Source organism: Callithrix jacchus, chromosome 12 (genome assembly GCF_049354715.1).
Source record: "Callithrix jacchus isolate 240 chromosome 12, calJac240_pri, whole genome shotgun sequence".
Taxonomy (NCBI): domain Eukaryota; kingdom Metazoa; phylum Chordata; class Mammalia; order Primates; family Cebidae; genus Callithrix; species Callithrix jacchus.
This window is the reverse complement of record NC_133513.1, coordinates 107,874,034-108,018,212: the sequence shown is the minus strand read 5'-3', so window position 1 is coordinate 108,018,212 and position 144,179 is coordinate 107,874,034. Positions and strand designations below refer to the sequence as shown.

At 39.4% G+C, this 144,179-nt stretch overlaps 1 protein-coding gene and 1 long non-coding RNA gene across 8 annotated transcripts; both read right to left on the bottom strand.

Moving 5' to 3' along the window:
- Window positions 1–58,434: 58,434 nt before the first annotated feature.
- LOC144578756 (uncharacterized) lies at window positions 58,435–63,676 on the bottom strand. The gene is made up of 2 exons (XR_013525129.1): window positions 62,700–63,676; window positions 58,435–60,605 (listed from the first exon to the last, which is right to left on the bottom strand). It is a non-coding gene; the product is annotated as an uncharacterized LOC144578756 (long non-coding RNA).
- Window positions 63,677–65,069: 1,393 nt separating this feature from the next.
- TRUB1 (TruB pseudouridine synthase family member 1) lies at window positions 65,070–131,402 on the bottom strand. 7 transcript variants are annotated; one of them, XR_013525126.1, is made up of 11 exons: window positions 131,087–131,402; window positions 126,989–127,087; window positions 115,859–115,914; window positions 106,281–106,362; window positions 95,408–95,480; window positions 93,591–93,730; window positions 91,480–91,536; window positions 87,371–87,548; window positions 71,982–72,070; window positions 66,376–66,476; window positions 65,247–65,457 (listed from the first exon to the last, which is right to left on the bottom strand). XR_013525126.1 is itself a non-coding variant. In XM_035269195.3 (8 exons), the coding sequence occupies exons 1-8, from the start codon at window positions 131,373–131,375 to the stop codon at window positions 91,284–91,286; spliced, it is 888 nt and encodes a 295-aa protein (XP_035125086.1). In that variant the 5' UTR covers window positions 131,376–131,402; the 3' UTR covers window positions 88,216–91,283. The 7 variants fall into 7 exon arrangements, 2 of the variants coding, with proteins under 2 accessions (XP_035125086.1, XP_035125085.1); XR_013525127.1 differs by having other exon boundaries at window positions 65,070–66,476; window positions 87,371–87,428; XR_013525128.1 differs by lacking the exon at window positions 71,982–72,070 and having other exon boundaries at window positions 65,217–65,457; window positions 87,371–87,428.
- Between the last annotated feature and the right edge of the window lie 12,777 nt (window positions 131,403–144,179).

Below are 144,179 nucleotides of genomic sequence, written 5' to 3'. Positions count from 1 at the left end.
CCCTGGTCCCTGCAGTTATCCAGTGCCTTTGTAACAAACTCCTATGGCTTAAATTCATCTGAATTAGCTTCTGTGCCTTGGAAACCAGAGTTCTTCCTAAATAGAGCTGTGCCCTCAGTTCCTCCTTGTCTTCTCACACACAACCTGGATACATAGTACTAACCTTAAATCCAACATAAATCACATCTACATCTTCCTCATCTTGATAAACCATCCCTTTGGGAAACAGCATGAAAGGCCTAGTAAATTAATCTGCTTGAGGTAACTCGACTGATCCTGCCTTAATGTGCTACCTTTCCCGGGAAATCATGCATCTTCATACAATGACTACTGCTACTACTACTACCAATAACAACAACAACAATAGCATTGAGTGGCAGGTACTGTGCTAAGTACATTATATACGTGAACTCATTTAATCCTTACAACAACCCTAATATTCCCATTTTATAAGTAAGGGAAGGGCACTGACATGTGGTGGCAAAGGGACTCTTCAACCAAGGAAATAATCTCCAATAGTATATTTTCAGGAACTGTAGCTAGGAGTTACATGCACATCCGTCCTTAAACCTCTGTTACCACCCATACATAGCTCTTCATGTACAATCAGCTGGGGGTAAGGAGTAGCGCTGGTCAGTGAGTCTCATATTTTGCTTTTTATCTGGAGACTTGAGGATTAAAAGAGGCCACAGTTCAGCATTTGCCAGATAAGAAAGAAAGTCATATATTATTAGTTCAAAACAAGCAAGGAGCAGGCTGGAAGCCAAGGAACCCTGGCCAAAAGAGACTGAGGCAAGAGAATATTCATCATCAACTCTCATCCATACAGTGAATACATGGTTGAATTACTCCCCAAGGGAAAGTAATCAATGACATTGGGAATATGGTTCAGAGAGATAAGCCAGTGTTTTCTAGTCAAGCTCCCTGCAAGACTGAACTTTACCAAGCTTAGGAGTAAGACAAGCACCATTCCAGAGTTTCTTCCCTCTCTCCCTCCCTCCCTTCCTGCCTTCTTTCCTGTCTTCCTGCCTTCTTGCTTTTCCTCCCTCCTTCCTATCTTTCTTCCTCCCCTCCTTTCCTTCTTCCTTTTCTTCTATCCTTCCTCCTTTCTTCCTCTCTCTTTCCTTTATTCTATAGTTATTTATTGATTTTCTGTGATATACTGAGATAAGATTCCTGCTTTTAAGGAGGTTAGAATTCACAGGAATAACAGGCAATAAAGCCAGCAATAACAATAGAGTATGGGATATGGATATGTGGTAATATTGTAGAAAAAGCATAGGAGCCAAATAGATTTAGATCAGAATCACAACTCTGCCTCCTATAAATAGAAATGATTTTTTTTTTTGCAAGTTATTTAACTATGTGTGCTTGGCTGGGCGTGGTTTGCTCAGGCCTATAATCCCAGCACTTTGGGGGGCCAAGGCAGGCGGATCACAAGGTCAGGAATTTGAGACTAGACTGGCCAACATAGTGAAATCCCGTCTCTATTAAAAACACAAAAATAAGCTGGGCATGGTGGCACACAGTCCCAGCTACTTGGGAGGCTGAGGCAGGAGAATCTCTTGAACCTGGGAGGCAGAGGTTGCAGTGAGCCGAGATCGTGCCACTGCACTCCAGCCTGGGCAACAGAGCAAGAATTCATCTCAAACAAACAAACAAAAAACACAAAAACTATGTGTACCTGTGTTTCTTCATTTGTAATATGAGGATAATGATCATATCTATTTACTAGTATTGCTGGGATGATTAAATTAGGCATATTTAATCATTGCGTAAAAAAGTTGATGTGTAAAATCCATGTAAAAAACTTGGCAGAAGAGACAAACTGGTAAAGCAGCCATTCTTCATTTCTGATTTCATTCAGCAAGCATTATTAAGAGCTTAGCAAGAACATAGTATCAAGGAAAAATCAAAGATTATCAAGCTATGTTCTATAATCAAGCAATTTATAAACTAGCAGAAGAACAAGCCAGGTTAATAACTGTGTCTATTTAAATGGTAAGAAGTTCAATTCAAATAATAAATGTCCCTGGAGGACTACAGTGGCCAGAAATGTTTCATAGAATTGGTGGATCTGAACCAGGGCTTTGAAAGAAAGACAAGACGTGGTGAGGAGAAGGAAGGTATTGACAGCAGGGAAACAGCATGAGTAAGTACTCTTCTGGGATGGGGCAGACCAGTCTTGCCAGGGTTTGCTTCCTATCGAGAATCAGTAGGTCAGAAGATTGGAAAGGTTCAATGGATCCTGTGTGACAGGCTGGGGAGTGTGAACTTGATCCTGAATTCCATGGGTAACTATGAAGGTTTGCATTTTGGAGTATGGTACAGTGTTAGTGCTTTATGGGTAATATCAATTGCTCCATGCATGTGGGGTAGATTGCTGGGGACCAAATTCCAAGGGGCTGGAAGTGGGGAAACCAGTTTGGTGACTACAATTGTCCATACATTGGGCCATGGAGACCTGAATAGGGCTGTAGTAGTAAGGAAGACAAGGAAGCTGACAACAACAGGCTATTTTAAACTTTTTTTTTAAATGGTGGCAAAATACACATAACATAAAATTTACCGTCTTAACCATATCTAAGTATACAGCTCAGTAGTGGAAAGTCTATTCGTATTGTTGTGCAACCAATATCCACAACTTTTTCCTCTTGCAAAGCTAAAACTATATCCATTGAGCAATTTTCCATTTCCCTCTCCTCTCAGCCCCTGGCAACTGTCATTCTACAATCTATATAACAGACATTTCATATCATTTAGAACTCTTTAGATTTTTTTTTGAGAGCAAAAGGCAACTTAAGCTAACAGGCAAAGAGGATGGCAAGGGATTTATTATTGATTTACAAAAAAGGATCACAATGCTTCCAGACAGGAATGCGTCTGGGCCTCTGAACTGACTGGAATGTAACCAGAAAGGTGTCAGACATCTCCGAGTGTCTGCTTCTTTCTGTGCGCTACTGCATTCCATCTGTGCAGACTGGCTTCCTCTGCTTCTCTCTCTGCTTGATAGAATATTGCATCCTTATAGCTCTGAGTTCATATGTTACAGTTCTACCCACAAATAGAGACTACAGAGCTGTTTCTGAATCTCAATTTGAGATTTCAGAGAACAGAAGAGAGAGAGAGAGAATATCAATCCGATTGGTCCAGCTTGTGGCAACTGTCTATCACTGTTCTAATCAGCTATTGTCTTATTAAGAGTCATATAGAACACAGATGCCTGCAAGGACAGATTTCCAAGGAGGGCAGGGGTCTTCGTGAACTGGGCAAATACCCTAAAAGGAGTCTAGTACACATTTCAGAAAAAGAATTACAATGGCTTGGTAACTGATTTTTGGAATTGTGGAGCAGAGGATTGGCTGAGGAGATCAGGGAAGAGTGAAAGATACACTTGCTGCCTTCAAGAGTCTCACAGCCTAACTGGGAAGACTGCCTACGCGAGAATGTTCAACTCAGAGAGGGCTACAAAGAACTCACCCATTTTCAAAGTAACTATTGTTACTGTCCCCTTTTGGAGGCACTGCTACAATCTTGTAAATTTAACGCAACATTACTGGACTGGGAAAAGAAGCTAAAATATAACATTTACATTCTTACACGAGAAACAGAAGAAAGAGCACCTTTACCTCTAGGGTCACGGCAAAAGGAGAGCAAACACATCTCAGGCACGCCCCAATGGCTGAGTTTCATTGGCCGTGATTTCTAAAACTGCTTCTAAGATCAAGGTAGTTTCAGAGGCTTTCTGGGGAGATTTCTGCAAAGGCACAGTTTGTTCTTATTATAGTCATGCACTGCATAATGTTTCAGTCAATGACAGACTGCATATACAGCAGTGGTCCCATAAGATTATAACACTGTATTTTTATTGTACCTTTTCTATGTGTAGATAGGTTTAGATAAACAAATACCAGTGTTACAATCGCCTGCAGTAGTTAATACAGTAACATGCTATACAGGTTTGTAGTCTGGAAGCAATAGGCTCTACCGTATAGCCCAGGTGTGTAGTACCCTATGCCATCTGTGATAGTGTATGTACACTGTGATGTTTGCACAATGGCAAAATCGCCTAATAATGCATTTCTCAGAACATATCCCTCTCATTAGGTGTCACATGACTGGTATTAAGCAACAAAAACCCAAACGTGAGAAGGTGGAGTTCAGAGAGGAACCAAAGTTAAAAATAAAATGCAAATCAAATCAGTCTCTGATACATCCTGAGCACCTCCCACAAACCATTCCAGACTTTATCAGCAGATCAGTGACTCCAGCTGCACTTAAAATGCAATAAACATAATTAAATATGGCATTCAAAAGGATAAAGTGATATAGTCACAAAGCTCCTGGAGCCTTCCTTTCCTCAAAATGTTTAAGCTCTAGCTTCTTTAAATTGAATTTTACCTGAATTTTTCAAGAGACCAGTTGAGTTCTTTGAGATTACATATTCTGTTTTAGATGAAAGCTGAGTGGTGCAGTGAATTGTATTTCAACTCATTTCTCTAGACATCAGTTACCAGAAATCCTTTTAATGAAAGCTTTGAGGACTGTCTGTCCATTATGCTACTAAGGCTCCTGAGTCAGCAATCTCATTCAGATTTAAAAATTTAACTGGCCTTCATCCAATCATTAATCAAAACCTAATGCACTTTTCCAACCTAAGTCTTTTGCATTCACTGTCTAGAGAGGATGCCGAATACAAAGTTTTAGGGAAACAGCTGCCATCATAGCTGCGTTGCAGTATTGTTGTGAGTGTGTGTATGTGTGTATTTTTTCTGAAAACGCATGACTTATATCAGGTCCTCACAGTTATCAAGCATTAATGAGCCTTTATAAGGAAAGACTTGCCACAGATGCTTTTTAACCTTCACTGAAGATGGAGCAAGGTGGACAGAATTAACAACTGAATCTGTTTGGGAAAGGGCAGGGAAGTTCTTCAAAGAATCTAAGTTCCTTCCCTGGAAGAGCTTTGTGATAAAGGCTGAGTATATCCCAGAAGGCAAGAAGTTGAATATTTAATCCCCTGTAGTGGAACTAATCACAAATGAGAGAAAAATTACCCATGTTGGGCCCTGGGACAACATTCAATGAATTGGAAAAGGTAACTACCAGATAGAATTCTGGCAGAAAGACTTTACCAGGGATAGAGCAGAAGTTCTCCAAGAGGGATTTGTTTATTCCCTTCAGTTCACTGAAAGACTAAAACAGAATCCAGCATGCTTTTACGAGTAAGCCTTGGCACTTAACTTGGCACGTGTGCCATGTAAGACTTTACGGCAAAACCCTCTTTCTACATAGGGACTGAAGGTCAAAGAGCTCACCACTGCCCACTTGAGTCAAGATAGTTCACACAAAGAATTCCAATGCTTTTTAATAGAACCTCAATGAACTGATTAAATAAATACTTTAACTTTCACACGGTTTCTTTTTCTTATTTTTATACTGAGCAAAACCAGCTTGTTCTTTTAATTACATAGATTGTATTTTTTGTTCCTTAGCTAATGACTTCCTCATTTTAAGTGAGCAGAGAAATTGACAGATCAGTCTATTTCAGCCAATCTAATGAATTCTTTACATTTGAGAGCTGTGGAGAAAAGACTTCGGTACCACATTGCTCAATAGCCCGTTTATATGTAAGCCAAGAGCCTTAGTGCATATAAAACATTTACGCTTAAGAAGCACAGCTCTCATAATAGATATGTATTAGCAAAGCCAAGTGTTGCATGAGAGGGAATTGTGTGTAGATGACTTACGGGAAAATTGTACAATTATCAGTGAATTCAAACTAATTATGCAGTATAATTAGGGGGCTTGTAAAAAAGTAAGCTTTATCTGAAGAGCTCAGCTTTCTCATTTCTCTCTCACAATGTGTCACATGCTTAGGAGATCCAGCAGTAGACGCCTTCTAGGACTGTCGAGAGCATTACTACTCCAGGTGGTGGTTTAAGGATCCAGGACTGATGTTCCTGTGGAGAGTCAGCAGAAAACACAGCTGACTTCTGAAGGAAGAAAGGCTGGGCACACGCAAGAGATCAGTTCCACTCCTGAGGCTGCACTGCCTGAGATTAACTCCACGGACATGACAAACTTAGTGGTGTTAATTTCAGTGCTGTGCCCTAAGTAGTGGAGAATACGTTAAATGCCCAAAATACAGCTCTCCAGAACATCCCAAATTTAGGAGGCCACCCTACATTCCAGGAGCAGCTTGGCTGGTGTTGGTTTCCATAGGGGAATGCTTTAATTACAAAATGTGAGTAGATTTTACAACATGTCAAAAAAATCAATTGCTAGAATGTCTATGTTAACTAGGCCTTTCCAAGAGTGCTTGACCTAAACTAAGGTGAAGAGCCCTGGGAAGATGGTCCATTAGAGGAGGGAGAGCCTGGCCCAGGGGCTGTAATTTATTTGGTCTAGGATAATCTGAAGACATTGTCCCCAGGATAAAAACAAAAGCAAAGCTAAGGCAGTCCATGCAAACAGCCACCAGTCCCAGAGGTGAGGAAAAGAGGAAGATCAGAAAAGCGAGAGAACAACGTAAGGAAGCTAGCTTAGGAGAAACCCTGTAGAAGCTGTTACAGGGCATCTATGGCCTCAGGTACAAGCAGTGAGTAAGCTGTGAAAAGTAAGTACAAGTCTTAAGATACAAGCACCCGCTAGTAGAGTCCCTGGGTTCTTTTTTCTGTGTGCTACTTTGTTGGAAGCGTTTGTGAAATTAAAGATATCAAAGAAAACCATTTATAGCATGATATAGTGGCCCTTGCACTTGTTTGCTTAGCCCTACCATCATCGTAACATGCACTCCTTCATCTGATAAGACTCTACCATCGCTACTACCACCTCAGGGACAGGAAGGTGACCCATACTGAACTAATCCTAGATCTCATTCCCTTGTTCCCAAAGCCCCTTCCACCCTGACTCTCTGAGAGAAAGTTACATGAGACAATATATTTTGCTTTTGACTTAGGTTTGTTCAAATTGAGTTTCTGTCACTTGCAATCCAAGGGTTCTAAATAACATACAAAGTAATCTATTTTTCACTCTCTTTTTATTTTTCTCATACAAATAAAGATGTGCTTATCCTATGTGAACACCAGAATACTCAGTATTCTCACTTCTATAATTACATAAAATGATTTTCTGTTTATCTGGCCCTTTTACTATGGGGCTTAGTCCTCATTAAGAGCCTAGCATAGGTACACAGTGTAGGTTGGGGAGGAGACAATCAACAGTAGCCCCCAAGCCATGGAGCATCAGAAGGCTGAGGTCCTGATAACAGGAGAGCATTTAAACATGTCACTCTGGGTTCTGTTTTAGCTACCATGGGCATAGAAACGTAGCGTAAGTAAAGCTATCTGCTTTCTCTGGCACTCCCATGGAGATGTTTGAAATTATTGGGAAATGCTGGGGATAAAGAAAGAAACAATAGAGCAATGAATCAATAAATGCCAGCTGTGTACTTCCTTTATGAAAGATATTGCTAGGTGCTGTGTTATCTACGGATGGTTAGAACATGGACCAACACCCTTAAGAAGATCACATTTTATATGAGGAAACAAGACATGCACATAAACAATGACCCAATAGAAGGAAGCAAATACTAAATTCACCTATCCGCTGGGTGGATTAGATAGGAAGTGCTGCATAAGCTTGGCGGAAGCAACAAAGAACATTGCAAGCTAGTGTTTTATTTGTTCTTTGGTTATAAGGAGATTTGCCAACTTTAGCCAAAAGAGGAACTTATGGAAAAGGCAGCTCAAAGGACTGAAGACAGAGTTAAGCAACAAACCTTCAGAAGAATCAGAACCAGGGTAGCCCCAAAAGACCTCAGTGGTCAAGATAAGTCAAAGAATAAGTGGCAGGACCTTGTGGGAGACAGTGAGAAGGAAAAAGGGGTAGGAAGAAAGGCATTTGAAAGTTCTCCTGTCCTCTCAGCCTGACACAATATGTACCCATCACTCTTGGAGACTGGAGACAGTTGATTACATAAAACATATATATCTCTATGATTCAGGGATCTAAGAGATGAGGGAAAGACATATATATTGAGGGTAAAAATATCGCAGCAGAATGTCAGCCATAAGTAAATTCTCCAGGCTCAGATTAAAGACCAGCTAGGGATTTTAACCACTTAAGAACCAAGACTAATATTCTAAAATTGACTGCCTAGAAAGCCCTTCTGCACTGAGAAATCTGACTCAGCAATCAGTATGCAGAAGGGAACGTTTAGCCTTCTGGCTTTATTGAGCGCTATTGACAGGACCAGGCATCCATGACAGCTAATCACAAAGTTACAATTAGCTCTTGTCTCCTTCTGCCCTTCCACAGGGCATCTGCTGCCCAAATGAGGCTGGCACTCACTTTGGCCCGGCTGGGACCCCACAGGGAAACAGAATAAGTTGCCCAAACATTGTGAAAGGGTTACATCAACACCAAACAATACAAGGGTTCTGACACTGAGCTGTAGTTTAGAGAAACAAAACACATTTTGTTTTTTAAAGGAACACTTTAAAGGGAGTCTTATGACCACATGGTGGGGCGTCAAGGAGTGGGTGTGGAATGACAAAGTTGACAACATCATATGCAGCAGCCACAGATGGTTCCTTCCCTTCCACTCAGCCAAGTAGGAGGCAGAACGAGCTGAGGAAAAAGTCCCCATGATCTTTGTAAGCTATTTCCTATTACTAATAGCGCTGGTGATTCTTCACTGTTAAAGAGAAGCCTTATTCCCCCAAACCTCATATTCCCATAAAGAATTCCAGGAAAAACTTGGGAGGAAACTTCCCTCTCTTTCTCCACACCATCTCACTGGCTTTGTCCCAAATGAATTATGTGATTGTTTACTTAGGAAAGGGGACCTGACCAGCTGGTGCCTTTGCTGCTCTGCTTTTTGGAGTAGCCTGTTCTCGGCTGACTTTTTCGTCCACCTACCTGCACTAAGAGGTTGTTCTGTGGGGGAGAAACACAGAGTATCCAGCTCTGCCCATGACTGGGTGAGGAAACTTGTCTCCTCACCTAGTCAGGAAGTGTTAGAAAGCTCATTGTGGCCACACATGTAAGCCACAAATTTCCAATCCAGTTGATATCTTCAACCTCATCCATTGGATGTGTGTATATATCTCAGCTGTTTCACAACTCAGTGCAGAAAGAGAGGAGTGGGTATCCCAAGGTCCCAGTATTCTTTATTATTATTGTTTTCTATGTTTTTAGTGATGGGGTCTCACTCTGCTGCCCAAGCTAAAGTACAAGTGGTGCAATCACAGCTCATTGCAACTTCAAACTCCTGGGGTAGAGTGATCCTCCCACCTCACCCTCCTGAGTATCTGGGACTACAGGTGTGTGCCACCACACCTAGCTTTTCTATCTTTATTTTTTATAGAGAAGGGGTTTCACTCTGTTGCCCAGGCTAGTCTTGATCTCCTGGCCTCGAGTGATCCTCCTGCCTCAGGCTCCTAAAGTGCTGGCAAGACAGGAATAAGCCATTGTACCTGGCCCCAATAGTCTTTATAACTTCTAATAGCAGTCAGAGACATTTATCTATGGTGTTCAGGGATTTAAGGAATCACACTAACATCTGATCTGTATAGCACTCTTTCACACTATCTCTATGTGCCTCACAAAATCTTATGATGTAGGTAGAACAAGTATTATTGTCTTAGTTTTAAATATTCGGAAATGAAGATTCAAAGAGCTTGAGTGAATTCCCCAAGTGTGTCTGGTTACTAAGTGGTGAAATCGGGCCTCCAATCTGGTTTTCTAACTTTAAGTTCTGTAAGAATAGGAGGTTGAGATGCAGTTTTAGAATGTAGGCTTAAAAGCCTAGTAGATTTTGGTTCTGGCTCTGGTACAGCCCTTGGGAAAGTTAGTCATGTTCTCGAAGTCCTCCTGTCGTTACACATAAAATAGGAAAAATAGGAGGGTCATTTTGAGGATTTCATAGAATAATAAAAAGCCCCTGGCAAAGTGTATATTAAACATTCAGTAAATGTCATCTTTCTATCACAGATTTAAGCCAGTTGAATAAGCAATTTATTTAACCAACATAGATTTGGTACAGATCATCCTATAAATGTCTGTTTGGCCATAACAGTAAGGATTCTGTAAATAACCCAGTGAAATTATTTTAAACTGAAAACATTCTATGTTCCTATTTCAAGTACTCTGTCATCTATTACAAGGTTCTCCTCAATGGAGAGACAATTTTTTATAATTTTTTTCAGTAGTACTTTTTGTTATATATACAATACAAAATGTAAATTGGTATAATCCTCTTAAAAAGCATTTGCACAATTTATATTAAGAATCAGAAAATGTTCATACCTTTTGACTAAGTAATTCCACTTCTGAGAAATTATATAAAATATATAAAAAGCTACATCCATATAAACAGGCACACACAAAGATATATATCACAGAAGTATTCAAGATATTAAAAATAACCAAAAGGCCTAGCAACAACTCTGTCATTCAGAGTTCCTTGGTTGCAAAGAACAGAAAACAACTCTATCTTCTTTTCTGTCTTCCAAAGACACCATTGGAAAGATTGGGTAGTTTCTCGAATGAATGGTGTTAGGAAGAATGAAAACCAGGAGTGTCAGTATAAAGGCCTCATTGACAGTCTTTCTTTGAGGTACAGGTGTTAATTAAAATGATCCAGCCTTAGTCATCTTCTGCTCATCTCCAACTAAGCCTTGAGTGGGGTGATACTGTGATCAACACCTTAGTCATCTGAAGATTCTGTCTAACTGGCCTGGCTTGGGTCTTCTGCTTACCTCTTGGTGAGGCAAAATGGGGAGTGAAAACACTGTGATAAACAGTTCCATCCAGATCCCATGCAGAGAGCAGGTAGCATTTCCCTAAAAGAAAGAAAGATTTGAGTGGGCAGAATGACAGAAGACCACTACTCGGCAGAATGGCCAAATAATTATTAATATATATTGACTATCTGAGACTATAATCATGACCATTATAGAGACTATCTAGAAAGTTTATCATGTGATTTCTTTCTTTCTTTTTTTTTTTTTTTTTTGACATGAAGTTTTGCTCTTGTTGCCCAGACTGGAGTGCAATGACACTTGTGAGGATCTTGGCTCACTGCAACCTCTATCTCCTGGGTTCAAGCGATTTTCATGTCTCAGCCTCCTGAGTAGCTGGGGTTACAGGAGCCTGCCACCATGCCTGGCTAATTTTTGTACTTTTAGTAGAGATGGGGTTTCACCATGTTGGCCAGGCTGGTCTTGAACTGTTGACCTCAGGTTATCCGCCCACCTTGTCCTCCCAAAGTTCTGGGATTACAGGCATGAGGCACCACTCCCAGCCCTATCATGTCACTTTAAATAAAAAGGCAGGATATTCAAATATGTGTGTAGGTATATGGTTATATCTACCAAAAAAAAAAAAAGGGTATTAGAAAAGCACTGGAAGGAAATTCACCTAAATCCTTGCCAATGGCTATGTTTCTGTCTGATCTAGGCTCACATTTTAGGGTACCTGCCTTATGAACTAAAACCGGAGAGAGGTCTGGGGCTTGGAGATGGTTCTGAAAGAGTTGTCTCCAGTTGTTACAGAAGGCAAGAGTCAGGGAGTGAGAGCAACTAGAGGGAAAGAGAACTAACCACCCAGCAGGATGAAATTAATCAGTTCCTAGGACTTGAGCAGAAACAAAGCCCAAAGTCCAGGGCTGAGAACAAGTTGGAGGGGAGGAAGTGGGAAGGTCAATGGCTTTCCTGTGATCAAGACTGGACTGCCCAGACCTCCCTCTGAGTGGTGTGGCTGTGCAGTAAGTCGAGGCCTGGGCCTGAGGGAAAGACACAGATTTGAAGGAAATCTCTGGAGAGAGGAAAAGCAGGTAAAGGTAATTTTCTGCCCCCTCCTTCTTTCAAACCTTCTGTGATGATTTTAAACTTTTTGTGAATAAGGGCTGGACGCGGTGGCTCACGCCTATAATCCCAGCACTTTGGGAGGCTGAGGTGGGCTGATTACTTGAGATCAGGAGTTGGAGACCAGCCTGGCAACATGGTGAACCCCCATCTCTACTAAAAATACAAAAATTAGCTGGAGTTTCTGGCGCCTGCCTGTAATCCCAGCTACTCAAGAGGCTGAGGCAGGAGAATTGCTTGAACCTGGAAGGCAGAGATCGTGCCACTGCACTCCAGCCTGGTGACAGAGCAGGACTCCTTCTCAAAACAAAACAGAACAACACAAAACAAATATATGTGAAGAAGGGAGCTGAATAAAAAACACATTATAGGTTTAAATTGTGGATTCATTCTTCTTAAATGCATACTGCTGTTGTACCTCTATTAGCACAGCAAAGGAAGCTTTAAATTTGGAATGTGAAAGTCTATTAAATTAAACTGCTATCAATATTCCTGAATTGTAAAATTTTACTTGTTTGACTTACAAGTTACCCAGCTTTATCTGAATCTCAAAATGCAGGCTTTCTATTCTTCTATAACTTAATGATCCAAGAGGAGATTTTGCTTATGCTTAGATGTAATGACTTCACGATTGGTTCTCTTACAGGTTCAGTAATCTGTTTGTTTTTATAACTCCCCAAAGATTCAGGGATGAAAACATTGCCTAGAGCTTCCTTTAAAATTTCTACAGTTTTCCCTTTATAATATGAGGACAAGGAAACTGTGAATAACAAATTACTTTACCCAAGGAGAATGGCTTCTTTGCAAAACAAAGTTAAAAAAAAAATACAGCTTCAAGATTTTGTGTTTGGTTAATGATACGACACACGTTCTTTCATCTCTGTGTAATTATAAAAAAGACATGGTCCTGGTGTCATATAGAAAAACTTCATGGCTGGGCACAGTGGCTCATGCCTGTAATCCCAGAACTTTGAGAGGGTGAAGTGGGTGATCATGAGGTCAAGAGATTGAGACCAGCCTGGCCGACATGGTGAAGCCCCGTCTCTACTAAAAATACAACAATTAGCTGGGCATGGTGGTATGCACCTGTAGTCCCAGCTACTTGGGAGGCTGAAACAGAAGGGTTGCTTGAACCCAGGAGGCGAAGGTTGCAATGAGCCGAGATTGCACCACTGCACTCCAGCCTGGCGAGAGAGAATGACACTCCATCTGAAAAAAAAGAAAAAACTGAAAAAAAGAAAAACTTGTTTCTGGGAGTGAGAAGAAACAATCTGGGGGGAAACAATCTGGGATTAGGTACAAGTTTTTGAGGACTTTGAAAACGAAGTAATAAAAAACCTATTTTCTGACTGCTGAGATTTACATTTTGAAATATATACTTTCTTTAGGGCAGGAAGAAAAAAACTGTATTTTGCACAGATTGCCAACCTTATTGTACAGATCTACTTAATACTTCCATGAGGAAATGATGTGTCTTAAGTCAAATGGGCTTCTAAAGTCATAACATGAAACTTCCTTTGATATAAAACTGTATCCGCTATCCTTTGACATGTCCTTCAACCATGGAAGAATTTTCCCCTTAAAAAAAATTTCACAGACTATAAATAGAATATCAAGAAATACAGGTTATGAGATAGAAGGAAGCCCAAATATGCATAGAATCCTTTGCTGGACTGAGAACATCTTAAGAAGAACCACGCGCTTTAATCTTGAATGCTGTCATCTTTTCACGATGAAAGCCTAAAATCTTAAAGCCCAAACCAAAAGATTGCAAGAAAAATTAATTTGTGAAAAAGAAAAAAAAAAAAATCCAGCTTGTCATTTGAAATAATGAATACCATAATTCAGTGCTTACATGATATGCACAAGACTTGAATATGTAAATAATACCCATTACATTTTGAATTTAACTTTTATGCTAGCTGAGCTTTCTTTTTTGAAAAAGGATGGGAAAAATGCAAGATAATCTTATTTCCTCTCTTCCACACAAGGTATAGTCCCCAACTCTGCATAGGAAACCACTACGTTAATCAAGTTTCTGAAGGCCCGGTCTGCACTTTAAATCCTCTTTGAAAGCTGACTTCCAAAGGATTTAAAAGGACGGTCAGGGAGCCCCCAACTTTCCTAGATGCTCCAAGATAAGAGAATTTTCTTATCACTTCAAGCAGCAAAACATGATCTTATTTTAATAATTAATATATCTAATCTCAACATTGTCAAAATTTTAAATGTTTTAAAATTAGACGATAATGTTACATTTTCAGTTTTAAAAGAACACTTTTTCCCCATTCCCCAGCTCAGGCCTATGACAAGGGAGAATCCAGCAGTTGACGAAGGAGAGAAAGCTCCTTGTTCCCCACTGATGGATGGCTTCTCCTCCTCTCCCCATCTTGCTAGCCACTAGGGTTGGAAGAGAAAGAGGAGAGATGGGAAGGGAAGCAGAGATATTCTTACTTGCCAGGTACCCTGATAACTTAGTATCTGAGTTTTCTAGGCTCAGCATGTATTTACAGCTGACTGGTTGTATGTGATTTTCTTTTTCTTGGGGGTGGGGGCAGGTGGGTGGGTAATTGTTAGAGACACCCCCAGTCTCTATCACGGGGCATCTTTCCTAGGTTCCAATTGGTGGCTTACCCCACATTCAGCACTGAAGATACCTCTAGCTTCTCTCCTACTGAGTGTTTGTTCTTCCAGGAACCTCTTAAACTCGGCCTAAGTCAACACTCATGAGGCTTTTCAATGCAGGCTGTCTTCTGGACTCCACCATCAGAACACCCAACCTGTCTCCCTGACTTAGCTGTGAGTGAGAAACTAGACCATAATGTCCCTGTAAGCAACAGTCTCCACACATTAGACTCTTGAAGTGGTCTGGTTGAGATCCTTTCCCAACTATGCTTGAAAAGCACAGGCCTCTCCTACCCTGCCTCTATGGTGGTAGAGGTGGATTCATTCATAGCACATCAACATTTTTCTTTAAAAATACTTTCCAACCGATTTCCAATGTATATACTCTTATCAAGGGTGAAATACTTAAGAATTGTAAAACTGATTTCTCCCCACCTCATCCTATCCCAAACAGATACATATTAAATATATATAATACACACGCATATATATGTATATATATTTAAATCCTGTATGGTGTTCTGGCATTCATTTTGGACTGTGGTATTTTCACTCTTAGGCAAAACTTCCATGTTAATATCTGATACTGATGTTCATAAGAATGTTCTAGTTCTGCCCTGAGACTTCACAGAATGCACATATATGTCAGGTATTTAATCTGTAAAAATTATAGATCCTCAGTATAACCCAAAAGTAATACAAATGTGAGTGCTGGTCAATTCAAAATGTAAAAGAAATTAAAAGAAAAGTAATGCCTACAAGCTACCACGGTTCTGCTATTGTTGTATTAAGCAAGTCAGTATCAAAGAAAATATGCTGAGAACATATGAACTGCAGGAATTATTTACTTTTATCGAATAGCCATGGATTTCATGCCTGTTCATTTTCTTAACACTGTATTTCCTGCTTCTTCAGAGACTGCCTAGTCAATTACATGGTCTTCCTTTCACACTTACATCAAGGCTGGGAGTAAACTCTAAGCACAATGCAACAGCCTGTTTCTTTTGAAGCAAATAAAATAGGACCATCGTTTTTAATCTTTTTTTTTTAAATTTTGCCTGAAAAGTGACAGGATAAGAATTAAGCTAAATAGAGAAGCATGAAGAAACTGAACAGCACTACATTAACAATACACTTCCTGATGGGTAAGTGGTGAGTTCTTTTGTTTACTAAAATACCTCAATCAATTTTTCTTTTAATGACTTCCATCACCACTACCAACACAGCACTGAAGGATATTTCAGCCCTGAATCGTATCTTTCCTCATGTACTTTACTGTTCAGAACAAGCACACACCACGGTCATGTGATATTCCTTATTATCGTAACTGAAGCTTAACGGATATAATTAATGGATTATTCCAACCCCCTCTTTAGTTCCTCAGCTCCTTTTATTCTTAAAGAGATGAATTCTAATAGGGGCTTTATCAGATTCTAAATACAGTAGAGACATATTAGAATAATGAAATGCCCCTTATGACTCACTGTGTGGCTTATTGTAGTAATAAAATAAATGTCCATCCAGAGGAATATTGTTAGGTTTTAGCACTTCTCCCTTGATTCTTTGCTGAAGATTGGAAATTTGGTCCCAATATCCTCCCACGCCCCTCACTAATGTCATCTGTAAAATTACCCCATCAAGAAAATGTCTAGCTAGATAATTTCTTAAGTCAGCTACCCTTCTCCAAACTTGAACTTCAGAGTTTAAAAAATCAGAATGTATGGTACAATTATGGGTCATTTTAAATTTATTCCTTCACTTATCACTATTTTCTATGGTTTCTCCAATGAACATGAATTACTCTTATAACAAAAAAAAAAGTTATTTAAAAAAGAACCAACAAGAAAAACAAAAATTAGTAAAAATCTATTTGGGATCTACACATCCCCAAGCCTTTGTCAGTTATGTGTTAAAACCCAAAACAATTTGATCACCATGCGATGTAGAGATCACCATGATACACTTAAGAAATCTAATCACAACAATCTAAATGTAGCATTGTATCAAATTTAATTTTTTTAATTTTTTAATTTTAATTTTTGTATCAGATTTTGAAAACATTTGTGTAGCACGTGTAGGTGGAAAAAGTATATGAGCAAAAACAAACAAACAAAAAACAAATTAAATACAAATCACATATTATCCTGTTTCCCAGTAAGCTGACAATTTTAAAGTACACCAGATTATGATCAGAAATCCTGGGTTCAACTTTTGTTCAGTCATCATTTATAGAGTTCAAGGCATTGAAGATTGAAGATGAATGAGGAGATTACGATACAGTGGAAGGGACAGATATTTAAACAACTTCATAATTAGTTGGACTGGCACACATGCTGAACAATCAGAAAGGGTACCCTGGAAAGCTCTAGCTCATTTTGACTGAGGAGATCAAAGGCCTTGTATACTCTGCTAAGAGGTTTACACTCAGTGCTCTTCAACAAATTGTTTGGCCTCTCTGGCCATCTGTTTTCCCAGATGAAAATTGATGAAATTGATTTTTGAAATTTCTAATCGTATCAGCTATAAAATTCTAGGAGTCCTTGATTTTATGTTATGACAATGATGGGGGCCCTTTATCTAACGCTTTTTAAAACTTCTTTGTCTAGTCTCCCTGACCCCTCACTATTATTGTTACCGGAAAGGGGTCCTGATTCAGACCCGAAGAGAGGATCTCCTACAAGAAAGAATTCAGGGGTAGTCCACACAGTAAAGTGAAAGCAAGTTTATTAAGAAAGTAAAAGAATAAAAGAATGGCTATTCCACAGGCAGAGCAGCAGCTTGAGCTTCTCACCTAAGGATACTTACAGTTATTTCTTGATTATATGCTAAACAAGGGTGAATTATTCACAAGTTTTCCAGGAAACAGGTGGGCAATTCTAGGAACTGAGGTTTCCTCCCCCTTTTAGATCATAGAGGGTAACTTCTATGGCACCTGTAAATTGTCAGGGCACTGATGGGAGTGTCTTTTAACATGCTGATACATAATAATTAGCATATAATGAGCAGTGAGGACAACTAGAGTTCACTCTCATGGCCATCTTGGTTTTCATTACAACCTGTTTTATCAGCAAGGTCTTGTGCTGACCTCCTTTCTCATCCTGTGACGTACAATGTTTAACCTCCTGGGAATGCAGCCCAGTAGGTCTCAGCCCTGTTTTAACCAGCCCCTGTTCAAGATGGAATCGCTCTGGTTGAAAGGCCTCTGACACTATCATCATTCTCTACAGCTGAATCAAGTCTGAGATTATACATCTCCCTCTGTTCCCATCTCTCTATGGCGATTGAACTATGGAAGCACTCCATTTACAGGCAGAGAACTCTGCATTTGAGCTGGGCAGGTATGAAAAAGCTAATTGCTTTCCTTTCTTCACTTTCTCTTTAAGGATTATTGAGTATATGCTAGTTGGAGAAAGAAGCAAATTTGAAAAACTGTTAAATTAGCTATTTTTATAATTAACTGGTTTTGGCTATCATTCCAATTTAAAGCCATGCAGGGAGCTCATTCTTTTTAGTCATAGTGATTTTTCAAGTTTCTGGAAATCTTACACATTAACCTGAAGCCACATGCTTTTCTGACATTCTTCAAATTCTTTAAATAGATTTGGGGGTTTGGATTCAGGGCTGGCTTCTATTAGCATTATATTCTCAGCAAATAATATCCATTTAATTTGTTTTTAGAACAGCATTATTATTAGATCTATTCACAGGAAAAAGCATGTAGATGCATTTGTGTTTGATGATCCACTCAAGACATATACAAGAGCAATTTATGTAATATAGCCATCTTCCCGTTATTTATTAAAACATATGTGAAATTAATGTTTTAATCTATTCACCATTTAATTTAAAAATTTTTATTAAGCTCCTGCTATGTGAAAGGCAAAACATCATTAAACATAATGACCCATCCTTTCATGTGAATTTATTTTTTTCTTGTGACATTAAAATGATTCAGGTTTTTTAAAAATTTCAACAAATTGCTGGGGCAAGAGATTGCTAGATGAATCCTAATGCTGAGAGGACAAGAGTTGACTAGAATGTAGAAGGGGAAAAGAGCTAGAATGAGGTTTCTCAACTTTGGCACTATTGGTATTTGGGCCAGATAATTCTTGGTTGTGGGGGACCGTCCTGTGCTTTGCGGGATGTTTAACAGCACCTCTGGTCTCCACCCACTAGATGCCAGTAGCAACCCACCCACTCATCCCACAGTTGTAACAAGTAGAAACATCTCCAGACATTGCCAGCTATTCCCCGAAGTCAAATTCACTCTTGGTTAAGTAAGACCCACTGAGCTAGAATGATTCTTTCTCTGATAACATGCCAGGTCTTAGCGACTGGCAGTCCCCAGGTTTCTAAGTCTAGAGACTGGCACATTCCTTCTTAGAGATGAAAGCAAACCCTTGCTCTTCAATCTGTATACATTGAGATTGCACAGAAAAGCAAATTCCATTCTCTTGCCTCTATTTTCGCCACCAGTGGTAATGATAATGGGTGGTCCCTTCATGAAATAGACTGAAAAGGTGGCTACTGGCCTGAAGTCAGGGTTAGAACTTAGTTCTCCTGAACAAGAATACATTTGTATTTACAGAGCTACACTGTCCGATGTAGTCTCCCTTGCCTTAGTTCAGGCTGCTACAACAAAATATTAGGTTGGTGCAAAAGTAATCGCGGTTTTTGCCCTTAAAAGTAAAGGCAAAAATTGCAAATATTTTGCACCAACCTAATATTGTAGCCTGGATGGTGTATGAACAACAGAAATTTATCATCTCACAGTTCTGGAGGCTGAAAGTCTGAGACCAAGTGCCAGCATCTTGAGTGAGGGCCCTCTTCCAGATGCAAGACCAGCAACTTCTCACTGCATCTTCATGTGATGGGAAGACAGTGAGGGCGCTCTCTGGGATCCCTTTCTAAAGGCACTGATCCCATTCATGAGGGCTCTACCCTCATGACACATCACCCATAGAAGGCACCATCTCCTAATACCATCACGTTAGAAGTTATGATTTCAACGTAAGAGTTTTGGAGGGATACAAACATTCAGTCCACAATATCCCTCCTAATTAGAGTGTGAGTGGTATAGGGATACCATAATACAATGTCACCAGAAACTTAAAATGAAAGTGCTTCGGAAGTTAAATCTAGAAGCCAGTATTTTTTGTACTTAGTGGAAATATGCAAAGAAACCTTCAAGCAGTGGTCCTCACATTATAGTATATATAGAAATTACCTAGTGATTTGTTGAAAATACAGATTTGTGGCGCCCACCAGCAGAGATTCTGATCTAGTAGAAGACCTAGTGTCTTGACACGGGGAAGACCTAAGTGTCAAGTCTCCATATATAAGCCTGGAGCCTGAAAGTCTGAAGTCCTGCTTGCCTCGGCTGAAGTCTCCCACCCACTGCCTGCATTCACCATTGTCCCTGATCGCCCGGTGGAGCTTCCCCAGATAAGCCCCTCACCCAACCCTGCCATCTTAACTGTTCTTATGATAATGTAAATACCTCTCACCCAACCCTGCCATTGTAACTGAACTTGTGGTCATGTCTATTCCTTGTCCCCTACCCCTGGCCACTGTAACTGATCTTATTCTGCAACACCCCCACCCCCCAAAAAGACTATCCAAACCTATAAAACCAACTCCTATCCCCCCACCCTTTGCTAATGACTTTTTCAGCCTTAGTCCACCTGCACCTATATAAACAACCATGTTGCTCACACAAAGCCTGTTTGGAAGGTCTCTTCATTCAAAGCGTGTGTTTTTTCAACACTAAGCATTTTTAATATACATCTAAATGATACAGATGCATACAGTCCATGAACTTCCATTTGAAAAATACCGCCCTGAAGCTGAAAAATAGCTACGAGCCTCTGATTGGAAGCATTGCCATGTGTCAAGAAAGGATAATTCCGCCCAGGCGTGGTGGCTCATGCCTATAATCCCAGCACTTTGGGAAGCCAAGGCAGGCAGATCATCTGAGGTTAGGAGTTCAAAACCAGCCTGGCCAACATGGTAAAACTACGTCTCTACTAATACAAAAATTAGCCAGGTATAGTGGCAGGCTTCTGTAATCCCAGCCACTCAGGTGGCTGAGGCAAGAGAATCTCTTGAACCTGGGAGGCAGAGGTTGTAGTGAACCAAGATCGTAGCACTGCATTCCAGCCTGGGGACAAGAGGGAGACTTCGTCTCAAAAAAGAAAAAAGGATAATTCCATTAGTAAGGTAGGAGAAGAGAGTCAGCCACAGTCAAGCCTGGAAAGGAGAGTCCTAGAGCAAGTTGGACAGTGATAATCTAAGGTCCTGCCCAAGGATTTGCCTGTCCCTTCCTTAAGGCAGTGGGTATCTCCGTTGTGGAAATGGATATTCTGTGTCACCTTAGCCTTCTGTCATTAAACATTCAAAATGTGTACCTAGCTCTTTTTACCTTCCCTTGGGGAATGCCCTGGGGCAGATTTCCTCACTGCAAACTAATAAATTGATATTCTGAAGGTATATGTCAGGCTTTGCACTTGGGTAATGTGAGTCCTTCCTAGAAAAAAATGGCTCTATTCTCAGCTTACTAACAAAGCTGGGTTTCTAAGTATAGGGTCAGAACCTAGACTGTGGTAAATTAACAAAGGTAAGACCAGTGGTGTGTTGGTAAATTTTTAACAGACAGCTCTCCAGGAGGAAAATTTTAAGTCTGGATTTGTAGCCTTGAACAAGCTTCAGGGTACAATACTTGTACTCCTACTGTGGCCAGTTTCAAGCTACTAGCCTGACGTCAGGCTATGTAGCATTAGGAAGAGAAGCACACCATTTATATAGGAATAGTATTGTCGCCATATGGATAAAATCAATGTAAATAATCCCAAGGCACAGATAGTAAAATAATTAGGAAGAATGTGGGGATAATTAGTACCTTTGTTTTTATTTTAACTTATTTTATCTAATATTATAAGTTTGTTTACATAATTTAAAATAATGACTATTTTTAACAACCAGCAAACAAAATTTCTAAAAATACACTTGGCTGGTATAGCCAGCTCCAGCACACCACTGGAGGCCAATGTTTATGAACTGGTTTGGGTGAGCAGATCACCTTCCCCAGATGATACCTGTGTTTCAAATGTGGATATTCTTTAGAGTTTCCATGTGGTCATAGAACAGGGTCAGTGGTACTATTTACCCTGTGCTTAAAATCATCAACCTGGTCTCATGAATCCCTTAGATGTACAGTCTTTATAGGATATACAAAGAGCTTCCATGAAAATTCCACAGAATTTCAACTGATTTTGATAGCCACCTCATAAATTGAATATAACAATTATTTTCCTCCTTTTCAGATGAAGAAACTAAACTGAGAACAGCCAAATTACTCGCTCGTGTTTAACCAGCTATTTTGCAGCAGAGCAGAGAATCAGCACAATTACCATTTATTGAAAATCAACTGCAGACCAGAGATACTGTTCTACAGTGTCAGGTACACACCTCTTGCCTAATCCTCAAAGCAATCCACATGAAATAGATATTATTGGGCCTATTTTAAATATGAGGAAACTGAACTCAGTGAGATTATGTGACTTGTTCAAGATCACGTACCTGACAAGTCTAAGCCAGGATCAGCTACCCAATGCTTGTCAAACTCTAAGGCACATCACAATCCCAGGAAAGCCTAGTAAGAGACAGATTTCAGGACTCCACACCTAGGGAATTCTGAGGATATCCTAGGGAGCATGGATGTCCTCAAGCTCCCTGAGGATACCCATGATGCTGGTCTGGGCACCACACTTCGAATAATCTCCAGCTGCTCCATGCAGCCTTTTCATTCCTTCCTAGGAGTCCAGACATCCTGACTCCTAGTTTCTGTTCTCTGTTCACTACAACACACCACAGTAGTTTATTCTAACTCTAAACTAACCAGACAAAAGACAGTATTGTGCATATGTTTGCAAATAGACATATTTTCTTTCAAGTGGTTGATATAACATGTGGTGGTTCTGAGCTTTTGTATGAATTTATATTATACGGAAAATGTAATTATCATGAAAACCATTAGATGAAAACATTTTAGAAACCCTTCTTCAAGGTTTATTATTATTTTTTTATTTTTTATTTTTTTGAGACAGAGTCTCACTCTGTCACCCAGGCTGGAGTGCAGTGGTGCAATCTCAGCTCACTGTAACCTCTGCCTGCCAGGTTCAAGAGATTCTCATACCTCAACCTCGCTAGTAGCTGAGATTCGCCACCAGACCCAGCTAATTTTTGTATTTTTAGTAGAGATGGGGTTTCACCATGTTGGCCAGGCTGGTCACAAACTCCTGGCTTCAAGTAATCCACCCGCCTCAGCCTCCAAAGTGCTGGGATTACAGGCATGAGCCACCATGCCTAGCCCAAGCTTTGTTATTAAAGTTCTAGTTATCCCTGGAAATAAATATTGTAAATCCAGCTTTGTTGTAAACAGTCCATTTAGGGAAAAAAGACATTGTGTGTGTTGTGGACACTCTGGAATCATGTATCAAATAAGCTCCCAGAACTCACATTTTCAAATTTCAATTTTGCTTCAGGGAAAATTGACTTCTTACTCAGCTGATATTTATACTCGGAAGATCTGCATCGAAGCCATACTTAATGATAACATTAATTATAATATTTATAAGACGTCTTTCCATGAGGCATTCAAATAACTGTAGTCATGTACTCTTTTTCTCAGTGTGGGCTCAAGATGGAATTATCAACTCTGTCTTAGAGATGACAAGCCTGTGGTTCCGTGCAGACCTCAGGTGTCTTGGTGAAGGTCAAAGAAAAAACCAGAACCTAAGCTTTGAGAATCCCAGCTCAGGATAGCCATGGTTACATAACTACTCTTTAATAGATGCAGTCTCTCCACTGCGGGGTCAAGGAAACAGTGGTGAGACTCAAGCCAATCAGTGTGGTTACTTGGTAACAGCTTAGGTAAAAGGCTAGAAGAGAGAGGAGAATCAAGCTACTGGATAAAATTTAATGATTGCTTTGAAGTATTCTCTTATTTCCCAGCACCATGGAAAAATAGGAGTTGGCATTTCTTCTTTATGGCTTATCAAATCTGACCTGGGAGAACCTACTACCGCTTCTGAAAACGGATGTGTTGTTAAAATAGCTTAAGTTTAATGTATCATATTTGCACACTAACAATTAGGAGGCAATTCATTTTCAAATAATGAGGGCTCCATGAGAATTACTCAATTAAAATGATAATCTAATTATCTTCAATTGCCATTGCCATATATAATTGGGGGAATCTATTGAAAGTTTTTATCCCACCCCACTATTCTTCCTTTGCCTTCCTTTTAAAATACCACATATTCCTGGTGAGTATTCATTTTGCCCTGTTCAAGGGTGATACATCAATGTACTGTATCTCCCTGGAACGTTCATTTCATGGATGAGTGAAAATAGTGACGCCCATGTATTTCAGGTGCTCTACCCCATCTAAATGATGAGCAGCTGTATGAGTAGGGGAACTTAGAATGTTTTATTGTTCAAATATGCACAGTTACTAGAAAGCCTGAGTAACATTCAGGGAGTTCCAAAATCCAGGCTTTACCTTGCTGGGCATCTCTATTATTAGGAGCCTGGGCCAGTCCCCCAGGCCCAGGAACAGCCTGGAGGCAAATGCATAGGGACAGCATTGTGTCTGAATTTGAAAGAAGGAGGCAGAGTCCTCAGGCTGTGGTGAAAACTCCCCTTAATTCCCGTCCTCTTAAAGATATTCCACTAATACTGACTGGTACAGGCTTCCATCATATTTAATATGTGCCATATGCCTAGCATAGCCCCTGGCCCATGATAAGCACTCGAATATTAGTCATCATTTTGCAGTCTTTTAAGGCCATGCATCTTCTCCCACTTCTAATCAAGTTTCCACTGCTGCAACATAGACGTCCTTGGTTTCTACTCTGCTCAAAAATGTTCAATAACTATTAGTTCCACCAGTGCTTCTCAAAGTGTATCAGAATCACCTGTGTTGCTTTTTATACAGTTGCAGATTTTCAGACTTCATGCCAAACCTACTGTATTAGACCCTTGAGGAGTTGGGCCTGGGAATTTAAATTTATTAACAAGCTCCACAAGTGTTTCTTACATACGTTACCAATAATTTGAGATTCCCTGACATGTTGCATAGTATACATGTACCTTTACATGGCATTTATTACCCCTTAAAATCTGGTCCCAACCATCCATCCAGTCTTATTGCCTGCCATATGGTATGATTGACACTCCCTTATCAGGAAAAATTGTGAAAGACTTTGAAATGAGAAAAAAAAAATCCTGGGTGTTGTATCTATCATACCATTCTGGATTATCTCTGCCTTTCATTATATTTGAGTTATTTTATAGTTGTTAGTTTTAGAAAATTGATAATGATGCAAACAATTCCTTCTGTAGAAAAGCAACTGAATCATGTCATGTGAAATGCAACTGATTCTTTCTATGTGGATAAATCAGTTTGCATCTATTTTTAAATTCATTTCAGCATTCCTCATTGCCCATATATCTGTGTGGATTTCTTTGAATTATCCTTTGAATGAGCTGTAACATCTTACAGTTTCCCTCATTAATTAATAAATAAGATCTTTGACATCTGTTCATTTTGTATTTGCATGAAATTATAAGTTTACCTTTAAAAAATTATCCTTTCATGCCCTGAACACACTGCAGTAGCTTCAGACTCTCTGCTGTGGTAGTTTCCTTTCCCTCCTTGCCGTGGCCCTCCCGTTTTCCTGACCACCAGTTTCTCTGGTGAAGTCCCTCTAACCCTTCAAGGTCCCACGAAATTGCCAAGTGCCAGCTTTGCTGTCAAACCGTTCTTCATGTTCACCCCATTCATTCTTCCATCCTCATCTGCCCAACTCAGACTCAGTACCTCCCAACCCCTGACTCAACCCTTGTTAGAGCATTTCTCACACCAGATTCCTGTAGGAGTTGCTTTAAAAACTGAGAATGCAAGTATGGTCATTTCTCTACTTGACCTGTCTGTATCTCAGTTTCCTTATCTGTAAAATGGACATAATAACAGCACTAACTTAGTGGGCTATTGTTAAGATGAAATGAGTTAATCATGTAAAACACTTAGTGCATTTCCTGGTGTATAGTAAGCGTTGAATAAATGTTAGCTATCAATATTTTTGAATATATATATACTAATATAATATATATATTATATAAATTTATATAATTTTATATTTACATATAATTTATATAATATATATATAAATTAATATATATTATAAATATATATTATAAATATATATAACAAAATAAAATATATATTTATGTTATATATCTATAAATATATAATATATATTTTATATAAGTATATATAAATATAAGTGTATATACATATATATAGATGAAGTGAGACTTCATCTAAATTTCCTCTAATTTATATATATATTATACATATAATATTAATATATATATACATATAATATAAATATATATATTTAGATGAAGTCTCATTCTGTTACCCAGGCTGGAATGCAGTGGCGTGATCTTGGCTCACTGCAACCTCCACCTCCCAGGTTCAAGCGATTCTCCTGCCTCAGCCTCCTGAGTACCTGGGTTTACAGGCACGTACCACCACACCTGGCTAATTTTTGTACTTTTTGTAGAGATGGGGTTTCACCATGTTGTACAGGCTGGTCTCAAACGCCTGACCTCATGATCTACCCACCTTGGCCTCCCAAAGTGCTGGGATTACAGGCATGAGCCACTGTGCCCAGCTATATTTTTTCTAATTAATAGTTTGATAATCCACATGTATCAGGTACACAGACTACTGTCTACAAAAACTGTCTTCCTTAGATTACATTTCCTGGCCCTGCTTCCAGCTAGGTTGGATCAGAAATGCCCTATGTGCATCTCAAGCCTGGTCCATAAAAATTCCCACATGTGCTCCTCCAAACCATTCTCTATTTCCTTAAGGCTGCAATGGAGACTTCAATGACTGGAGTAACCTTGGAAGCCAAAGATCAAAAATACAAATTTTCTATCAGCTTGGGTTCCTGAATGACCATTTAAAGCAGGCATTCCTCCATGTCCCTTGTCCCCAAACAACATCCCAGAGAGGGCCACCAATTCCCTCAGATGTCACAGACCCTTTCTTGATGTCTTTTTAAGTAGTCTGATCATGCCTTTTCTAGTCTAGGATGAAGGCACAAATGTAACAGTTCTCTATCAGGGGAGAGCCCTCTCTGTTGGGGCTAACCTTAGCCAAGGATGTACTATAGGTGTTTCCAAGATTCCAGTTATTAGTTAGATCTTGCAGGTTATGTAGAGTTAGGGGCATATAAGCTCCCTTTATCCGGGCCACTTTTACCTGGCTACCCTTCACCCAAAGAGTGTGGTTCTTTGAATCCCAGAAAGCACAGGGTCTCTTTATACTTTTCTTGAGGCCTGATCATCTAACATGTATACAACAAAAAGCAGCCACTTACTGGCCTTTCCTTGAACCAGAAGTTTAATTCTAGAACAGGCAGTCATCCCTCTGTGATGTTGGAGAAGCTGGAATCATTAGTCCAGACTTCAGTGAACACCACCTTTGGTCACTGTCTGGACTGGCACCCTGTTACATTAGTAGTACTTTATATGGACCAGGGGCAGTGGCTCACACCTGTAATCCCAGGACTTTGGAAGACCAAGACAGGAGGATCACTTGAGGTCAGGCGTTAGAGACCAGCTGGCCAACATGATGAAACCCAGTCTCTACTAAAAATACAAAAATTATCCAGGTGTGGTGGTGCATGCCTGTAATCCCAGCTACTTGGGAGGCTGAGGCAGGAGAATTGCAGGAACCTGGAGGCAGAGGTTGCAATGAGTTGAGATTGCACCACTGCACTAGCACCTGGGTGACAGAGCAAGACTCTGTCTCAAAAAAGAAAAAAAAGTAGTACTTTATATGTTTTCATTTTACAATAAATATGCCTCAGGGATAGGGTTTGTAGCAGTATGTAGGATTTGAAGAAGAGAATACACATTACTGTGTTTTCAGGGGATCCAAAGATTGTAGCTAACCCAGTATGTCCTACTGGTTTTTGCTTCATGCCCACTAGCTTCTAATACCTGTGAAAACAAGATGTGATCCTATGGTAAAATATTTAGCACAGCCCTTGGCACATAGTAAACATTCAGGAGCTGTTACTTTCCATTATAATTCTGGGAGCATAGCCATGACCTACAGCCCTTCCATTCACCATTGTCAAGAGCAAGAATGCTGGCCACCATGGCCCATGTCCATTCTTATGTATCTGTGCAGGAATACATGGTTCAATCTTAAGAATTTCCTCTAATACCTGCACTAGGTCCTTTTGAACTTCTGGCAAGCTATAATTTTCAAACAGTTACCAAAGGGGTAAGGCAGTTACTAGAGGGGTAGATCCTTTATTCATGGTCAGTGCAGCCAGCATGACTTCCACACACATTTCTTCACCCATCTTTCCTTCACGTGGCTCTGCCTGCCATTGAGCACCACCCAGCCTCCTGGAAGGCAGCCATGTCTTGCTCAGAAGCTGTGAGTGCTGGGGGAGAGATAGAAGACTGTGGATTTGCCAGGCCTTAGCAGGAACCTTCTATTTTATATTGTTTAGAGGACTGCTTCTGCCATGCCTTTCAGCTGTGCAACGATAAAGGCATAAAGCATTGTCTCCATGATTAAGAGCAAAGCTAGTCAGCACAGCTCCCTCAGACTGAGGCTTTTCTTTCCAAGAAGTAAAGAGCAACTCTATGACTGTTGGCAATGAATAGGGTGTGTGTGTGCGTGTGTGTGTGTGTTGAGAGAGAGAGAGAGAGAGAGGTGGGGGAGACAGGAGACAGAGACAAAGACAATGACAGACAGGTGGGAGTGGAAAGGGATAGAATAAATCAATGTTCCCGGCGATGAATATAGAAAATTTTAAAATCTTTTCACAATCCAGTTCCACACCTAAACACTGAGTTCTGAGAAGTCAGACTTTCCAGGTCTTTTTTTTTTTTTTTTTTTTTTGAGCATTTCATTTCATTTTCTCAGTCTGCTGGGCAGTTACTTGAAGAGCATTTTCCAGAGAGGATGATGAAGCATAGTAAGTGGCCTGAGGGACCACCTCTTTCAAACCTAAATCAGCTGTCATTAACACTGTCTGACAGCTATTTGGCAGCCTTTGTGCAAACAGTTCACAGCAGCAGCTGCCCACCCCCTTGTCTCCTTAAAGCTCTGACCAAATGGCCAAGTTGGGATGGACTGGCTACTTGGTGCAACAGACATTCAAGGTGAATGGGTAAAACCTAAACCAAGTGAATCCTTATCCACATTGCCAACCTTGGAGAGCCATATCTTCAGAGACCATATAGTCTGAACAGGCCCTGTGCCTGACACACCCAAGCTGAGAAAGTGGGTCAGAAGAGTTCGGTATTTGGGAATATAAAACTGCCTAGTCACGGCACCTGTTAGGCTCCCAAAATATCTACTTTGAATCATTAGGCACATCTGTAGGCAAGACTAGGTGACCAAATACTCTTGCACTCTTCATACCATAACACAATTAAAATGCATATATCAACTCAGGGTGGACCAAAAATCATATACAATTATCTGGAGGAAGTTGTCCAGTAAATATTAACTGAGTTTAAATTATTGGCATACAACTTCTCCCAGACACACAAAGAGCTGGTACTAATTCTACAGAAAAAAATGTAGGAGGAGGGACCCTTCCCTAACTTACTTTATGAAGTCAGTATCTACCTGATACCAAAATGTGGTAAAGATGAAATGAAGAAAGACAATTACAGGCCAGTATCCCTGATGAACATAAATGCAAAAATCCCAAACAAAATACTAGCAAACCATAAGATAGCAGCAAGAGTGAGAAAAAAAATTTTTAAAATACTAGCAAAGCAAATTCAGCAGCACATTAAAAAATTAACACCATGATCAAGTAGGTTTCATTGCTGGGATGCAAGTTTGGCTCAACATGCACAAATCAATAAATGCAATTCATCACATAAGTAGGATTAAAAACAAAAACCATATGATCATCTCAATAGACCCAGAAAAAGCTTTCAATAAAATCCCACATCCCTTCATGATAAAAGTCCTTGACAAAGTAGGCATCAAAGGAACCTCAAAATAATAAGAACTGCACTTTGGGAGGCCGAGGCGGGTGGATCACGAGGTCAAGAGATCAAGACCATCCTGGTCAACATGGTGAAACCCTGTCTCTACTAAAAATACAAAAACTTAGCTGGGCATGGTGGTGCGCACCTGTAGTCCCAGCTACTCGGGAGGCTGAGGCAGGAGAATTGCCTGAACCCAGGAGGCAGAGGCTGTGGTGAGCTGAGATCGCGCCATTGCACTCCAGCCTGGGTAACAAGAGCAAAACTCCGTCGCTAAATAAATAAATAAATAAATAAAAATAAAAATAATAAGAACCATCTATGACAAACCCATGGCAACATCATATCGAATAGGCAAAAGCTAAAACCATTCCCCTTGAGAAGTGGAACAAGACAAGGATGCTCACTCTCAGCAGTCCTATTCAACGTAAAACTGGAAGTATTGGCTAGAGCAAACAAACAAGATAAAGAAATAAAAGGCATTCAAATAGGAAAAGAAGTCAAACTATCTCTCTTTGCTAATGATATGATTCTATACCTAGAAAACACTACAGACTGGCCAAATGCTCCTAGAACTGAAAAATGACTTCAGTAAGGTTTTGGGATACAAAATCAGTGTACAAAACTGTAGCATTTCTATACACCAATAACATTCAAGCTGAAATCCAAATGAAGAATGCAATCCCATTTACAATAGCCACATAAAAAATAAAATACCTGGGAAGATCTCTACAAGGAAAACTACAAAACACTGCTGAAGGAAATCACAGATGACACAAACAAATGGAAAAATATTCCATGCTCATGGATAGGAAGAATCAATATCATTAAAATAGCATGTCAAAGCAATCTATAGATTCAATGCTATTCCTATCAAACTGTCAAGGTCATTTTTCAAAGAATCAGAAAAAACTATTCTAAAATTCATATGGGACCTAAAAAGAGCCTCAATAGCCAAAGCAATCTTAAGCAAAAACAGCAAAGCAGAGGCATGACATTATCCAAGTTTAACCTATAAGACCACACTAACCAAAACAGCATGATGCTGATACAAAAACAGACACATAGACCAATGTAACAGAATAGATAACCCAGAAATAAAGCCACACACCTATAGTCATCTGGTCTTTGACAAAGTTGACAAAATAAGCAATGAGGAAAAGATTACCTATTCAATAAATGGTGCTGAGATTGCAGGTTGGCCACATGTAAAAGAATGAAATGGGACCCCTACCTTTCACTATATATAAAATTTAACTCAAGATGTATTAAAAGCTTAAATATAAGACTTTGAACTATAAAAATCCTAGAAGAAAACCTAGAAAACACTGATCTGGGCATCAGCCTTAGGAAAGAATTTATGATTAAAATTCAAAAGCAATTGTAACAAAAACAAAAATTGACAAGTGGGACCTAATTAGACTAAAGAGCTTCTGCACAGCAAAAACAAAACAAAACAAAAAAATTATCAGCAGTAAACAGAACTAAAGGGTAGGAGAAAATATTCACAAACGATGCATCCAGCAAAGGTCTCATATCAAGAATCTACAAGGAACTTAACAAGCACAAAACAACTGCATTAAAAAATAGGCAGAAGATATGAACAGACACTTTTCAAAAGAAGGCATATGAGCAATCAACAAATGAAAAAATGCTCAATATCACTAATCATCACAGAAGTGCAAGAGAAAACCACAAGGAGATACCATCTCACACCAGTCAGAATGGCTATTACTAAAAAGTAAAAACATACAAACAAACAAATGCTGGTGAGGCTGCAGAGAAAGGGGAACGCTTATGCACTACTGGTGGGAATGTACATTAGTTCAGCCCCTCTGAAAAGCAGTTTGGAGATTTCTCAAAGAACTTAAAGCAGAACTACCATTTGACCCAGCAATCCCATTACTGGGTATATAGCCAAAAGAAAACAAATTCTTCTACCAAAAAGACAGGCACTTGTATGTTCATCGAAGCACAATTTGCAATAGCAAAGACATGGAATCAACCTAGGTGCCCATCAACAGTGGACTGAATAAAGAAAATGTGGTACATCTATACCATGGAATACTACACAGCCATAAAGAAGAATGTCCTTTGTTAGCAATATGGATTCAGCTGGAAGCCATGATCCTAAGTGAATTATCACAGAAACAGAAAACCAAATACCACATGTCACTTATAAGTGGGAGCTAAACATTGGGTACTCAAAGACATAAAGACGGCAACAGTAGACACTGGGACTACTAGAGGGAGTGGGGTAGGAAGGGTACAGGTTTGAAAAACAAACTATACAGTACTATGCTCACTGCCTAGGTGACGGAATCAAACCCCAACCTTCAGCATAACGCAATATACTCATGTAATACCTCCACATATACCCCTTAAATCTAAAACAAAAGTTGAAATTATTTTTAAAAATTTAAATAAATAGGCAGGGCACAGTGGCTCACGCCTGTAATCCTAGCACTTTGGGGGACCAAGTTGGGCGGATTACAAGGTCAGGAGTTCAAGACCAGCCTGGCCAATATGGTGAAAACCCATCTCTACTAAAAATACAAAATTAGCCGGACTGGTGGCGGACGCATGTAGTCCTAGCTACTTGGGTGGCTGAGGCAGGAGAATCGCTTGAACCTAGGAGGTAGAGGTTGCAATGAGCCAAGATCGCACTACTGCACTCCAGCCTGGGCAACAGAGTAAGACTTCATCTCAAAGAAAAAAACAAATTTTTAAATAAATAAATTACTGATATAAGAAGGCAAATAACTAAATAATACAATCAAGAAATCAGATTAAAATAAAGATAAATTATGGTGAGTGCCAGGTAGGGAATGAACAGAGAACAAAGAGTGAGAATAGCTGAAAGAGGTCAGTTGAGGCAGGCTGAGAAGACATCTAAACCTGGAAGGATGAGAAGCCGGCTGTGTGAAGAGGTGGGGGTGTCTCTCAGAGAGAGGGATGGATAGCAGGCATAGGGCCTGGAGGCAGGAAAGACATGGTTTGTTAGGACCCGAGAAAAGGCCAGTGTGGCTGGAACGGGAAGGTCAGGAGGAGGGAGGGAACACTTAAAGTGGGAAAGGCAGGAGGAGCCAGGGCCTGCCAGCCCATGGCAGGAAGGAACTGGAGTGTACTAACAGAATGTGAAAAAGAATGTGCCAGTTTCTGGAACCATCCAATTGGAATGGGCTACTTTAGCAGATAGAGAAGCTGACATCAGCCAAAACTCATCTCCACAGTTCCCCAAAGTGTGGTGCTAGAGCCTTTGTGCCTAGAGTTTGGCTTCGCATTTATTCTTATCACATTTCATCTGTTAGAGCCAAGCCCTCCCTCCAGCCTGAGGAGCTTTTTTCAGATAAGCATCCAATGTTCTCATCTGAAAGCCACAGTTAAAAATGTTGACTAGGACAGAGCTGACGGCAGAGCTCTTTCCAGCTGGCAGCTAACTAAACCTGCCCTCCAGCAGAGGGTAGAGGCCATTATTAGGGATGTAAGTGAGGGATGCAGGCCTTACAGGACGAGCAGATGACCTTACAATCTCTGCTCTTTCTGACAATTTATTAGATCTGTGGACTGCATTACAAACGGCAGCACACTTTATGGTGTTAGTGGAAGTTTAGGGGATCTTGTCTTCATGAAGATTCAGGAGGATGTAGATCTGGGAAAAGAAAATTTCTTTTCTCAGGAGTATTAAACTGGAACAACTTTTACTACAGATGATCAATATTTCTTTTTATGCCAACAAAATATCTCTGCAAGGTTCCAGTGTACACGGTATCTTTTCAGCAATTGCTTTAGCATTTGGACCCTGAGAGATGTTATGAAGTACACAGGGCCACTCATCCACTCAGCACCTGAGGAGAAAGGTGTGTGATAACCATTGTGGGTTGGGTCCCTTTTAAACCTAGAAGTTTATATTTTTGCTACTATTCGAATCTTCCCATTTAAGAAGGCTGGGCTTAAAAGCCAACATTTGGAGGAAGCACTTCCCTTGAGCATTGAAGCACAGCAGGCAGAACCAATTCTTTTTGGAAACTTCAGAGCATCTAACAACAGCTCGGTAATTTTGCACTAGGCCCAAAGTCCAGCTCCATTTCTATTGCCATGAACCACCTAGCACCGGGAGTGTTTAGCTTTGGCACCTGGTTCCCCCAAGTGCAGATGCTCACATGCTTAGGATTGTTTTTCATTTATAAGGTTTAAAAAATGGGATTCATCTTATAATAACGTAATTTTAAAAATATTTGTATTAAATTTTTTTTAAATGTCATTTGAAAATATAGAAAAAATGGAGCAGGAAGCTGCTAAGTGTGCCCAACAGTTCCACATCTGACCATAACAGAGTCAACACAGCCCTGCTTCAGAGCGGATTGCTGCGGCACGTCAGAATTCTCACTGTCTATTACAGAAGAGGCCCAGCTAAAAGAAACAACAGGCCAGGCATGGTGGCTCACGCCTATAATTCCAGCTACTAATTTTAAGGGGCCAAGGCGGGCAGATTACTTGATGTCAGGAGTTTGAGACCAACCTAGCTAACATGGTGAAACCCTGTCTCTAATAAAAATACAAAAATTAGCCACACGTGGTGGTGCATGCCTGTAATCCCAGCTACTTGGGAGGCTGAGGCAAGAGAATCGATTGAACCCAGGAGCTGGAGGTTGCAGTGAGCCAAGATTGTGCCACTGCCCTCCAGCCTGGGTGACAAAGTGAGACTCTGTTTCAAATTAAATAAATAAATACATAAATGAGTGAATGATTGAAGCAGGAATCCCAGCAAAAGATCTTCAACAAAAGACCTTAGCATTGCTTTCTTCTCTAGTATTAGATATGCCAGGAGATGCAGTTAGAGCCACTTCTACATGAGTCTATTTCTCAAAGTGTGGGCCCCAGGTCACCTGCATAAGAATCATATGGAGTAGAATGGGGGATGGTTCTTTAAGGTAAAGATTCCTGGACTTTATCCTGACCCAGTGCATGGGAATCTCTGAGGATGTGGCCCAGGCATTTGTTTTCCTTAATAAGTTGTCCATGTGATGACTTTAGACATGCTAAAGTTTGAGAATCACTCCAGCCATAGCTGTCTCCTCTCTAGTGGGCCACAGCTGCCACTGACCTCCTCCCCCACCCACAACCCTCCCCCCACACACTAGGGGAATCTTTCTGCACTAGCAGCTTAAAGGCTTTTCTTGGTCTTTTTGGTATATTTTTAGTCAAGTAATAAAAATAATGGCAAACAATTAGACAGTCTTTACTGTGTGCTAGTTATCATTCCAAAACTTCTATTTTTATGTTTACTGACTCATAATAACTTTATGCGGCAGGCTTATTATAATCCCCATTTTATAGAAGAGTGAATAAAAACACAGAGATGTTAAGTCACTGGCCCAACATCACACAGCCAGGATTCAATTCCAGGCCAAGTCTGGTTTCAGAGTCCACACTCTAACCTACACAAGGCTATTCCATACCTCAGCTTTCTGTAATGTGGCCCCAATCCCTGCATCTCATTCATCTAGCAAACACCTCCTCATCTTTGAAGACTAACAGCATTCCTGCCTCTGTGAAGGCTCTTGTTGCTCCATGAGGTAGAGAGTCTCTTTCTACTGCATGTGAGAGGGGAGATGGAGACGCAGGCAAGTGGTAAAGATGGAGAGGTAACCAGGGCCAGGCAGGCGGCAGAGAACCTCTTCAAGGATAAAAGTCAAAGCAAGGTGCTTCGCTGGCAGCTGCTGCACTAGTCCAGGCAAGAATAGTGGGACCTCAATGATGGGTCACTGCAGTAATGTCCCTTTTAGCCCTACCTCTGACACCACGACATACACCATTTGTCAGCATTTTCATTAAAACCACAGTTCTGGCTGGGCACAGTGGCTCACGCCTGTAATCCTGGCACTTTGGGACGCCGAGGTGGGCAGATCACTTGAGGCCAGGAGTACAAGATCAGCCCGGCCAACATGGTGAAACTCCATCTCCACTAAAAATACAAAATTTAGCCAGGTATGGTGGTGCGTGCCTATAATTCAGCTACTCAGGAGGCTGAGGCATGGGAATAGCTTGAGCCTGGGAGGCGGAGGTTGCAGTAAGCCAAAACCGACACTGCACTCCAGCCTGGACAACAGAGCAAGACTCCATCTCAAAACAAGACAAAAGAAAGCAACCACATTCTTAGGTAAATGAAGGTAACCAAACATTATAAGACTCATTGCCATTGAATGTACCTGGCAATCAAGCCGTGAAAATGCATGCCAGATTTCCTAGATGAGGTAAAATTTCCCCTTATTTGCTAATCAGCACAGGTCAGAGTAAAAGGCCCAAGAGAGGTTTCCAGGCCAATGTGCCAGTGACCACCTAAATGGTCTTTCATCTTTTTTCCAAGTTCTCAGGAAAATGTAGCAATTGATAGATGTTTGTTGAATGAATAAATAAATTCTGTATGGCCACGTGACATTTTCTGGTATCTCAGTAGAAACATCAGTGCTGCAGCAGCAAGGTTCCTGTCCTTCTCAAACTTTCCCTCCCTCCAAACCAGGAGTCCGGCATTGCTATGGAGGGACATTACCCTTCCTTCATCATTGGAGATGTATACAGTGACATGATAATGTGTCATATTTATGTAAAGCTTTTACCCAAGCTGATTGTAAATCCTTTTAAATGGTTTGCTCCATCTCACGATAGTGCTGGGAATTGGGCATTATTACCATCTTCATTGTGTATGCTGAACCAGTTAGACCTGAAGGAAAGTTAATGACTTGCCCAAGGTCACCACATGTGATGCGCCTAGGCGACTTCTGAAGCAAGCTTCCTAACTCACAGGCTGGCCTGTTTCATCCTGTGTTCCTTCCCGTGCTCTCTGGCTCCTGAGGCCATTTGTGGCCGTGAACATCTGTGAGCTCTGGTCACTTACGTGTTTCCTGGTATCTGATACCCTTTCCCTCCCCACCAAGTACATTTCCAGTGTGACAATTACTCCATCAGCTACTTCAAGCAGGAGGATTTGAAAGGAGGGCTGCTATTTTCCATGAGTGCAATTATTCATGTGCACAAATAATGGTGCACATAATTGGCTAATGGAGAGTGCAATCGGCCACATGTGGGCATAATTAGCCACTTGCCCCTCATTTGGAGGGTATAATTATCAAAGCAGGCAATTTTATATCTGGGGATAATTGTACATGCAGGAGAGAAAGACGGCTAGGAAATCCAGTCCTTAGTTACTTTTCATGTCTTTTTATTTCCAGAAAAGCATTTTAAGGTAAAGGTAACCTTCTGATTTCAGTTGCCCATTTAGATCAACCATCAGACCTAGTCATGGAGAAAAGGCAGAACACAGAATGTAGGAAAGAATGAGCCAGGATCTTGTGGACCATCAGCTGAAGCCTGAATCTTCCTCGCCAGAAAAACCCCAGCAACCAATTACCCTGGACGTGACACCGAGGCCCACCTAGTGGTCAGCCATCTGCCTAGGCAGACAATAAAGCTCAATTTTTCTCCTTCTCCATTATTGTGTATCATTTTTGCTTTAGCAGTTTTAACATTTTCCTCACTTTGTGGTTTTATCATCTCAGAAATGCCAGTTGGCTTGGCACAGCAAGTGATTTTGTTCGCTGCTGGAAGTGGGTCATTTAAAATGCTTTAACAATACCTTTAACTAGTCATTCATCTGGGGATGTACATAGAATAATAAATCGAGAACACATCTCTTTGTGGTTGTTCCAAGACCTGAGATGGCAGAGATTTTACAGTCTCTGCTGTGCCCCCACTGCATTCTGGCTTCAGCAGCTCTGCAGAACTTTTCCCACTCTCCCACTCAATCACACAAAAATACACTTGCTAACAGCAGATCCTAAAAATACATGTCACATGCAAGCACAAGGGAAATTTTTTAAACATGAATTGACTCTTTAGGAATATGCAAGCTGCATTTAAAAAAAAAAAAAAAAAAAGGAACACCAAATCTCCTATTACACTATCCTTCATTTCCAGCAGAGTATTATCTTCTAGGGGAGGGAAAACAGCACAGTGACTGGGGAAACAAGCTGTTTGGAGTTAGAAGGACCCGAGTCCCTGGCTCAGCTCTGCCACTTGCCAACTGTGTGACCTTGAATAAGTTACCGAAACTTTCTGACCAAATTTCCCTATCTGTAAAATGGGTTGTTCTGAAGGTCAAAGGGAATACAGGTAAAGCACTTAATGCTAGGTGCATTGTAAGGACTCAGACAAGTGGGATCTATCATTAATATTAAGAACCTCATCTTTTTTTGTTTGTTTTGAGACGGAGTTGCCCAGGCTGGAGTGCAGTGGCATGATCTCAGCTCACTGCAACCTCCGCCTCCCAGATTCAAGCGATTCTCCTGCCTCAGCCTCCTGAGTAGCTGGGATTACAGGCGCCTGCTACCACGCCCGGCTAATTTTTGTATTTTTAGCACAGACGGTGGTTTCACCATATTGGCCAGGCTGGTCTTGAGCTCCTGACCTTGTGATTCGCCCACCTCAGCCTCCCAAAGTGCTGGGATTACAGGTGTGAGCCACTGCACCCGGCCCAAGAGCCTCATCTTTCAATCTCTAGCATAGCTTATCTGTACCAGGCACATGGCACTCTAGAGTACCTGTGTACAGCCTTTATTCTCCTCACCAAGTGGAGAGAAATGTTGTCTTACACATCTTTATAATGCACATGGCAAAATGCCCATAGAAAGTCTTCTATAATTGGCCATAAATGATGGTTCACAACATCATGTGACATCCCACAATGACATGTGCTGACCTTGAACACGATGTCACATTTGCTTCTATGGCTTCTAGACCTGAACTCCATCCTCCACCCTTTCCTCTATAGTCACCCTCAGAAATTGGTTACAGGGGTAGGGGTTGGGGGGTGGGGGGGTGACTTTCTAATCTCTGTTTTCACCTCTTCAGCTTCATGACCTCTGCAGTCACCTCTACTTCAGCTGCCTCAGCACAGCCAACCGCTAGACTTCATCGTCCCTCAGACCTGAGGCACCTTGAAATCTTGAGTTATCTTTGACCTTGTTGATTTCACCTTCTTTACCTTCCACCTTGCCTGGGAGCAAATGTGCCCATCTCCTTCCAACCCTGCTTTCAGTGACTGCTCATTTATAGCTTGAAACTGATCACAGTGGGAGTATTTGCACCACAGAAATAAGCAAATATGACAAATCAGGGTGGCCCCTCACCCCTTCACCCCCCTCCCCACCGCCAGGAGAGTCAGCTGTTAACCATTTTCCAGGACAATACTGCATGTATTCACGTGAGCCTCTATCATAACCCTAATCCCTGCACACCTAACCATTCTCCATCATCCCCCGTTGATTTCATTTACCTTCCTAGTCCTCCAATGTCAGCTCTTACTATGCTTAATACATGTCATACTGTTCCTCAGTCCCATGCCCTTTAATGGCCAACTGATACTTCTTTTCTAGTTTACACTTATGGGTAACCCCCATGTCCTCTTCCTCGATCCGTCTTTCCTCCTATTACCATCTCTCATCAACTTCTAATCAAGTTCCCACTGTTAATATTCTGAACCTTCAGCTCCTGGTGCCTGCACTGTGGGCAATATTTTAAATAGGATAGACTCCATTCTGTCCATATTTACTGTCAGATATCACATTATCTCTAAGAGACAGAGCGTTCGGGGGGAGAGGGAGAGAGACTGTATTTGTATGCAGGTCTTTTAATGGCTAGCCTACTTCTTCCCTTTTTAAACCCAGGTTTAATACTAATGTAACCCTTCAGGCAGTGAGTTACATGTGGCATTTAATGCTTTTTTTCACTCGTTTCAAAGTGGAATTCTTCACTGTGCGACACCACACGACCCTCTTAGTGTATCTCAGCCTTGAAGTGTTTACTAAATTGATATTGCTCTTCCCTGAAAGAAGCAAGTCGTAAATATTGTCTTGTTTAAAATTAAAAATCTACAGTGAAGTGCTTACCACAAGAGGAAGGTAGGAATGTTTCTCAAGGTTGTCTCTAACATACCTGCAATTGACATTCCATGTTCCTTGACTGAATGTTCATTGAACCCAGGCTGGAGTCGGAGGAGGCAGAGGAAAGAAGCCAGCCTGAGGGAAGAAGAAAGGTTAAAGAGAGACAGGAAGGAGGAAGGCATAAAAGAAAATAAAAAAGAATTATGTAGGGCACTGCACACTACTCTCTTTGACTGCTCTGCGCATGGGCAGAGACTGCAAACTGCTCTGAGAACCTTTGCCCCATACAATCCTCTTGGAAATTTGAGAGATTTTACACTAACCGAGATTCCTGGCTTTTTCTGAGAAATCTTCAGTACTGGCTACGCTGGGCCGCAGTTCTACACAGAAACACAGTTGGCTGGAAATGAGTAGCAGCTGTCCTTTAATGCAGGCATGCACTCCCCAGCTGGAAACCCACTCACCCATAATTGTTTTCCACCCAGCTAGAATCACTCACTTATGTTGTCAGCTGAGCCTCTGCAGGCATTTGAGTTTGTGACTTCTACGCTTCAGGAAGCCCTAGAGCTTACCCACATTTCTAAAATTTCCCAAAGTGATGGTTTATAGGAGACAGTGGAATCTCATGATTTTATTCATCTCTGAACTGCTGTAGTGCCTTATACAAAGTAGATGCTCAGTTAACTAGAACAAAGTGTTCACTGAATTAGATGGGTTTAACATCTGAGCAGATAGAGGCTCTAGGTGGACTTGCAAAAGCTCAGATGCACCACTGTTGCTGAGAGGTGAACAGCAGAACATTTTAGGCTCTGTCCTCTGGGTAAATGAGAAATCCCATTTAGCTACATGTATGGGACACTGGCCCCTTGAAGGGAACAAGTTAGAACCAGTACATTAGGGAAACTCGTTTTACCGACGGATTTATTATTGGATCAAAATTTTAGTCCTTAATAAAAGGACCAGAGCCCTAGTCATTTCATCCTGGTTAAGATAGTTTACTACTGTGGGCCTCCGTTTCCTCATTAGAAAAACAAGCGTTTATTGGTAGAGTGAATGTTCTACAGGCTTCCATTCTGGCTTCCTCCAGAAGAAGAGGTTGGTAAAATCCAGTTATCTCAGCATCTTCACAGCAACTGTCTTTATAATTAAGCTTGTTCATGACTTTAGAATAATTTTTTTTAATTTCTAAATTCCAACCAAAATAATCAACTTTGCTCTTCTGATGTAGAAAGGAGTGGGAGGTTTCAAGGTTAGTTTCTCACCCTCTTGACTTGTTCTTTATAACACCTGGCTTGAGTCAGTTAGGGCTCTGCGAGACTGTTGTTTTCTGAGCCATTTCCTTCAGCCTAGGCATAGTAGAAGTGAAAGGCCAGTGTGGAGATTAATGAAGGCCTGTGTTACAACACCTTCAAAGCATCTGCCTGCTCTCTAAGTCATGCACTGGCTAATTAGAGCAGAACAAAACTGGTGCCTTTCCTTTTTGGTTGAAAATTAAAAACCAAGAAGCTGTTTCTCTTTCTTTTGATGTGAACTGACACCCCTGTGCATATGAAGCATCTCCTGTATTGAAATGAAGGATAAAGAAAATACCAAGGTGCTAATTGAATTCATGTCTCCTCCTCTCCCAGAAGTCAGAAAAACAGAACTAACAAAGCAGTTTCAGTTCTTAGAATCTAAATAACCCAAATGGGCCCCTTCTCAAATGAAAATCTTTTGAAAACATCTGCAACTGTTGCCAATCAGATCTGATTTTGTGTACAAATTCGGTGTATTTTTCTGTACAGACTGCTTCTAGGGAGACAATTCCTAAAAAAAGAAGCAAGAATATTATTTTAGCAAATAATTTGGTTATCACATAGCCAATGACATAAAATCCGTGAGGGCTTAATTAAAAATTGCCGGAAACTTTCATGTCAAGTAAAAATAAGTGAACAAAGATGAATTTCTTAAATGAAGAGTACAGCCCATTAAGACAATTTCAAAGACTGTGTGTGTGTGTGTGTGTGTGTGTGTGTGTGTGTGATGGAGTTTTGCTCTGTCTCCAGGCTGGAGTGCAGTGGCACCATCTCAGGTCACTGCAACCTCCACTTCCCAGGTTCAAGCAATTCTCCTGCCTCAACCTCCTAAGTAGTTGGGACTGCAGGTGCATGCCACCATACCCGGCTAATTTTTTGTATTTTTAGTAGAGACGGGGTTTCATCGTGTTAGCCTGGCTGGTCTCAAACTCCTGACCTCAGGTGATCCACCCGCCTCAGCCTCCCAAAGTGTTGGGATTCTAGGCATGAGCCACTGTGCCCAGCCCATTTCAAAACTCTTGAATAATTTAAGTGTATTAGTTTAAAAATCTTATGAAATAGTTGTAATAAATAACTTAAATTTTCAATAGCAGCTACTACTTGTTGAATCCTTATTTCATATCAGACACTATCCTCAACAGTTTTCATAGGTTTATTCCTCCTTGAAGCCATCATTATTCCATCTTTCGTATGCAGAAAGAGAGGCTAGGAGAGGCTAAGTCATTTAAGGCCATTCAGTAAGTGGCAGCATTGGGATTTGGCTCCATCAAAGTCTATCAAATAGCAGATAAATTTAAAGCCCATGTATTCTCTTTAAATAATAAAAACATTCAAGATTATGAATTCAACAATAAGTACAGCTTTGACTACATCCCATATATTAAAAAATTCACTATTCTTATTTTCCTAATTGCTTATTACAGTTTTAATTTTTTTCTATTCAGACGTATGTCTTGAGGTCTTCAATTTTTTTAAATGTGTGTCTATAAGTTGTTACAGTATAAAGTTATCATTTTATTTATCATATATGTCTTGACTATTTCCTTCTACTTCTGAACATTTCCTGTCAAAAATCTGCTCTCCATCATTTCACATTCTGCCATTTTTGTTTCATTCTGGACAGGAGAAGTAACAGATGGTAGTAAATAATTAAGAGATGGTGAGAGGGTGTGAGGTTTAAATAGACTAAGAAATGAAGAAAACTGGTGTTTGTGTGGGTAAGGAAATTTACAAAATAACATAAAATAAAATATTTTAGAGGAAGTAGCATGGTAAGGTTTTAAGAATTCCCAGGTTTTCTAGTAGCTCTTAGTAAAAAATACTATAGCATTTTATTTATATATTCATGTGTTTAATTGCCAAAAACAATATCATGCTTTTCCAATCAAATCCATATCAAATCCTTGGAAGAACAACTGTTTAAACAAAGTTAGTGAGCGTTCTCCATAGCCACTATGAACACTATTGCTGAATTGTATGCATTTTTGCACTTGCCCATTTGCCTTTCTGTCTCTCTATTTACCTAGTGAGCAACTTAAGGAAAGCTACAGTGTCTCACATATCCTCATGGACCCTGTGCCTAGCACAGTGCTCAACACATAGTTGACACTTGGTAAATCCTCTTTGAATGAATAAAGACTTTTCCTGGAAATTCCTATTGAGCACTGTATTGGACTCCATGGGCTGGTATTGTTCAAGGTCCAGCACAAGTTTCTAGGTCTTTCTAGACTCCATGTGTTAAGCTGTGAGCATCCCTCACAGACCTGAGACCTGGAGATGGGTCAGTTTCCCTAGCCCTGGCCTGAACTACTTCCAGTTTCCTCCTCCTCTCCATCAATATCCCAGAAAGCCCATGCACAATGATGCATAAATTATATCAACTGTCTAGCTGCTCTGAAGACATCCTAAATGAGTGAATCTTGGACACCAATAAGGTGACAAGTTAGAAGCAAGATGTCAAAGGTGGGAGGTAGGCAGGAGGCAGTCAATTAAAAAGAAAGCTTGAAAACTTTCTGTAGATTGGCCAATTATGTTGAAAGGCAGTGGTAATCTTCGCCATATAAGTTAGCAGATGAGAAAATGGAGATAGAGGGTACAAAGATCTGTTCAAAAACCTTTAGCGCAAAGGGAAAGATAAAAATAGGATGTTCGCTAGTGGGAAAAACCAGGTCAAGGAAGATTTTTGTTTTTGGCTTTTAAGATGCTTGGTAACGACGCAGTAGACAAAATCTGGAGCAAAAGGAAGCTAAAGCCCCTCACCTTCAGAACTCACATTTAAAGAAGGCCATAATAATTTTAAAAGTGATTTGAAGTCAGCCATGACATAACCTTCAAAGATTGTAAGAACTCAGAAGGAGAAGCAAAGGCCTTAGAGAATGTGACTCTACAACTAAATGTCACTTTGACAGCTTTTTTCTTGGAGGTACATTTAAGATTATTTGAGTTGTCATTTTCTCTAGGAAGACTTCACTTTAATTATACAAATATTGAATATTTTTCAAGATAAAAATAGTAAAGAGTCTGCTTTGAAGTCTTCAGCCTTCAAACACTATTATGTGAAATCCTCATTGGAGAAACAGTGAGAAATATGGAAGTAAGTGCAATCAGGCTTCATAAATGAGGAACTGTGAATGTTAATGGTGTGGTTTTACCACAAAGCTTTTAAAGGGCCAACGGAAAGGCTTTATTATTTCAAATATCACAGATCTAAGGGCTCCCTAAGGGAATTAGTGATAAATATTGGTAAAATGACTATAAAGACAGCAAGGCAAAAATAAGCCAAAAGTTTGAACTGGCCATTTAAAAGCTGCCTAACCTTTCATTTAATTGCCTTTTTGCAGAAAACCAGAAATGAGATTTAAAAGCCAAGTGTGATGGGTTCTCTCGAACATGCTCTGAAATATCTGCTGTAAGGGGATTTAAAGTGCAATTGCTTTGCTCTCAGCGTGAGTGCAACCAACTGGGGAAAAATCGAATTTTGGTCTGCTGGTGGATTGTGGCCATGTGCATCTCTCGGAAGGGGTGGAGGTAGAATGGGAGGGAGGTCCTCAGGGGTGCAGCTGTGTGATGAGCAGCTTGGAATAGCAGACAGAGCAAGCACATGCACTTCAATGCTGTCCCTTCCATCATGTAGCGGAGCGATCCCACATAAGTTACCAAATCTTCCTGAGCCTCATTTCCCTCGTCTGTAAGATGATTATAGTAATATTTAACTTAGAAACCTATAGTTAGGATTAAAAGACAGAATTTATTCACACAACAAGTATTTGTTGGATACCACTACATGCCGGGCTCTGGGGATACAGCAGTGAATGAAACAGGCTGATATTTTAGTGTGGAAGACAGAAACGACGTAAGTCAATATCATCCCCTTCTCACATGAAATTGACATGAGACTCCTTCTCAAAAAAAAAAAAAAGGAGAGAGACACAGAGACATGGAGACATGAGGGGAATCCACTATGAAACAAGGTAGATGTTGAAGCGCTGCAAGCCAAGGGATGCCAGTGGTTGCCAGCAAACCACCAGATGCTACGAAGAGGAAGGAAGGATTCTCTCCTACGGATTTCAGAGGGAGCATGGCCCTGGCAGCACTTTGACTTTGGACTTCCAGCCATCAGAAATGTGAGAGAATTCATGTCTGTTTTTAGCTACCTGGTTTGTGGTCCTCTGTATGACAGCCCTGGGATACTAATCCGGGGTCCTTCTAGAAGTGAAGGAACTCCACCCCTGCTCCCTAAGACAGGAGTCCCCCACTCCATGGCCATGGACCAGTACCAGTCTGTGACCTGTGAGGAACTGCCCCACAGCAGGAGGTGAGTGGCCAGCTAGCAAGCAAAGCTTCATCTGTATTGACAGCCACTCCGCTCCCATCGCTTGCATTACTGCCTGAGCTCTGCCTCCTGTCAGAACAGCAGTGGCATTGGATTCTCATAGGCACGCAAATCCTGTTGTGGCGGCACATGAGGGATCTAGGTTGTATGCTCCTTATAAGAATCAAATGCCTGATGATCTATCACTGTCCCCCATTTCCCCAGATAGGACTGTCTAGTTGCAGTAAAACAAACTCAGCGCTCCCACTGATTCTACATTATGTTGAGTTGTATAATTACTTCATTGTACATTACAATGTATTAATAATAGCAATAAAGTGCACGATAAATGTAATGTACTTGACTCATCCCAAAACCATGTCCCCCACCCCCTGTCACTGATCCATGAAAAAATTGTCTTCCACAAAACCTGTCCCTGGGGCCAAAAATGTTGGGGACCACTGCCCTAAGATTCTAAATGAACCCTGTAGTTGATAAAACAAAAAATATCCTTGAAATAAAATTTCTTGAATAAGGAGAGTATCCAGAATGGCAACCCAGTTTGTGTACAGCTCTAGAGGAGAATCGGTTCAGTGAGCATGTGGCCCAAGCTGGAAGCTTCCATAGATTCAGCCACTTCAATGCAGTGGTGCTACTGTGGGAGAAAAGGGCTGACGGACATAGGAACTAAAAAGGGTTTCCCAGGACTCATAATCAGCTGGTACTCTCTGCAGCTTTACCAGTTGTTTATGACTTGGGTTCATTTTGATTATTCAATGCCCATGCCATACCAATATTGCAATAGTTTGCTATCAGGCCTGCTGTAACTTACAAGCTAGACATGGAACACAAATGCCGCCCGAGGAGGAAACTGATCCAGCAAGAATACACAATGGAGTGAACAAATGAGGTGGACTGCATTTATGTCCCCCTAGAATCATATGTTGAAATCCTAAACCTTAAGGTGATGGTATTGGGAAATGGTGCCTTTGGGAGGTGATTCAGTCCTAGGGGCAGAGTCCTCAAAAATGAGATTAGTGCCCTTATGAAAAAAACCCAGGGAAGGCTCTTGCCCCTTCTGCCATGTGCAGACAGAGTGAAAGGTCATCAGCCATCTATGAGCAAATGGGCATTCACCAGACACCAAATCTGCCAATGTCTTAATCTTTGACCTACCAGCCTTCAGACCTGTCAGAAATAAATTCCTGTTATTTATAAGCCACCCTGTCTATGGAATTTTGTTATAGCAGCTTAATGGACTAACGCAAGAATCTGAAGCTCTACAGAGGACCAATTTTCAACAGTGACAGCATGAAGATGATAGTGGCTCCTGTTATTTCTCTCCTTGATAGAAATAAGACCGTTACCTTATGGAGCAAGTAAGTGCCTAGATTGAGAAAAGGAAGTTCTCAGGAAGACACTGGACTTCTTGCTAATGAGGAAAAGTGGGAATTCAAACAATTAATGAGAAAAGTCAGAGAGATTCTGTTCTATTTGTAACCTAAGTTGAAAAAGCACATGAAAGTGGCAAACAACACAGTGAACAAAACTATCTACATGCTTGGCTGCAAAGGATGAAGTGTTCCAGGAATTATAGATGAGGATATCTATTATTGGAAGATTAAAAAGATATTTTCTGAAACCCGTACTCCAGTTTGCTGAACCAAATCTCTGAGTGGACTTCAAATGAAATCTGCTTTCTACATAAGTAAAGCTATTACTCAGAATCAACCAAGAGCAAAAGAGCCACCTTACAGCAATGGAAACTGGTCATCTGTTTCCACATAGAACTAAATTCAGAAAAATATCCATTTCTCAGCAACAGCTTGTCATCAGCTTTAGGTTCTGCTTGGAAAAAGCCAAGTGATGCTTCTCAGTCCAATATTACATAGATATAACGTGGATGCTGTAGCCACTTTTCCATGAACAAACAGACAAGCCAGCAAACGTATGATTAAAGAAGTTATTTGCATCTCTTGAGTACTCCAGATTGGCATGGCAGTACTTACATATTCATGCCACAGGTTTCAGCTGGGTTCTTGGTGGGATCTGTGGGTGCTGTGTTTGAACACAATGATATACACTCAGTAAGTGCTCGAAGAACACTTACTGTTGATGTTATTGAATGTGTAGAGGCGCTGTGACAATCCTCAGGGTGGTGGGAAATCACTATGATTTTCCTATGCGCAAGAAAGGATCATAACTTTAGGAAGAGTGACAAAAGGTGAAAAGGCACCAACTGGGAATCCAAATCCTACAGTCAGGACCTGGCGGGTTATGCTCCATTTCTTTGCTGTGTCCTTGTTTGAGGTGTTGATGACCCAAGTTTTCCATTTGTATAATGAGCATAGCAGCCCTTCTTGACTCCAGAATACTGGAAGCCTTAATAAATTAATGTCTTTGGTGTGAATTCATCAAAATAAAGGTGCAAAAAAGTGAACAATAGAAAAAGTGAAGAAGGGTTACTCACCATTTCTACTTCCTTGGATACTGCCAAATAAATAGATAATTTGCTTTTTTCTATGTATTATTCTTGTATTCCCCCTCCTTTTCCTGATCTCATTCTTTTCTCTTGATCTCTTTTACATGAACACACATACACGACTGACTATACATTTTTTTTTCTCATTTTGACAGAAACTTATAGTGACTCCCTCCAGAGTGAGACTATAGGAAAACAGATTTGGCTAGGCATTCAATAGTTGTCTAGCCATTGCTTTCTATGGATAAGGTACTGTGTTCATTACTATGTGATATCTGAATCTCATGTGAAAACTGATCCCTAATGTTGGAGGTAGGGCCTGGTGGGAGGTGTTTGAGTCATGGGGGCAGATCCTTCATGAATAGCTTGGTACATTCTTGCTCTATTATTTTTTTAATTTATTTTTATTTTTTGAGACAGGGTCTCACTCTGTTGCCCTGGCTGGAGCGCAGTGGCACAGTCTCAGCTCACTGCAACCTCCGTCTCCTGGGTTAAAGTGATTCTCCTGCCTCAGCCTCCTGCGTATCTGGGACTACTGGTACACATCACCAGGCCCAGCTCATTTTGTATTTTTCATAGAAATGGAGTTTCACCATGTTGGCCAGGCTGGTCTTGGGCTCCTGACTTCATGTGATCCACCTGCCTTGGCCTCCCAAAGTGCTGGGATTACAGGCATGAATTATCATGCCCAACCTCTTGCTCTATCAGTTCCCACAAGAACTTATTGTCGAGAGAGAATGGCACCTTCCTTTCTTCCTTCTCTTTTTCCTCCTCTCTTGACATGTGATGCCTGCTACCATGGGTGGAAGCTTCCTAAAGCCCTCACGTGAAGCAGATGCAGGTACAATGCTTCTTATATAACCTGCAGAACTGTGAGTCAAATAAATCTCTTTTCCTAATAAATTCTCCAGTCCCAGGTATACCTTTATAGCAACACAAACAGACTAAGACACTACGAAAGATAGAAAGATGTTTAGAGCATCATTTTTGCCTTTAAGGAGTCTAAAACCCTTGGGGGCACATGAGATATGAACACAAATAATGAAAAGCAAGCACGTGTGCAATAAATGCCAAAAAGATTCGTGAAAATGAGTTCTTAGACTTCTAGGAAAAGGAAAGCTCTTTTTGAAATGGAATGGAGGTGCTGAGCTTCGAGCTAGGTCTTTAAAGTTGGATATAGAATTCAACTCAAGACGATGAGTACAGGACATTCCAGAAAATGGTTTATTTTGTTGCTGTTGTTGTTTTTTTTTTTGACAGCAAAGCGAAAATCTTTATTTAGACAGAAAAAGATAATGATGTGAGCAAAGGCACGGCAAGGTGGCAAATCTGATGTCCACTGATGACAACTAGTAGTCTAATTTGGTTAAAAAGTGTGTTGTCTCAAGAAGAGAAAATCAAACACCGCATGTTCTCACAGGCCAGTGTTGAACAATGAGAACACAGGGACACAGCAAGGGGAGCATAACACACTGGGGTCTGTGTGTGTGATGGGGGGGAAGGGAAGGGACAGTGTGGGGAGGGAAGTTGAGGAGGAATAACATGGGGAGAAACGCCAGATATAGGTGATGGGGAGATGGAGGCAGCAAACCACACTGCCATGTATGTACCTATGCAACAATCCTGCATGACCTGCACATGTACCCCAGAACCTGAAGCACAATAAAAATATATATAAGGTGGGTTGTCTGTAGTTGGCTGGTAGCATATCTAGCTAAAATGTCAATTAAGGTTTGATTAAAGAGGCCATTAAATGTCTAGCCAATGCTAAAGTAGTAGTTTTAAACCTTTTTATTTTTTAAACATTCTGATGCAGACTGGGTCCGGTTGCTCATACCCTCAATCCCAGCATTTTGGGAGGCCGAGGCAGTTGGATTGCCTGAGCTCAGCAGTTCACGACTAACCTGGGCAACATGGTGATACGTCGTCTCTACCAAAATACAAAAAACTTTAGCCAGGTGTGGCGGCATGTGCCTGTAATCCCAGCTACTTGGGAGGCTGAGGCAGGAGAATCACTTAAACCCAGGAGGCAGAGATTGCAGTGAGCTCAGATTGCATCACTGCCCTCCAGCCTGGGCAACAGAGCGAGACTGTTTCCAAAAAAAAAAAAAAATTATTATGCAATGGGAGCACAACTGCTCTGGCTAAAATGCTTCCTCCCATCATACTCACAAACTCTGATGCTCTTAAGGAGTTCCATGGAACCCTAGGACTCTACAGAGAACTCTGCTAAAAAATGCATTCTTTTCTACCTCCCCCCAACAGAGATAGGACCTTGTTCTGTCACCCAGGATGGCATGTAGTTTGTGCCATCATAGCTCACTGCAGCCTCGAACTCCTGGGCTTGAGGGATCCTGCCACAGCCTCCGGAGTAGCTGTGACTACAGGCATGCACACTAAGCTTGACTAATTTTGCGGGTTTTTTGGTAGAGATTGTGTCTTCCTATATTGCCTACCTTATCTGAAACTCCTGGCCTCAGCTTCCCAAAGTGTTGGGATTACAGGGTTGAGCCACCACATCTAGCCAAGAAATGTATTTTGCATAGGCAAGGTGCAGCCATTAAATGTTTTTCGTTGTTGTTTTGTTTTAAGACAGACTCTTGCTGTCTCCTAGGCTGGAGTGCAGTGGTGAGACCTTGGCTCACTACAAACTCCACCTCCCGGGTTCAAGCGATTCTCCTGCCTCAGCCTCCTGAGTAGCTGGGGACCACAGGCAAATGCTACTGCAACTGCTTAATTTTCGTGGGTTTTTCTTTTCTTGTAGAGACAGGGTTTTGCCATGTTGGCCAGGCTGGTCTGGAACTCCTGACCTCAAGTGATCCACCCACCTTGGCCTCCCAAAATGCTGGATTACAAGTGTGAGCCACCGCACCTGGCATATTAAACATTTTTAAGCTTGGCGATGACAAAATTAGAATAGAATATTCTGAAGATATACCTGGCATTGACAGCACTGTTGAACTAACTGGCAAGGGACAAACTGAAAACAGAAAAACGAAGAAATAAAAATACACTGAGCAACTGTTTAGTATTTAGTAGGCACTGAGAAAGCACAGTTGTCCCTCCATAACCACGGGGAATCGGTCCCAGGATGCCCGTGAACAAATCCCTTCACAGCTGCTCAAGTCCCTTGCATAAAATGGTGTACTTTAAATCATTTCTAGATTATAAGATCTATATACTGACATGTAAATGCTGTAGTTACTATACTGTATTGTTTAGGAAATAAAGACAAGTAAAAAATTTGTTCATATTCAGTATGGATGTTTTTTCTTCAAATATTTTCTATCTACAGTTGGTTGAATTCAAGGACACAGAAGCCACAGATACCAAGAGCCAACTGTTCTTGTTGGATAAATGATAATAGCAGGGAGGGAAATATGAAAAGATATTATCAAGGAATTATTGATAACACTTGCTACTAATTGATTATGGGAGACCAGAGAGAGGTTGTGGTGAGAAATTCAAGGTTTGAAGTCTGGGCTCCTGGGAGAAGGGCAGGAGCACTAATTAGAAATAAGAAAAGCTTAAAGAGGAACTGATTTGATGGGAAAGATTATGTGTTAGATATTCAGCAGGTTAAATACATTGGAGGGCTATTCAATTGGAAATGTTTAGGGACATTTGGAAACAGGAGACTGGAACTTGAGAGAAAGACCAGAGTTATTGACACAGATGCAATAATGTAATCAAGACCCATGAGTGGATGAGAAGGCATAGAGAAGTCAAAGAGGTGGGGGCAGATTCCGGGAAACAAGGTCATTTAGGGGATGGGATGGGGAAGGGAAGTGAAAAAGATAGTGGAATGTTTAGAGAGGAAAAAGAAAACCATGATCGTTAGTCATCAAAACCAAGTGAGAGACACTTTAAAGGAGGTAGCGACCCACGCAGTCAATGGCTTCGAAGGCATAAGAAGAAACGGAATTAAGAAAAGGTGACGGTATTTTGGACTTATCAGCTACCCTCAAAAGAGCAGTTTCAAGTAGTAAGGAAAAAAAAGAGGTCTGGTTATACCGGTCTGAGGAATAAAAAGATGGGGAAGAGATGGAAATAATGATATAGGGCAGGTGTTATGTTTGGCTGTGTCCCCTACCCAACAAGTCTCATCTTGAATTGTAGCTCTCATAATCCCACGGGAGGGACCCGATGGGAGATAACTGAACCATGGGGCAGTTTACTCCATATTGTTCTTGTGGTTGTAAGTCTCACAAGATCTGATGGTTTTATAAGGGGAAACCCCTTTCACTTGGGTCTCATTCTCTCTTGCCTGCTGTCAGGTAAGACCAGCCTTTCGCCCTGATTGTGAGGCTTCCCCAGCCACATGGAACTGTGAGTCCATTAAACCTTTTTCTTTACGAATTATCCAGTCTTGGGTATATCTTCATCAGCAGCATTAAAAAAAGACTGATACACCAAGCTTTCAAGAATTCCAGCAATAAGCAGAACAAGGGAATCAAGCAGTAACTAGATTGCAGGAAACTTTTTTGCATTTCCTAAGGCCTGAAAGAATCCCGAGCATGTTTCTAGGCAAATAGACAAAGAAGACAGAGTCAACAGAAAAAAAAAAACCGATGGTGAAAAAAAATTAGTCGTTAGATTTTCTGAGTGATCAAAGCCATACTTATCAAAGTTGAAGATATGCTCAGCGAAAACAGAGTGCCTGAAATTTGAACATAAGTCTCATAAATGGACAATTACTGCATATAAGGCTGTGGCTTAAGAAGTCCCATGAAATATGCTTTACCTGGAAAAATGCTCCTGTGTACCCAATTCATCATCTGGCAGGAGGCTAAGCAGCAGTTCTTTCAGTCGGCACCGAAAACAGAGTTTATTACCTTGAAACATTGTTATGGGCCATCATAACATTAGGTTGTTTGTATAAGTGATTGAAAATATTGAGCTGTAATTTCAAGGAAATTATGCTAAAGTCCTCAGGCTCTGCAGAAAGTAGATTACAAGTCAGTCCAGCCAAGAGGAGCCTAAGCAGACAACTAAATGAAAACTGAATGGGTTTCTGGAACTGAAAAATGACAGTAGGTAAAAACGAGGAAAATCTGCATAAAGCATGGACTTTAGTAATAATAATGTCTCAATATTAGCTCATTAATTGTTTTCTTTTCTTTCTTTTTGTGGGGGGGGGGCAGAGGTGGATTTTCACTCTGTCTCCCAGGCTGGAGTGCAGTGGTGTGATCTCAGCTCACTGCAACCTCCACCTTCCCGGTTCAAGCAATTCTTGTGTCTCAGCCTCCTGAGTAGCTGGGAATACAGGCAACTAGCACCATACCTGGGTAAATGTTTTGTATTTTTAGCACAGATGGGGTTTACCATGTTGACCAGGCTAGTCTCAAACTCCCGACCTCAAGTGATTCACCCACCTCTGCCTCCCAAAGTGCTGGGATTAGGAGCCTGAGCCACTGTCCCCACCAGCCCTGGCTTATTAATTGTAACAAATGTACTGAACTAATGTAAAATGTTAATTATTGCAGAAACTAATGAAGATGTTAATAATTGCAGAAACTGAGGTATACGGGAACTCTCTGTATTATCCTTTCAAACTTTCTGTAAATCTAAACATTTTCTAAAAAAAAAATACAGTCTGTTAAAAACAACAACAAAAAATAAACTTGAAAAGCCCAATCCTAACAACAAGGCATAGAAACTACACCTGAACTCCAGCCATTTTCATTCTGTAAGCAAGTAGTGTAAAACCGTATGGACGACCAGAGAAGAAGGGGGGTTTTCACTGGCAGCCTGTGCACTTCCTGATACCGTCTTTTTCTGGCTTGAGACTTGCTTATTAAAGTGAGATCTGATCACACTCTCTCTGTTTTGGCTACTGGGAAATGCAGAATCTGAGCTGTGGCCCACTTTTGGCAACGTTGGTGGTAGTGCATGCATTCACTTAGTGCAGCAATTGGGTGCATGGGCTTCCAGAGCCAATGATTAGGTTCAAATCCCGGCTTCACCAGGGTAGCTGTGGAATCAGCCCAGTGGCTCAGCCTCTCTGGCTCTATTCCTTATCTGTAAATGGAGATGATAGGTGCCTGCCTCAGATGGTTCCTTGGGGATGAAATGAGGTAATACACATAAAGTGCTTAGCACGGGCTCACGGTAAGAGCTCAGCAAATGTTGGCTCTTTATTTGGGGTGTTTCGTGTATTAGTCTTATCCCTTATGTTATTCATTTACCAGCCCTCATTTTGTTTTTCCTGTGTCCCAATTTCCTCATTTCTAGGCTCCATTTCCTTTATTTTCTCCTTTTGATATAGATTGTGAAGCCACTTTGAGTCTTTAACCGTACTAATCTTCCCTTGGCTAACTGACAATCAATCGTATAACTACTAATACTTTCTTACTGGTAGTTTTTAGAACACAAAAATATACACATCTTATGCATGGCTGATGTTAAGATGTGGTTCTGGACCTTGAGGTTTAGGATTGCATTTTAATATAATTTTAAAGTGTGTGTGTGTTTGTATTTTCTCAAAGAAACTTAAAATCAGCCCATTGCAGAAAATAGTTAACATCAGCAAAATGTATTATTTTGCTAGGCTAAGCCAAGATGATTTTGATATGCCCAAAAGTTTCCATATAAACTATATCTCTTGGTTCAATAAGCAAGTTCAATCATAAAACTCCATACAAGTATAGTTTCCTAATTTTGGTGTTAATGGATGTCAGAGGCAGCTCAATTTTAATTGTAACCCCTATGCAAAGAACTGCCAGTCTCCTGGTGTTTCAGGTGTAACTGTTCACTTTTTCTTTTTTGAGACAAAGTCTCACTCTGTCACCAGGCTGGAGTGCAGTGGTGCAATCTCGGCTCACTGCAACCTCCACCTTTCAAGTTTAAGCGATTCTCCTGGCTCAGCCTCCCAAATAGCTGGGACTACAGGCACATGCCACCACGCCCAGTTAACTTTTTGTATTTTTAGTAGAGATGGGTTTTCACCATGTTGGCCAGGATGGTTTCAATCTCCTGACCTCGTGATCCACCTGCCTCAGCCTCCCAAAGTGCTGGGATTACAGGTGTGAGCCACCGTGCCCAGCCAAGTATTCACTTTTATAGGTTGTCAGGACGAGGCCACTTATTTTTTAAATCTGAGAGACTCCTACATTGAGTGGGGAGAATGAGTTCATCATTTTATAAGCCAAGTCCCATATTAATGCTCCTTCAGGAAATCAATGCAAAATTTCTGGACATAAATAATTTTTAGAATAATTTTTAAGTGGTTTGAAAAACTGGGTACGTTTTATAGACTTGCATCTTTATTTGGTTGGTGGCATGACTGGTTCCAGCAGATATCCTTAGAAAAAATTTTTTAAATGTAGTTAGCATACACAGAAACTTTTTAGCTGTCTCCAACTCATTTAGTATAAGAAATAAGCTGCCAGGCACAGCAGCTGACACCTGTAATCCTAGCACTTTGGGAGGCCAAGGTGGGTGGACTGCCTGAGTCCTGGAGTTCAAGACCAGCCCAGGCAACATGACAAGATCCCATTTCTACTAAAAATGCAAAAATAAAAATTAAAAAAAAATAAATAAATAAACCAGGCATGGTGGCTCATGCCTGTAATAAAAAATCCAAGCACTTTGAGAGGCTGAGGTGGGCGGATCATGAGATCAGGAGTTTGAGACCAGCCTGACCAACATGGTGAAACCTTGTCTCTACTAAAAATACAAAAATTAGCTGGGCATGGTGGCTCAGCTACTCAGGAGGCTGAGGCAGGAGAATTGCTTGAACCTGAGAGGTAGAGGTTGAAGTGAGCTGAGATCGTGCCACTGCACTCCAGCCTGGGTGACAGAGCAAGACTCCATCTCAAAAAAAAAAAAAAAAAAGCCAAAAAATTAGCCAGAGGTGGTGGCATGTGCCTGTAGTCCCAACTAGTTGGGAGGCTGAGGTGAGAGAATCGCCTGAACCCAGGAGATCAAGGTGGCAGTGGGCAGAGATCGGGTTGCCACATTGCAGCCTGGACTACCATTGTGAGACCCTGTCTGAAAAAGAAAAAAAAAAAAAAGAAATGAGATAAGGAATAAACTTATTTCTTCCCCCAATTACTAGACAATTATTGCAATACCAATTATTACAAGATCAATTTTTTTCCCCACTGGTGCCACCTTTATTTTATATCAAATTACTTGGTGCATTTGCAGATCCGCATTCCTGGACTTGATGTCTGTCTCATTGATCTGCTGGCCCATTTCTGCACCAGCTCTGATTTAATTATTGGTGCTTCATAATACATTTTAATATTTTGCATTTTTCTTTCCAGCAATTTGATTTAACATTTCTTGGGACTGGCTTGCTTTTCTGGGAAGGATTTAGAATGTTGGAGATGGGTCAGAAGCATATTTTAAACCTTCTACAGCATAAGCTCCTTTTTAACAGAGAAGCTTTTCCTTTTCTTTTGCATCTAGAACAATTGTAATTTTAGACAATCAGTAGTAAGGAACCTTGCATGTTCTTCCAGTGAGCTCCTGCTCTCTTTCACTCGTTCTGTCTTTGTATCTTAATCATATTAAAGCTGAGCCTCAAACACTTCTTAGTTTGGAGGAGATCAGCAACCATTCCAGTTAGGCACAGCATCTGCTATGCGTTTGGATTTCATTCAGTCTCCCTTTAATTTTACCCACAGTTCTCTTTACTCAGAAGGATCAGACCAATTTCTCTACAAATGTTATTCCATAGACGTACAAGACTATACACAGTATCTATTTTCTCTGATGTTGCTCTTCCAACTCATAGGTCATTTATTGTTTTTTTTTTTCTCTTTCCTTTTTTCCTTCCCTGTCAGCTTTTAATTAAGAGAAGTGTATCTTTTCATTGGTTAGTATACTGCATAATTTATGCTTACATTTTTAACCATTAATTTTTAGCTCTTTTACTAATTTTTTTATTCAGTAAAAGGTAAGTGGCTTCCAAGTCTTTCCTTTTTCAACAGAGAAGAGCAAGGGGCAGACATTACAGCATATTCAGAATGGGCTCCAAAGACTGAAGCCCTAAAGGTAGGAAAGTAGGAAGAAAGGAAGGAAGGAAAGGGAGAGGGAACAGAGAGGGAAGGGAAAGGGAGGGGAGGGGAGGGAGAGTGTGAGGGAAAGGGAAGGGAAGGGAAGAGGGGAGAGTGAAGGGAGGGAGAGGGAAGGGAGAGGAGAAGGAAGGGAGAGGGAGAGGGAGAGGGAAAGGGAGGGGAAGGGAGGGGAGGGGAGGGAGAGGGGGAGAGAGAGGAAAGGGAGGGAGAGGGAAGGGAGAGGGAGAGGGAGAGGGAAGAGAGAGGGAGAGTCAGAGGGGAGAGGAGGGAGAGGATGAGAGAGAGGGAGAGGAAAGGGAAGGCAGGAGTGGGAGAGGGAAAGGGAAAGGAGGGAGAGAGTGAAGAAGAGGGAGAGGGTGAAGAAGAGGGAGAGAGAAAGGAAAGGGAGAGGGAGAGGTAAGGGAGAGGAAGAGGGAAGGGAGGGAGAGGGAAAGGAGAGGGAGAGGAAGAGGAAGAGGGAAGGGGAGGGGAAGGAGAGGCTGAGGGAGAGGGAAAGAGGAAGGAAAGGGAGAGGGAGAGGGAAGGGAAAGGGATAGGAAAGGGGGAGAGAGAGAGGGAAGGGAGAGAGAGGGTGAGAGAGAGAAACGAGAGGAGAAGGGAGGGGAGGGAGAGGGTGAGGGGAGGGAGATGGTGAGGGAAAGGAAAGGGAAGGGAGAGTAGAGGGAGGGGGTGAGGGAGAGGAAGAGAAGGGAAGGGAGAAAGTGAGAGGGAGAAGAAGGGAAGAGAGAGGGAGGGAGAGAGGGAGGAAAGGGAGAAAGTGAGAGGGAGAAGAAGGGAAGAGAAAGGGAGGGAGAGAGGGAGGGAAGGAGGAGGGAGAGAGGGAGGGAAGGAAGAGGGAGGGAGAAGGGAGGGAGGGAGGAAGGGAGGGAGGGATGCAGGGAGGCAGGCAGGCAGGCACTGTGCTTTCCATGTTGGATGGCTGCCCGACAGAGTCAATCCTCTACTGGAGGAAGACGGACGTTCCATCTGCTTTCTTCTTTCTGCAGGGAAAGGCCCTTGTGTTTCACCTTGCAGGAAGGGTTGACTTCTCAGCACATTTGCGTGCTCCAAACTCGAAGCCTAAGAGAAGGAGAAAAGGCAACCTGGCAAAGATGGAAACATCCTTAAGTCTGAAGCCTTTCTTGCAAAAGCTGCCAGGATGGAGTCAGTGGCCCCGAGTCCTTCCAGGGATCCAGTTTCTGAGCAGGAGATGGGGGTGACAGCCTTTTGCAGGTTGGTGGGATTGCTCTGCAGAGAAGAGGACCTGGCAGGCTTTTAGGGCCTGAAGGTGGTCAAACTTCAATGCCAATAAATGGGTGTGGAAAAGGCAGCCCTGGGGAACCACAAGAGTTGACGTGGAGTTCCTCTATCAGCTGGCAGCTCAGAGGCTGTTTCCTCTAGAAAGCCCTCCCTGGCCCCTGGTCTGGGTAAGGCAGCTCCGAGCTCCTGCAGCTGCAGCCTCCATCTCTGTGTGGATGAAGTTTCATTAGGCATAGCTCTTCATCCCTCCTCTGTGCTTCCTGGCCATGGACAATGTGTGCTTCACCTCACAACCCTTTGGAGCCTAAATCCAGGGACCCTATCACCCATTGCTAAGAAAGGTCCTCCTTCCTTCCAATTTTTGCTATGCACCCATGTCCCTGTTGGGTACATATTATCTTACAGTGCTGTGCTTGGTCATTGCTTTCAGGAAGAGAGGAGTCAGCATGTTCTGCGGAATGTTACGAAGAATCAAAGCAGTTGACGGTTTGTCACTGGCATGCAGTCAAAAGATAAGACACATTGGAGAAGGAATCTGTTAAAAGCTCTTTATTATAATAGCCAATTAGACCTAGAATGGAGTAATAGACCAGAAGCTGAATGACAAGAAGTGAAGACTATTCAATAAAAATTAGGCATAAGATAAATTCTGAGTTAGAGAAATGAATAATTTGAAAGAAATATAACAGCTATATTGAACACATTTTTGTAGGAATAAGAAAGGAACCAGAGAATTTTCCAAAGATATTTGATTGTTAAAACCCTACTTAAGTGTACTACTTCCAAAATGAATAAGAAGATAGAAATGAAAGCTTGAGTAACAAAATATAAGATCTGAGAAAACAGGCTGGGCACAGTGGCTCACACCTGTAATCCCAGCACTTTGGGAGGCTGAGGCAGGTGGATCACCTGAGGTGAGGAGTTTGAGCCTAGCCTGGTCAACATGATGAAACTCTGCCTCTACTAAAAATACAAGTTAGCCAGGCATGGTGGTGCATGCACCTGTAATCCCAGCCACTCTGGAGGCTGAGACAGGAGAATTGCTTGAACCTAGGTGGCAGAGGTTGCAGTAAGCCATGATCGCAGCCACTGCACTCAAGCCTGAATGACAAAGTGAGACTCTGTTTCCAAAAAAAAAAAATCTGAGAAAACAATCAAATACTTCTCTGAAGAATTTCCACACTGAAGCAGCCTCTCTTTTGTCACAAATAGCTAAAAATCTCCTTATACTGGGTTCTGAAGCATTTTCATGGGTCGTGATCTGGGAGTTACTGTATATGGCATCATAAATGCAATTGTTGACAAACATTTTTTAAAAGGAGAAAAGCATATCCATCCTACCAGGTTTGTGAAGGAATAAAGACTTAAAGGCCAACCCTTCAGCTACATCCATACACGGGGCTCGTATTCTGCACAAAGAGCCTATTAACTTTCACATATTTAGGATCCCCAGTCAGAGCTTCCAGCTTCTTGTGCAAACTCTGGTTGGGCAATGCTCAGTGACCCATTCCAGCACCTACTGTCCCACCTGGGAAAAGGTGGTCACTGAGATAACTGCGGCGATTGTTGACTGACACAGTTCCGCTTGTAACAGAACTGAGTTGATTAATTACACTCCTCAGTTCATGGCACATTTTTATTGTTACTCCTTCCAATTCCTACTCTTGTTTCATGTATTCATTTAGGTTCCATTCCAGCTTTCTGACTTTTATTCAGTTGCATGGGGTCACTGAAAATGTGGATCTTGCTCTGAAGCTCTCTAATTTCATGTTCAAAGCACAAAGCTTGGGCCTTGGCTGAGCAAACAACATGAAGAGGCACCATGGCAACCTTGGCTTCCATAACATTCTTCTTTCAGGAGAATGAATGTGGATGCCCAATGCCTTGTTGGAGCTCCTTTGAATACGAGGTGATTCCAAAGAATCATCTGCCGTTTGACCCAAAGGAACGTGACTGCCAGAGAGAAGAAAGGCAACTGAGCTGAGAAAAGCGTAAAGGCCAGGAAATGAAGCAGTAAGCGCTGCTAGAGCAGCAGCCCCTGCATACGATGAGCAAGCTCTCTGACCGTCGCACATGGGTATCCAACTCCAAGGAATCCCCTATTATAGTTCTGATTTCTCTCACTCAGTTTGGGGATTTGAAATCGAGCGGCCAATTCTGTGTTTACCTTGGTAGTAATACTCCTGCATATACAATAGTGTCAGGAAGTGAGCATTGTTACAAGCAGAACACTTGGTGGAGGAATGTATTATCAATCCTATAATAGATAAAAGAACAACAATCCCAGATTCATTTTCTTGCTTTCCTGAAAGAACGGAGAATTGCCGGTAACCTTGAGGAAGGAAGGAAACAAGCTTTGCTGAAGCTGGGCTCATTTTCAGCTGTCAGTGGAAAAACACGAGGCTGCACGTCTCCACTGAAAGTCCCAGGCTCGGCCAGGAGTTGTTTTCCAGCTTCTTGTTACCTTTCAAATCCAGATATTTTTGATTTCTTCTTTTCTGCTGTGCCAGCACTGACGGAGCTAAGTGAGAGAGTTTGTACCACGAAGGGGCCGCAATTATGCACCGTGTCACCACCGGACGTGCAGATGGAGAATGTGCAGGGCGCCTGCTGCCAAGGGGCCAGAGTGTGCTTTTGCAGACGTGATCATAGCGGCTTTCAGCGCATCTTGCCTTCAATCAGTGGACAAAAAAGGGCAGCTGACTCTCTGCTTGCAAGGGATAGTAACACCATAAGAAATCACATTTTTTTGGTGTCAGTTTCCTACCTTGCCCTAATTACATAGATGAAATCACATGTTTAAAACTGACTTTGCAATTTAGCTCTGAAGTCCAGAAAGGCTACCCAGGGAGCACTGTGCCTTTTTTTATACTCATTTTTTGATATGTTAAATCACCTAGAAAGCTGGAGGAAAAAGCTCCCCTGCCCGAGCAAGTGCACGGAGGGTGCCACCTGAAGGACAGTCCAACATTCTAAAAGTGAAAGCAAGTGCAAGATCTAGGAGTAATAATAACAATTATTATATTTCTATTTTTAACATCAGATGCAGTGAGTTGATTAATTACACTCCTCAGTTCATGCACATTTTTATTGTTACTCCTTCCAATTCCTACTTCATGTATTTATTCATGTTCCATTCCAGCTTGCTGACTTACCCCCCACTCCCGCCACCACCCCATAGGTAACCGTTCAATGTGTTTAATGTACATGTATTTATTATGTGTTCTTACAAACTGTGTAAGCCTATATTATCAATTTACATAATGGTACTGTGTGACACATCTTACCCTTTCGTTTTTCACTGAAGTCGGTTTTTAAGATCCAACTTCGTTGCTATGTATATAGTGAGTCTATTGATTCTAATTGCTGCAGAATATTCCATGACTCTTATCTCTTCATTAGGTGATTACTATATGCCAGATTGAGTACTAAGTGATTTAGGTATTGATAACTTGGATTACTAATAACAATGAGAGTGTAAAGCATTTGTGTTCATCAAAAGGGATGTGAATTTCTCAGAAGGTTTAAGAGACGGGGCTCTCTGAAGGTATTTTATTTATTATTTACTTATTTATTTATTTATTTATTTATTTTTAAGACAGAGTCTTGCTCTGCCACCCAGGCTGGAGTGCAGTGGCGTGATCTCAGCTCACTGCAACCTCTACTTCCCAGGTTCAAGAGATTCTCCTGACTCAGCCTCCTGAGTAGCTGGGATTACAGGCACCTGCCACCATGCCCGGCTAATTTTTGTATTTTCAGTAGAGAAGAGGTTTCGCCATGTTGGTCAGGCTGGTCTCGAACTCCTGACCTCAGGTGATCTGCCCACCTCAGCCTCCTAAAGTGCTGGGATTACAGGCATGAGCCACCATGCTGGGCCTCTCTGGAGGTATTTTCAAAGGCTAGATCGCCAGCCACTTTACCAGCTCGCTGTCTCTGCTGTCATGGCTCTCTCTGCTGTACAATGACTCTCCCTCTCCCTCACTTTCCTTTTCACGTCTATCTAAACAACTCCTAATTTGCTTGCCCAGGGAGCTCCCTATATTTGTATTCATTTTTTTTGGTTACAGTCTTCTGTGAGCACCAGTCTAGTGATTTAAACCATGGGCTCTGGGATCAGCCCATCTGGGCTCAAATCCTAGCTCTATGTTAACCGGCTGGTATAACCTGAGGCAAACTGCTTAATGCATCTGCACCTCAAGTCCTCATCTGTAGGATGGGGATGATGGCACCTACTCTATAGCATTGCTGTGAGAATTAAACAGGGTGTTACAGTGCCAGGCATGCAGTATCTGCAGTAATAAGTATTTTTTATTTTTCTGTGCCCTTTGCCTAATTTTTGTATTTTCAAATGGTATCTAAAATTGCTCTTTTTTCAGGTTATCGACAAATTCAAGTTCTCCAGGTCCAGTGATTCCCCTTCTGTTTCGGCCCTACTTCCCTCAGCAGCAGCGGCCGGTCCCAGCTTTTTAAGTCTTTATCCCTTGAGTACCAGGAATCTACTATTTCTGGTCTTTCCTCCTGCCTCAGAGGCCCAGTTTTGAATGGCTAAGGACCCAGGAGCCATTTAACTTCTTTATCTACGCTCTCCCTGGAATAACCGTTTTATCCTGTCCCCTGGGTTTAAACATCAGCCACACACTGACGAATTTCATATCATCAGCCCCTATCTCTCCCTTAAGCCTCGGGCTCGCCTCCACAGTCATCCCTCAGCTATCTGGCACCCCTCATACCCGGCAGGTGCACAGTAGAGTCTTCGTTTCCTCTGGACTTGCAAACCTGCCTCTTCCGCAGTCTCACTTACCTCTGCCAGCTGTGCGGAGAATCGACTCATGCAGAGAGAAAGGAACTCCCCGCAGGAGTCCAGGTGAGAGAGCTTTGTGGCTTGGACTGGAGTTGTGGCAGTGGAAAAGAGGAGCAGTGGTCACACACCAGATTCTTTTGGCAAGGGAGGGGGTGAGGAGGCAGACCGGGAGCCGGGATCCAAAACTCCATGTATGAGAGGCAGGCAAGGTTCAGACAGAAAGAATACATTTCACAACAAAGGCTGTTAAGGGCAAACTATAGGGAATGTTCTGGGGACCCAAAAGAATGTGTGTTTTGCTGCTTACCACTGCAGAGGTGCAGGGAAAAGAGGACTCTTTATGAGACAGTTTTTAGGGAAGCTGGGTTGCAAAGGGAAAGGTATGTTGTAGAAAATGGTAGATAAAACCATCACAGATCCCCATAACCAGATGTGATTTCTTGGTCCTCTAAAGTCTCACAGATATATAAAATACAAATATATAAATACATATGTATATATGTGTGTATATATGTACACACATACATAAATATACATGTATCTCCCTTTTTTAGTTTTTAAAACTTAATAAGATATTTCAAACATGCAGAAAATTCTAATGTTACAAATTTCCTTATACCTACCACCTGCCTTTAATGTATATACTTTTTTTTCTTTTTGAGACAAAGTCTCACTCTGTCACCCAGGCTGGAGTGCAGTGGCACAATCTTGGCTCACTACAACCTCCACCTCCTGGTTTCAAGCAATTCTCCTGCCTCAGCCTCCCAAGTAGCTGGGACTACAGGCATGTGCCACCATGCCTGGCTAATTTTTGTATTTTAGTAGAGAAGGGGTTTCACCACGTTGGCCAGGCTGGTCTCGAATTCCTGACCTCGTGATCTGCCTGCTTCGGCCTCCCAGAGTGCTGGGATTACAGGTATGAGCCACCGCGCCCGGCTGTATGTACCCCCCCCTTTTTTTTGAGATGGAGTCTCACTCTGTCACCAGGCTGGAGTGCAATGGCATGATCTCAGCTCACCGCAACCTCCGCCCCCCAGGTTCAAGTGATTCTCCTGCCTCAGCCTCCCGAGTAGCTGGGATTACAGGTGTGTGCCACTGCACCCAGCTAATTTTTGTATTTTTAGTAGAGACAGGGTCTCACCATCTTGGCCAGCTTGGTGTATGTACCATTTTAATGGCACCTACCTATGTAGTGTTGTATTAGTATTTCTTTTCTTTCTCCTGTATTATAGAGAGGTGGCTGAGGGCAGGGGTTTGCCCTCCTCTTTGTCTCAGGGTCACCTTGCAGTGTCTGTATACCTTAGACCCCTAATTGTTGCTGAATTGAATTGAGTTCTTGAAAGACCTCAAAGAGACCTTCAGGAAAAAGGAAAGCGTAGCAAGCAGCACATATGATTCTCACAGATTTGAGAAGCTGCAGCTATTTTTAAGGTATATTAATTCGGAAGGAATTACTGGAAGTGAAAATAGGACAGCCGCATCTTGTGGCATATAACATTGAAAACTTATTTCATGTACTGATATCCTTGACTAATATTTCTGACTCTGGAATTAAAGCCACAGGCAACCTGAATCCCAGCTTTCCACAGTATCTGTGCCCTCCTACAATTGATGTTATTTATTATGAAAGATCTTTAGCTGATAACAATTTACCATTAGATACATCAGGTTTATCATTAGACGTTTGTGCTCTTTGTCGAGTCCCAATGGTTTTGTCTTCTGCCCTAACCTCCCTTTACCTGCTACAAATGCAGGAAAGTGTTGTACTGCCTGAAATATTAGAATCCTACCAGACTGTTCCTTGGCACAGAGCTACCTCAATGACTTACCAGAATTTCCAGAATTCACAGAATAATTTGCTGTATACCACGGTAAATGAGACCTTGGCAAGCTTTCTAGCTAGTGGTAATGGCAACTGGCTTGCCCTGGATGGTCCCAGTTGTAGATCAATGAATTATTTTCATGCTCCCTCTTCACTCTCAAAATGGTCTCCGGGACAGGCACAGTGGCTCACGCCTGTAATCCCAGCATTTTGGGAGGTCAAGCCTGGCGGATCACCTGAGGTCAGGAGTTAAGAGACTAGCCTGGCCAACATGGTGAAACACCATCTCTACTAAAATACTGAGTAGCTGTAGTCCCAGCTACTCAGGAGACTGCGGCACGAGAATCGCTTGAACCCAGGAGGCGGAGGTTGCAGTGAGTGGAGATGGTGCCGCTGCACTCCAGCCTGGGTAACGGAGTGAGACTCAGTCTCAAAATAAAAGTGTCTCCTTTTAGCTGATAAATTATGTGATCACTCTATTAATTCCCACACCTAAACTTTTTACATTATAGGACTGCCTTATGTGGATGGGACTTTCATTTTTGAAATTTCTGCAGTGTCTCATTAAGTGGATTAAATAAGAGCCTTTGATTGTTAAAGGAAGACACACTAGACATTACACACCACTCTATTTCTGGCATCGCGCTTTCTGAACATAATACAAACCAAAATAAAACCATGCACCCAGATGTTACCATCGAATCGCACCGAAATGACATAGCTGCTTTCCATGGGGAAAATGTAAACCATCAAAAAAAAAAAAACAAAAAAAAAACCCAGTAAGACTAAAACGTAAATTACATGGTAAAAAATGTTCAACATTTCCAGTCCGAGACCATTCACATTTAATTGAAAACCAGCTTAAATTTCAAAAACAGCAACAACAGTCCAGGCTGCCTTTTTTATTACCCATTGGATTGCTCCCTGTCTCTTCATCTGTATCAGTTCCAAAAAAAAAAAGAAAGAAAAAATAATAATACAACATTGGAATAACATGAAGTTATAACAATATTTTCAGCCCAGCAATTTCAGCCCAATTTTCAGCAGTAACGTTTCATTAGAATCAAACATTTCCTAGATGGTTTAAAAACACAATGAAAATCTGGCACTTTGGGAGCTTATGCGAATACAGCTTTAACTTCTTATTTTCAAAGAAAAATGAGATTTAACATTAAAAAACTAAAGCAATGCCCCTGAAGGTTCTTTTCTTAAAAAAGAAAGGAAACTCAACCTGCTGTACATATTAAATAATTCAAGTCAATGATCCTTTTAAGCCTTTAGCAATGCATAAACCAATGGGGAGAAGCAATCTAATACTTCATGCATTTAGGGGATTGCATTAGAAAGACTGCTAGTCAGGTTCTGCTTTTATAAATGCAAATGTATGCAAAGCAGACAGATTGGGATCTGTACAATTTAGCAATGATCGAAACTTGTAATTTTTGAAAATGGGACAGATGTCCAGACTAGTTATATTAAGATGCTTCTTACTGAAGAAGAAACCAAACCAAACAAACAATTCAATGCCACCTCCTCTTTTAACCGGAAACAAATAAAGAAAGCCATGACAAATTAGAATAAGTTATATATCAACTTGCTTCTTTCATGGATTGTTAAAGTTGAGAGTCAGCTTAGGGTAGTGGAATAAACATTTCCAGCATATATCACGGCATTACTCATCTTTCTGTCCCTAAAACACAGGTATGAAGGGAAATGTGTCCCCATTCAAGGACCAAGGGGTAGGCTAAAGTCTAGCTTCCAGAGCAGCCAGGTCCCTGGTTCTGTGGACTATGCTCTCCTTGAACCAGAGTCAGGACAGTCAGTAAATATGAATGAAAGCCTTTGTTTACTCACTTAAACTTGCTGAGTGCTCAACACCTTCATGTTTGTAATATCGTAGCTCCAGAGGTTTATTTGATGATGGCAAGTGACTAGAATTTGATGATGGCAAGTGCCTGGGGAAATAAAGGTGAAAACATAAGTCTGGCGGGAAAGACAAAGTAAATGTATGATTAGGATGAGTGCTAGGGGCCGGGCACCATGACTCATGCCTGTAATCCCAGCACTTTGGGAGGCCGAGGCAGATGGATCATGAGGTCAGGAGTTCAAGATCAGCCTGGCCAAGATGGTGAAACCCCCTCTACTAAAAATACAAAAATTGGCTGGGTGTGGTGGTGTGTATCTGTAATCCCAGCTACTTGGGAGGCTAAGACAGAGAACTGCTTAAACTCAGGAGGTGGAGGTTGCAGTGAGCCAAGATCACACTACTGCACTGCAGTTGGGTGACAGAGCGAGACTCTGTCTCAAAAAAAAAAAAAAGGTGAGTGCTAGGTAGAATAACAAGCCAATGCATGGTGAGCCATGGCGACCGATGTGAGGATGGATTCATTCTGATTGAGCCACCAAAAAAATACTTCACTATGGTCCAGGCATGGTGGCTTATGCCTGTAATCCTAACACTTTGGGAGGCCAGGAGGATTGCTTGAGGCCAGAAGTTTGAGACCAGCCTGGACAACATAACAAGACCTCATATCTTAGGGGGAAAAAAAAAAGACTTTATCACTATAAACTTTAAAGTGAGTCTTGGGTCTTGAAATATCGCTGGGTGGACAAAGTGAAAAAAACACCCTCTGGGCAGAGGTTAAGTGTTACAAAGGAGGTTGTTGAATCGCCTGAGTCCAGGAGTTCAAGACCAGCCTGGGCAACATGGTGAAACCCCATCTCTACAAAAATTACAAAAAATTAACTGAGCATGGTGTCACACACCTGTGGTCCCAGCTACTTGGGAGGAAGATTGCTTGAGCCTGGGAGGTGGAGGCTGCAGTAAGCTAAGATGGTACCAATGCACTCCAGCCTGGGTGACAGAGTAAGACTCTGTCTCAAAAATAATAAAATAAATGTATGTACAAAGGCATAGAGAGAAGCAACTAGAAGAGTCGAGTGGGAGGCACTGAGGTTACAAGAATTCTATCAAATCTTCATTAGGAATGTCTACGTGTGAGGCATGGTGTGAGCACAGGGATAGAGTCCCCACAGTTGCTAGGAGTTCATGAAGGGGAAGGATGCCCAGTTGTGCTTCAGAACAATCACTCTGGAGTCAAGGCAGAGGAGGATGGTGGGGGTTCCATCCTAGGGGCCAGGAGGCTTACTGTGGGCCCGAATCAACACAGTGACGGGGTGGAGAAAAAGAATGTCTGCCTATGACAGAGACTCCAGCCAGCTTTCCCACAACGCAGCCACTGCTTCACTTTTAGTCAGGGCCGATGGTTCCAGAGTTCATCCTTCTACTGAGCTAGAATCCACCTCGCTCTTACTGCCATTTGCTGGCCTCGTTGTGCATGCTGGAGAAATTCAGAAATGACAGCTCCTCAAATAGCGGGGCTGTGTTCATGCTTGATTGCTATCAGCAAAATTCAGATAAAATATTTATATTTTTCTAATAAACAAAAAAGCAGACATAGGGTGAGCATTTCAAAACCTGCCTAGATTTCCCACTCTCAACGTTTGAGGCAAGGATGTGAGGTCTTCCTAAAGAGTCTAAAAAGAAGACAGTTTTACAAATTCTTCCTTAAAAAAATAAAGCCTCAGCTTTATCCATGTCTTCTGGATTTGGGAACCTTTTACTTAATGAATTACCCCTCTTCTTGCTTCCCAAACTCAATAAATAAGGGGAAACTGTTTCTCCATTCAAGAAATTAGAGTTTTGTGGCTGGGCGTGGTGGCTCATGCCTGTAATCCCAGCACTTTGGGAGGCCAAGGCAGGCGGATCACTTGAGGCCAGGAGTTCGAGACCAGTCTGGCCAACATGGTGAAACCCCATCTCTACTAAAAATACAAAAATTAGCTGGGTATGGTGGCAGTCACCTGTAATCCCAGTTACTTGGGAGGCTGAGGAAGGAGAATCACTTGAACCTGGGAGGCGAAGGTTTCAGTGAGCCGAGATCACACCACTGCACTCCAGCCTTGGCAACAGAGTAAGACTTTGTCTCCAAAAGAAAAAGAAAAGTAGGGTTTTGCTATTCCAAAGACACCTAGACCTCCACTCAATGTCCAGTATTCTCCATGAATGAGGGGCAGAAGAGCAGAAGAGGTCAGCCTCTAATCATGACCTCTGCCCTCTGCTTTCTCACCTTAGGAGACCCACTTCCTACAGGTACCCTGAGAAGTCTGCAGTTCTAAGAAGTTTCCTGGATTTCTATCTACAATCTTAGAAAGGGCCCTTCAGGCCACAGTATCTTACCAGAGCATGATGGCGAACCATTGTGCTCCCTGGTCAGCCAGAACTCTGCCCCTGTGGTAATGAGGCTTTTCTAGTCATGGAGCCCAGGGATTAATATTGCTACTAAGTTTTGATCAGGAAAATGTAATTTACATTTTTTATTGTGAAAGTTGGCAAACATACATAAAGAAGATTGAAGAGGAAAGTGAACTCACACATTCACTTCCTTCAGATTCAACATTTCCAACATCTTGCCACACTTGCTTCATCTATCCTTTTCTTTCTTTTTAACTTACCTTTTTTTAGAGACAGGGTTTCGCTCTGTCACCCAGGCTGGAGTGCAGTGGCGCACTGGAGCCTTGAACTCCTGGGCTTAAGTAATCCTCCCACCTCGGCCTCCCAAAGTGCTGGGATTACAGGGATGAGCCACAGGGCCCACCCTACTTTCTTTGTCCTTTTTCTTTCTCTTGTCTTTTCTTCTTTCTTTCCTCTTTTTCCTCTCTTCCTCCTCCTTTCTTTCCTTCCTCTCTCCCTTCTTTCCTTACTGTAGTATTTAAACCAAATGTCTTACATCATATTCTAGGCTTATTTCAGAGTATGTAACTCTAAAAAATGAAATTTTTTCTTATAGACCCACAATACTGTTATCGTACCTGACCAAATTAATAATTCTCTAACATCATCTAATACCTAGTTCCCAAGAAAGTTTTAAAATCATAAGGCTTGGAATTTCTATTGTCTCTCCAGAGAAAGGCCACGCTGCAGACAGCCCAACAGATTCATTATCGGGGAATTTTTGTGGATACTCAGCTGAAATTTTTATCCTGTTACTGCATATTGTACCCCCATATATCATGTTAAATAATTAATCCCTTTTTAAAGTTTACACATTTCAGATTTTTGTATACATTTAGCTGGTGTCTCTTTCATCTTTGCTTAGCAGAGCTATACACATTTAATTCTTTTAATATTTCTTATAAATCAATCCCGTCAGCCCGTTAATCATGTTGGAGCTTTTCTTTGAACCTCCTCCAGCTGGTTTCCATAAGCCTAGTAATGAGTTGTCCAGAACCAGACGCAGCACTCCATGAGCAGTTTCACCCAAATCGAATCGCTCCCCACTTCTCCAAATGCTCAATCCCAAACCACAAACGCCTTATTTTCTGCCTCATTTTAACAGAAACAAATGTCTTGTTTTCTGCTTTTATTCCCAGTTACTTTTTTGGCATTGCAGCCTGTGTCTCATCCCTCCCACTGAACATCTGTGCCTCAGAGTGCTGTTCTCCAGATGTGATGTAAACAGCATTGTGGAATCAGAAGAGTATAGAGAGAGCTCTGCCACTCCAGCTGCGTGACTCTTGGCAAAACACCTAGTCCTCACACCACTTCCAAGTTCTTCACCTAAATAACAAATAAGGACAGATCCTACCTACCCTACAGGATTGCTGGAGAGACAAATGAGATGGTGTAAATGAATGGGGTTTACTGGCCAGGCGCAGTGGCTCATGCCTGTAATCCCAGCACTTTGGGAGGCTGACGTGAGCAGATCACTTGAGCTCAGGAGTTTGAGACCACCCGGGGCAACGTGGTGAAACCTCGCTTCTACAAAAAAGTATTTAAAAATTAGCCGGTGTGGTGGTGCACACCTCAGCTACTAGGAAGGCTGAGTGAGAGGATCACTTGAACCCAGGATATTGAGGCTGCAGTGAGCCACAATCATGCCACTGCACTCCAGCCCAGGCAACAGAGTGAGACCCTGTCTCAGAAAAAAGTGGGATGGGGTGGGGGGTGTTTACTAACTTTAATGACCTTTCTTTGTAGATAAACATATCTACTTAGTGAATTTTTGTACACTTAATATGCACGAGGTGAACATCTATATCCTCTAAAGTCTTTTTCACTTGCACCAAAGCCTATTTCATCATTTAATAATCATTACTGTCAGAAAATTCTGTTTCAGCTCAGTTCTTCTTACCAAAACAATAGCTTATAAAGCATCTTTGAAATGTATAATTTGAATCCATAAATCATGAAAATTTCAGATTGATCTTTCTCCTCTTGGCTATAAATCAGGCATGTGGCATCTGCTTCTGTTTACTGATTGTTTACTAGGTTCTAAGAATCATACTAAACATTATCAGAGTTACCTGACTTAGGCTTCATAATTTTATGAAGTAGACATTATAAATAATCCCACTTTATAAATAAGTAAACTAAGGCTCAGAAAAGTCCATTAACTTGCCTGAGGTTAACAGCTGATGATGAACAGTAGGGCCAGGAAAATCTCTAACATGAGAGCCCGTACTGTCAACCACTGGCATGATTTAATATTTCAAATACTAACTGGGAACCCCTAACTATAGACTAACTTCAGAAAGCCTCCTATTTGCCAAGCACTTGAGAGAAGTGAAAAGGCATTGTCCTTTTCAAGAAGGTGTTTGGCTGGTAGGGGACTCACAGCTGTTAAAAGAGGAACAAGCATGGTGGCAGTCATTATCATAAGGCAACTGTACCAACTAGGCAATAAGCTGTAAGAAAATGCTACTCTTACACCAAAATACAGATTCATTGTTTTTAAGAAAAACCATTTGATGACTATGTTTAGTCATTTTTCCTTCTAATTCCATTGGTCTCGATTACCTAGTAAATTACCAAATACCATCAATTTTCCTTTAAACTGTCCATTCAAATATCCATTATCTGGTGATACTGTAGTTTGGCATTTATTGCCTCAATCCTGCATTACTACACCAGACTCAGTTCCAACTGGGCTCTCTGCATCCCATTTCTACCTATTCAGTTTTTGGCACATGTCACTATCAGATTAATCTTCTTAAAATAAAGCTTCCATATGAACCAGTCCCTTCACTGCAGCTTTACTCAATCCTGGCTTTCAACGGTATAAATGATGCAGTCCCAAATGATGCAAATCCTCCTCTCCATCCAGACCAATCTGCTCTTTCCTGACTGTGTTCATCTTGCACACCATCATTTTTGCTGGAACTATTCTCCCCTCCTCAACTGCTCTCCTTTCTTAAGCCTTTGAATATTAAATATTGTTCAAGGCTCAACTCAAGGCCTTTCTCTTCTATCCTGACTACGAGGCGTCCTGTTGTCCCTCTTGTTTTCAGCAGGAGATCAACAGATGCTTACAGAAATGAAGTACTGCTCTATCAATAGCACTTTTTGGCAATACCATTCACTGATATTTACAGAGTGTCTTTACCACACTGCTACTTACCTTCTTACATGTACACTTCTTGATTTCCCATTAAATGAAAGTTTCTTAAAGGTCTGGACTACATCTTTTGTATGCCACGCATTCTTTCCCTGCACAGTAGGCACTTGTGAATATTTGAAAACTGACATCATTAATTCATATAAAAGAAAATCACCTAGTTATTACCTTTAGATCATATTGCCAATTCTGTGAGCCAAAAGAATACTGATGACTTAAGATATCTGGCCTCTAAGTCCTGTCCTTAATAATGTAATAATTTGGGGTTAGGAGAATTTACTTTTCCATGCCCCAGTTTTCTCGTTTATAAAGTAAGAATTAAAGAGTCAGATAATTCAGAGCACCTGAATACATGAATCCTGATTGATTAAATGCTTTGCAATTAGTCAACACGTTGACAGATTCTTTTCTAAGAATATAAAATTCAACACAACATTATGGTATCACAAGTCAGCTTATCTGTCTTAACTAGATACAGTGTTCCAATTCTAGCAAAAGTACAGAAAAGAACCTCAAAACAAGTTACCATTTAGGTGTAGAAAGCTCCAACAGAGTATAAATTTTATCCTAACAGTGAGAAAAAAAAACTGGATAACTCCCTGAGCCCATCAGAGAACTAATGGGGGACAAGCCTCTCTTGAGGAGAGATGGAAAAATGAACTGTTTTCAGTTTTGGCAGAATATAGAAGGGATAGGTAACTGCCATAAAAGTGGGTGTATTAGATACGGTTCTGCAGAGAAACAGAAGGATACAGTGTGTGTGTGTGTGTGTGTGTGTGTGTGTCTGTGTGTGTCTGTGTGTGTGTGAAGAGACTTATTAGATAAGAGACTAAGAAGACTCACAATCTGCCACGTGCAAGGTGGAGATGCAGGAATCTGGGTCTGAGGCCTGAGAACCAGGGGTGCCAAGGGCAGGATAGCTCAAGCAGAGAGGGGGCAATTCCAGCCTTCCCCTGCCTTTTGTTCTATTCAAGTCCTCAACAGACTGGATGATGCCTACCCCTACCAGGGAGGGAGGGCCCTTTGCTTTACTTAGTTCACCAATTCAAATGCAAATCTCTTCTGGAGATACCCTCACAGACACACCCAGAAATAATGTTTAATTAGATATCTGGACATCCCATGGCCCAGTCAAGTTGACACAGAAAATTAACCATCCCAGCAGGTAAAAAGAAAACAGCTGAAATTGTCATAAATTGTTAAAGTCCAAGAGTAACAGGTTAGAAACAAAGCAATCAACAGACACATGAGAAGTCCACACTCGCTTCCTCATTCTTCTCCATGGGTCTCTACTAGGTGTTCACAAAAAAGATTGGGGCAGGGCAGGAGAACTGAGAAACTCTGCAGGTGGCACAAAGGCACAGAATTCCCTGACACATGAGCCCTTCTCTTACACGAAGGGAAAGTCTTAAGTTGCTGGGGGAGAGGCCCAGGAAAAGATGCACTGCCTTTGGTAGAAGGGTGAAAGTGAGAGCTGTCTGCCACTCAAGGAAGGGCAGAAAATGAGTTCAGGCCAGGATCTTGCACTGATACAAAGCAGAGCTCTGCCACTACTGGGGAAGGGGCAGAATGACTGAGAAATCCCTGGATTCAACCACCCCTGGAGTCTAGGAGCTCAGGGCCCAAGACCGAAGCTGGAGGATGAAAACTAAAAAACACGCTCTTACTCCGTGATGAGCTATAACAAGCAACAGTCAGTCACCAGGGGAGCTCAAAAGGAGCATGAATTAGATTCCTCCTGTGGCACAGATGTGAAGACTTGCTGAAATCTGAGCATGGAGGGAAACACTAAGGAAAAACCCTTCTGCAATTCAGACCTCACATGAAGCACAAAGCAGCAGCAGTCCACTCCTGCAGTGACTGGAAGTCTGGTGCACTGTAAGTACAGCAGCAACAAACCCAAACCTAGTTCAGCCACTGACTAGACTGTCACAACCTCCACACTAATGACTGGACACAAAAAATGTGCCTATTTCTGGACAGAAGTACTACGTATCAAAGTCTATTTTATACACAATATTTGGTATACAATCAAGAAATACAAAACACACAGACAAGAAAGAAAAAAAGCTGTTAACAGACTCACAAAGTTGTTAACAGACCTAGACTTGAATGTTAGAACTGATCAGACAAGGAATTTAAAGTAACTACGACTAATATGTTAAAGGAAAAAGTAGGCAAAATGCATCAAAAGATAAAAGGAAAAGGTAGACAAAATGCATCAAAAGATAAAGAATGTCAGCAGAGCTGGGTGCACTGCACTTTGGAAGGCTGAGCCAGGAGGATCACCTAAGGTCAGGAGTTCAATACCAACCTGGCCAATATGGTGAAACCCTGGTTCCACTAAAAAATTACAAAAATCAGCCAGGCATGGTGGCAGCTACCTGTAATCCCAGGTATTCGGGAGGCTAAGGCAGGAGAATCGCATGAAATGGGGTTGGCGGAGGTTGCGGTGAGCTGAGATTGTGCCACTACACTCTAGCCTGGGTGACAGAGCCTGACTCCTTCTCAAAAAAAAGAAAAAAGAAAGTCAGCAGAAAGATGAAAACCAGAACAAAGAGTTAAATGAAAATGCTAGAATTTAAAACATGATCTTAAAGAAAAAGAATTTCTTCAACAGGTGTTGAGCACACTAGACATGGTTGAGAAAAGAAACAGTGAACCTGAAGACAGGTCAATAGAAATTATACAAAATGGGCCGGGCACGGTGGCTCACGCCTGTAATCCCAGCACTTTGGGTGGCCAAGGTGGGTGGATCATGAGGTCAAGAACGAGACCATCCTGGTCAACATGGTGAAACCCCGTCTCTACTAAAAATACAAAAAATTAGCTGGGCATGGTGGCGCGTGCCTGTAATCCCAGCTACTCAGGAGGCTGAGGCAGGAGAATTGCCTGAACCCAGGAGGCGGAGGTTGTGGTGAGCCGAGATGGCGCCATTGCACTCCAACCTGGGTAACAAAAGTGAAACTCTGCCTCAAAAAAAAAAAAAAAAAAAAAAAGAAATTATACAAAATGAAAGACATATTAAAAACTAAGAAAGCAGAGTATCCAGGAGCCATGAACCAATAAAAAGGTTAAATATACCTGTTATTTGAGTGGCAGAGAGAAAAGGGGAAGAGAGGAGCATGGAACAGGATAAATATTTGAAGAAATGATGGCTGAAATTTTTCTAAAATTAATTTTTAAACTATGTTTTTTCTTCTTTTTTTTTTTTCAGCCCACTTGGGGAGACAGACCAAAACTGATCTTTAAGAAAAGGAAAAAAGGACTAAAGAAATTAAGAGGCCCCCAAAAGGATAAATACGAAGAAAATCACTTATAGACACATCACACTGCTAAAAATTAAGACAAAAAAATCTTGAAGGCAGCCAGAGAAACTATACAAGCCAGAAGATAACTGAGTGATTTCATTAAAGTGCTGAAGAAAAAAGAAGTTAACCAACATCGATTTACATATCTGTAAAAGTACATTTCAAACATGAAACACTTTTTCAGACAAAACTGACATAATTCATTGCTATTATACCTGTTCTATAAAAATATTAAAGGAAATCATTTCAAAAGAAGAAATATGAGACCAGAATGAAATTTGATTCTACATAAGGAAAGAAGAAACAGTACCAGGATATGAATAAACATAATAGATATTATGATTTTTAATCTCTTTAGAAGGTAACTGACAGTGTAAAGCAAGGGTTGGCAAGCTACAGTATGAGAATAAATATAGTTATTGGAACACAGCCACACACAATCATTAATGTGTATTTTCTTTTCCTTGCTTTTAGAGACAGAATTTTGCTCTGTGGCCCAGGCTGGAGTACAGTGGCACAATTTTGGCTCACTGTAACCTCCCTCTCCTGGGGTCAAGCGATTCTCCTGCCTTATTAGCCTCCCTATTATCTGGGACTACAGGCATGCATCACCATACCTGGCTAACTTTTGTATTTTTAGTAGAGACAGGGTTTTGCCATGTTGGCCAAGCTGGTCTTGAATTCCTGACCTCAAGTGATCCATCCACCTCAGCCTCCCAAAATGCGGGGATTAAAGGCCTGAACCACTGCACCCAGCCTCATTTATGTGTATTTTCTATGGCTGCTTTCATGCTATAATGGCAGAGGTGAGTAGATGCAACAGAAACCATATGGTCTGGAAAGCCTAAAATATTGACAGGCCTACCTCACTTATTGCACTTCACTTTATTGAACTTTCCAGATATTGTTTTTTTTACAAATTGAAGGCATATGGCATCAAGCAAGACTATCGGTACCAATTTTCCAACAGCATGTGCTCACTTTGTATCTCTGTGTCACATTTTGCTAATTCTCAAAATATTTCAAACTTTGCCATGATGATTATATCTGTTATGGTGATCTGTGATTGGTGATATTTGCTGTAACTATTGTAATTGTTTTGTGGCATCACAAACCACATCCATATAAGACAGCAAACAATTTATAAATGTTGTATGTGTTCTGACTGCTCTATTGACCAGCCATTCCCCCACCTCTCTCCCTCTCCTCAGGCCCCCTATTCTCTGAGACACAACAGTATTGAAATTAGGTCAATTAATAATCATACTATGGCTTCTATGTGCTCAAACAAAAAGAAGAATTGCACATCTCTCATTTTATTTTGAGACAGGGTCTTGCTCTGTCATCCAGGATGTAGTGCAGTGGTATGATCTCTACAACCTCCACCTCCTGAGTTCAAGCAATCCTCCTGCCTTGGCCTCTTAAAGTGCTGGAATTACAGGCATAAGCCACTGTGCCTGGCCTACATCTCTTTTTAAATAGAAAGCTGGAAATGATTAAGCTTAGCAAAGAGGCATGTCAAACGACAAACAGTCTGAAAGCTAGGCCTCTTAGACCAGTCAGCCAAGTTGTGAATGCAAAGACATACAACTCAAAAGAAATTAAAAGTGCTACTCCAGTAAACACACAAATAATAAGAAAGCAAAAGAGCCTTATTGCTGATATGGACAAAGTTTTAGTGGTCTGGATAGAAGATCAAATCAGCCACAACATTCCCTTAAGCCATTCTAATCCCCAGAGCAAGTCCCTAACTCTCCTCAGTTCTATGAAGGCTGAGAGAAGTGAGGAAAATGCAGAAGAAGTCAGAAGCTAGCACAGGCTGGTTTATGAGGTATGAGGAAAGAAGCTACTGCATTACGTAAGAGTACAAGGTGAAGTCGCAAATGCTGATGTAGAAGCTGCAGCAAGCTATCTAAGAGATCTAGACAATAACATTGATGAAGGTGGCTACATTAAACAACTGATTTTCAATGTAGATGAAATAGCTTTATATTGGAAGATGCCATCTAGGACTTTTGCAACCAGAGAGGTGAAGTTCATGCCTGGCTTCAAAGTTTCGAAAAATAGGCTGACTCTCTTGTTGAGAGTTGCTGACTCACTAATACAGCTAGTGATTTAAATTGATGCCAATGTTCATTTACCATTCTGAAAATCCTAAGGCCCTTAAGAATTATGCTACATCTACTCTGCCTGTGCTCTTTAAATGAAACTACCAAGTTTAGATGACAACACATCTGTTTGCAGCATGGTGGACCAAATATTTTAAGCCCATTGTTGAGACCTACTGCTAAGAAAAATAATTCCCTTCAAAATATTATTGCTCACTGGCAATATACCTGGTCCAAGAGATGTACATGTACAAAATAATTTAAGTCCCAGTACTTTGGGAGGCCAGGCAGGCAGACTGCCTCCCAGCTTGGGCAACATGGTAAAACCCTACTAAAAAAATACAAAAAATTAGCCAGGCCTGGTGGCATATGCCTGTAGTTCCAGCTACTCAGGAGGCTGAGGCAAGAGAATTGCTTGAACCCAGGAGGCAGAGGTTGCAGTGAGCCGATATCATGGCACTGCACTCTAGCCTTGGCAAGAGAGCTAGAACCCATCTCAAAAAACCCCAGAAGATTAATGTTGCTTTCATGCGTGCTAACACAACATCCATTTTTGCAGCTTATGGATCAAGGAGTAACTTCAACTTTCAAGCCTTATTACTGAAAAAATACATTTCATAAGGCTATAACTGCCACTGAAAGTGGGTCCTCTGGATGGATGGATATGGACTAAGTAAACTGAAAACATTTTGGAAAGGATTCGCCATTCTAGAAGCCATTAAGAACATTCATGATTCATAGGAGGTCAAAATATAAATATTAACAGGAATTTGGAAGAAGTTGATTCTAGTCCTCACAGATGACTCAGAGGTTCAAGCCTTCAATGGAGGAAGAAACCGCAGATGTGGTAGAAATAGCAAGAGAACTAGAATTGAAGAGAACTAGAAGTGAAGTGAAGCCTGAAGATGTGACTGAGTTGCTGCAATCTCATGATAAAATTTGAACAGATGAGGAATTTTTTCTTATGGATGAGCAAATATTTCATCCGATTTCTTGAGATGGAAACTAATCCTGGTGACAACACTGTGAACATAGTTTAAATGACAACAATGGACTTGAATATTATATAAACTTATGTTGTTAAAGCAGAGCAGGGTTTGAGAGGACTGACTCCAATTTTCAAAGTTACTGTGCATAAAATGCTATCAAAAAGCATCACATACTACAGAGAAATCTTTCATGAAAGGAAGCATGAACTGATGTTGCAATCTTTACTGTTGACTTAAGAAATTGCCATAGCCACCCTAAGCTTCATCACCCGACCCCTGATCAGTCCACAGTCATCAACAAGAAAAGACCTTCCACCAGCAAAAAGATTATGACTCAGTGAATGCTTAAATTGTTAGCATTTTTTAGCAATAAAGCATTTTTAAATTAAGGTAACTTTTTTGTAGACATAACACTATTGCACACTTAACAGACTACAGTGTAGTATGAGCAAAACTTTTATAAGCACCGGGAAGCCAAAAAACTTACATGACTCACTTTATTGTGATATTCACTTTTTGCATATTTGTATTATTATGGTGGTCTGGAACCAAACCCACAATGTCTCCAAGGTATGCCTTTATAGAAAATGTTTGCTGACCCTAGCCAACAGCAATAAGGTAAAAACAAACAACAACAAACCCAATGTATTATAGGGTTTCTAACATGTAAAATTATATGTATAAAAACAATAGTATAAAAAACAGGAGAGAGAAATGAAAATATACTATTGTACGGTTTCTGCATTACACATGAGGTAGTAAAATACTATTTGAAAGTAATCTGTGATAAGTTAAAAGATGTATATGATAAATCCTATTTAAAACAGAAAAAAAAATTTCAGATGTATAACTAACAAGCCAAGAGATATAATGAAATACAAAAAAAGCACTCAGTACTACAGAAAACAGTCAAAAATGGAAAAAAGAACAATGAAAAGATGGCTCACATACAAATGAATAGGTAGTATAGCAAATCAAACCATGTCTATAATTACATTAAATGTAAATGGCCTAAACATCCTAATAAAAAAGTTGAGATTATCAGATTAGATAATAAAGCAACACCCAGGTATATGCTACCTATAAGACACCCACTTTAAATTTAAGGAAATGAAACAGCTAAAAGTAACATATATGTATATATATATAGTACAAACACTAATTTTAAAAAGCTAGAGGGGCTATGTTAATAATAGCAGACACATCCAGAAACATACTCAGAAAAAGAAATACTGTCAGGAATGAATACTGACATTCATAATGACAGATCAATCTATTAATAAGACACAACAATTTTAAATGTACATGACCCTTATAATAAGGTTCTCATACACATATAGCAAAAAAAGTGATAGAACTGAAAAAAGGACTGGGTCGGGCAGCTCATGCATGTAATCCTAGCATTTTGGGAAGCTGAGTTGAGCAGATCACTTGAAGTCAGGAGTTAGAGAACAGCCTGGCCAACATGGTGAAACGCTGTCTTTACTAAAATACAAAAGTTAGATGGGTGTGGTGGCTGGCACCTGCAATCTCAGCTACTCGGAAGATCGAGGCAGGAGAATTGCTTGAACCCGGGAGGTGGAGGTTGCAGAGAGCTGAGATTGTGCCACTGCACTTCAGCCTGGGCAACGGAGTGAGAGAGTGAGGCTCCCTCTCAAAAAAGGAAGGAAGGAAGGAAGGAAGGAAGGAAGGGAGGGAGGGAGGGAGGGAGGGAGGGAGGGAGGGAAGGAGGGAGGGGGGAGGGAGGGAGGAAGGAAGGAAGGAGGGAAGGAGGGAAGGAAGGAGTATAATTGAAGATTGCAGGTCTCCTCTCACTGTAACTGATAGGCAAAGTAGAACAAAAACAGAAAACAAAACAAAAGCAAAACAAACCCCATGAAGGCTGTGGAAGACCTGAATAACACTAGCAACAACTTCGCCTAATTGACATTTACAGAATGATCCACTCAACAACCATGAAAACACATTCTTAACCAATGTACACGAAACAAATTCCAAGGTAGATCATTTCTGAGTCATGAAACAAGTCTTAAATCACACATTTTATATTCACGTATTTTATATTCTCTCACCACAATGAAATTAAACAAGACATTAAAGAACTTTATACAGAAAATCCTCTAATATTCAGAAATTAATGATATATTTATAAATAATAAAGTAAAATATAATGGAAATTATTTTAAATGGAATCATAACTTATTGTAACTTATGAGATGCAGCTAAAGCAGTGCTCAAAGAAAAACTGATAACATTAAACGCTTAAGTCTGAAAAGAAGTGACCTAGGTCTCTACTTTCAAAACTAGAAAAAGAGCAAGATAAACCTCAAGCTAGCAAAGGAGAGAAGATAATATAGATAAGAGCAATATATACATGACAAATAGAAATATATACATGAAATATATAAATATATACAAAAAATACATATACATGAAAAACAGAAATATATACATGAAATATATATGTAAAAAATAGTAAAAATCAATAAAAACAATTTTTACTATTTTTAATAGAAAAATCAATAATCAATATTATTACTCATTAGAAAAAGCAAATTCAAATAAAGACAAAAACTATTTGAAAAAGATTAATGAAATAACATAAAGATGATACAAATTAACAGTTATCAGGAATGAAACCAGAGATATCACTATAGTTCTTACAGGCATAAACAGAATAAAAGAACATTGTGAACAATATTTTTCATACAAAAACCACACTAAGCTATTACAAGAAAACTACAGCCAAAATTCCTTACAGAAACAAAACTCAACAAAATATTAGAAAACCAAAGTCAGCAGTATATAAAAGGGGTAAGACATTATAACTAAGTATGCTTTAACTTAGGAATGCAACGTCAGCTCAAGATTCAGTAGTCAATTATCTCAACAGATGTAGAAAAGCACCTGACAACAATCTATTCCTGATAAAAACTCTCAAAAATTAAGAATTGAAAGGAATTTCTTCAACCAAATAAAGAACGTCTACAAAAACACGTACAGCTAACAACATTCAATTGTCTCAACCTGATAAAGAACTTCTTTGAAAAACCTACACCTAGCAACATACTTGTTAAACATAAATGAATAGTAAATCCCTTAAGATCAGAAAGAAGGAAAATATATCTGCTCTTACTACCACTACTCATCATTGTATTGTAGGTCTTATCCACTGCTACATAGCAGAATAAAATGAAAGGCATACAGTTTGGAAAGGAAGAAATAAAACTGCCTTTATTCACAGCTGATGTGACTGTCTATGCTAAAAATCCCCAAGCATGTGCCATAAAGCTAGCAGAACTAAGAAAGGTTATCAAGCTTGTAGTATGCAAGTATCAGTTATATTTCTATATGGTAGCAACAAACCGAAGTTAAAATTAAAAACAGTATCTCTACAAAATCATCAAGATATATAAAAATTTAAAGAAAGGTTTTGCAAAATACACACTGAAACCTAAAAAAAATTACTAAGAGGAACATTTTATTTTATTTTATTTCTTTTTTGATATGGAGTCTCACTTTGTTGCCCAGGCTGGAGTGCAGTGGTGTGATCTTGGCTCACTGCAATGTTCGCATCCTGGGTTCAAGCAATTCTCCTGCCTCAGCCTCAGCCTCCCAAATAGCTGGGATTACAGATATGCACGACCACAACTGGCTAATTTTTGTATTTTTAGTAAAGACAGGGTTTTACCATGTTGGCCAGACTGGTCTTGAATTCCCAATCTCAGGCAATTCACCCACCTTGGCCTTCCAAAGTGCTGGGATTACAGGCGTGAGCCACCATACCCGGCCTACTGAAAGGAATTAAAAATGACGGAATGAATTATGAGATACGCTATGTTAATAGATTGTATGGAACAATATTGTTCTGATGTTATTCTCCCCAAATCTATAAACTCAAAAGAATTCTAATTAAAATCACAATGGACTTTTTATTTGGTAGGAAATGACAGGCTGATTCTAAAATTTATTTGAAAATGCAAAGAATCCAAATAGAATACCACAAATACTCAAATTAGAGAATGAGTCCTGATTTCAAGCCTTACCATATAAAGCTATAGCAATCAAGACAGTAAGGAATTGATGTAAGAATAAAATACAAATTAGGCCAGGCATGGTGGCTCTCGCCTATAATCCCAGCACTTTGGGAGGCCAACATGGGTGGGTCACTTGAGGTCAGGATTTCAAGGCCAGCTTGGCCAACATGGTCTCTACTAAAAATATAAAAATTAGCCAGGTATGGTGGCACCTGTAATCCCAGCTACTCAGTAGGCTGAGGTAGGAGAATTGCTTGAACCCAGGAGATGGAGGTTGCAGTGAGCTGAGATCATGCCACTGTACTCCAACCTGGGCAATAGGAAAGAAAAATCTCAGAAAGAAAAATAAAAAAAAAAAAGAATAAAAATACAAATCAATGGAGACAAATAGTTCCAATAGATGCAAATAAAAAAATATGGTCAAATAGTTTTCAACCAATATGCCAAGGTAATTTAACAGAGAAAGGATAATGCTTTCAACAAATGAAGACACAATTAGAATTTATATAGAACAATGTTTTAATGGGCAAAACAAAGTTTTAAATGAAAAAAATATTTTTTTAAAGTTCATTAAAGAAGATATAAGGATGACAAATAAGCATGAGAAGATATTCAATATTATTAGTCATTAGAAAATGCAAATTCAAAACCACATGACATATTATTCACAACTACTATAATGGGTAATATTTAAAAAGACTTATAATACCAAGTGCTGACAAGGATGTAGAACAACTATAAATTTCCTACATTGCTAGAGGGAATCCAAAATGCCACTGCTGCTCTGCAGAACATTTTGGCAGTTTCTTTAAAAGTTAAAGGCATGATGGCTCACACCTGTAATCCCTTGCACTTTGGGTGGCTGAGGCAGGTGGACTGCCTGAGCTCAGGAGTTCAAGACCAGCCTGGGCCACATGGGGAAACCCTGTCTCTACTAAAATACAAAAATTAGCCAGGCATAGCAGCATGTGCTTGTAGTACCAGCTACTGGGGAGGCTGAAGTAGGAGAATTGCTAGAACCTGGGAGGTGGATGTTGCAGTGAGCGAGGTTGCAGTACTGCACTCCAGCCTGGGCAACAGAGTGAGAATCCGTTTCTTAAAAAAACAAACAAACAGTTAAACATACACTTATTATATGATACAGCAATCCATTCCCAAGAGAAAAATATGTGCACATAAAGACCTGTATATAATGTTTATAGATGTTTTGTTCAAACAGCCCCAAACTGGAAGCAAAATAAATGTCTATTAACTAGTGAATGGATACACAAATTGTGGTACATCCATACAATGGAATGTAACAAAAAGGAAAGAGCTACTGATACATCCAGCAACATATCTCAAAAGCTTTGTATTCAGTGAAAGAGGCTAAATACAAAATACAAAATACTACATACTGTATGATTCCATTTATATGACATTCCTTAAAAGAAAAAAAAAAACAATACAGAGATAGAAATCAGATGAATGGCTGCCAGGACTGACGGTGACAGAAGAGATTGTTTACAAAAGGAAAAGGGCCAATAGGGAACTTTGGAGAATAATGGAAATATCCTATTATCTTCACTTTGATGATCCTTGTCATATGACTATATATATTTAGTAAAACTCTTTGAACTATACACTTAAAATGATGAACAATGTTGCATATAAATATGACTTTTAAAAATTCATTTAAAAAACAATTGAACTTATAACAAAATTTACCAGGATCCAAAATAAAGAACAATCTGAAAAACGAAGAGGTAAATGCACTTGTTGATGCTGCAGCAATCCAGGTAGTATGAGAGGGAGGCAAGATCTACTCCTCTCTGTAACTAAAGAGTTTGCATTTTAAGTGGAGATGGAAATGAAGTGTGGGATCTTGAGAGGTTTTGGAGTTGTGACACCCCCAAACATAGACATAAAACTGGTATCCTTAAAGGACTATATATTCAATAAAATGGCAGATACAACACAATTTACCACAAACATAGGGCAAAAATAAGGAAACTTTTCTTTATTGACTTAGGCTTTAAACAAAACACAACACAACAATAACAAAACACCTCTGCAATGATCATTTATGGTGAGGATTTCAGAACAGCGATACTCTGGTGTGCCTAGCAGAAACAATCCCAAAACCTCTATGGAAGGACACTCTCAATCCAAGCACACACACTCCCAAGTCTCACTATTAACTCAGAATCCAAGTTTGCAGCACAAAGAACACAAGGTAGGACACAATCTACCTTGGCTGAGAAGTGGGAGATTCAATAAGTAATTTAGAGCATATTCTATAAGAATTTCAGATAGCTGAGCTAACAGAGACTTAGACTAAATAGACAATAAGATTAAACAGAATAATAGGCTGCATAGAAAATTAGACTAAAAAATACACATAAATAAAAACCCTAAGAAATCAGAGAAAAACTCATTAAAACCATATTTTAATAAAGTAAACATGCACCTAAATAGTTAAGATGAAAACATAAAACACTTTGTGCTGATAAGAATGTAGAACCACTAGAATTCCCATATGGTGCTGGTACAGCGACTGTGAAAAACTGCTTGCAGTATCTTCTAAAGCTTAACACATACTCTACAACCTAGATTCCACTCTTAGAAATATCCATCAGAGGCCGGGTGCAGTAGCTCATACCTGTAATCCCAGCATTTTGGAAGCCTGAGGCGGGCAGATCACTTGGAGGTTAGGAGTTTGAGACCAAACCTGGCCAATATGATGAAACCCTGTCTCTACTAAAAATACAAAAAAAGAAAAAGAAAAAAAAGCTGGGTATGGTGGTGTGTTCCTCTATTTCCAGCTACTGAGGAGACCGAAGCATGAGAATTGCTTGAACCTGGGAGGCAGAGGTTGCAGTGAACCAAGATGGTACCACTGCACTTCAGCCCGGGCAACAGAGTGAGACTCCATCTCAAACAAAACAAAACAAAATTCCAACAGAAATGTGTGCATGTTTACCAGGAGACAAGTACTAGATTGCTCATAGAGGCATTATTCAAAATACCCAAAATTGAAAGCTAACCAAGTGTCCATCATTCAGTAAAACAGATCAACAGTGATAATAAATGAATACTAAACAATGATGATGAACAGGAAATGGGGCCTTTGGGAGGTAATTAAATTTAGACAAGGTCATGAGGTTGGAGCTGCCATGATGAAGTTAGCATCCCTATAAGAGGAAGAGACCTGTCCTCTCTCGGCCATATGAGAACAGAATGAGAAGGCAGCCCTCTCCAAGCCAGTAAGACAGTCCTCACAAGAACCCAACCACACTGAGCCCTGATCTCAGATTTCCAGCCTCCAGAACTGTGAGAAACAAATATCTATTAAGTCACTCAGTCTATGACATTTTGTCAAAGCAGCCCAAGCTAAGACAGCCACAATATGGAAGAACCTCAAGCTTGTAACTTCGTGTAAAAGAAGCCAGACATAAAAGAATATGTATCACAGACTTCTATTTATATGAAGCTATGAAGCACAAAACAGACAAAATTACTAATACATAATGTTACATGAAACACTAATCTATAATCTTCATGGAACAGTAGAGGCTTCTGGAGGGCTTAGTAATGTTCTGTTTCTTGACTTGGTTGCTGATTATAGACATGTTTAGTTCGTGAAAATTCACTAAGCTATACAGTTACGTGCGATTTTCTGTATGCATATAAAATATCCAAGTAAAAAATATATACATTTTACTGAAACCCTAAGGAAAGAATAAGATAACACATGAAAAAAGAAGAGGCGGGTTTTAGAGGAAAAAACTTGGTGTTGAAATAAAAACAAAAGACCTAGCATGGTGGCTTACGTCTGCAATCCGAGCACTTTGGGAGGCCAAGGTGAGAGGATCACCTGAGGTCAAGAGTTGGAGACCAGCTTGGCCAACATGATGAAACCTCATCTCTACTGAAAATAAAAAATAAATTAGCCAGGCATGGTGGTGCATGTCTGTAATCTCAGCTATTCAGGAGGCTGAGGCAGGAGAATGGCTTGAACCCAGGAGGCGGAGATTGCAGTGAGCTGAGATCACGCCATTGCACTCCAGACTGGACAACAGAGTAAGACTCTGTCTCTAAATAAATAAAGACACAGAGTGACTGGAATAAATATACGATTGTTAAAGACTAAATAAAAATAGCAAAAGGCATTCATTATCAGGAAAAAATACTGGAGGAAATTCCCCAGTATGCAGCACAGTGGGAAAACAAAATGGAAAATATGAAAGAGTAATTAGACACAGAATAAAACGCAAAGACTCTAGAAGATGCAATATCCAAAGAAATAAAGGATGGGAATTGATAAATATAAAAATTCAGGTTCATGAGGAAAGAGTTCCTGAGCAAAATAATTACAAATTACCTACACTTGGAAGCCTAATATTTTAGTGTTGGAGAGATTCTTCGAGATGGACTAGTCTGTCTCCTTTGTTGTAACAATGAAGAAACTGAGACCCAAACAGATTAAGTGATTCACCTAGGATCAAAAAGTTGACTAATGGTAAAGACAGAAATAAAGTTAATAGCATTTTAAGGGTTATGGATATGAAGAAGAAAGTAATTCCTGAATTATTTTGAACTTCAACCTTCCAACTATATCACTGTTTACAGCAGCAATCTGAAGATATTCCTGCTTATAAAGAGAATTTAACTTGCACAGTAACAAATGAAGGCACTGCTGATTCAACTGCCTTAACAAATGTGCTTAATAAACAGTATTTAATGAATAATTAGGACAAACGAGAGCTTTGCCCATACATACCTTAGAGAAAGAAATTGTTTCAAGACAACGCTTCTATTTAACTACAAGGCCATTATACCCATTTCAGTGCTTAAACATCTTATCTGTTCTCTTCTCCTCTATCTAAATGTTTCAGCATTTTAAGAGTGCTTTTGAATCACATCTTTTTCTATTATATACATCATAATATAAGGTAAATTACTTACTTTCTTTGAAACAGAAGAATTCACCATCCAGTTGAATCTCAAAATGTTCATTATAAATCTGATAAAAATTTCAATCTGGTCAGGGGTCATAAAACGTACTGATGAACTGATACAAAGCACTCATATTTAATAGAGTAAATAATTTCTGATGATGAGTCAGTGGCTTGTTTTAATTCAACTATTTAAGAAAAAAACACCTAGTCAGTACAGGTAGAGTAAAGTGTGTTTAGCCCTTATTCACATTTCAAAACTCTGAATTCACAGAGAGTAAATTTCTGTTATGTAAAGGTCCTGGATCTTAGAACTATAAATAATTGTATGACTTTTAATAACTTTTAAGGCAATATTTTTCAGAAATATAAAAAACTTAAAGTGTCAAAATGAAGTGATCTGGTATATTTCAGGTTGAAACATTTTTAGGATTTTAAAAATCTTTTATCTTTTTCTTACAAGTAAAACAATTTTATTATGTCATGAAGGTTTAGACACAGAAAAATATAAGACACAGAAATTCTTTAATATTTTGATTAAAATGAAAAAAACCCTGAGTTGGTATTTAAATACCAGACTGTCAGAGGAAAGCTAATTTGTTTTATGAATAAGTCTTGAACTTTTCAGAGTATCTCAATCAGTTTCAGCAGCTTAAGAGAGTTAATAAGATTTTAAAGTTCCAATAAATGTTAAACTTTCATACTTATTAATCTGACAATAATAAAAGGGGAAAGAATTATTAGAATGAGCAAACTTAGTTAGCAAAAATTAAAATTGAAACTAAAAGGACAACGAACCATGAAAAATTCTTCTATCAAGTATTTACGACATAAATAACTCATGCAAATATGTATAGAAACCATTAAGACATTTATTTATATAAATGAACAAAGTATACAGACAAATCATACAAAAGCAAATCAGAGAAACTTTGATTGTTCTCCTATATTTACTAAATTAGCAACCACATATAAAACCCCTAACTCAAACAGTAACACTGTAAAATGTTACAACTCTCTGGGAAAGCAATAAGGCAAACATAAGTCATAAAGTTCTTCATGTTATTTCACTTAATAATCCCCCTCCCAGGAATTTATCCTAATGAAATTAAAAACTACTTAAGTATTCAGCAATAGAGAAATGGTTTAAATAAAAGTATGAAGCCATATAATTAAAATAACCATTATCACAACTAAATACATACAGATAATATCAAACAAAAAAGTTAATTTAAAAGTATAGGTGCCTTAAGACTATGTGAACAACAAAAAGGAAAATATAATATAAAAATTAAAATTCTAAAGCTACTGCATTAGGAGATAATGATACTTTTCCCATTTGGCAAAGTCTCCTTCAATGTTTTAAATATAAAAGAAAAATGTTGGCTATCATTTTTTAAAATTTGTCAACAATCTCTACTCTTCTATTAGCAAACTCTATGTGTCAATTTTTAAGTTAAAAAATACAGCAGAAATCCCTCCTATGTATTCTAAAACCTAAGTATTTTTCTACTTAGACTTTAACTTGCAATGAAGAGGACAGATTGTAACCTGTGCCATTCCAACAGGCGGGTGTAGCCGCTGCCACCTTTGATTGACACACACTATGGGGCACTAGATATGAACAAGTTAAACTGTAAATTTTCATTTTATAACTCTGTGTTTGGTATTTTATGTTAATGCATCATGGTATTCATACTCTTTTTCCTTACAATTTTGTCCCATACTAAGAATTAGTTTTAATGTTTTCATTTAAAATACGTTGCCAATATGTTGAAAATGCTGTAATGATGCATATAATTTTTTACACTGAGTTTAAAGTGGGTTAAGCAAAATAAAAAGTTGGTGCAGAGCAGGAACACACCTTTAAAAAGAAAGGCAAAACATCAAAAATCTAAAAACTTGTTTTATGACATTTCTCATGAGTCTTCCTTTTGAAGCTGTATTTGAGTAAAGGAAGAGGGATTTGAATGTTTCTAAAGACTGGCTGCATTCTGTATTAAACTGTTATTGCTTTCCCATAACAAAAATATGAAGCATTCATTATATATGAAGTTTACTATTTTATAATGTGGCTACATTTAAAACTTATGGTAAAGAGGGATAGGGAACTTTCAGAAAGCTATCTGAACGAAAATATTTGAGAAGAACTGTTTTTAAATATTTAGAGCAGAAGAGATTAGCTGGAAATGCAGGGCAGCTATCACAGCATCTATAAATATCTCTTGAAAGAGCAAACTAAAGAAACAATGTCTCAGGGATAATGCTCTATAAAGAGACATAAATAAATGCTAAAGCATAAAGAAAAGTTTTTAGTTGAAGACACATTCTTTAAATTTTAAAAATTGTTATTTAATAACTTGGTACAAAGTGCTTGACCATGTTGAAATTACCATGAAAACATCTCATAGCTGTCAAAATACAAAACTATAGGAGCTGCCTTCTGCTCTAAAGGTAGGACGGTGACTTTAATTATTAGTCTTCTATTTACATCCTGTTAGTGGTAGCAGCAATAATTTGGTTCATTTACAAATATTATAAAAGTTTATTCATTTCCAAGATCTAAACAAACACAGGTATTACTAGATGAGAGGCATTTTATCAAAGGAATATTTTTAATAATAATAAACTCTCCAAAACACAAGAAAAAAGTCAATAATGGCCATTTCAAACAAAGTAAAGAATTTCAATAAAATGAAGACACCAGGAAACCTAAATAAAGTAAAAATAACACTAAATTGTGTTCATTTTTGTTAAACTAAAGTAACATGGAACTCATACATTATTTCTTCGATTAGGAAATTTGTCCAACTTTTCCACAAGACTGAAGACAGATCAAATTCAGAAAGTTAATTTTCTTGAATCCAATCATATTCATATTTTCACGATATAAAAAATCCTAAGAACATTCAACAACACAGCAAACAACTGAACAAGTGCTAGGCCATTTATAAGGCACAGCAAATAAATTACATGCTATTGAAACTGTAAATGACAGACATTTTTCTTCATGCAAAAAAAAAGTTAAGAATACTGTTTGTCTTTTGAATGTAGCTTGTCATTCTGCATCTGCACAAAAGGATTCAAATGTCAACTAGAAAATGATGATATTCTCAGGCCAATCTCAACACGTCTTAATTACATCATCTTCCCCCTTTGGCTCATTTAGAGTTATATATTCACAGCTCAAAACCTGTTCATTAGACTTCTCAGGTTTTGATTTTTTAAGTGCCAACTCTGCTGGGAAAAGAGATGAGCAATGCTCAAGAGACTGTGCAATGTCATCAATTGTCCATTTATCTTCAGGAAGGGCATGCTCTTCTAGCGTAAATGGCCCCTGTTTGGTTCGGGTCAGCTCTAACACATTGGCACAGGAAGATAGTTCTATAGCAACAAAAGGTGGGAAAAAAATCCAGAAGATAAATGATTCAATATCTCATAGTGTATAATTGTTCAAATGACCGAACTCAATTCAAATATCTCAAAACCACCCAAAAGTAAAATAATCCAATATAAGAAACAACAGCCTTGAGATAAAGACATGATTAAGTAGCAAAATAATATTTAATAATTCACCTTATAAGCTGCTGTAAAATCAACAAAGAACTTGCACACATTTTTGTTATTTAACTCATGAAGCAACCCCATGGAGTAAAGATTACCCTCACTTTACAGATGAGATCATATGACCTGTCCAGTGTGACAACTGCCAGTAAATGGCAGAGCCAGAACCAAAACCTTCTGGCTATTTGTAAGACTATGCCTTCCAGTTTTTTTTAAATTTGAAAATAACTTTTACAAGGTTAAATCTTTCTTTTTTTCTTCTGATCCCTGAGTTAAAATCTTTTGTACTTGCAAAGATGTCGGCCCTACATTCATTTTTCCTGTCTTCATTTTCTGTTCTCTCTTTCTCTTCTTTCCCATTACAAGCATTTCACTGCAGCTGCTGAGGCTGATAATTGCATGCCAGAAACCAACAATGCTTTTAAAGCTGAAGGCAGCAAGAGTTCAGTTCCTAAGGCCAATAGTCAGAAATAAGAAAAATGGAAAAATCCCTCTTCCCACTGAAAAGGAGTATTACTCTCTAAATGATAATTCATAATTCATTTTTATGCTTACCTTTTCCAATGTCACTGACCAAGCTTCTGATATAAAAACCTCCTCCACATTCAACATCTGGAATGTTAACAGTGACATGGTAAATTGCTAACCTCCTATGAAATCCACTTTACATAGAAATGATGCCCGTAAACAAATGTAAAAATGCACTATGCAAACAATCGAGTGATAAAATATTTATGCACTAAAACATAAATTATTCATCCAGTAGCATATGTGTTTGTGAGACTGAAAAGTCAGAGTGTGGAGAAAGCAAACAGCAGAAACTCATGAACACATTTTAAATTAACTGGCAAGTCATACCACTTTAATACTTCAGCCTTGTTCATTTAATAGGTTTTAAATAGTTAGAAATCTCAGCTTTGCTATCATGAGCTGTAGATTTAAAAAAATGTTTTCAGATTTGTATGTCTTGTTCATTTAATAGGTTGTAAATGGTTACAAATGTAGTTTTGCCATCATGAGCTGTAGATTTTTAAAATATTTTCTGATTTATACATTCAACCAAACACCAACCAACCAACCAAAAACCCCTTTTCACAGTAACAAGAATTATGTTTGGGGTACTGTATTACACACGAAGAACTCAGCATATTTAAATGTTCTTCTGGAAATACACCTGAAGTAATCACAAAACAACGTAAAATTACACAATGTCCCAGAACTGAATGTAAATCTAAATATCTTCTTAACACAATCTAACACAAGCTTATTGGTTAAGAACAGGACTTTGCATTATTTTTATTCATCAGCAAGACTTCCTGAAAAGAGCTGCCACATTTCCACACAAAAGGACTATATTCTAGCTGCTTCTAGTCTTACTGGTACAAATAAAGCCATTTGGGGGAATTAATCAAAACTCACCACCTGGGAATGTTAATAACCACCCTCCCCTCCCCGGCTTTCTTTAGTCAGCTCATGGTTGGGGGAAACTCCTGAGACTGAAAGCGGGCACTGGAAGGAAATGCAGGTGTGCCAGCATTCTTGCATTATATTTGACATGGGATAAAAAAATATCTCTTTTGGCCTGTTATTGCTCTCCCTAGTCAATAGTCAATAAAATAGTTCTGACTTCAATACAACCTGAAAAATCTGAATTTTTCTTGCTTTCATAGAGAGTATCTACTCTGCCAAACCAGCTGCTTCATTTTCACGGAATGGAGCACAACATTTTTAAGTGTGTTTTTTTCATTATCTGTCAAATATTTTAGAAGCAGGAACCTGAAGAAACAAAGTGACTTCTTTTTTTCCTAATGGTACAAAACCATATCCTGCAGAAACATAACATAGATAAAACAATAATGCCAATAGAAAAAAAGCAGTAAGTTTAGGTTAAAAGGTTTTGAGACATGATTTCTAAAATGAATCCTATTCAGTATGCACCATGAAATTAAGGGCAGGCTCAATTTAAGGGAGTCTGAGGATGAAGAACTACAGCTTTGGATTCTTCATAGCTCTTACATGTTTACAACTTTCTGCAGCCAGATCATAAAGTTTCCAAACAACAGAAATGAACTTTATAGTCTTTACATTTATTTCAAATATGTATTAGAAATTAAAATTCGTAACTTGAATTAAAAATGTGACCATGCCTTACCCATATTTTTCCATATTTTCAGGATCTTTAATAGTAACTTAAAGGTGGTGAAGAAGGGGGTGAGGGGTTTCTTGTCCAAAAACTAAAAATGCTTTGTTTTCAATTGACAAATTCATGCCAATTGTAAAACTGAATGTATCAAGTACTAATCAGAATGGGAGAAAAGCATCCAAAAGATAATAAAAACCCAAAATTTAAGAAGTATTATACTCCTTACCTACGCTTCTCTACAGAGATCTAAAGTATGTTACTTTCAACTTTATAGTAAGATAACATAATACAATACATGAAAAACTCAGCCTAGTTCGAAAGGCATTTCTGAACCTTCACATAGCTACAGGTATCTCATTAAATGTGTTACCAAAAAAAGGTATAAAGAAATCCTAACTTTCCTTAAATTCAATTTTTTAAAAATCTCCAACATCCTACAGATCTATTAAAATGACACAAAAGTAGCCAAGTACAAATTAAAAGTACATGTACCTACAAATGATTTCAAATTTCTCCATCTTACCTAATGTGAAAAATGGTGGCTGGAATTTCTGAAGGGAGATACTGTATACGGTCACTGGCCTGGCAGGTTTTGCTTCTACAACTTCACCTCTCTTCATCAAAGTTGAAAGTCTCTGTCCATCTTTCTTTAATGCAGAATAGCTTGTGAGATGGGAGAAAGGGAAGGAAAGGAGAGCAAGAATTGAGAGGGATTTGGAAAGATTGTGAGATGGTAATTCCAGATTCTGGCATGGAAAGGAAGTATGACTGGCAGTGCTTTACAGTGAGAATCTTTCTACAAAATGAATGAGTTTTTAATTCCAATCTACTCCACAATGCTGTCATGGAGAGAGTTTCTAAATATTTCTAAGGCTGATATAACCTCATTCTGACACTCAGTAAACAGTGTTGCCAATTTTGTTCTTAACCACCTTTCTGGAGATCGTCTATTCATGTCTTCTCCTTACTAGTCCTCATTCTGTGTTAAAGGCACAAGGAATTTAATAGACTCTGGTCATAATAATTTCAGCTATATTTCCTTTAAACAAACTCTACTATAATATTCATTTTTATATGTTACCAAAACATTTCTAAGAAGCTAATAAGCAAATAATCTACTAAGTGTATCTTAGCTTTTTGTGATAAAATTTTACTGGAAAACAAAATCCTTGGAATAATCACAGAAAATATTAAAACAATTCTTATAAGCAAATATAAATAAAATTTATTTTAACAACAATCCAAAATAATGTTTATGTAGATCTTGCTAAAATTTTTAAATTTTTACATTTGAGGCAAAGTCATGAAAAGGTATCTCTTCAGAGATATTTCAATGTTCCTGAAAAAACCCAAGATTTTAAATACAAAGTAAATACTAAATTCTAAAAGAAGTCAGAAACTTATCTCAACATATCCTATAATCAATTCAGCCATTCTTAAAAACAGGCAATTTGCTTGAAATGGTAATGTGCAGGAAAATATGGCTACAAGGTATTATGATCTGAATGCCAAACCTCAAAATTTATATGCTGAAATCCTAATGCCCAAGGTGGTGATATGAGAAGGTGGGGGCTTCTGGGAGATAATTAGGCTGTAGGGCACAGCCCTCATGAAAGAAATTAGTGTGCTTATAAAAGAGGCCCTGGAGAGCTGCCTTGTCCCTTCTACCATGGGAGGACAGGGTAAGAAGGTGTCATCTGTGAAAAAGCAGGCCCCCCCACAGACACTGAGTCTACTGCACTGTAATCTTGGACTTCCCAGCCTCCAGAACCGTGAGAAATAAATTTCTGTTGTTTATAAGCTACCCAGTTTGATATTTTGTTATTGGAGCCCAAACTAAGACAAGCAGTAAAGCAATATACTTATATTTTTACTAAGTTATAACTCTCACTGGTTTCGCTGGTTGCAGAGAATAGTGAAGGCAAAGATTCTGCCCCATAGGAATGGTCCCAGCACCTGATAGGCAGTGCACATTAGGACTCTGACTTCCCTCCCAGACTGGACTGGTCCCTTCACAACAGTTCTAGGAAAAGGGAAATCTCTGGGCTCCAGAACTGCCCTGTTGTCTGTTGACAGAATCAGAAAAGCCAATAAACACTGTAATAGCACAGATGCCAGGCTGTGGCCACACCCAGAAACAAAGGAGACCACATTCCACTGCCTCTTAGAGAACATCAAAAGCTCCACATCCTGTCTCACCTTTACTTGAACATTTGCCACACCAGATTTAAAACCTGCCTTGCCATATGGCAAGAGGAAGCCCATGTATTTTAATTAGAGTGATGTTAACCACTGGAAAAGAAAAGTAAACATTTATCCAAATTTACTAATTGAACTTACAGAGGGGGCACTTGCATTATATTCCCAGTAAATTTCTGTAGAATGCCTTCAATATCTTCTTGTGTTATTTTATCTGTCAAAAATCAACAAAAAAGACACTAAAACAACCAGAGAAGTACATGTACTATCTTCACAGCACCAACAGCCCTGAAATTTCATTTAAAAATTTTCCAACAAAGCATGTATTACAGTGTATGTCCTATAGCTCAAATTCTACCTTGTAAAAGAATAAAATATACATTAATGAAATAAAAGGGGGAGAAAGTCTTATATTCTTTATTAAAACAATTTCCTTTGCTTCCATTTTTTTCCCAATAAAAATAATGCAATCATCCTATATATATATTCAGTTGGTTCTGACTATGGCCTTAAGAAGATCTGAGGAAAATCCCCCATTAGCTATAGAAATGATCCTGTCATAATCAATAATGATCAGAATACAGGCAGCAAAATAATCCCCGTAAGTTCTTTTCTAAGTTTCTCTAGAAACCAAAAGTTGTAAATAACTTAATGTGGTACTCAACATTATCAAGTATTATCCACATATTAAGTTTTACCTGATGTTTTATGGCATAAATTTTACACACTCAACATTCAACTCTGCCAAGTAAAACTGCATTTATCTGTCCCCCTCTCCCATCCCCTTTCTCTGTTGTTGGAATTTCTCTTGTTTTTCATGAACACTCCCAGTCAGCCTCAGTAATAAGCCAGTGCCAAAAAAAAAAAAAAAAAAAAAAAAAAAACAAACACATAAGCAAGGATTTTAGCATGCCTACTAAACAAGTATTTTTTAAAGAATGATTTTTGAAAATATGAATGAAGACATATACATAAAGCTTTTAATATCGTTACTTAGTCATGTTTTCAGCTTTTGTTTGGCACTGCTTTAAATGAAATGATGCAATATTTAAGTAGAGTTCTAGCATGTCCCCTGAGCACGGATGACATACAAATTAGTAAAGTGTTCCATATTTCATTTTTATTTATCTATTTACTTATTTTTTGAGATAGGTCTTGATCCGTTGCCCAGGCTGGAGTACAATGGTGTAATCTCAGCTCTCTGCAACCTCTGCCTCCTGGGTTGAAGTGATTCTCATGCCTCAGCCTCCCAAGTAACTGGGATTACAGGCATGCACCAACACACCCAGCTACTTTTTGTATTTTTTAGGAGACTGGGTTTCACCATGTTGGCCAGGCTGGACTCCAACTCCTGATCTCAGGTGATCCTCCTGCCTCAGTCTCCTAAAGTGCTGGATTTACAGGCATGAGCCACCATACCTGACCGTGTTCCATATTAAAAAAAAAAAAAAGTTCAGTTCTATAATTTTAAAAACTGAAACCTATGATACACTGAAATTTAGAATTTTCATACTCAAAGATGTCTTCATACATATTTACTATTTAGTAATAAACTAAATCACAGAAATATTCTAAATCTGTTTAGCTCACAGTCAATTGAAAGAAATTTCAGTGCTTTTTCTATTTTGTAGAAAATTTATCTAAACTTTTTATTCTGGTATATGCGTATTAAATTTAATTTTATTTGAACAATATTAAATAAAAACTAGTGTGTTTTGAATTACTGAACCAATACCAGAATTAAAAGTCAGCATGGAATACTATGTCCAGATTTAATATCAATCCAGCAAGACAGTTTTAACCTCAGTATGACCTTGATCCTTAAAAGCTAACCACAAACAAAAGACCAGAATCTACTAGACTCAGACAGATACAGAAGAGCTATAAAACTCAAAAGAATTTCTCTAGTACCTAGCAGCTCCAAAAAGGCAGACTTCAGATGGCTGATATGTTCATACTGCTTCTCAGATTATCTGATGATACAGATGAGGATTTTTCTATGAAAAAATTTTAGTCTATAGCAACATTAAGACATTGTTACCAGTGATACCTTAGTTATACAAATATAAGATTTCCAGATCTAGACAGCCAATGCTGTCACCAGGCTGGAACTTGCTGAAAGAAATGCCACTGTTGATATAACTGCAATAGTTCACAACTTAGCTACACATTTTTAAAACAAGGCTAACAGCTTTCTACTTCTACTAAGCTGTTTTCTTTACTGACATTCCTGCAAATGTGTACTCCTTTGTGCTGTTTTGGTGGCCCTCTTTCGCTGGCATCACCACACACAAGAAGACAAGATGTGTTTTTTCTTTTCTACTTTTGCCAGATTGTCTCTTTCTCTGACTGAACATGTCAAGCATTCATGGTTTGTGCTGTTCACTCTGTAATTAATCATATGCAATTTTAACTATTATCTTTCTACCCATATTCTCTCTTCTTTCTACATATTCTATTTCTACACACACACACACACACACATACACACACACACACACAGAGGTATTATCTTACCAATGAAATTCTAAGCTTCTCAAAGGCAAAGATAATTTTTCTTATATAACTTACCCTATTAAAATGGCACTCAAGACATCTGCTGAATTTAATTTGCCGAAGAATAATAGAATCTCACGACTGAAGGGCATTTAAAAGTCACCTAGGCCAATCATCCATCTGATGTTTGAATCACTAAGCAGGCTACATAGCCAGTTGTCTTACAATAAAATCTAAGCTTGCAGTACACGAGTATGTAGTACAAACTGGCTATATCTAAAACATGATATAAGTCCAATCAAAATAATAATTATTCTTATGACATAAGGATAAAGACTCTGCTTCCAAAGTATTTAAAAAGAAACATAGAATAAAACGTCCATAGTAAGTATATCAAGTAACTAGGTAAAATTAATATATTTGGTAAAAGAAGTACAAGTGTCACAGGACTTGGGTAATTACTTTTTGTTTAGTAAATTAATAAGCCATCAATATGACAGCATTCATTTGAAATTAACTTTATAAAAATATTTCATAAAATTAATATATACAAGATCATGTTATACATCATTATTTGCCTAAAATTTGACTCTTCCAGTGAACTCACAACATGATGGTTGAGACTTAACTGAACTATGGAGCTAAAAACAATATGATTGAGTTAAAAACCATATTTGACTACAATCGAGTAACTGTCACTGGACAAATCATGCCACTATAAACAGCTGTTAAACTGGACAAAATATATTAAGCAACTATTTTTACACAGACAACAGGCATCAAGGACTGTAACCCCTGAGGAAACAGAAACAAAGCAAGCCCCATGATCACTTGTTTTTGTCTGGAGGTGCTTTCTTAACTGTGGAACAGAGAGGAGAATCATCTCAAAGCACAGTGATCTCACAGAACAGATATCAGAATCTGGGGAAGCAGTGGCAGCTGGAAATTGAAGAAAATATACAGAGAAAGAAATGTCTATGAAGGCCCCAGAGTTTCTACAAAATTAACTAAAGAAGCACTACCAAAGCTCTTACAAAGGTGGAGGATGTTTTGATTTCAACCATCCAGAATGAAGAAACTTTGTTGAATACACAGGACATTTGATAGACATTACACAAAAGTCATGCTTTAGGAGCAGAGCTAATCTAATCTAGACCTGGAAAAAGTCTACGTTAGAGCCATCCTAATATTAAATCTATACAAAACAAATAAAACAAACAAGTGAGTTTAGCAAGATTGAAAAACACAAGATTAATATATAAACATTAACTCCATTTCTATATACTATCAATGAATTATCAGAAATTAAAATTTCAAAATATAAGGTACTTGGAGACTTCATGAATAAAAGATGTAAAGATGTGATATTAAGAACTACAAAAATACGGCTGTAAGAAATTGAAAGACCTAAATAAATGAAGAGAGATATCTTGTTTCATGGTTCAGAAGACTTAATATTGTTTAGATGTCAATTCTTACAAAATTGATCTATAGCTTCAAAACAATCTCAATCAAGCTGCCAGTAGATTATGTGTGAGTGTGTGTGTGTATAGCAACTGACAAGCTGACTCAAAAATTCATATGGAAATGGAAAGGACCAAGAATAGCAAAAGCAACTTTGAAAAAGAACAAGTTGGAGGGCTAACACTCCCTAATTTCAAGACTTACAAAGCTGCAATAATCAAAACAGTGTGGCACTGGTATAAAAATAAATAGATAAATGGAATAGAATTAAAACAACCGTTTTCTTGACACAAGTTCAAAGGGAACCAGAGAAAGGATAGATAACCTTTTAAAAAATGGTTATAAAACAATATCCATATAGAAAAAATGACCTGGAATCCATATCTAAAATAATAATATTAAAAAATTAACTCATACTGGACAGATGGGCATAAAGATACTTTATGATTAATAAACACGTTCACTATTTTCATCATAGCTCTTATTTTATAGGTAAATGCATGTTAATTTTTCAAATCATATATTTTAAATATGTACAGTATTTCTGTATGCCAATTATACTTCTAGAAAGCTGTTTTTTAAAAATAAATAGGGTCTCTAAACTGCATTGCAGTAATGCATTTGGGGTGGTGGGATGTCGTGGCTGAGCTTATTCTTGGGTAATTTAGGAAAAGTTATTTGCTGTATCTCTAAGGTTGATATTATTTCAAAATAAAAGAAAGGTCATAAGGGACTATTATAAACAACTTTATATCAATATGTTTGAAATTTTAAATGAAATGACAAATTTCTAGGGAAAAAATCATCTACATTCATATAAGTAATAAAAAAATAGCATATCCAGGTCAGGCTCGGTGGCTCACACCTGTAACCCCAGCACTTTGGGAGACTGAGGCAGGCAGATCATGAGGTCAGGAGACTGAGACCATCCTGGCCAGCAGGGTGAAACTCCATCTCTACTAAAAATACAAAAATTAGCTGGGTGTGGTGGCACATGCCTGTAATCCCAGCTCAGGAGGCTGAGGCAAGAGAATCACTTGAACCAGGAAGTTGGAGGTTGCAGTGGGCCAAGATGGTGCCACTGTACTCCAGCCTGTTGACAGAGTGAGACTCTGTCTCACACACAAAAAAAGCAGCATATCCAATAGCTAGTAAAAAAAAAATCCAACCCATAGTTTAAAACCTTCCTAACAAAGAAAACACAAGAACAGATGTCTGTCTGTAAATTCTACCAAACACCAGAAAAAAATGCCAATCTGATAGAAATTCTTCCTGAGAATAGAAAAAAATGAGAACACCACCCAACCTATTGTAGGAGGTCAGCTTAACTTTGGTATCAAAACCAGTCCAGAACATTAAGAGAAAAGAAAAATACAGGGTAATCGCACTCAAATACAGATACAAAAATCCTCAACTAAATGTCAGCAAAACAAATGCAACAACTGATATAAAGGATAACACATTACAACTAAGTTGGGTTTATTCCAGAAATGTAAAGTTAGTTTAATATGTGAATAATAAGAAAAATCAGTAGATGCAGAAAAATATTTGATAAACTTTAATGTCTGCTCATTATTTTAAAAAACTAGAATTCAGTAAATTAGGAATAAAAGACAACTTCTTTACTTTGATAAGAAATCTATTAAAAACCTATAGAAAAACACTTTATAAGAAATAAGGTAGGAAAGACTTGTTTTTCCAGATACCAAGACAGTCTAAAACTACAGCAATTAATAGTCTGGTGTACGTACAAGTATAAACAAACTGATCAATGTAAAAAAACAGAGTTTTTCCTTAAAACAATAGCCTAAGTGGTGCTTGATGTGTGATAAAAGAGCGAACACAAGAGTACTGGCAAAGTGCTGAAGCAACTGGACATCCATGCAGGAAGAAAAGATGGACTGCAGAGGGAACATGAAAGGCAAAGCAGTAACAGCTTCTAGAACATAGGAAAATATCTTCAAGCTTTTAGAGTCAGAAAAGTTTTCTTAAACAGGACACTAAAAGGACCATCCACAAAGGAGAAAACCTGATAAGCTGGACTAAATTAAAACTAAGAACTTCTGTTTTTCAAATGACAAGAGAGGAAAAAGGCAAACCACAAAGTAAGAGAAAATATCTGCAACACACATAGCCAAAGGAAGAGGAACATATCCAGAGTATATAAAGAACCTATGCATCCTCGAACAGAAGGTACTTAATAAAAAACAAAAACTCATACAAATTTATAAGAAAAAGGCAACTCAATAGGGAAAGAAAAAAACAGAAAGATGGGTAAGAGACCTGAACAGACAATACACAAAAGAAGATGGCTAAGAAGCCAAAAAACATGATAACGTGCTCAATCTCATCAGCAATCAAATTAAAACCACAAGGCAATACCACTACACACTCGCCAGAACAGCCAAAATTAAAAACACTATTAATAGCTAAGGATGTGGAGCAAGTGGAACGCTTATGCACTGCTAGTGGAAACGCAGTTTTCCAAGTAGAATCACTTTGGACATCTGTTTGACAATTTCCAGTACAGTTAAAAGGAACACATACATGTGCATGTGTGTGCACGCACACACACCTGCACACACACACATACACTAATATATGACCTATACTCCACCTGGGTATATACCCAAGAGAAATTATACTTTGATAGAAATATGTCTACCAAAAGGTAGGTATAAAATATACACAGCACTTTATTCATAAAGCCCCAAACTGGGAGAGTATGTGAGTATGTGTGTAGTACATTCACACAGTGGCATACTACACAGCAATTAAAAAGTCTGAAATACTCATATATGTAACATGGATGAATCTCAAAAATATAATAAGTGGAAGAATTTAGACACAAAAGGACACATAGTGTTCAATTCTATTTATACTAAAGTCAAAAACAGGTAAAACTATGCCTTAGTTTTAAAACCATCTCCATAGCATTCTAATTTAGAATAGTAGTTATCTTTGCAAAAGCAGGACAGGGTAATGGCAGATAGGGCATAAGTGTGGTTTCTAAAAATCTTCTACTTCTTGACTAAGGATGATAGCTAGCTATACAAATATTTGTTTTGTGAAAATTTTGTTCCGTTTTCTTTACTTGTATAACATTTTATAATGAAAAGTTTAAATACAAACAGCACTGTAAGAATTTTTATACCCAGCTATACACTAGTCCAATTATTGCATATACCCCATTGGTTTACATCAATCTGAAACTTAATTCAACTCTTAAGCTTACTCCATGATAAGTCTCAGCACCCAAAACAGATACAGTCCAAGAGGAGCCAGTCCCATTAGATACAACATTAGCTACATCCATTTGGGAAGACCTTGGTAACATCTGATCTCAGGACTAAGGGGTGGTGGTGTTTAGAATAAAAGATTAGCATGAGATTCCACTTTTTTTTCTACTTTGCTTGCCTCATGGGAGGGATAGAAAAACTATTCCCATTACAGGGGCAGTTAGGCTTTCCCAGATGCTTGGTCCACATCTAGCCTGGGAAGCTATGGTCCTACTGTCCTTAGCTCAGTGGAGAACAGATGAGCACACTGAAGCTGTGTGTCCTCAGAGAAACCAGCAATAGTGGCAGAGACTTAATCCCTAGGTGTGAATGAGAAGGCAGCAGCAGAAAGCAGGAAGATGCTTTGCCTTTCCGGGCTTATCTGCAGTCATCTTTTCTGAGAATGCCTCTGCTGCCTCTCTTTTTTTATTCAAACTCTATATATGTTATTCTATATGCCATACACTATATCAGAAATATACTGAGGACCAAAAGAGACATGGTTTCAACCCCATGGCTTAAGGGATCAACACTCGAACATAAAGCACAATTGTAAATAGTGAAAAAAGCTATTTAGGAATAATAGAGTGTATGATAGAGAACAAAGGGAAGAACCCTGTTACATGCTCTGATGTTTGACTCCGAGCCAGACTCATTTTCTTATTCCTCTGTGCTAGCTTTCAGCTAGCTATCTGAAATAACAGTTAAAAATAGTTTTTATCTAGATAGGACAAAATGACTTAAGACTACAAACTGAGTTACTTGCAAACATCAGTTGGTCTTGATAGGTCAATTAAAAACTGTGTTTCTAGTTATTACAATGACAGGGTGGGGTGGAGACACCAGCTGCCTTCAATGGGTGGAGACCAGGGATGCCAGATGTCCTGTAACACAGAGGATCCTGGAACACAATGAAGAATTGTCCTGTGTACTGCAGGACTTTAGGATGTCTGCCAGATAGTCATGCAGGTGAAAAGCCTGTTTGTAACACCTCAGGCTAGAACTTACGTCCATTTTACATTTATACACAAAGTATTTTTCACCCAGTTTTATATACACTGAATTTTCCAGTCCAGTCATTAATATAACACATTTCTATCAATTTGCATTTGTACTTGTGGCATTCGCAGTGATTCATGTGTAAGTATAAACATTTGACTACTTCATTAAGACTTTTAGGGTGCTGGCTGGGCGCACTGGCTCATGCCTGAAATCCTAGCACTCTGGGGGGCCGAGGTGGGCGGACCACCTGAGGTCAGGAGTTTAAGACCAACCTGGCCAACATGGTGAAACCCCGTCTCTATTAAAAATACAAAAATGAGCCAGGCATGGTGGCACATGCCTATAGTCCCAGCCATTTGGGAGGCTGAGGCAGAAGAACCACTTGAACCGGGGAAGGGAACATTACAGTGAGCCAAGATTGCCACTGCACTTCAGCCAAAAGACTTTTGGTGTGCTAATACCTGTGTGTTTACATATGAATGCACCTACTTTATTATAAATTATTTTTCTTTCTTCTTTACATTCCATTTACTGTATCATATTGATTTTTCTAAATGTATAAGTAAATTCAAGTATCTTTGAATTTATTTCCGGATAGTAAAAAAAGCATTATAAAATATTGGTCATAGGTCACAGAAGGTTGAGAATATTGGTCAAAGTTCTCCATTAGACAGTAAGTTCCTTAAGGATACAGGTTAGGTCTTACATTTACCTACTTTCCCTTGGTACCTACTATAGCAGCTTCAACAAATAAAAAATATTTTTTTTTATTTTAGAAAAATCATACCATTAGCAAAATTATCTGAGCTCTCATTTTCTGGGACAACAAATACTATTTGATAAACTATAGGAAGCTCTTCTCTTTGCAGCCTGAAAAAAGTTATAGTTTCTCTGTGATTTATTGTATCATTACAATGAGATGATTTAACAAACTGCGCTTTCTTTAAGGTAAGTAAGTAAGGTTACAAATTACCTAACACAGCATAGAGAGCTTTTTAAAATTCTAAAATCTTTAAGGATAGAAAGGAGATGTTTAAGTATTTTTGTCACCTGGTCCCCTTCCAGCATCTTCTACTTAATGAACTACACCATTATGTAACCAATTTTAAAACCCCAAAATCTAGGTCATGGTTGACAACTTCCTCACTATCCTATCCAATCAACCAAAAATCAAATCTTGCCAATTTTACTTCCTAACCATGGGAAAATTTTCTAATAGGAAAACTCTGTCTCTACCCTGACACTCTGGTCCAGGTTACCATCATCTGTGCTTATACTACTGTAAGAGCCTCATGACTTGTCTATGAGACCTCCAAATTCATTCTCCTCCAATTTAATCCTCCTAATCACACTATGAAGTTGCTATCATTATTGTCGTTTTGAAGATGAAAGATTGAAACAAAGAGACTAAGAAAATTTCAAATTTACACAGCTAGATAAGGGCAGAGCTAGAAATTACTACAAAATAAAAATGAAAATAACAGACTACCAGGTTTGTTAATAACAGACTACTAGGTATTAATACCTAATACAAAATAAAGGTGAAAACAACAGACTACCAGGTTTGTTTACTCTAGTGCTCCTTATACTTTTCACCACGTGGTACCCCCACCCTATATTATATTACCCCAGGACTACTGTTCTGAATATTAATCATTCTTCTTATTACGGTTTGGTAAATGGAGTCAGAGACAGAGGAGACTTAATTACATAAGTACTTACAGATACTTTAGTATACTTTGGAAGTCTCTGATGTCCTCTTATTGCCCTATGCCTCTTTAATCTTAACAGTCTTCTGGTTGGAGGTTATTAGCTGCTATTATTTGCTAATAATGATAATTCCAAGAATATTTCAACATCTTATTTTCGAAAAGACTTGAAATAAATCAGCAATTTTTCTTCTCATGTTGCTTGGTTTAAGCAAGATACTAAGCTATATATAAATGTTAACAGAATAAATGAAGCTATTATGAATGATAAAAAGGTTGGCCTCACTACTGGGGCAATACGTAATAAGGATAATCAACACAAAAATATAAGGGAACCAAATGCTGGCTTGTCTACAACTAAGAAGAGATAACACTAAACAGAGAAAACAGAAAGTCCACAAATAATTCACAATTGGTGACATAATGATGCAGGTCAACTGACTTAGAAAACTGCAAGTCCTACATGATAAATAGCATAAGCACTGTGAGAGTTGCCAGGAGACCATTTCATTCACCTAGCCTTCCTCAGAGGAGTGAAAGAAGGAACAGTATGAAACTTAAGGTGGGCCCCAGTGAATTCTGCTTTACTTCCAGAAAATAGCTTGCCCTCTGTCATCTTTTTACATGGCCCAAAAGCACAAAAACATGATGAGCTTTAAAGTACTAAACCTGGCACATTTATTACAATAGCTGACAGGTAATTTGTTTTTTAATGGCAATACTGATAAAATCTAACAGAGTATCTCTGTTTTGTTTCTCATTTACTAGGTAAAATAACCTAAATCCTAGCTATAAGTGCTTTTGCAATGGAGTTATTTGGAAGAACAATTTTGAACACTTAAAAAATTATTAGAGAAAAAGAGGCAATCACAAATTTTTATTCATAAACTCATAGCAAGGAAGTAACAATATGATAAACAATTTCCAATCTTCTTAGCCAAAAGAAATGTACTGAGAATTAAAATGGCTGGTAATATCAGATAAGAGATTTGTTTTAAAATTCTGCCTTCACAGAAACTTTCCCTAAATGTTAGAAAGGAGGCCTGTATTAGATGAACTTCGTACCGTAAGGTTTTTCTTCTGTTACTTTCCCCGTAGAATCGAGTGTATCAGTAGCTTTCCCCAGTTCTCCAATGGCAATGTATCTCTAGAAGAAGGGAAACAGGGAAAAAATGGGCCATGAGGCAAAGAAAAGCTGTTGTGCATGTCTTTATACAGAATTTTACTAATACTGCCAGCCAATACAAAATAAAGGCAAAAATAACAGACGCAACTGTTTTTTTTTTTTTTTTTGATGTGTGGGAAGCAATTGTGTATACTGAAGAACATTCATAAACGTCTCACCCTAGCCAATATGAGAAAGAAAAACTTAATTTTATTGATAACTATGGTTTAATAATTATGAAAATTATTATTGTAAACAAATTTCTCAAACCACCTTTATACTGAGAAGTTTGTTTAAGAAAAATTTTCAAGTCTATCCATGAATAGAGAGAATGGTACAATATCCCTGACCCTGTGGCCATCATAAGATTCAATAATTTTCCCACACATACAATTAAAATTAATTTTAAATAAGGCAACTTAGTACTTCTTACATGAAATACTAAGACAAATCTTAGCAACTAGGTCATGCATTTAAACAAAAGCTAAATCTGTAGAAAAAGAGCAAAACTAGTATAGCAGTTAGTGCACTTAACTGTTACATGTGTTTTTTGTTTTGTTTTGTTTTTTGTTTTCTTGAGATGAAGTCTCACTCTGTTGCCCAGGCTGGAGCGCAGTGGTGCAATCTCAGCTCACTGCAACCTCCAACTCCCCGGTTCAAGTGATTCTCCTGCCTCAGTATCTGGAGTAGCTGAGATTACAGGCGCCCACCACCATATCCGGCTAAGTTTTTGTATTTTTAGTAGAGCCAGGGTTTCACTATGTTGGCCAGCCTGGTCTCAAACTTCTGACCTCAGGTGATCTACCTGCCTCAGCCTCCCAAAGTGCTGGAATTACAGGTATGAGTCACCATACTCAGCCATGTATTTTCTTAATAAAGATAAATTACTATATAAGATCTTAGGAACAAGAATCATTTCTAAGAATTGATCTTTATTCACAAGTGAAGAATAAGATCATTCTTAGTTAAATAAGGACTGTCTGATTGCTCATCTTAGGACACACTTGTAGTACATATTCTTTTCACTACTCCCATTTGGTCAAATGCAAATTTTATTTGGGGCATCACATGAAGTAGTGAAAAAAAGTGTAAGAACTATCTTTCCCACTGAATATAATCTGTACTTATGTGAGAGCTTTTATAAAAGAAAGCTCAAAGTACTTTGCAGAAATATAAGCTTATTAATGACAAACTTATTGTGCTAGTGAAGGGACCCAAAACAAAAATGAGAAAAATATTAAAACTTCAAAATCTCATAAATATGCACATTTTATAACAGCTTAAGGGCCTTTGATGAAATCACCTTAATATATAGCTCAGATTTTTGTTAAGATAAATATAATACAGGAGGGAATATTCCACTGGCATTAGAATTAATTTTTTTTAAGTTTCATAGGTATTGACAAAAATTAGTTTTTTGGAACTAAACATAGTCTCATCACATGAGACACCCACTCCTGCCTCTCTATTTTGAGGCAATCCACCTTGATGAAGCATACCACAGGGAGAAGTACAACACTGGTAACAGCACAGGCTCAGAGTCAACTGGCTGGGTTTGAATTCTGACTCCACCACAACTGATGACGCAGATCAAATTAGTCTTTCCTGCTGGAGCTTAATTTCCTATCTTAAAATGTGGAAAATAATAATGCCTCATAAGAAGCAAATGTTAAGAGCAACAATATCTAGCCCTGGTAAATAACAATATTACCATCATTTTTATTTTCTAAGAAAGGAGATATAGGATGATTCACACAGTGACAGTGGTTAGAGTGACTCATCTGGTTACAATGAGCTCCCATAAGGAAAGCAAAGCATCAAAATGCTTTATGATGTTTTTGCCTTTAGAGTCTGTTTAGTTAGTTGTACAAGAAAACCACAGTGCAATCTTGCATATTGCACCTTGAATGTATCTGCACTATCTTGCTCTTCCTCAGCAAGTCTGAACTAGGAACGTTAACATGTTTCCCAAGTATGCAATGCTCATTCTAGTCTCTGGACTCTTGGTGTCCTGTGCACCTGGGCACATGCCACTTCCCCGGCCTTGAACTCCCTCTCTTCTCTAAGGATCAAACCTTATTCATATTTCAAGGCCAGCCCTTAATCCATCCCAACTTCCAATTACCCACCTTCACAGCACAAATAAGAGTAGGTGATTGATACAAATTCCATGCATAAAAAGAAGGCAGGCCTATATCAAACCCACAAATTCAATCATGCTTCTTAAGGACTATGAATCCCCAAAGTATTCTCCTAAGTGCTAGGGAAGGATATAATACATAAGATAGAGTCCTCTCCCTCTAAGAGGTTACAGTGTAACAGGAAGACTTCAGTAAAGACAACTACTGTGGAGGGGACTGGGTATAACTGCAACAACTGACAGGTCTGGTTTATCTCACTTAGCTCTCATATCACACAGCTTAGCACAAGATGACCTATAGAGATATTCACTGTTTTCCAAGTATATTTTATTGACCCTTACTTTCTCGAAGTATGGACTCTTGGCTAGAATTTCCCGTTGCTGTTCTATTGTATTCTCTACTAGACAGAAACAGTGGCAACTTAATAAAAAGTAGCTGACAGAATTATGCAAATGCTAAAGAAGTGCCTATATGTGTAATTCTTCACATTCCACCATAGTTTTGGACATCTAGATTTTTTTTATCTGCTAAGTCTCAACCCATTCCAGGGTCTGCAATTGTGCTGGATTCTTTTTAGGAAACACAATATCGAAATCAACATTCTCAAATCAAATCAAGATGTTCTCAAACATTTTGTTTTCAGAACCCCTACATACACTTAAAACATATTAAGAAACCCTGGCACACATTTTTTAAAAACAGGTTATATTTGCCTAGATTTACTGTATTAGAAATTAAAGCTGAAAAATGTTTAAAACTTCCATTAGCCATCAGAGTGATGAGATCACTGCACATTTAGTAACCTCTGAAAAACTCTACTGTGTATTTGTGGGATTGCCAGTTAAAAAAGCAAAACTATGAAAATAGTTTCAATTTCAACAGACTCCCTGAAAGAACCTCAGGAGTCCTTAGACCACACCCTGTGAACCGATGATTGAAATCATAGCTGTTTCCTAGCTTTCCCTTGTCCTGGCATCTAATAATAATTATCCTTCAATTTTATTCAATTATCCACAAACCACTTAGAAAAATTCAACCACACAGTTAGCCTCCAGCTGAAACAAAGCCTCATCACCAAAAGAGACTGAGATAGAAGAAAAAAGACATGGAGATGTATACATTCAACCCTAATATTTTATCTTATGGGGTCTAAAACAATTCTTTTCACTAGCTTAAATTCTACATAGAGTCTGTGCTTCAGAGTTGTTAACTCTCCAAGATGTATACCTGGAAATTATGAGTTCTACTACTGTATTCATTACAATGTAATTCCACTGCAACAAAAGAGAGGTCCTGAAGAACATCCCACTGACCTGTGTACTCTCTGGGACTCATGGTTTTTCACTGATATTATTCTACTCTCTACTTTACTCATCTTCAAGCTCCCTGACCCCCACAGCAGATATTAGCTAGACATCTCTGGCAACAAATCAGCTTGCCTAAACAGTACTGTTTAGGAGAAAGAAAAATGCTTCTACTACAGAAAGTATACACAATCATTTCCTTGGATCTCAACTGAGGTGTGAGTTTGAAAGCTTGTGATTTAAAACTTTACGAAGAAAAGAGAGATATTACTGAGGATGTCAAAGAACACTTTTTAAAAAACCTATCAAACAAAAAACATGTGGCTTTGAATGCATTCATTAAGAAGGAACATTTCTGGCCATGTGTGGTGGCTCATGTCTGTAATCCCAGCACTTTGGGAGGCCGAGGTGGGCGGATCACGAGGTCAGGAGTTCAAGACCAAACTGGCCAACATGGTGAAACCCCCGTCTCTACTGAAAAACACAAAAATTAGCTAGACATGGTGGCTTGTGCCTGTAATCCCAGCTACTTGGAAGGCTGAGGTAGAAGAATTGCTTGAACTGGGACCTGGGAGGCGGAGGTTGCAGTGAGCCAAGATCACACCACTGCACTCCAGCCTGGGCTATAGAGCGAGACTCTATCTCAAAAAAAAAAAAAAAAAAAAAAAAAAAAAGAGGAGCAGGAACAGTTCTTTATAGTTCCTAAGTATAAGCCCTCCAATTTTTCAATACAGTATTTATGAAATACATGAATATTAATAGAGTATACAGAAAAGGCACAAACTGGATTAGCCTCTGGAGAAAACTGATTAGAAATGCTGAAATCTCAAACAGCTGGCTAAGTTTCATAGGAGCATTCTTCAAGTCATGCTTTTGAGTTCTCATAACTGGTTAACCTAAAAATGTTACTGTGTTCTTGGGGAAAGTTACTGTGCTTTGACCACACCAAGGGGATACTTTATTCACTCCAATGATAACACTTGTTTTATTATTGGAGGGAGACACAAAGTTGCCTTCTGAGGAAATGCTGGCTTTGCCTGAAGGTGTCACTATGGTTTACCTGCACAGAAATATGGAGGTACCTTTATATTTGGACATGCTAGTTAGATTCTTTGGGTTTTCATAACCTTTCCATCTGGTTTTTAAAGCATTTATAAAGTAACCAACTTTGATCAACAATATAGAAAACTAATAAAGATAGCACTCCAGGCCGGGTGCAGTGGCTCATGAGTGAGGCAGGCAGATCACCTGAGGTCAAGAGTTCGAGACCAGCCTTATCAACATGGAGAAACCCCCAACTCTACCAAAAATACAAAATTATCCAGGCGTGGTGGCTCATGCCTGTAATCCTAGCTACTTGGGAGGCTGAACCAGGAGAACTGCTTGAACCCAGGGAAGTGGAGGTTGTGGTGAGCCAAGATCGCGCCATCACACTCCACCCTGGGCAACAAGAATGAAACTCCGTCTCAAAAAAAAAAAAAAAAAAAGATAGCACTCCAAAACCTCATCAAAATCTGTTCCTTCAAAGTACAATATCTGCTATCCAGCTTTTGCTGAATGACTGCCTCAAAGAAAGTGTAATTTAGGGAAGACAGGAAAGAGACTATTGCCCTCCTCTAGGTAAGCTACATTTTATACTTAGATCAACTTAGGCCAAAGGAACACATCAGCCTAACCTCTCAGAATCATTTAACCTAAGCTGTATTTTATGTAACTCCATTTCTGCATCTGTTGTAAAGCTATTTTTGAAAATCACCATCTATCTGTCATTTAACATCCATTATTGTCAGAAACTTCTTTCTGACTTTAATGTCCAAGGAAAGTTTGTCTCTCCCTTAAAGAAATAGAATGCTTTCTTTTTCTGATGAGTGCAATATTTTGCCTACATCACCAGCAATCACAGATAGCAATGAAAAAAAAAAATGAAGTTAACTGTATTGAAGAGTTCCAACAGAACTTGCCTGAGTAAAATTAATTTCAGGTGTCTATAGAACATGTGGCTAGAAACCTCCAACAGGCCTGGCCCTAGAGAGAGAGATTTGGGGATAGATGAAATACCTGGGAATAGTAGTAACAGTACTTAATGAGCAATTTCTGTACAAAGGCACTATACAAAAAGCTTACATGCTTTTCACACACATTATACACATAATCCTAAATGAGCCGGCAGTGGAAAACAAACAAACAAAAAAAGACTTGAGAAACATGATCATTGGCAGAACAAAGCTCACTCCAAGGCAGGAGAGGAAGACAATGAGGAATACAGGGTAGTGGCTCTTTTCCCTGATCTGAATGGGAGGAAATGATTTGGGTGGTCTGATTAGCGTCTAGCCTTTATAGATGGAAACAAAATAATATGATGGCCTAAAGATTTTATTTAAAAGGCCAGAATTGGCTGGGTGCTGTGGCTCACGCCTGTAATCTCAGCACTTTGGGAGGTCGAGGGAGGAGAATCACAAGGTCAGGAGTTCAAGACCAGCCTGGCCAACACGGTGAAACCCCATCTCTACTAAAAATACAAAAAATTAGCTGGGCATGGTGGTGGGCACTGTAATCTCAGCTACTTGGGAGGCTGAGGCAGGAGAATCACTTGAACCCAGGAGGTGGTTGCAGTGAGCCGAGATTGTGCCACTGCACTCCAACCCAGGTGGTAGTGCCACACTCTGTCTCAAAAAAAAAAAAGGTCAGCATTTCACCTGGTAAGTGACAGTAGTTGTACGAAATAGCTCTATGTTGAAAAAGATTCTAAGGATGTTTCTAGATTCAGCAAGAAGAAATGTCAGGCCATGTTCAGTTAGTAATATCGCCAATTAGGCCTGGCTAGGGAGAGAAGAGTATACTGTAACATGGCTGTAACAAGAACACCGAATATCTGCCATCCTAGAACTAAATATTTCTTCATGTAACTCCATCCTACACATATCAAAGTCTAATCTTTCTAGTTGCACTGTGATGCAAATAAAAATTCATCTGTCAAAAGAGGAAGTGAAGAAAAAGTGGACATTAGATCTGGGCCAAGTTAGAGGGCTGCAGCCACCATTTTTTAATTAAATGAAATAAAAGGAAAAATACCAAGAATATATCATATACAGGGTTAGAGTTGGATATTTGGATGCCTGTCCCCTCCAAATCTCATGCTTAAATGTAATCCCCAGTGTTGTAGGTGGGGCATAGCGGGAATTTTCTGGGTTATGAGGGCAGATCCCTCATGAATGGCTTGGAGTCCTCCCCGCAGTAATGAGTTTATGAAAGATCTGGCTGTTTAAAAGAGGCTGGCACCTCTGCCTCTCTCTCTCACTCCCTCTCTCCCATGTGACATGGCCACAACTGTAAGCTTCCTGAGGCCCTCACCAGAAGCACATACCAGCACTGTATAAGAAACACCAGTTTCTAAAACAGACTACAGAATCATGAGCCAAATAAACCTCTTTTCTTTATAAATTACCCAGCTTCGACTATTCCTCTACAGCAACACAGACTAACACAAAGTTGTTGATAAAATGTTGCCTTTTCATAAATGTATGTGTCTATAGAGTCATGACATAAAATAAGTCTCTTAGATGGGTCTTTGTCAAAAAAATTTTGAAAGTCACTAGATAACAAGATCTCTAAGATTCCTTCTAGTGCTTTTTAAAAAAACTAACAAAAATATGTATTAACAGTTTAAACTTCTTTTTATTTAAAAAAATCTTAAACATTAAATTCTTAATAATTTAGTTCTTTTAATATGTACATAAAATTAAAAGGATAAGAAATATAAATAGCTAACAAGACAATGATGCCTATTTTTGAAATATGAAATACCTAAGAACTAGGTTTCTATAACAAGATGCGCCTCTGGTATTCTATTTATGTTACCGTCACCTGAGGATCAGTGATTTCACAGTGAGACATTCAGGTTTCACAGCTGAACAGCAAAATGGGCTGTGACAAAATTTACACCAGAGTCAATAATGTATTTACATTTTCAGTCATAATATTTCTGAAAATACGTCTGGAATTTACAAGTAAAATCTTTCAATAATATGTAGCGCGCGGTGTTTGTGGTTTGGGGGAGGAGGGGTGAACAACGAATACCTCAATGAACTCAACATATTTTATCTAGGGAAGAAAATCCCAAACGAATTCCTTAATGTAAACATATCTTCTTTATATTAACATAAAAGTGATTTGTTTATTATAAAGATTTTAGAAAATACCAAATAATGTGAAAAAAATAAAAATCATCCATAATCCCATATTAAAGTAAACACTGTTCTTTCAGAGCTCACAAATATTAAACAACTGGCAAAAACCAGTATCAGAAACAAATTCCAAGCTGTGTGTGTCAGTATTTAAGCACAATGTACAAATTCACTGAGAAACTGTCAAACTCCTTCATTCTAATGCAATTTTTACACTCTGTAATTTTTCAACACCAACATTTCTAAGTAATTTTTCAATACCAACATTTTGAAGATTACAGAGCAAGCCACACTGAAGTTTTTCATTTATCAGAGGCACTAAGATTCCTTCCAACTGAATGGCACAGATTTTTATGCCATGCCAGTTGATAAGCAAAATGGAGTATCACATACAATACATTCTCCAGAGCTTTTTAAAATCAATTAATCAATCAATCAATCTACTTATCTATCTTATCTACCTACCTACCTACCTACCCATCTATCTTATTATCTGTCTATCTACCTACCTACCTATCTATCTATCTTACTTGCTACTTATTTATTGAGATGGAGTCTCCCTCTGTAACCCATGCTGGAGTGCAGTGGTGTGATCTTGGCTCAGTGCAAACTCCACCTCCTGGGTTCAAGCGATTCTCCTGCCTCAGCCTCCAGAGTAGCTGGTATTAAAGGAATGCATCACCATGCCAATTTTCTTTTAATTTTTAGTAGAGAAAGGTTTCGCTATGTTGGCCAGGCTGGTATTGAACTCCTGACCTCAAGTGAGCTGCCCGCCTCAGCCTTCCAAAGTGCTAGGATTACAGGAATGAGCCACCACGCTTGGCCAGGGCTTTTATTTTAATAAAAGTTTACTTAAACCACTGCTATGTCAAGTGTTTTCCACAGGCCAGTATCTATAATGAGATTAAGTTCGGAAAATGAGGTCGCATAGAAACTTACTTAGCAATTTTACATTGCCACAACATTTTAATTATATTTTACAAAAGTCATCAATCAGTCTGCAGTGAACTGGAAATTGTTTTAAATAGCCTTAGACTACATATTTTTTTTAAAGAAACAATTTAGACAAAATAATTTTAGCAACGATTTATATCACATTTAGAGCAAGAGTTTTAAAACAAAAAGGTTAGTCCAGGAACTTGATGAAATTTTTTATTACCTCTTGGCATATTAATCTTCCTTCCACGTGCATCTTCATTGGCGCTTAGTCCCAGCACTTATAACCAGCACCTAATTACTCATTAGGATACAGATATTATCTCTTTGAGAGATGGAAAAGACCCCTTCTACCAGCAGTTCACAGCTTTCCAGGCTTTCCTGTCTCCAAACAACCCTTTCTCTCTTTTATCAAGTGTCTGGAAAAGTGCTTTTGGATCTATTCAAGAGTACTCTCACAGATAAACATACTTTATCATCTTAAAGAAACCCTACTCTTTTCTTTAATAAACATTTTATAACCATTGAGCAAAGCATGTTTTTGCTAAAAAGGGCATGGTTTACAAAATGGTATTGTTTCTATAAAAATTCCAAGGTTTAAAAAAATCTTCCACTAGAGTTTATGACCTCTAAGGCCGGATCATCTAAGAAATATGGTATTTTAAAAGTCTAAACATAATTTTGTTAAACGATGAATACTGTAGCATTGTTTCTTTAAGTCTAATTGGTTTTTCAATTCAGAATTTCTAATTTTCAGTCTCAATATTTTGAATCTCAGATATGTTTATAGACATGATTAATAGGAATGATATTCATGCAGTTTACTCTGTTTATTTTTTATTTGATAAAAATCTAACACATGTAGGTCATTAATAAACATTAAAGAAAAATAGAACTATTCCAGTATTCTTACCTTGGACCCTGACAACATACTGGTCAGCATTTTTGTTCCCCTTCCAATTCCAACCACTACAAATCAAAGAAAGAAATATTATGACACTCTGTTCTGAAAGCTAGGTTTTTAAAATAGCTACATATTTTGGTCATAATTTCCCAGCTTAGGTAACGTGAAGTTGTAATGAGCATACATTTTGCAAATTTTGAGGGTTCTTATTACTCCAAACAGTTGAACTTGTCATGCAAATAAGAGATTCTGAAGAAGGGATGAGAGAAGACCTTTCTCCCCATCCTCAAAGTATTAAACTCAGTGGAAACCTCAACCCAGACAATTAGATAATGAAGCTTTACAACCATCTCAAAGGATGAACTGGAATTTTATACGGGCACCAGGGAAAAACACATGGCACAATTAACCATGTTCAAGTGGGTATGATGAGGTCTTTTGACAGAATTCATTATTAAACAAAGCAAAAGCCATTATCATAGCTAATGAACCATTTAAAGATGATTAGCACCCAGCAGTATACAATCAAGAAAAGAGAAACATAACAAATCAGTCTAACACAAAGGATACAAGGTAAAATGAAGGCTGAAGAATATATTTTAACAGAGACCAAATACAAAGTACAACAATGGCCGACCTTTCTCTTACATTTCAAACATTATTCATAGGACAACACATTTCACCAGGTAAGGGTGAGAGGATTTAGTCACTTCTCTTTTTGTAAGAAGGCAAATTTTTGTAAGAATTGAAGTATTTGTCATCAACAGATACAAACAACTGTGCATAAGAACACAATATAACCACCACAATTCAGAATTATAAGAGCAAATGAGTACTGATTGGCAAACTGGAAAAATTATCTTCAATATTTATGGCAAATATCATTCAGTGAGTTTACCATGTATCAGATTCTACTCTAAATGCTCTCCTTTATTATTCCATTTAATCCTTATAATAACTTTAAAAGGTAGTATAATTACCCCTATTGACATATGAGGGACCTGAGGAATAAGAGACTAAGAATTTTGCCCAGTATCTCACAAGCAGTACATGGTAGAGTTCAGATTATTCAAGCCAAATGGTCTAAGAGCAGACCCCCTTCCTTTCCATTCCCTCTGCCACCTTAACTCATCTAGGCTTTCTTCTCACTGCCAGCCTACGTCACTGCAAATCTGACTGTTCTACATCCTATCCCTTCCTCTCTCAGTTCATACCACTTCATAACCATTTCTGAAACCCTATTTTTCACATTACAAAGCTCCAAAACAATTCTTAGTAGGGTCCCAGTGCTTACAGCATTGAAGTCCAGCTCAAGCCCCAACTCATTCAGTCTATTCCAACCTCCTGAAAACTTCTATGACACTCATCTGTCTTGATCCCTCTAAGTCATATAATTCAAGGACTAAGATAAAAAACAGTCTGCCCTCAGTATCCTCTGAAGAGCACAATACTCTTCAAATGACAGAACTTGTAGATACTGCTGCTGATGAGGCAAACAGCAAAGATTCAATGCAATTTGATTCCATTCAAATAAATCCCCAATAAATATTTTTTTGAATAACTGCTATGCACATAATCCCAAGAGGAATACTTCTAATGGAAAAACAAGCTTGTGACACATCTCCTAACTTTGAAAAAGCTTATAATCTCATTGGGAAAATAAAATACAGAAAACAGAAATCACAGTGCTCAAGAAATGTTGCCTAATGAGTGAACAACCCTAAATTACAATATGATAGTATATGATTAAGTGTCAAAATGAACAGAGATCGAACAGCTGCCATAGCAGGGCAAAGGTGGGAGCATTCTAAATGGCTAAAGAGGCAGAGAATGCTTCATTTGAGCATTTCAGAGTTTGTGTTAGGCCTCTGAAGGATGTATAGGAACACAACAGAGAAGAGAAGCATGTTCTAAAAAAGAAATAAATTGCACAAACTCTCAGATACAAAGATGAGAACAGTGGGTTTATAGACCAAGCATAGTATGTCTTAGAAGCAGGCTGAGATGTTTGACTTTAACATGGTTGAAATACTGAACTCATGATGGTTTCTGAGCTAGTTTAGTGACCCAGAAGGATAAAATTTAAAAGAAGGCATCTTACAGTTACCCAGCTTAATCCTCTCATTTTATACCTAAGAATAACCAAGTGCCACTACAGTTAGGTGATTAGTGAAAGCAGAATTTTAGAAAGACTAATATGGTGGTGGCATACAGAAAAATTATCCAGTGTTGGGACCTGGCCAACCAGCAGATTTTCATTCACAGGTTAGTTCCCTAGACAGAATTTTTATTTAGCATTTTTCCCTTCAATCATTCAAAATTGTATTCAGTACTTATTGTGCAGGTACAGAAATAAGTAAGACCTGGCTTCAGCTGTGATTTAACAATCTAATAGGGAGACAGATATCAACAAAAACTAAGAGGACAAAATGAAGTTTTATATTAGCAGTATAGAAGAGCAAGCAGGCAAGCTTCAAAGGCAGGAAATGGCATTTCAGCTGAACCTGGAAAGGTCAGTAGGACTTCTACAACGAAAGGCACTGAGAGAGATGAGCAGCTTACAAAAGAAAAGTATGAGCAAAGGCACCATGTTTGAAAAGATGTGGAGAATTTAGAGAATGGATGAATAACAGGGTTTTCCATACACAGCCTCACAATTACTACTCTATCTCCCAAATTTTCTGTGCTTGCACAAATGTTTTCTGTTAAAAACACACACACACACACACACACACACACACACACACACACAAAAACAATTCAGTATCTCCAAACTTAATCCAACATCCAGTATCCTATTCTCAAATCAAAAAGATAGAATTTGTTTATGAGGAGAGTCCCTCTAGGACAGGCATGGATTATATACATGTATTTCCAGCTTTCTGCAAGGGGAAGTTTCTACTGCTATTTAATTCAATTAATGCCCTGTAGGGTCATCTTACAAGACCTGTACCTTTCCAGTTGTAGGAATCTATTTTAAGAATCCAAAACACCTGGCTGATACAGATGTGTGGGTAAAAAATAAAAACTAAAAACTAAACAAACAAAAAGTTATATCTATAAAGATATCCCTCACAAAATCAGTTCTGACGAAACTCTGGTAATAGCCGCAGTGACCTCAAACAGGGCAATGGTTAATAAATTGTATTTTAGCCATATGATAGAACATTTTATAGCCATTAAAAATAAGGTTTACAAAGAGTCTATCAACATGAACAATGTTTATGTCACAATGTTAAGTTAAAAAAATGGATATATAAGTACATACAGTGAAGTAGAGCTCAACTTAAAAAATAATCTGCATAGACAGGCCAGGTGTGGTGGCTCACACCTGTAATCTCAGCACTTTGAGAGGCAGAGGCAGGCGGATCACCCAAATTTAGGAGTTGAAGACCAGCCTGACCAACATGGAGAAACCCCATCTCTACTAACAATACAAAAATTAGCCGAACATGGTGGTGCATGCCTGTAATCCAGCTACTCGGGAGGCTGAGGGCAGGAGAATCGCTTGAACCCAGGAGGCGGAGGTTGTGGTGAGCTAAGATTGTGCCATTCAACTCCAGCCTGGGCAACAAGAGCAAAACTCCGTCTCAAAAAAAAAAAAAAAAAAATCTGCATAGACACAAAGTTACAAAGAAATATGGCAAAAATGTTAACTGACTATTGATAAAAGGTGGAAAATGGTCATTTTTTATTTTCAACTTTCTTGTACTTTCTAAATTTTCTCACTGTTTCTAAAACCTCTAAAGTTCAAAAAATTTTAAATGGTATATAGAAATTTTATTTACATTTTAGGTGATTTATGATCAATAGGTATATTCCTTTCCTATTGCTATTGTAACGAATTACCAGTTGGGGCTTAAAACAATACAAACTTTTTATTATACAGTTGTGGAGGTAAGAAGTCTGAAACGGGTTTAACTAGGCTTAAAATCAAGGGGTTGGCTTGGCTATGTTCTTCTCTAGAGGCGCCAGGGGAGAATCCTTCACTACTGCCTTCCTAGGGAACATTTTTTTTTTTTTGCCTCTCAGCTTTTAGAGGCTGCTCCCATTCTTTGGCTTGTGATTCCCCTTCACTCTTCAAAGCCAGCAATCACATCCCTCCAACCTCTGCTTTCATTGACATATCTCACTCTCTCTTCCTCCTCTTCCACTTTTAAAGAATCTTATGATTACATTGGGTCCACTTGGAAATTTCAGGATAATCTATCTTAAAGTCAGCTGATTAGCAACATCAATTCCATCTACAACCCTAATGCTCTTTATGACGTAACCTAACATATTCATGAGTTATGGAAATTAGGACATGGACACTTTCAGCAGGTGATTATTTTGCCTACCACAGTATTTCTGAGAAAACTGTGAACCCTCTAGCAATTATGCTATAGAATTATAAACCTGAATTTCAGGTTATAATCTTAAATTGTCAGCTAAATTCTTACTCTGCACCACTAATATTGCAAAAAAAAAAATAGCAAAAACGGTCTAAAATGTTGAAAGTAAAAGTATATTTTTTTTCACACAGGTCCGATTTTATTATTTATTTTTTAAAAAGAACCTTTGGCTGGGCATGTTGGCTCACAGCTGTAATGCCCGCACTTTGGGAGGCCAAGGCAGGCAGATCACTTGAGATCAGGGGTTCAAGACCACCCGGGCTAACATGGTGAAATCCCGACTCTACTAAACATATGAAAATTAGCCAGGTGTTGTGACAGTCACCTATAATCCCAGCTACTCAGGAGGCTGAGGCAGGAGAGTCACTTGAATTCAGGAGGTGGAGGTTGCAGTGAGCCAAGATCACACCACTGCAGTCCAGCCTGGGTGACAGAGCAAGACTCCATGTCAAAAAAATAAATAAATAAAAATAAAAAAGACCTGTATACAGTACATTACAGGATAAAGTATATATCTATATACTATAGGTATTTTTTAAGATATTTTTAAAAACCTTTTGACCTGGCCAAGCACAGTGGCTCACACCTGTAATCCCAGCACTTTGGTAGGCCTAGATGGACAGGTCATGAGGTCAAGAGTTCAAGACCAGCCTGACCAACATGGTGAAACCCTGTCTCTAGTAAAATTACAAAAATTAGCCAGGCATCATGATGCATGCCTGTAATCCCAGCTACTTGTAAGGCTGAGGCAGGAGAATCGTTTAAACCCGGGAAGCAGACGTTGCAGTGAGCCGAGATTGCGCCACTGCACTCCAGCCTGGGCCACAGAGTGACTGCATCTCAAAAAAAACCTTTTGACTCAATTTTGGTAGATATTATCCTCTTTTAAAAGATGAAAAAGCATTCAGCGAGGTTACGGAATTTTCTTAGGATGTGTATAGTTAGTAATTGAAGAAGCCAGTAGCCGGTATACAAACCCAAATATGATTAGAGTCTAGTGTTTATTTTACCACACAATCAAAAATCAACTTCTCATAAGTTTCCAGAACTGCTAACCTGGACAACAAACATCCCTTACTCTGTGACTGAACACCTATAATTTTTTTTTAATAGAGATGGAGTTTCACTATGTTGGCCAGGCTGGTCTTGAACTCCTGACCTCAGCTGATCTGACCACGTTGGCCTCCCAAAGCGCTGGGATTACAGGCATTAGCCACCATGCCTGGCCAACATCTATAATTTTTTTAAACTTTATCTCTCCTTGGAAATCACATGTATTGGAAGAAAAATTAATACATCTGACACATGAACATGTTATATCATCATAAAAGTCACTGTGAGATCAAATATAAAATTAAACCTCCAACCTTAATTTACATACAAATTTCAGCCCCTTCATAATACTAAAATGGAAGCTTCAACAAGATCCCTTCAGCCAAGGGTGTCCAATCTTTTGGTTTTCCTGGGCCACAATGAAAGAAGAATTGTCTTGGGCCATACATGTAATACACTAACGATGGCTGATGAGCTTCAAAAAAGAAATCACACACAAAAAAATCTCACGATGTTTTAAGAAAGTTTATGAATTTGTGTTGGGCTGCACTAAAAGCTGTCCTGGGCCACATGCAGCCCACAGGCCAAAGACTGGACAAGCTTGCCATAGGTTCAGGGTAAAAAATAAACTATTTCATTCACTGCCCTGAACATTACAATTTCCTGCATGCCAATGAAGAAACACCACTAGAAATTAACAGAATTGATCTATTCATAAACAAGCAACAGATCTTATCCTATCTTTTCTTGTATTTGTGGTGCTATGCCTGGAAAACAGTAAAGCAAAGTGGTTAGAAGCATAGGCTTCAACTCAAGGACCAATTCTAATCACTGGTACATATTGAAGTTCTACACTGGTAAGAATCATGAAGCCCTAATTTCTGCCAAGAGCACAGGGCATGAAGAACAAAAGCAGGAGTGCCAGCTATCTACCAACCACAGGGGCCGATGAGGAACAAAAGCAGGAGCACCAGGTATCTACCATCCACAGAGGCAGATGCTTTGGAACCGAGCAGATCTGGGCTCAAATCCTCACTCTGCTGCTAATTCTACAACAGTGAACATGTTACTTTATCTCTCAGGGTCTTCATTTCTTCTTCTGTAAAATGAAGATAATAATAACCTCTTATAGGTTATAATGAGAATTAAACTATATAACTTATGAATGCCCAAAACTGAAGATCTTATGTACAGTAAGTACTCAATAAATTCTTGTTATCATTAGCTGGGGTTTTTGTTTTGTTTTGCTTGTTTGTTTTTTGGAGTGCAGTGGTGCAGTCACAGATCGCTGCAGCCTCAACTTCCCAGGCTCCAGCGATCCTCCCACCTCAGCCTCCCAAGTAGCTGGGACTATAGATATATGCCACCACACCCAGCTAATTTTAAAATTTTTTATAGAGATGGGGTTTCACCATGTTGCCTAAGCTGGTCTTGGACTCCTGGGCTCAAGAGTCTACCCACCTCAGCCTCCCAAAGTACTGGGATTACAGGCATGAGTCACTGTGCCCAGCCGGATTTTTTCTATTGTACTGTACTGTACTGTATTGTATTTATTTTTTGAGATGAAGTTTTGTTCTTGTCGCTCAGGCTGGAGTGCAATGGTGTGACCTCGGCTCACTGCAACCTCTCTGCCTCCCAGGTTCCGGCGATTCTCCTACCTCAGCCTCCTGAGTAGCTGGCGTTACAGGCACGCACAACCACACCTGGCTAATTTTTGTATTTTTAGTAGAGATGGGGTTTCACTATGTTGACCAGGTTGGTCTTGAACTATTTGTTCTATTCTAACCTCAAGAAAAAATATTTTTGCTAACATAAATTAAACCTATAATTTTAGAAAATACAAAATCATATACAGTTTCTAATGTTCTTGAAGCATACCATTTTCTTGACCAATTTTATCATTTATTTTATCTTATTTTTATTATTATTTTTTTTTGGGAGGGAAGGAGGAAGGGAGGAAGGCAGGAAGGGAGGGAAGGAGGAAGGGATGAAGGAAAGAAGGAAGGGAGGGAGGGAGGGAGGGAAGGGAAGGAAGGAATTCAAGCAATGAGAGAGACATTGCCGACCTGGATCTAGAGGTTTGCAAGTTGATTTCTTTTCTTGAGAGAAGGAAAAAAAAATGAGTAAAGGAGAGAAAGAAAGAGGAAGAGAGAGAGGGAGGGTGAACAGAAATATTGCTTTATTCTGAAAAAAAAAAAAAGGGTATTAATAATGGCCAATCAATGTTTCGTTTAAACCTATGAGTAGCTGTGATGTGGTATTGACAAGAATGTATATTTGAAGTGGAGAGCTCTATAAATATTTATTAAGTTTACTTGTTCCGGATCTGAGTTCGAGTCCTTGATATCCTTATTAATCTTCTGTCTCATTGAATCTAAGTCTCTATGTATCTGGGTGTTAGGATCGTTAGCTCTTGTTGTCGTATTGATCCTTTTACCACTATATCTTTGTTGCTTTAAAATCTATTTTATCCACTACGAGAATTGCAACTCCTGCTTTTTATTTATTTATTTTTGCTCTCCATTTGGTTGGTAAATCTTTCTCCATCCCTTTGTTTTGAGTTTTTGTGTATCCTTGCATGTGAAACAGGTCTGGATGTAACATGCCGTTAGGTTTTGGCTGTGTCTTTTGACTGGGGGATTTAGTCGATTTAAATTTAGGGTTACTGCCATTTGATGTTAACTGGCTGTTTGATCCATTCGTTGATGAAAATTCTTCTTTATGTTGGTGCTCTTTACTTTTTGGTATATTTTTAGTAAGGCTAATACTGGTTGTTTCTTTCTGTGTGTAATGCCTCTTTCAGAAGCTCTTGTAAAGCAGGCCTGGTAGTAATAAAATCTCTGAGTACTTGCTTGTTCACAAAAGATTTTATTTTTCCTTCAGTTGTGAAGCTTAGTTTGGCTGGATATGAAATTCTGGGCTGAAGGTTCTGTTCTTTGAGGATGTTGAATATTGGCCCCCACTCTCTTCTGGCTTGTAGAGTTTCTGCTGAGAGATCTGCTGTAAGTCTGATAGGCTTGCCTTTGTGTGTAACCTGACCTTTCTCTCTGGCTGCCCTTAGTATTTTCTCCTTCGTTTCAACCCTGGTGAATCTAACGATTATGTGCCTTGGGGTTGCTCTTCTTGAGGAATATCTTTATGGTGTTCTCTGTATTACCTGGGGTTGAATATTGACCTGCTTTGCTAGTTCAGGAAAATGTTCCTGAATAATATCCTGAAGGGTATTTTCCAGCTTGGATTCATTCTCTCCGTCATATTCAGGTACACCTATCAAACGTATATTTGGTCTTTTCACATAGTCCCACATTTCTTGGAGACTTTGCTCATTCCTTTTTATCCTTTTATCTCTAATCTTGTCTTCTTGTTTTCTTTCATTAAGTTGGACTTTGACCTCTGTTATCCTTTCTTCTGCTTGAACAATTCGAGTGTTTAAACCTGTGCATACTTCTCGGAGTTCCTGTATTGTATTCTTCAGTTCCATTAATTCACTTATATTCCTCTCTAAGTTGTCTATTCTCAATAGGATTTCGTCAAACCTTTTTTCAAAGTTCCAAGTTTCTTTACGTTGGGCTACAACATGTTCTTTTAACTCACAGAAGTTTCTTATTATCCATTCCCTGAAGAGTGACTCTGTCATTGGGATGCGCTCGTTCTCCATCAAGCCTTGTTCCATTGTTGATGTGGAACTGTGATCATCTTTAGAGGGAGAGGCGTTCTGCTTTTGAGTATTCTCAGCCTTTTTACGCTGGTTTCTTCCCATCATTGTAAATTTATCCTCCTGTCATCTTTGAAATTACCAACTTTTAGATTAGGTCTCTTGATTGGACGTCCAAGTTGTTAGTTCCCAGGGCCAGAACGGTGGCATTAAGACTGATGGTGCTTTTCTGCCCAGGATTCTCCTTTCTGGCTTCCTTCTTGTGACTCTGCCTTCCCCAGGCTCCAAACCTCGGTCAGAAGGGGAACCATTCTCGTTTACTCTGTGCCGAGAGCTGCCGCACTGAGGTGCCATCCCAGCCGCTGCGCCGGTCTCAGGAGTCGTGCTGGGGACCCGTGTGGGTCCTCCAAACCTCGGTCAGAAGGGGAGCCGGCCCTGTTTACTCTGCTCCGAGAGCTGCCGCTCCGAGGTGCCGGCGAAACTGCTGCGCCAGCCACAAGAGTCGCGCTGGCGACCCATGTGGGTCCTCCAAGCCTTGGTCAGAAGGGGAGCCAGCCCTGTTTACTCTGCTCCGAGAGCTGCCATGCTGAGGTGCTAGCGAAACCACTGCGCCGGCCACAAGAGTCGCGCTGGCAGCCCGTGTGGTTCCTCCACTGGGGATCTTCTGCTCCGTGAGCAACCAGAATTTGTCTGAAAGTGTGGCGTCCTCTAGTTTTCTGTGCTTTGACTGAGAGCTGCAATCCTGAGCTGTTATCGATCAGGCATCTTGGATCCTATCCTTTTCTTTTAAATAAGCACTCATTTACTTTGGATAGCTTAGATCAAGGTTTGCTCTTGTTTGTACCTAATTTTTGCTCTAAATGAAACCGAATAAAATATAAAATACCAGAGCATGTAAAAAGGTAAGTATTGTTCCATAAAAGTTTGTTTCTCATATGTGGGGAAGTGGGCATTGAGAGGCATCCCAATGTATGTAGGTAGTTCTGTGACTAAGGATGCAGTTACAGAGTAAAATATATCCTAGCCTGTGTCTAAACACTTTAGCAGTCCATTACGTTGGACTTTAGAGTCTCTACCAGGTGCAAAAAAAAAAAGATGGAATTAAAAAGGATAAAAGACATTTTTTCCTTTGATCAATTCTACCAATTTTCCTTCACAAGCAATAAAATGGTCAGCTAATACATCTCCAGCAGAAAATGACTTCCTCTCAAGAACTATAAGCTTCCCTTTCTCAAGAGAGTTATCTCAGGGATTAGACTAGAGATAAGCAGATAAACAGAACCTTATACCTTGTCCCCTAGACCAGCCCACATTCAAAGATTGATTTATATCTCAGATTGATTCCAGTGATGTAGTAAGAATACTCAGCTGAACCACAAGAGGAAAAGACATAGAGCAATCTGGGCACAAGCTTCCTTATTCTCTCTCCCTCCTATGAGGGGACACTCCAGCATGCTGCTTTTTCCAATAATAAAAAAAGCAGTAACACCTGTGCAGTGTTTTGCTCAGGGAAGCTCATTAGAAACTCAGTGCCCAACGTTTTTATTGGGGACTTGAGAGGATAATCACTCAGGTACCCTCTCTGTCTTAGCAGTGGGACAAAATTCCAGATTTCTAGAAGGAAAGCTGGTAATCTCAGAAACACCTGAGGCACAGCCAACCAGTCTTATCAGACAGTGATGGGTGGGAACACTCCCAAATTCCAAGTTCCCAGACACCAGCCAAGGGAAAGGTATATAAGTAGGGCTTTCTAAAGATAGCAATTTCAGGTCTGCTATGTTAACTCTTTTCTGCACAGATACAAACCTTTTCAAAGTCCCGTCCACACATAAAAGTAGCTATTTCTAACAGCCTTTAAGACCTTGTACCATTTAAGGGCTTCTTTAGAAGATGGCACTATATATATCCAGTAGATCTGAAGCATTCCAAAATAGACCAAAAAATAGAAGGCTTTAGTCAATCTCATCTGTTCTCAACCAGTGTTTCTTTCTAATATTAAGAGACAGTGGACATTTAACTTTCTTACTTATCTCTTACCCAGAACTCCTCGGGCTGCGCTGTCTAGAGTCCCTCCATGCCCAATTTTCAAAGTCTGCTTTTTCCTCTTGCTCCATTCTGGAGAAGGCATTCCAGCTTCTACAAGAGTAATGGGGATGAAAAGGAAGGTGATTACCAAGACGAATGAAGTAGGATCTTCATAAACTTGGGAGGAAGAGGAGATGGCGTTTTCAAAACATTTTATTGCCATTTCAATAAAGGCAATAAAAAGTACTGTACAAACTTTACATGTTAAGAGACTATGACCTCATTACTAACAAAGAAAAGATTTTAAAATGGACATTCCCTAAATTATAAAGAAACAGTATTCTAAAGTTAGCTATCTACATACTAGAATTAATTCTCTAAGAAAAAAAAAAAAACAGCATATTTAAAAGGTGGGTAAATATCCAGGCTAACTCACAAAAATCTAGTAAATTCTTGGTAGTGGTGGGCTGCTAAGAGATTCATGAAAAAAAGTTAATCTTGATATAGAAAGATACTTTTAAAAGTCCTCAGTTTGGCTGGGTGCAGTGGCTCACACCTGTAATCCCAGCACTTTGGGAAGCCAAGGCGGGCAGATCACAAGGTCAAGAGTTTGAGACCAGCCTGACCAATATAGTGAAACCCCATCTCTACTAAAAATACAAAAATTAGTCAGGTATAATGGCACGTGCCTGTAATCTCAGCTACTCAGGAGGCTGAGACAGGAGAATCACATGAACCTGGGAGGCCAAAATTGTGGTGAGCCAAGATCATGCCACTACACTCCTGCCTGGGTAACAGAGCGAGACTCTGTCTCAAAAAATAAAAAGAAATTTCAATTTTCATTTCTAAATCTGTTCCATGGTCTTCGCTGGTATCTCCAGCTACCTAACATGGGAGTATAACCCATGCAGGGCTACTTCTAAATACACCAAATTCCCAAACTTCCTGTATTCTTGGTCTCCCTCTCCTAATCAAAACTTGCAAATCATTAAAGAAGTGAATCTCAACACAACATTATGTGGAAAGCAGGTAAGATTAAGTTGCACCTTAACTTCCTAAGCATTCAGATTTTTTTTTCCTTTCTTTTTTTTGAGACGAAGTCTTACTCTGTCACCCAGGCTGGAGTGCAGGGGCGTGATCTCAGCTCACTGCAACCTCTGTCTCCTGGGTTCAAGTGATTCTCCTGCCTCCACCTTCCAAGTAGTTGGAATTACAGGTGCCTACCACCACGTCTGGCTATTTTTGTGTTTCTAGTAGAGACGGAGTTTCACCATGTTGGCCAGGCTGATCTCGAACTCCTAACCTCGGGTGAGCCAAGCATTTAGATTTTAAAAAGAGGATGCCAGCCAGGCATATCTCATATTCCTGTTGTAAATATAAAGTGAGCCGGGCACAGTGGCTCATGCCTGTAATCCCAGCACTTTGGGAGGCTGAGACAGGAGGATCACCTGAAACCAGAAGTTCAAGATTAGCCTGGGAACACAGGGAAACCCCGTATCTACCCAAAATAAAAATTTAAAAATTATCTGGGCATGGTGGTGTGCACCTATAGTCCTATATACTTGGGAGGGTTAGGTGAGAGGACTGCTTGAGCTTGGGAGGCAGAGGTTACAGTTAAGTCAGGACTGTGCCACTGTATTCTAACCTAGGCAACAGAGCGAGATCCTGTCTCAAAAAAAAAGATAAAGCAAAATAGTGTTATTTAAAAGCACTTTGGGGGTACAGAGTCACTGCTTCTTCTAGATAAATGTAAGTCGTTTTGATAATGGCATACAACATATTGAGAGAGTACTGGCTATTAGACTTCAGGTGAGAAAGAAGAGAAAAGCAGGAAGAGCTATATTGATCTATACCTGCCCCCAAACCCATCAAACCTTCATTATCACCACTGACACCGAGCAGAAAGAAAATAAAGAAAACGAAACGAGTAGACAGAAAAGGGAAGAGGGGAAAGCAAAGCAACAGTGGAAATGCAGAAGCCAGTTTAAATGGCCAAAAGGTTATATTGGGTGGCTTGGCCTCCCAGCAAAATTACCACTCTAGTGAGTCACAACCATGGTCTCTGGAACACCCTGACATCATTCTCTAATTATGGCCTTACCATACTTAAATGGGTATGGCTGTCTGCATTGACATAAACTTCTAAGGCCAGACCTAGGTTTCAAACCCTTGACCTGTCACTTGCAACCCATTAGGGATCTCTCACCCATAAATTAACAGAAACCTTCTGGGGAACTCTTTGTATTTTCAATTTCTCTCCTTCGAGTAAGAAAGCCCCATAAATGTACTATCTTCCCTTTGTGCCCAAATATGTCTCCTTCTAACATGCAGACATACTGCCTCTATAAAGTGAGGAATTTAGTTCACCCCACTGAACTAAGTATTTGTGTGTAAATATTTATTAAAATATTTTCTAGCTATAAAATTGTGGTACACTTAGGGCTTTGAAGGATTCAAACAAAGAACAGGGATTGTAGTATATATAACAGGAATCAATGTAAGGAAAGACAAGGAATGGTATCAGAGGCCACAACTACTGTCTGTGGGTGTTAAACACATTAGAATGTAGGTATCTAAGAACCTTCCCAAGTAATTCTGACAGCCAGTTAAAATGGCATTTGGGAAGCCCTAACCTAGCTAACATAAAGAATACGTCAATCACACACAAGCAATACAGAAATCAAGGATCATGAGAACGTCTCTAGCTGAAAGTTCTAGCCTAGCAACAGCCTTGAAACAATCATGCTAACCAAGATTCCACAAGGAACTTCAGTTCTTAGAGGCAGATTAACCAGAAGGCCAGAATATGGCATTGTCAGAAACTTGTCTGAAAGAATGGTAATCATTACCTTAAGGATTAAAAAAAAGCAACAACCCAGTTTTGCTAACAAATCAGGAAAGGAGCAGTTCTATAAAAGAAAGCGTAAAAAAAAAAAACCTATGATGACACCACAATATATATCCTTGATGCAATTCCTCACTCTGACATCCTCTGTGTGACCCCCTCCTTTCAGGCAAAAAAGTAAACTTTAACAAAAGAATGAGTAGTCGTGACACTGGAATTAAACATCTGCAGGAGTGTACTTATTTGCCCAAAAACATTTAAATCTGTACTGTCAGTTATAATTCCCATGAGAGTAATTTGTTTTTGCATTTTAAGTGTAAGTTTTCCATGGGACACTAAACAATGTGAGAAAGTCTCTGTACTTGTTTAACGGCAAGACAGAATAGGGCTAAATTCTGGAGGGCCTTGAATAACCTAGCTAACTAGTTTTACCACCACACCGTGCAGAAATTAGTAGGCTATAAGCTCGGCGAATCTAAGAGACAGTCTCTTTCATCTTCAAGTCTCTATAGGCTAGCACAGACCTGGCTTATGTGGATATCCAATGATGCTTTATGTGTTAAAAGATCTATGGAGCTGATGAACGGGGTTATTCTTTGGGCTTTTCTAATAATTTCCCAGCGTACACGAATAAACGAATCAATAAAAAGAACACTCAGCTTAGTGACCAAGTTATATTGAGTGTTCCTTAAATGTGGCCCATAAGCTACTTACACTACAATCACCTGGAGTAACTGTTTAGAATTGCGTTTTCCCAAAAATACCCCGAACTCTCCGAATCACAGTCTCTGAGAGGGCAGGGATTCGGAATCTGTATTTGTACAAGAGATTCTAAGTAATTGTTACGCCCACTAAAATGTGAAAAACCACTATGTTAGGTCTTGGTTAACGAAGTGTATATGCATTTCCCATGTATTTTGAAGAATGCAGAGCCAGTGCATCCTTTTGGGGTTCATCCACATGAACCCAACAAAAGCCTCCTGAAGGATCAGATTACAGAAAACAGGTCTGCACGCCCAAGGGAAGGGTTTTATTGATGTTTGTTTTCCTCCTGTTGAGAACTACAACTGCCATGTAGGCTACAAGTGTTCGTGCCACCTTAAGTCCAAGCCCGAGACGCCCGAGGTTTCTGTCCAGAGCTAATTCAATGGTCATTCTCCCTTTCCCTTCCTTTTGTCTCTTGAGTCATGAGCGTCGCAAAAAGCCTAGTGTACTTCCCCTCTCGCGGCGACCGCCTCAGCCTGGTCCCACCCGGGCTGCAGTACCTGCCAGCAGCTTCTCCTTCAACCGATTCAGCAGCTCGGCTGAAGTGGGCCCTTTGGGCTTGTGTACCGCGAACACGCCGCTCAGAGACAGCAGCTTTGTAGCCAAAGCGGCCTTGGAGACCCTGGCTTCGGATCCTGTTCTGGCCGCGGCCGCAACAGCGGCAGCTGCAGCCGTTGCTGGCGGGGTCGCAGCCATTGCTGCGACCCTTCCTGCAGTTTCAAGAACAGGGGATGTGTCTGTTTTCAAAGACGACGAAGACACCACCGCCGGCACCTCAGAAGCGGCCATACGTTTGTAGCCCAGACCTAATTTATCGCGGTGGCGCACGCTGATGATGCAACAAGAATGCGCCGAACAGGCCCCTCTTTCTCATACCGCAAGCTGCGCTGAACGAGAGGGTCGCAATGGCTTGTGGGAATTGGAGTCCATGGCCTTTCCGTACAGGCAAGAGCTTGTTGTGCCCTTGTATTTTAAATAGAAATTTTAAAATATTGATTTTTCCTGGGGCATGTGGAGATCCATGGCTTCCTGGGCTCACTGCTTAATTGACTGTATTGTGCTCTTGAATTCAGGCTCAGAATTAATATACATCCAAATGTAAGCTCTATTAGAGCAAAGAACTTACATACCACATTCACTCACATCCCAAATGCCTCACACGTTGTAGGCACTTAAATAAATATTTGAAGACGTACAAATAAATACGAATTATTCAAATTCCCTGAAGAAACTTCTAGGCCAAGCCAAAGGTAAATCACTTGGGCTTATTCTTGATACTCTTCATGTACTCCTTTTCACCCCCTAAACCCCGACTGCCCCCACCACAGTTTTTAATAATTCTGATTTTGAATATCAGCTCTTCTGTGGGTTGCATTCCTTAGATATCAAAAGGAATTTTCAATTCATAAAATTTAAACTACTTTCCCTTTGAGACCTTCTCCCTAAAACTCATTCACTCCCCAACAGGATCAAGGAATATTGTTTTGATCCCAGCACAAGGCAGAGTAGAGAAAAATTACTTCTGCACCAAACACATGAAATGCTATCATAAGTATTGTGAGACAGATAAAGTTTGCCCTCGTTGTTCTTTAGGTTTCTTTTCAGCCACTCTTTCTCCTCATCACACTCTTGGACTTTAATATCTAATATTTTTATGATACCCCTTAGCTGCTCAGAATCACCAGTTATGGGATCCCATTTGAATTTGTGCTCATTCGTGCAACAAGCACACGGCAGAACAATTTATTAAAAGGAAAAAAAAATATTTGAGGGAATATTTTCAGGGTGGAAAGCTGAAACTCCTAGAAGAAAGTCACCTACTCTAGGGGTCTATTATAAAAACCTAAACTAACTGAAAAGATTGGCATATCACCAGATTAGTGGACACCTGACCCTGCTTCAAGATGTTCATTTTTCCAGGAAGATGAGGAAGATGTCATGACTTTAAAGGGATGACTGCACCCAAAGGAGTATGGTGTCCTTTAGCCTCAGGAAAGAGTTCTGTGTTCCTGTGGCATGGAAGCAGAGAACCAGGGACTTGCCGGGAAGATTGCAAGGCTTGACCAATGAAGATTTGGAGATTAGAGGCTTTTTCCCAATTGTGTGGAGATCAGCAAGCCTCCTATTTTCTTTATCAATTACCCAGTCTCAGATATTCCTTTATAGTAACACAGACAAACTAATACTTACCACATATTTTACTTATTTTGTTTAATGTCTGATGCCCTTTATCAGAGTATCAGTTTCATGTGAACAGGAATGTTTTATTCATTGCTATATCTCCAGGGCCTAGAATAATGTCAGATATAACACTCAACAATATTGGGTTGATTTGTTTTGTTTTGTTGAGATGTAGTTTTGTTCTTGTTGCCCAGGCTGGAGTGCAATGGTGAGGTCTTAGCCCACTGCAACCTCCACCTCCCAAGTTCAAGCGATTCTCCTGCTTCAGCCTCCTAAGTAGCTGGGATGACAGGTGCCCACCATCTGGCTAATATTTTGTACTTTTAGTAGAGACAGGGTTTCACCATGTTGGCCAGGCTGGTCTCGAACTCCTGACCTCAGGTGATCCACCTGCCTTGGCCTCCCAAAGTGCTGGGATTGCAGACACGAGTCACGGTGCCCAGCTAATACATATTGTTGAATTAATGAATGAATGAACAAAACCTCTATAAAGGCGGGTGTGATGGTTAACACTGAATGTCAACTTGATTGGTTTGAAGGACGCAAAGTATTGTTCCTGGATGTGTCTGTGGGGATGTTGCCAAAGGAAATTAACATTTGAGTCAGTGGACTGGGAGAGGCAGATCCACCCTCAATCTGGGTGTGCCCCATCTAATCAGCAGCCAGCACAGCGAGAATAAAGCAGGCAGGAGAAGATGGAAGAGCTGACTTGCTGAGTCTTCAGCCTTCATCTTTCTCCTGTGCTGGATGCCTCTGGCCCTCAAATATCAGACTCTATTTTCTTCAGCTTTTGGACTCTTGGACTTACACCACTGGTTTTCCGGGGACTCTTGAGTCTTTGGCCACAGACTGAAGGCTGCACTGTCAGCCTCCCTACTATTGAAGTTTTGGGACTCAGACTGGCTTCCTTGCTTCTCAGCCAAACAGACAGCCTATTGTGGAACTTCATCCTGTAATCCTGAGAGTTAATACTCCTTAATAAACTCCTCTTCATATACATCTACCCTGTTAGTTCTGTCCTGCTAGAGAATCCTGACTACAACAGTGAGTGCCTGTTCCCGGAAAAGTGGAGTGCTGAACACTTAAAATCAGAGATGTGAGTCACAAGTCACAAGTGTAGCTTACCACAACAGGCTTCAGATTTCATTATCTCATGTTGCAGATGTGGAACTGAGGCAAAGAGAATAAAATCACCTAAAGCCATATAACAAGACTCCACCTTTCTGGACCAGCTTCCATGCTGCCTTTGACCACCCAAGTACCTCAAAGGGTCATTAATTAATAAGATTCAAAAATTTGCAACTCCAGATTTGTCACTAACTCCTTCACGGCTGCATTCCAGGGGCACTTTTCTGATCCCTGACACAGGCATATAAGCCTGGGAAAGCTGTTCTTTACAACGGCTATTTCTTTCTCTCCTTCCTTCCTTCCTTCCTTCCTTCCCTCCCTCCCTCCCTCCCTCCCTCCCTCCCTCCCTCCCTCCTTCCTTTCCTCCCTCCCTCCCTCTTTCCTTCCTTCCTTCCTTCCTTCCTTCCTTCCTTCCTTCCTTCCTTCCTTCTTTCCTTCCTTCCTTCCTTCCCTCCTTCTGTCCCTCCTTTTTTTCTTTTCTTTCTTTCTTGTGCAGGTGTGATCTCAGCTCACTGCAATCTCTACCTCCCAGGTTCAAACGATTCTCCTGCCTCAGCCTCCCGAGTAGCTGGGACTACAGGCATGTGCCACCTTGCCTGGCTAATTTTTTGCATTTTTACTAGAGACAGGGTTTTACAGTGTTAGCCAGGATGGTCTCCATCTGACCTTGTGATCCACCCGCCTTGGCCTCCCAAAGTGCTGAGATTACAGGCATGAGCCACCATGCCTGGCCAACACAAAGGCTTTCTCAAATGTAGTTCACCTGTGCAACTTTCTATAGATAGTAGAATCAGAGAAAGTAGCAAGTGATGAGCGCTATTAAACCACATAGTCCATCCAAGTCCTTCATTTAAAAAATGAAGCACAAAAAGGTATTCCTGAAAACCAGGGAGCAAAAGCTGAGTATGCTCAAATCTGTGTGTAGACTTGAGAAAGATGTAGTTTGAAAGTCGACAGAAAAGGTAAACATGTTCCATCTTTTCATGATTTCCATAATAAAATTTAAGAGAGCTGGAACTCTTTTTAAAAAAATCTTCTGGAAAGGTAATTAAAGAAACCAGTGGCTGCTTGCACAAGGATTTCTACTATGAATTGAGGAGTCTAAAGGAAATATGATACATTTAGAAGTAGGCTTCTAGAAAATTTTACTTTCTAAGGTACAAATGTCCATAATGTTTTTATTTTGACCATACAGTCCTTTTGTAATTAGGAAAAATAGTAGCAATAAAATAAACCTTAAAATTAAGCAAAGAATGTGTTTTTATTTTTTTGAAAAAGGAAGGGTAGATTAAAAAAAAAAACAAAAAACTAATACTAGGATTCATCACAAACATGTAGGAGTTAAGGCCAGAAGAGCTGACATCCAATGGATCTGAGAATAGGAAAACATCCCAGAGATAGTAAAAGAAAACAAAACTGAACTTTTAAAAAAAGATCAAAAAAAGAGATGTACTGTTTAAGGCCAATAAGATAGGTGATGGGAGACAAAGGGCAAACAAAGCTCTGACTTTTCCTGTCTTCTCCATCAAAGGGAACCATTTTTGGATGGAAATGGAAAAAATCAAGCAATGGATTAAAAGAGAATAGTATGCATAAGGGTGGAAAGATTGGAAGAGGACATCTCTTGTAGTAACTGAAATGAGATCTCCTGGTCTCAATAACTATATCTTAGGGTTGGGAGAGAGAGAAAATATGAGAACTTACAAAAGAGATTGCTTAAGGAAACAAACTTTTGCTAAACATACAGAATGTGCTGACATAGCATTTTTTTTTTTTTTTTTTTTTTTTGAGACGGAGTTTCGCTCTTGTTACCCAGGCTGGAGTGCAATGGCGCCATCTCGGCTCACCGCAACCTTCGCCTCCTGGGTTCAGGCAATTCTCCTGCCTCAGCCTCCTGAGTAGCTGGGATTACAGGCACGCGCCACCATGCCCAGCTAATTTTTGTATTTTTAGTAGAGACGGGGTTTCACCATGTTGACCAGGATGGTCTCGATCTCTTGACCTCGTGATCCACCCGCCTCGGCCTCCCAAAGTGCTGGGAGGCCACACTTTACAGGCGTGAGCCACCGCGCCCGGCCTAGCATTTTCTTATAATTTCTATAGGAATTCTTAAGTTATACTTGTGGAGAAAATAAAGTGTAGGCTGGATGCTATAACTTCACGACAAGGTAGATCTTATTATCCCCATTTTATAGGTGAGGAAACTGAAACTAAATGAGATTAGATAATATGACCAAAGACACATTGCTAACATAGAGTAAGGGGATATGTCAGGAATTCCCAAGACCAACCTCAGTCTGGCTTCACTAGAAAAACTCAAGGATTCAGAAAAGCTACAATACTCATGGTTATAGTTTCTTATAGTGAAAGATACAGATTAAAATCAGCAAAAGGCAAAGCACATGGGACGAAGGCCAGTTATCCTCTCAGTTGACGCATGCCCAGTGCTTAATTCTCCTAGCACTGAAGTGTGACAAAGGTGTATGAAGTGCTGCCAATTAGGGAAGCTCACCTGAGCCTTGATGTCCAGAGTTTTTATTGGGGATCAGTCATGTAGACTTAGTGCCTCCATGACTGACCTTAGGTACTCAGTCTCTAGTCCCCTAGAGGTCAAACTGATACTGTGGTAGCTCAGGGCCTTAGGTATACCAAAACATTTTTATCAGGCAGGATACTCCGCGGGCTCAGAGGTTGTCTACCAGGAGCCAGTAAAGGGTCAGTCTTTTTTTTTTTTTTTTTTGGCTATGCATAACTTGAGTAGGGACAGAACTAATAGGATAGATGTATATATAAAGAGGACCAGGCGCAGTCACTCATGCCTACAATCCCATCACTTTGGGAGGCTGACACAGGCAAATCATGAAATCAGGAGATTGAGACTAGCCTGACCAGCATGGTGAAACCCCATCCCTACTAAAAATACAAAAATTAGAAATTAGCCAGACATGGTGGCAGGTGCCTGCAATCCCAGCTACTTGGGAGGCTGAGGCAAGTGAATCACGCCACTGCACTCCAGCCTGAGCAACAGTGCAAGACTCCATCTCAAAAAAAAAAAAGGCAATCAGATGAAGTATCCCCAGGAAGGTAGTTTGTTGAACCAAATGAAATTGCTGCTTTCTGTAGATCAAAACACTTTGGCTGGGCACGGTGGCTCAAGCCTGCAATCCCAGCACTTTGGGAGGCCAAAGCAGGCAGATCACCTGAGGTCAGGAGTTCGAGACCAGCCTGCCCAACATGGTGAAACCCTGTCTCTACTAAAAATACAAAATTAGCCTCTCTCTACAGGCATGGTGGCACATGCCTGTAATCCCAGAAACTCACTCAGGAGGCTGAGGCAGGAGAATCGCTTGAACCCAGGGTGGAGGTTGTAGTGAGCCAAGATCGTGCCATTACACTCCAGCCTGGGCAACACATTGAGACTCTGTCTCAAAAAAAAAATTAATATTAGTGATTTCAACATAATATTAACACCTGATAAATCAATTTGATGTGTCACTCCTCTAGGGGTATTTGCTTTTTTGCCAGGGAATCCAGAAGACAGTGGCCTGGATTAGGATGGACAGACACTTGTGGACATGGAGACATTCTGATGCTTGCCAAATCACACCATACCCAACCTACATTTTCTTGACAGTTACTTCCATTAAGCTATATCAGTACCTCTTTATGGCATTGTGAACCCATGTCCATTCAAATAAATTACTGTTCCTATCTCAGCTGACTCATTTGGCAGCAAAAACTAGTCCACTTGCCAGTGCATTCACTGGCTCACACAACCTCTCTATCTAAAAGTATACAGCACAGTTCACATTAATAAGCAAAAAGAGACAGCACGTCCACTCTCCCTCAACTTAGGAGTTTGGCATAAGACAAATGTGAACATTTTAAAGGGCAAAGAGGTGAAAATGAGGAGACAGGATGCAGAGGCCTGGGAGAATGAAGGTATTTTTCTATATACATAAATAAGAGCACTGGAAGTTTTTCCTTTTTAAGTCCATAAGGAAATCCCTGTAATTACTCCTGAGCCCTCAGAATATTCATTCAAGGGGCATAATGGATTCTCTACAATGTACAGAGTGTTATACAGGGACATTCAGGGCATTTAATAAAGTCTCAAATTAAACAGATAAATGCAATTACAAATACTGAATTCTTATTAAATGGCATTAATATAAATATTCATACTATAACACATATTAAATATATGTGATTATATATATTGGACACATTACAAATACAATAGAACAGATTACTCTGGAATTGGTCAGATGTCTTTAATGCTGCCTAAATAACACAGTAGCTATGACTGGTTTTATGTTATTTAACATTCATTTGCATAACAAATGTTTATTATGCACTTGCTCAGTAATAGGCCCGTGAAATAACATTCATATTGAGCACTGCTGCAAACAGAGGCATTCTTATAAACAGCTTGAAGAAGTGCTATCAGTATTTGTTTTTAAGTAGGCCCGGAGGATTTGGAATTTTTAAAACCATTCTATATTCACATTTCAAAGATAATGTACAAATTGTCTTCCTTGATTAATCTACACTATCATAGGCTGGAGAAATGTCCTTCTGTGACTTCGGTTTTCTTTAAATGTTTAATAATATTCTCCACTTGAGGAAGGGTTTAAGGCCAGTTTCAGAGACAGAGGTGATGGATGTTTCCCATTACCAGGTTGAATGAAAAGCCTCTTATGTAGCATGGTCTATGCCTAGAGGCGAACTGAGAGAGAAGGCTTTACCCTCTGTCATTTTTTATCTCAAAAGTGAAAGCTTCAACCTTTCCTATTACTACTTAATTGAATTTAGAGAATCATGATCCTCTTTTTAAATATTTTACAGGCTTTTAAATTGTAAAACTGATGGCAGTGGGGCCACTGGCTGAAGAAGATTGGGATATGTTTCTTCTAATCTGTGAGTTGGTATCTCTTCCACAATTTTAAAAACATCTGAATGTTTTGGCCAAGTTGAAAAATAAAATATGCTCTCATCCTTGAAGCCAAGGCATAGCTGCCCAAATTTCTTGATTTTTATGGTTAGCTTTAAGTACAGAAAAATATTTTAAAAAGCAAATCTTGATTACAAATGCTAAAATAACTTTTTACTCTTAACATTGGATTGCAGATCCAATGAACTTTATAACTTTATAACAGAACTCTATGAACTTTATAACAGGAAACTCAAGAATAATTTCTGACCTACACTCACATCTTACATCCACAATACACGCTATTTTCTGACCTCTCTCTCGTCTTCTCTTTTACTTTTCAACAGCACTAATTAACCATGAACACTTGATCTTTTCTCGCCCAGAAATAAAATTTACTTCTACTTTACAGAGTTTCTAAAGGGAAAGAAAACAATACTTTCTTAGTTCATTTAAGACCACACTCAAAATTCAGTGGTGCTGAGCTTTGATCTGTTTCTTAATCTGTACCATGGGAACTTAAAATTCATATCTGGTTTGTCAATTGGTGATGACATCTCGGTCAATAGCTAAACTGACTTATTTCAGCCTGTTCTGCTGAAGGGTGTATCCCACCCAACAAATTTGTCTTTGATAATAAAGAACTATTCCAGGGTGGACAATCAATCAATCTCTCTCTCTCTCTCTCTCTCTTTCTATCCCCTCCCCCATCTCTTCCCTCCTTCTGCACATGTATATATGAGAGAGAAAGAAAGAGATGGTGTGGTGCAAAAGCGATACCCATTCAGTAAACTGTATTTCAAATATCCACACAATCATACAATCATTCTGTTTTTCAAGTTTAGTATGGTGTTCAATAAATTACATGAGATATTCAACATTTTATTATGAAGTAGGCTTTGTGTTAGATGGCTTTTCCCAACAGAAAGCTAATGTAAGTGTTCTGAGCACATTTAAGGTAGGCTAGGCTAATCTATGAGGCTCAGTAGATTAGGTATATTAAACGTATCTTTGACTTACAATCTTTTCCATTTACGATGAATTTACTGGGGCACAACATAATCCCATCATAAGTCAAGGAGCATTTGAATATAGTTTTTAGAATAATATTAATATCCTGCTGTCTATACTACATAATAAATATTCCATATTTTATCAGAAAGCTGGGATAGTTATGGAATCCACAAAGCTGCCAGTCTATACAATTCATCAAACAGAAGGGCAAGCTCATATATAAAGTCTAGTCTTGATCCATTTCAAAGTTTATAGCCAGTTTGTTTTATTAAACACACATATCTAATATTTACATATTTCATGGGCATAAATTTTATTTTCTGATTACGATGAAGGCACATGTAGTTCATGCTCTAGCATATAACAGATAGGGATACCAGGCAAGAATTTTTAGACATAGTTCCATTTTATTGAGAGATACCTTTTTTTCTGATAAATGGCTTTGAAAGCTACCATATAGCCTTTGCTCTTCTTCATTTCCCTCACCTTGCAGTTTGTCAGTGCACCTTTATAACCTGCTGGAAGAGAATTATAATCTGCAGTGTGACTTTGCCAGCCATTAATCTTCCTCCTATTTTAGGGATTTTAGAGAAGAAATCCCTAGAGCATGTTTTCCCCTGGCCTCTGAGTCATCCTGTTAGTTTCTTTAGTAACAGATAAAAGAGCAGTCTTGTGCTCTCACTGCTGGTCTCTGGGGGCAGGGCCAGCCACGCACCTGCAGATTTTTCCATGGTTTCACACTTGTCACCAACCAGCAGAAAATCAACCCTATCAACTCCAGTTAAGGTGTCACTATAGGCAGAAGATGTTTTCACAGCCAGGACACGGGTGTAAAAATAAGTAAATGACACATGCAATTGAAATCTTAAATATATTATCATTCAGGGTTTGGGGGAAGAATTCTGTTAAAAGCTTTCATAAAATAACATTTTCTGCCAGCAGCAGCATTTTATCATCAGTTGCAATAACTAACTCCTTAAATGCATGACTTCCCTTAAAGTCATGAATAAGCCAATTCTGATTCCTGAGTACATAAATTGTCCAGGATGTCTCTTCCAAGAACCAAATTATACCTCCATATTCTGCCCAGAGAACAGCCCTGAGAGAATCTTATCTCTTTGTATTATTCCTTGACATACTCCACCGTGGTAGGGTAAAGGATACAACTCTGGTCAATGTCATGTGTAAATTACACCACTCAAAAGTATCTTTAATGTCTGTCACTCAGTCTCATGATCAAAATTACTGGAAGGTGCAATGTGTCCACATGTATTTCTTTTTTCACTGAGAAATATATATTAAAACTCAGGAAACATTTTTATCTCAGGGATCACTGGTTACTGACTATGTCTATTCAAGATTCATCAAACACAATCTGAAAATAGAGCTTTTGTTTCAGGTTCCATGCTAAAGAAGTTCTGGGGCAAATGTACTTCCTAGAGCTCCCAAGTACAACAGTAGCTGGCCCAGGAAAGGGAAATTATCTATTCTGGGAATCCTAGTGGTACCACCAGAAAATCATATTGACAATTTAATAACATTATTTAAATATTACATATTTATATAAATTAATGCTTCACAAACTACTTATGGTAAAAGACAATTTTTTTAAATGTCCAATCCATTATACACTGATACTTTCATAAAATACAATGAAAATGAACTACTAAAAAATTAAATAAAAAAAAAAAAACAGAAGCTGGCCACAAAGGTGGCTCACACTTGTAATCCCAGCACTTTGGGAGGCAGAGGCAGGTGAATTGCTCCAGCCCAGGAGTTCGAGACCTGCCTGGGCAACATGACAAAACCCTATCTGTACAAAAAATACAAAAATTAGCTGGATCTGGTGGTGTGTGCCTGTGGTCCCAGTTGTTTGGGAGGCTGAGGCAGGAGAATCACCTGAGCTGGGGAAGTTGAGGCTGCAGTGAGCTATGATCATACATGGATTGCAGTCCAGCCTGAGCAGCAAAGGAGACCCTGTCTTAAAAATAAATAAATAAAAATTAATTAATTAAAAATTTAAAAGCCCATAATACAATGCCATATTTATTATTATTACACTCTGTTAAATTCCTATAAAATCCTCAAATATTTATTCATAATTTCTGTATTTATCTCATGACAGTTCACCCACTGGTGCAGGTCTATAGGTCAGACTTTAAGTTACACCACCTGAACCATTGCTTTTGTGCTTTATATATCCTCATAGGCTTGGATATATTGAAATTGAATTGAGATGCAAACTTTTTCAAGGAAATCTCGGAAGAGGAAAGATACCTTGTTAGTTCAGTGGTACATATCCCCCAAATGAAGCTCATCTTTTCCTTTCTGGGGATGAAATATTGTGGCATAAGCACAGGTTTGGGATTCAGACCTAGGTTTGAATACCAATCTGTTATTTTCTGGCTGTGTGATCTTCAGTAAGTTACTTAACCACTCTGAGCTTTTCTCCTAATCTGTAAAATAGGGTTCCCATAACAACTTCCTCTGAAGACTGTTATGAAGATTAAATGCAACAATGTATAAAGTGTATTTTCAATGACGTGAATAGGCATTAAATGGAACTATCATGATTTATAATAAATGGCAGCTCACTAAACTGGGAGCTCCTTTAAGACAGGTTGTGGAAAATTAAACAAAACTAAACACACGAAAAATCCTTTTCTTCGTATATGCCCCAACTTCTAGCTCAGTGCCCAACAGTAAATGCTTATGAGTGTAAAGAGAAAGGAAAAGGAAGGAAAGTAGTGAAAAAGAAGGAAGGAGGGGAAGAAAAAAGAAAGCAAAGAAAAATGGCAGTGCCAGCAGAGAAAAATTGAAGGTTTTTCTCCCTTTAATGAGTTTCGGAAAGTGTTTCATTATATTAATAACTTGCAGAAATTGGAATGGGTGAGACATAAATCCCTTGGTTAGCTGCCAATGAGGGTTCAAAGTGGGGTCACTATCTGTCATTGGCAATGACACCACAGTCATTGAACTGTCTTTCAGTGGGTACTTACTAAGCAATGTACCCAGCACGTGCTAGGCAGGCAAAGTGTGGAGTAACATGACTCTGGGACACACCTATTTAATTGGAGATGAAAAAAGATTACATAGCTTGATAGCTCTTGAAAACTAGAAATTGTTCATAGCTTCAAGAAGATACATACTTAGCATTTTTTTTTAATGAACAAATAAAAAGAAAGACTATCAGTGATCACGAATGGGTAACTTCAGCTGGGTATCATTATACACGGTGCTCTACTGTAGTAGATCTTGCTTTGCGATGGAAGTGGTGGCTCACATCTGTAATTCCAGCACTTTGGGAGGTGGAGGAAGGCAGATTACTTGAGGTCACGAGTTTGAGACCATCCTGGCCAACATGGTGAAACACCATCTCTACTAAAAATATAAAAATTAGTCAGGCATGGGGGTGTGTGCCTATAATCCCAGCTACTTGTGGGGCTGAGGCAGGAGAATTGCTTGAAGCAGGGAGGCAGAGGATACAGTGAGCTGAGATCATGCCACTGCACCCCAGCCTGGACAACAGAGTGAGACTGCATCTCAAAAAAAAAAAAGTGATGGCATAGGCTGAGTGAGGCTATTTACCCCTCTTTGTGATTGCTGATAGGCACTGCAGAGTACTATTTCTTTTTGCAGAAGACAACAGTTATTTTAGTGTGTGTTCTCAGACCATGATCTTTTCTAAAAGGTCGTTACCTGGCTACAGATGCAATAGGAAATGATATTGTTCTTAGGCCTTTCAAGATTACAAGAATAAAACCTGTAACTAGGTATTAATGTTCAATGACTCATTTTAAGACTACAACCTTTTCTTCACTTTCCTTTTGTAGGGAATAATTGCCATTGGAGAAAGTACATTTTGTTTTCGTCCACATTTGGCTATTTTCAATATTCTGTAGAAGTGTGTAACACAAAGCTCTTTTTCTCTCACTTACAAAAAAACCGCTTTTCTGTGATGTTTTAAAAGTACTTAATTTGTTGCTTCTATCAAGGAAAAGATTTTAGTTTTTCCTGAGAATAAAGTAAAATATCCACCTAACAGCAATAATACAATGCTTTGTGCTGTACAAATATTTAATATGGTAATTAGTTCTCTGGATAGAATTGAAAATGACCATTTTTTCTGTGAAGTAATTCACTTTTGTTTCTAGGGATGAGTAAAGAAAAATATGTAGGCTTTACCGGGACACTAAGGAATCAGTCTCCATTTCCATAAGGAATTCTAATTTTCATCATTTTGGATTGAGGAAGTTCCTTAGCATTCTTTAACTCTGATTTTTTAAAAAATTAATTCTTCAATTAGCTAAATCTTTCTAAATAAATCAAGAGGATGT

Bases quoted from the DNA above. Each gene is read 5' to 3' on its own strand.
- TRUB1 (XM_035269194.3), bottom strand. From the start codon at position 131,375: ATGGCCGCTTCTGAGGTGCCGGCGGTGGTGTCTTCGTCGTCTTTGAAA. The intron at 106,363-115,858 runs GTAAGAATACTG...CCCTTCTTCTAG, and splicing joins GTATGTTGTCAGGGTCCAAG to AGATACATTGCCATTGGAGA. The intron at 90,745-91,479 runs GTAAGCATAAAA...TTGTTGCTATAG, and splicing joins GGTCAGTGACATTGGAAAAG to AACTATCTTCCTGTGCCAAT.